Source organism: Podarcis filfolensis (genome assembly GCF_964270895.1).
Source record: "Podarcis filfolensis genome assembly, chromosome: 8".
NCBI lineage: Eukaryota > Metazoa > Chordata > Lepidosauria > Squamata > Lacertidae > Podarcis > Podarcis filfolensis.
The window spans coordinates 64,581,390-64,723,786 of record NC_139611.1 but is presented as its reverse complement, the minus strand read 5'-3'; the positions used below and the strand labels follow the sequence as shown (position 1 = coordinate 64,723,786).

General features: G+C 44.8%; 7 protein-coding genes and 2 long non-coding RNA genes across 12 annotated transcripts in view; 5 read left to right on the top strand and 4 right to left on the bottom strand.

Moving 5' to 3' along the window:
* Positions 1 to 30,102: 30,102 nt before the first annotated feature.
* On the bottom strand, positions 30,103 to 47,178 carry LOC310769307 (metal transporter CNNM4-like). Its single transcript, XM_083628323.1, has 7 exons — positions 45,556 to 47,178; positions 43,801 to 43,941; positions 40,263 to 40,391; positions 38,971 to 39,140; positions 36,225 to 36,324; positions 33,403 to 33,548; positions 30,103 to 31,663 (listed from the first exon to the last, which is right to left on the bottom strand). The coding sequence occupies exons 1-7, from the start codon at positions 46,973 to 46,975 to the stop codon at positions 31,565 to 31,567; spliced, it is 2,205 nt and encodes a 734-aa protein (XP_083484449.1). The 5' UTR covers positions 46,976 to 47,178; the 3' UTR covers positions 30,103 to 31,564.
* A 10,003-nt stretch (positions 47,179 to 57,181) lies between these two features.
* Positions 57,182 to 63,027, bottom strand: TRNP1 (TMF1 regulated nuclear protein 1). The gene has a single exon (XM_083625788.1). It carries the CDS (start codon positions 62,101 to 62,103, stop codon positions 61,522 to 61,524), a length of 582 nt encoding a protein of 193 aa, XP_083481914.1. The 5' UTR covers positions 62,104 to 63,027; the 3' UTR covers positions 57,182 to 61,521.
* Positions 63,028 to 78,854: 15,827 nt separating this feature from the next.
* Positions 78,855 to 94,506, top strand: KDF1 (keratinocyte differentiation factor 1). Of its 4 annotated transcripts, XM_083627624.1 has the most exons (6): positions 78,942 to 79,056; positions 83,129 to 83,195; positions 84,518 to 85,598; positions 87,475 to 87,555; positions 88,934 to 88,962; positions 91,942 to 94,506. In XM_083627624.1, the coding sequence occupies exons 3-6, from the start codon at positions 84,539 to 84,541 to the stop codon at positions 91,951 to 91,953; spliced, it is 1,182 nt and encodes a 393-aa protein (XP_083483750.1). In that variant the 5' UTR covers positions 78,942 to 79,056; positions 83,129 to 83,195; positions 84,518 to 84,538; the 3' UTR covers positions 91,954 to 94,506. The 4 variants fall into 4 exon arrangements, with proteins under 4 accessions (XP_083483748.1, XP_083483747.1, XP_083483750.1 ...); XM_083627622.1 differs by lacking the exon at positions 88,934 to 88,962 and having other exon boundaries at positions 78,855 to 79,467; XM_083627621.1 differs by lacking the exon at positions 88,934 to 88,962 and having other exon boundaries at positions 78,875 to 79,056.
* Positions 94,507 to 104,586: 10,080 nt separating this feature from the next.
* Positions 104,587 to 121,554, top strand: NUDC (nuclear distribution C, dynein complex regulator). Its single transcript, XM_083627753.1, has 9 exons — positions 104,587 to 104,957; positions 107,488 to 107,565; positions 110,133 to 110,336; positions 110,772 to 110,858; positions 111,240 to 111,353; positions 115,447 to 115,641; positions 116,189 to 116,272; positions 117,034 to 117,152; positions 120,123 to 121,554. The coding sequence occupies exons 1-9, from the start codon at positions 104,862 to 104,864 to the stop codon at positions 120,172 to 120,174; spliced, it is 1,029 nt and encodes a 342-aa protein (XP_083483879.1). The 5' UTR covers positions 104,587 to 104,861; the 3' UTR covers positions 120,175 to 121,554.
* A 1,530-nt stretch (positions 121,555 to 123,084) lies between these two features.
* On the top strand, positions 123,085 to 128,354 carry NR0B2 (nuclear receptor subfamily 0 group B member 2). Its single transcript, XM_083627935.1, has 2 exons — positions 123,085 to 123,947; positions 127,049 to 128,354. The coding sequence occupies exons 1-2, from the start codon at positions 123,425 to 123,427 to the stop codon at positions 127,306 to 127,308; spliced, it is 783 nt and encodes a 260-aa protein (XP_083484061.1). The 5' UTR covers positions 123,085 to 123,424; the 3' UTR covers positions 127,309 to 128,354.
* A 2,690-nt stretch (positions 128,355 to 131,044) lies between these two features.
* On the top strand, positions 131,045 to 139,695 carry GPATCH3 (G-patch domain containing 3). The gene is made up of 7 exons (XM_083625739.1): positions 131,045 to 131,431; positions 131,868 to 132,295; positions 134,272 to 134,452; positions 135,403 to 135,462; positions 137,403 to 137,524; positions 137,803 to 137,930; positions 139,399 to 139,695. Exons 1-7 carry the CDS (start codon positions 131,062 to 131,064, stop codon positions 139,610 to 139,612), a joined length of 1,503 nt encoding a protein of 500 aa, XP_083481865.1. The 5' UTR covers positions 131,045 to 131,061; the 3' UTR covers positions 139,613 to 139,695.
* Positions 134,811 to 135,394, bottom strand: LOC310768033. Its single transcript, XR_014551168.1, has 2 exons — positions 134,939 to 135,394; positions 134,811 to 134,908 (listed from the first exon to the last, which is right to left on the bottom strand). It is a non-coding gene; the product is annotated as an uncharacterized lncRNA (long non-coding RNA).
* Positions 136,992 to 137,490, bottom strand: LOC310768032. Its single transcript, XR_014551167.1, has 2 exons — positions 137,353 to 137,490; positions 136,992 to 137,322 (listed from the first exon to the last, which is right to left on the bottom strand). It is a non-coding gene; the product is annotated as an uncharacterized lncRNA (long non-coding RNA).
* Positions 139,696 to 141,775: 2,080 nt separating the features above from the next.
* Positions 141,776 to 142,397, top strand: part of GPN2 (GPN-loop GTPase 2) — a 9,352-nt gene continuing 8,730 nt past the window's right edge. The window contains exon 1 of the mRNA XM_083627763.1: positions 141,776 to 141,886. Coding sequence (XP_083483889.1) covers positions 141,824 to 141,886 — 63 coding nt within the window. The 5' untranslated portion in view covers positions 141,776 to 141,823. The remainder of the gene's footprint in view (positions 141,887 to 142,397) is intronic.

Below are 142,397 nucleotides of genomic sequence, written 5' to 3'. Positions count from 1 at the left end.
TCACCCAGGCAAGCAACATGCATTATTACTGTTCAAGAATGCATTACAACCAGTGAAATCACTCAAAGGGGGGTATGACCTGAGAAGAGGCCCAAAGACTTCTACCTCCACTTCTGGAGGCGATATGCCTCCAAATGCCAGTTGCTGGGCATCACAAGAGGGGAGAGAGCCGCTGTGCTTGGGTCCTGCTTGCAGACTTCCTGTCAAGTGTGTGTGCAGCAGCCAGGCCCTGTGACCAATAGGACTTTGCAGGACTGGGGCCTTCCTAAGTTTGTTCTGAAGTTGCTATGCACGGCCTCACAGGTGAGGCCGATCAGTAACTCACAACACCTGGTGGCAAGAGCTGGGAAGGGATATAAGGTCAGCATTTTGCCTTCGGCTCTTTGCCACAGCAACATGCTCCCTGCCTTGCTGCATTTGGCTTCTTGCTTCCTGATCCTTGAACCTCGGCTTCTTGACTCCCTGCTTCTTGATCCTTGGACCCCTGACTTCGTGCCTCCTCTCTTCCTGACCCTCGGACCCTTGGCTTCTTGACTCCTGGCTTCTGGACCCCCGTTCCTGCTCCTACCCCGCCATCTTGCCCCTGGTCCTGGCGTCCCCTGCTGCGACTTCGATCGCCCATGAACCGGACTGCAACACTTCCCTTTGAGACCTCTTGTTGGCCACTGTGAGAACAGGATGCTGGACTAGATGGGGCATTGGCCTGATCCAGCAGGCTTTTCCTGATGTTACTTTACCTGCTGATTCCTGCAGTACAAGCCTCTGTCAAAGAAAGAGGAGCTGGCCTGGCGGTGTTGCTTTTCTGGCCACTTAGCAACCTGGATTATCATCTTGGCTGCTATCTAGTTATGGGCATCTACCTAGGACTCTGTTCTCAGGGATAAATTGCTACACTGAGCCTTATCGTTCACTGAATTGGGCGTTCTGCTGGCTCGTACAAAGCCAGGACACAAATAAATAATGAACTTTGTGTGGCAGGGAAGATGAATAGAATAAAACACATTCTTCATAACTACTTTAAAATCAGGAGGAAAAGCACTTGGACTGATATTCAACTCTAGTTGAAGAGACAGAATTAGCCATGCACACTAGTATCCCTGATTGGATAACATCCATCCAGTTGGGTAAAACCGAGCTGAACATCACGAGGTGGGCGGTGATACAACAATTTCACACTCCAAGGGTGTGTATACATTACCACTTACTCCATTGTGCTCCCAACACTGGTGTTACACATGAGTATACATGACATTAACCACAATCCATCAGTACCCTGTAGTTTCTCGAGAAATACTCCCGTTTGATGTGCATTCTCTTGAGCCGCATCCATCCGATTAGAAAACAAAATCCGCAGTTAAGCCGAGGTGTGTACATTTCAGGCAGCCATTGCATATGCACAGATGACAGCTTCAGCGAATTTGCAGTTCAGCACAAGGAAACAAATCAGATAATGGGCACCAGGTGAAGACATGCCCGTCTCCTTTCTGGTGCGTACAGTGACGTAAGAAAGCGACTTGAAAAGCAGTGGGGGGAGGAAAGATCTCACTGAGTTTCAATTTGTGAAAGCCCAAATTCTACTTCCACAAGCAGAGATATCTCAGTGAGTTGGAGTGCCATGCCTTCAGGGAAGTAGATCATGTAGTTTGTTAGAACTTGCCATAGATTTTTCTGATAAGCAAGACAGCAGCTGCTACTGAAATGAAATGTTCCAAACTGGGGGGGCCAAAAGCTGTTACCATCACAGAAAACAGAGGAACGGACTTTGGAAAAAAAAAAAGAAACAGATTTAAGTAGATTGCAAATGTGTCCTGCTCTACAGTGGACAGTCCTCAGTTTGAATGTATTCAAAGCAGATTCAGCATAAACACAGACATTGATGGATGTAGGTCCCTGTGCCATTCACTCATAGATTCATAGGCTATAGGTGAACTGGGCATTTATGTGTGTACATATATTTCTACCCAATCACTGAGCTCTTCAGGGAGAATCACTGTGTGCAGTCCCCCACGGTTTGGATGTGCCACTCATATTATTTATTTATTTGTTTACTTAATTACATTTGCATGCCACTTTTTTCCTACAAGGAGCTTAAGGTGGTGTACATGGTTTCCCCCTCCCCATTTTATCTTCACAACAACCCTGTGAGGTAGGCTTAGGCTGAGAGGCGGTGATTCCATCAGGAGCTGTGCTTTCAGTATTGTAGGCAGACAAGCACTCCCTCTGTTATACATCTAGTACCTACTGATTATTTTTCTTTCAGTGGGCATTTAAATTCACTTCTTATTTTATAGTTAGCTTTTAATGGATTTCATCTCTACTGCATTTGTTGAGCACACTTGTGCTTACAATTGTAATCGAAGCAATGTATAAATTGGCAAAATAAATACTGTTACATGCCACCCCAATCTCTGCGCAGTGTGAGCCTCCAGGGGCACTAGGTGCTTACTCAGTTGGTGTTTTCTTTTGGAAATGAGACACAGTGGAGACTGTGGTGTCTTTATGTTATATGGTTTATTTACCCATATATACAACCTGTGACTGAGGGGTTAACAGCATTAGCACTCCAAGAGTGTTTCTCCCATAGCCACAGCCTTGCAGGCCAGCAGAAATCAGCCATGGCTCTCTGACTCTTTGCTCCAGCTTGCTGACTTTTAACACCCTCCCACTTTTTCCTCTCTGAGCTCCCATCCCAGCCAACTGCAATCCTAAACCCCTGCTCTCCTCCCAGCTCTGGCCTTTGTCCTGCTAATTAACTCAGAGCTGGAGGAGGGGCCCCTCCCAAGGGCCGCCTGGCTCAGACTTTGCCTTCTTAATGGCTTTCTTAATGGGTCATTACCTTCCCTTTGTTCTTTGGTTCATGGGAGATCTCCCAGGCGATTTCCTGAACATGGCAAGCTGGTTTGACCTGTATTTTAACATGCAAAATCCAGTGTCTGGCACCAAGAATCAAAAGAAAGGGTCCAGGAATCAGAAGAGGGGTCCAGGCACCCCACAAACCCATAACAATACATTCACATCCATACCTACAATTCTTTCAATCTTTCAGCCAAAAAAACCCAAAAAGTGGGTGGGGATGGTAGGATCAAGGGAGGCTCATTCAGCTCCCTGTTGGCCTGCTTTTAAATGGAGTGGCCATGTGTCCTACTTTACAGAGCAGTCCTTCACTCTTTGAAGTGTTATCTGGTCTAAACCCGGCCCAAGTCCACTTTAAACATAAAGAGCCCTGAAAAGGGAGAGCAAGAGGGGCCTGGAAGTTGCCCATCAACAGTTAGCACCAGGACAGCAGACGGAGCTGGTACATAGATCACCCACTCAAATCATTATCCTCTGTAGTGAGATGTATTAAATTAAATGTTCATACATGCAGACACACCAGGGTAAACAAATTTTATGCAAATCTGTATCTTTTGCTCCTTTAGGGTGAGGGATGTCTTCAGGTTTGGCAATGTGTACTTGGCACCCAAAATTTAAATAGGCAGGTACCTGTTGTAAGGTAGCACGTATATGCAGAAACCGAAACAAGGATTCTTTCCCTTCATATCTCTCTGCGCAATCAGGTGCTGATATATAGGAAGAACAAGGAGGCAGAGGAGGGAGTCTCAAAGGTCCCTGGATGAACCAGGTTCCACCCACAGGCCACACATCACTGCTTGGGGTGGCAGAGAAATTTGATTCAACTTGCTTTCAAGGCAAACCTCCAAATACAGATTCTCTGAAACAATATGCAAACTGAAACACAAACCTTCCTTCAAAACGTGCACTTCTCTAAATTTTGCAGTGCAGTTCTCCAGCTAAGTAACATGTAAAAAGATGTCTATATGAGGGTAAAGCATGCCAAAATGAGAGAGAGACCATATATTAGTGAAAACAGCATACAAAAAATGTGTTATATTAGGGAGAATAGCTTTGCAAAAATGTGTGTCTTGGGCAAACTGTCATAGAGAAATGTGTTTATTTGGAGAAAACCATACAAAAATGGCGGTGAATTTTCTTGAGGGTTTTTAAGTGTGTATATATATATATATATATATATATATATATATATATATATCCAAAATTGCTGCAAAAATGTGGAGAATTAAATTTAAGATTGGGAAAATGAGAAACTGTCATTAGGCAGAGTGAAGCAGCTGATTTGGTGTGTCATGGAAAGGCAGCAAAGGGTTACTTATTTAAATGTATTCTTGTAGTTTGTTCTAACATTCAGCCTTTGCATTTTTACTGCCAGGGAGGAAAAGAACCACCTGTAGGATTTTCTGCCTCAGGTGCCAAAATTACTTGGCTGGCCTTGGATACTCTGCACCTCGACTGAGGGTGGGAAGGGGGCTATTTGCCACTCCAGTTCTTGGGCTGCCCTGGAAATAGCTGTGCTCTCCATTCCCTACTATCCCATTCAGAGTCCAAACTTCAGACTAAAGCACAAATGTTTGGCCATATCCATACCAGACATTTGAAGCACTGCTATACCGCTTTAAGGGTAGATCTACACCATACACCTAAAACACATCAAACACACATTTAAAGCACATGACTTCCTCCATGGGGAATGGAATGGAGGTGCCCAGAGGAGGGAATGGCTGGCTGGCTGGCTGGCTGGCTGGCTGGCTGGCTGGCTGGCTGGCAGATTGGAACCCTGGAGAGGAGCAAGGCTGCTCCAGGATGTTTTAGCGCTTGAGACAAAACAGAAAGTGCTGGCCCCCTACCTCCTCCTCTTCTGCTGCCTCTTCCTCCTTCTCCGCAGCTCCATGCTGAAGGCAACACGGGAGTAATAGGAGGCCGGAGAGAAGCAGGAGGCAGGCTGTGGTGGGTGGCCCCAGGCAGCCCCAGAGGAGAAGGTGGCAGGCAGGCAGGCAGGCAGGCAGGCAGGCAGTGTGCTCCTCAGAGGCCAGTCTGCCACCTGAGGCAACTGTCTCACCTTGCCCCACAGGTGGGCTGGTCCCAAAGAGGAGCACACCGCATTGCAACATTTCATTTTAGGCTTCTCAATGCAATGCAAACACAAATCTCCTCTTCTCTTCCCTGCAGCCCCATCTCTGGTGCTATCTCAGCTATGTCCTCGGAAAGAACTGTCTTGAGTAACTTTTTCCACTCCAGAAAGACCCAGGGATCCAGCAGCGAGGTTTGTCCTGTGCCGTCTGCCCAGGGACACTGCTGCCGGGCTGGGCGGAGGGATTCCTCTTAGTATCTGCTGGCTGTCTCTCTCTCTCTTTGATGGGGAAGCCTGGCCACAGGAATGGGTAAGAGATTAGTCAGAGAACACACACAGGGGACGGGAGACCTCAGGCAGGCCTGGAGAGAAGATCTGGTAACCAACACATACATGCTCACAGCATGGCGGAATTCACTGAATTATTTTGCTTCCTTCAGACTGATGAATTTATCCTAAGCTAAATACACACCTTTCTGCCCTGGCATGAATGAGATGTCTAGAAAAACACGGGTGCGGCTGTGCAAATAGCAGGCAGGGTTTTTCTTTTAGCCTGGACTTTTAACTCCAAGGTTCAGCCCTGGAACATTGGAAAGCCATCATAGCAATGCTGGTGTCTCTGAACATGTGCAGAATCCCTTTTCCTTGGAACTGAATAGATACAGTCAATACCCTTGCACATTGCCGAGTGTGGCTTGCACAGGCCAGCTTAGCAACCAATCCCTCCCTTTTCTGGAGGAAAAGGGCACAGGCAGAGAAAAATCTAGCTTTCTGCTGCAGAACTGCCAGCATTTGAAAGTCCTGCAGCAGGATTGGGTAAAGTTGGAAGATGTGTTCGCATACTAGCTAGAAATTCAATACACATCAGCCACAGTGGTGGCTGGTGTCCATTGGGACTGGTGGGGCGAGAGGCAGGGAGGCTAACAGTAGGCGGAGCTAGAGGCAATGATGGGCAGAGACACAGCCAACAACAGGCAGAGACGATTTTGCCCCATTCTCAGCCCTGATGAGTTTTACAAGGGTTGGGCTACCTCTGGAGAATTCGTAGGTAAGGTAGGTAGGCAGCTGGGGAGCAAGCCTAGGGAAGACTGAGTTTGGTAGGGTATTGACCCATTCGCCCAAATGGACCAGGCTCCCCTGGTCAACCAGAGCCCAGATTGTATGTAAATGTGCTGTGATTCTGCAAAAACACAGAAGAAGTATAGGATGGTGTTGGCCAAAGATAGGGTTGTCATATTTCGAGAAGTAAAAATCTGGACACCCTCAAAGTTTCTGAGCTTTTTTGGTTGACTTGCTGAAGATCCAGGACAAACCAGAAATTCCCCAGATGCAGGCAGCCCTAGCAAAGAATTCTGCTTCCTGACAGTCTCAGCTTTCATTTAATAAAAAGAAACAAGAAAATGTAATGTCCTAGTCCTTATGGTTACAATGGCTTGTCCTTATGGTTTGTTGCAACTCACTTTCCATGCTTTGGGAGGTGTAGAGGTTTTGCATCGTGCTACATTCTGTCCACACTAGACATGAGATTGGGGGAGTAGCAATGCATGTAAGCACACCATTTTAGCAGCATATTTATTTTAAATTTAAAATCCACTTTTTAAATTGTGATAGAACTTTTGTCATTGTTTAAGCGGTACTGTGCAAATGCTTGAATCTTCTTTGAATGACCGCGGGCAAGTGAGTTTTAAAGCACAATTTTAAACAAAAAACCAACCAGCTAAAAACATTGCTGCTGAAATGGCCACTGCCAGAAAGGAAAGAGTGAAATGGGTCTAAAGTGAAGAGGCACGATGGAGGAGAGATGATCTACCCTTGTGGAGATTAAACTTATCTGTTCCTTCCTTAAAAGGTCAGATGTCCTGAGCTCCTAGAAGAGATAGGAGAAAACAAAGGAAAATCATGACGTATTGATGAGGTCGTATAAAAGCCCTATAGAAAACGAACACTTAAATGTATTTATTTATCAATCATATTCATATCCTGAGAGTCTCTGTAATAAATTGTAGCCAGCTGCTGCCAGGCTGAAGCAAGTAAGGTGCACATATAGTCTTCTTTTTTTCTTTGTTTTAAGACAGTGGTTGTATGAATTCTAAATGCAATCCCAGCTTAGAAAATCCAGAACATTTTAATATGGTGTGGTGGGATCTTTATCTTTTATACCAATACAACTAACCCCCAGGACTCCCTGGCGCTTCTGATGCGGGAAATATGTTTCTCCTAATAGGTATCTCCTCTCCTCTTCCGATTTTGTTGACAAATCTGATATCCTACCTGTATTGCTTGTGTTTAAATCTAATATAATAATAATATAATAATAATTTATTCTTTGTACCCCGCCCATCTGGCTGGGTTTCCCCAGCCACTCTGGGCGGCTTCCAACAAAGATTAAAAATACATTAAAATAATATATGATGGAATAACATTTAATTTAAAATCTATCTATCTATCTATGGAACAACAACCAGCAATGTGGCTGCTGCACTGAAGTATCTTCAAGGGCAGCCCCACACAGATCATGCTGCAGTCATCCCGCTTGGAATTTACCAAAGCATGGAGCACAGTGGCCAGAGATGATACATGTGGTGCTGTGCCTAGCACCCACAGATGCACCACTGCAAGAATCCAAGATTCCCAGTTTGTCTCCTGCCTTTGTGGAGCTCCTGGTATTTTCCATTGCTCAGTAGCTGGTCCCCAGCCATTACTAACAGCTGCTTCTGGCCAAGTCAGGCCATTACTCCCTCCCTCCCCCCTCCTTTTTTTTACACTCCAGCCAAATGTCCTGAGTCACAAGCCAAGAGAAACAGCTCCAACTTAGCAGTTGTGAAGCAGCCGGGAAAGGAGAGGCTGTGAAGGGACAGAAACTTCAGATGACCCAGATCGGTGGGGTGCACATAACACACTCCAGTATTGCGACTCCTGCAACAGACGTTCCTGTCTGTCTCAGGGTGTTCTCAAAGGACAATAAACATTACTACTTACTTCAGAGTGAATGCAAAAACAGCTGTTGGTAGATGGGATGAAAATTCGAACTGGTTTGGGGAGGTAGGACATTGCCAGCAGCCCCTGCCTCAGAGTAAAATTAAAGGTAAAGGAACCCCTGACCATTAGGTCCAGTCGCGGATGACTCTGGGGTTGCGGCACTCATCTTGCTTTACCTTGACCCAAAACCTTTTAGATCATTTGCCAGTGCACCCCGATGACTTCATCCTAAAATACTCATGTGCATCAGCCACCTCTCTCCAGTTTCTACCCTGTATTCGTCTGCCATTCCCTTCTTTGCCACTGCAAAGCAATGCAGTCTTTTATTATTTCTTAGGGCCCTTCCACACTGGTGCAGATGTATTCTGCAATGTGTTCTTGACACAATAATAGTGTATGTTGTTGTTTTAAAAATTTGTATACTGCCCTTCATTTGAAAATCCCAAGGCAGTTGACAACAGAAAAATACAAAACGAGAATACAAAATACATAATAAAATAAAAGCAGAAACAAAAACAAATCAATAACACCCCCACCCCACAAACACATTTAAAAAGCCATAGAATGTTAATCAGCTGGATGCCAGGTTGAAGAGAAACATTTTCACCTGGTGTCTAAAGAAAATTGATTAGGGCACCAGGCACTTCTCCCTAGCAAAAACATTCCACAAATGGGATATATTCCATTGTGCATTTATTCTGCTTTATTTGTTGTTCTATGACGATACCGTATTACTGCTCTTCGAAGGGACTATAGCATAAGAAAATCATGACACATTCATACACCCCAAGCATTTGTGGTATGAAAAGTTACAGGATTTCAGCAGGAAGTTACAGGATATGTACTGAATGGAAAAGCATATGTTAGTGACAACAAAACACAAAAATGCATGATATTATGGGAAACTGATTTGTAAAAATGTGTCTGTTAGGGGAAATTGCACAGAAAACTGTGTATCCTGCATTAGGAGAAATTTGCACTACAAGGCTGGTGAAATAAATTACAAACTGATGTGGAAATGTAGAGAAGTGGAAGAAACAATAAAATGAGAGAAGTGGAAATGGAGAGATTCACCCATTCCTGATAGTGGCGTGGAAAAGCCCTCAGGCAGAGGCTGCTCCAAGTTTGCACTGGGTGAAAAAAGTAACATGGAGACAAGTTCTAACTTCCTCTCTAGAAAGTGAATAATCACTTTCCCAAGTTACAGCTATAATGAGAAAGAGAACAAGGAGTCCTGTGAGATCTGAGTCATGGGCTTTAGCCCATGAAAGCTGATGCCATCATGAATATACCCTTCCCTTCTTTAACAAGGGCTGAAAACCATGTACACCCTTGGCCAACTCTCCAGGGTAGTGGGTGTGGCCACACTATGCTCTCTTATGCACACACTCACAAGGCACGCACGCGCGCGCGCACACACACACACACACACACACAGTCAGTGTCTCCCTTCAGCTCATCTATGGAGGCATCACCCACCTCCAACTTGACCAAATTACTAAACAACTGTGAAAGGGGTGATTTGTATATCCATCAGGGGTGGGCTATGCACTTAAATATACATAGTTTTGCCACTGCGTTAAAAATCAGTGGGCTCTTGGGGTGGGTGGCAGGAAAAAAATGCCCCTGAGTGAGGGCTTAGTCACTTCTGATCTTCAAGGTGACAGAAACTTTAACAAGGGCCCACAAAATTGAGATAGAACATCTGCAAAGTTGCAATTGATAGTGACAGTGGTTCACCAGCAGGGTTTATGATGCTGGACACAACCATGTATAATGACAAAGACCTGGTGCTCTCAAAACAGCAATTGGGCAGGACAACCCAAATCAGAGAAGGGCAGAGGCAGGGAATGATGGAGCTGTAGAGCAGAAAGTGGGGACAGGCCTGGAGCTGGTACAGCAACTGAGTCTGGATCAGGCCCAGTGCCAGCAAGCGATGGCAGTGGGGATAGCTCAGGATCTAGCAGAACCTAGGCCAGCTCAACCCCTCGCCAACCCCAGAACACCCCAGGGGGGTCCCACTGGTGATTCTTCTGCCCACACATTTGAGGGGTGGAATGCAATATTCATCCAGGTGGAGTGGCATTGGCATCACTCCATGGGTGGAGGCTGGCAGAGCTGTAGGGGGCAGCACCACCCAATCCAAGCCCCCTTCCACCAGCCCAACACAAAGGTGGTTTGAATTGCGTCTTGAAGTAATACCCATTATTTCTATTATAAATCCTTTATCACCACAGAATATCCTTTAGTAGCTGATCGGATCTCTCTCCTATTTTCTGCAATAGACTGATGCAGTTGCCCCTCTGGAAACTATCTTGCTGTAGCTGAACATAATCCTCAGTTCAGGGAATTTATAAAGTTCCTGACTGTGCTTAAGACGTACATGGGCTGCACGGAAGTACGGGCGTACCTGCAACACAGACTTAAAACAATTCATGATTCCTTCTTTTGGGGAGACTACAGTCCAACAAGGGAAGTGAGGTATCAAAGACAGATGGGCTACTTGGAACCGATAAGAATGTAATAAGGCGAGCCTGCTGGATTGTGCCTGTGGCCCATTTAGTCCAGCGTCCAGTTCGTACAGTGGACAGAGACCCCGCAAGCAGGGTGTGAGCACAACAGCACCTCGCCCACCTGAGATTCACAGCGAAAGCACAATGCCTCTGGTAGTGGAAGCAGAACAGAGGCATCATGACTAGTAGCCACAGATGGCCTTCTTCTCGGTGAATTTGCATGGATGTCCATGAGAGAAGAAGGAAAACTTTTCTCTATCCCACTTTCTCTACACCATGTGTAAGTTTATACACTTCCGCCATGTTGTCCCTTACTCATCCTTCCTTTGAACTAAAGTCCCAAACAGTGCAGCCTTTCCTCACTCCATCCCTTTGATCATTTGCGTTGCCTCTTTCTGAAACTTTTCCAACTGTACAATATCATTTTTGAGGTGATCCACTGGGGAGGGGTAGGAGAGGGGGGAAATCCTTTCCCTGGTTAAGCCATAATCTCCAGATTGTTTTGTTTTGAAAGTGCCTAACCCAAGATTTGAGGCAAAACATGCAGACGCTGTTTGTTTCAAGTGAAACTAGCCTCCTCCTGCCTTTCAGTATTTTTACCCAAAGCATGAAGAAGCCATGGCAATAATGACAGTTAGACAAAGAGAAAAGCCAGAGGGACACACCCGCTGTATGGTAAAGGAACGTCTTTCTTCGTTTTAAAGCCTTTAATTGTTCTTTGGTGGTGAAGCGATTGTCACTCCTAAGAAAACATTTCCATGTACCTGTGATTGTAGCACGGGTACCCAAAAACAAAAGGTAGTAGCAAAGACAGGAGTTCGTGATCTTTCTAACTCAGGCTTATTGCAGAATAAGTGTATTTAGTTTGGACCCATTAAAAAAAAAAATTAAGGGAGATAAAGCCCATATTGCAGAGGCAGGATTGGGGAGTTAGAGTAATAGCAAATGACAACTGAAGTTTAGTTATCCTGGTGCCAATGTTTTCTGTTCTGTTTTAGAGAAATTTGCTGTACCGGATATGGAGTACAAAACTGTCAAAAGAAGACAGGGGGTACAAAAAAATGGGGGGGGGGGGACAGCACCCGAAACCTTAGATGAACTTTCTCCAAGGGACAAGTTTAGGGTAAATTAATTTATTCCTGTCATGAATGCTCTCAAAACCAACCTAGATAAGAAGAGCAACAGTGTAGGAGTGTAGCTGGCAATTTTTCATTTTTGTATGAACCTGTGAGAAGCCAAGGAACAAATTCACAATGGCATTAAGGTGTTGATGCAGAAGTATCCAAAGGATGTTGACCTTAGTCTAGTTGCTCTTCCACCTGTACGTCAAAGAAGCTCACCCTGGAAAAGAAAATGCCAAACACCAAGGTATGAATCAAATAATATTCCAGGAGAAAATTCGGACAGCTTTTCCAAATGTGGAAACAATGTTCAGGATGTTCCTGTGTTTAATGGTTACACACTGTTCTGACGAAAATAATTTTCTAGACTAAAAAGGATAAAGAATGATCTACAGTCAACAATGTCCCAAGATCGGTTGTCTGATCTAAGCATTCTCTGCATAGAAAATGATAAGCTGTGATTTACTGATTTTAATTATACAATTGCTGGGGAGCTGCACGTGTGCCCGGAGGGCGCAAAGGGTGAAGGAGCCCGCTGCAGCACCTCAGCCCTCACAGTCAAGCAGGGCCACACTGCGTCCTCTGCCCACCTGACACAGCTCTTGGCAGGCACAAACCAGGTGCCCCCATGCCGGTGCCCTCAGGGCAGACCGGCCCAGTGCTCCTCTTTGTGAACAACGGTTCTCCAAACACTGGGAGAGGAGCACCGGGTCAGGCTGTCCTTGGGGTTGCCTGTGTAGAGGCACCTACCTCACACCCCTCAAAAATCTGTACCTGGGGCCATGGCCCCTTTGGCACTTCCCATGCTTATGAGTAAACACCTTGTACTCTGTCAGATTGATTTAGGATCACACTGCAAAGCCAATAAGTAGTAATCTGCAATACTTTGGATATTATAAAGCAATTATACTGATTCATGAGGAGATACCACCCCCACTCTAGCAGAATGATATTTGCCTCCTCTCTCTTTTTTGTTTTTTTTACCCTTTTGGAATAAAGAACCCCCATAAATCTGTCAGCCCTCCATCTGGTCTGGACTTTTTACATTCCTGTGGTATAAGAGATTAGCACATTGGCCTTATGTGTCACTACTTGGCCTGTCCAATGTGAGATTCATTACCCCATTAAATTCCCTATACAACTATAGTTCTCCTCCTAGAAGACCGACCACCATTTTTACAAACAAATGGTAGCGAAGTCCAAAACTAGTTCCATAAACTAGTTCCATAAACTTTTTCACACCAATGAAGCTATAAGCAATCCTGTATACCTTTGTCACCCTCTGTGGGGTTGTTAATAAGAAGGCTTACCACATGGCTTATTAATATTATAACATTAATATTATTAAACAGCCAGTGTGTAGTAGTGGTTAGAGTGCTGGACTAGGACCTGAGACATCAAAGTTCAAATCTCCACTCAGCCATGAAGCCACTGGGTGACTTTGGGCCAGTCGCTGTCTCTCATCCTAACCTACCTCACAGCGTTGCTGTGAGGATACAACAGAGAGGGGCAGAAGTTTGTATCCCATCTTTCTCTTTGGGGAAAATTTGGGATATAAATGTAATAGTAAATAAATATATAACGCCACAACTGAGGTTTTAAGAACAGTAAACCTGTCCTAGAATTGTACCACTACTGACTGTAAACAGGAGGCCACTTCTCAGGACTGAATGCTTCTACTTATTAACAAAATAAAATCCCTGCACACAGAAAGCTAATTATGAAAGAATGTAATTTATATTTCCCTTTGGCAGGCTACAGGAAGTTGTTTTTGTTTTGAATAAAGCATTCCATATGAAATGGTACAGCCCACAGCTTATGACCTTGGTGAAGAACTAGGCCTTAGTTTTTATTATGTCACATGCTGCAAATCTTTGTCCTTTAGGAGTCCACACCACAAAAGAATGCATAATGTGGGGTTGATCTGGCAGAGGCTCAATGCATGCTCCTTCATTGCCAGACCTTCAAGATAGAAGGGATAAGCGAACATCCCAAACCACCAGCAGTTGTACGTTACAGAATGCTTACTGAAAAGTTAGTTACACAACCAAAACATATGTAACTATTGCACGAACCTGTCAAAATAACATCTGGCCCATAGATTTTCATGATGAGGAAATGGCAGGGTTCCATTTGGCAGTTCCCTACTCCATACAGCAGTTAAAATGAAGAAATCTAGGCAAAGGGGGAACATATGTGTGTGTGTTCCTCAGCACTCTTTGGGTGCTGTACCTTAAAAACAAGGGGGGAGCCCTTTTCCTTGCCCCACCCTCATGATCACGAGTTGCAATGCAATTGACAGATGTGTTTTTGCCTACAATTTGATTACTGATTTAATCGCATGATCAATTTCCCCTCCACAGTTGAAAAAGTGCCCCAGAGATGGAGGAGGCACCTGACTGGCTCCAACACTGGTAGGCCCTCTGGTGGCTCTTCCAAGTGGGAACCTCCCATGACAGTGAATGGCCCCTTCTCCTCCTTACTCCCACTGGGTGCAGAAACAAATGGGTGGGCAAGGAGGAGGAGGATATCAGAGAAGTGGTGTGGGGAAAAGTGAGATGGAAAGAAGGAGCAGGTGATCACAAGACCAGCTTGGAGTTTGCAAACTGTGGTTTTAACAAGAGCTAGCGTTATATCTGCAAAAGGCTACTAGGGCGCTTCGAACCATAGGAATGTTAGGAGAGACTAAGAGTCAGAGCCTGGAAAGTTCCTTTTTAAAAGGAACTAATTAAAATTCAACATGTCCCCCAAAGCAATTTATTCCAGATCATTTATGTCCCTTTACAAAACGAACTGATTTGTTTCACGTTCAGTTCACAGTTTGATTCATCCAAACAGTCCTTGGCAAAAAACGAAAAAACAACAACTTTCAGCATGTGGAATATTGCAAGCTGCAGTGCTGAAGCATAAAATATACAGACTAAGAAAACAAAAAAACACAGAGATACAGAGGAATGCGAATTGTTTGATTTATTTCCCCCAAGAAATATGATATTTAAGCTTAAAGGCCCCAAATTTTTAACATATTGAATTTGAAGATGTTGAATGTTGACTATTCTATTAAGTGTTCTAGATTGCTCAAAGTACTGCCCCCAAAAGTTCAGGTCACTCAGGAATTTTGAGAACTACTTTCAGGTGTAGTTCAGAGTTCTGAACTAGGCTGCACGACACTTAAAACCCTATTATACTACTTTAAAAGGCTGTGGCTTCCCTCAAGGAATCCTGGGGACTGTAGTGGCTTAGCAGTCAGTAGCTCATTTCAGGAAGCTCTGAGAATTGCGGTTCTGTGAGGAGAATAAGGGTCTCCTAACAACTCTTGGCACCCTTAGCAAACTGAGTTCCCAGGATTCTTTGAGGGAAGCCATGACTGTGGTACAACAGTGCTTTAAATGTATAATGCAGATGGGCCCCTGAAATTTGTTAACTCAAACTAGTTCATTCCAAGCACTGCTAATAGTATCAGGATGCCTCTGCCTGGATGTGAGAAAGCAGAGCTCGTCACCAAGGGCAGAAGGCCAACCAGCCTAGTGACCTCATCACTGAAGAGCGGAAATTAAATTGGGGAAGCCCCAATGCAATCTCATTAAACATCCAGACATTTCTTGCACACTTATAAATCACCAACACCGCCCATCTTGCTTGGCACATAGAATGCCTCCTAATCACAGCCATATTGTTTAATAGACAAAGCATCGCCATAACAACCATTCCTTGAACTGCCTAATTGATGGTTAGAGTTCACTGGCACAAGAACGCCCAGGCCTACGAGATGTGGCGTGTGCTTCTGTGCAGAGAGCTCCTCTCGCTGCCCTCTGCCGGTTTCCCATGAAGAGGGAGGTCCACAAGGCCATCCAATGACCCATTCTCCCATTTCCAGCCATGCACATACAGAGAAGGAAGGAAGGAAGGAAGGAAGGAAGGAAGGAAGGAAGGAAGGAAGGAAGGAAGGAAGATCTTCTCAGCCAATGTCCAGAATTGGAGGGTGGAAAATCAAGGCGGGAGGACCAAATCCAGTCCAGTTGTTCGTGTTGTCAATGTGCATATGTTTGAATACTGTTGCCATGCACACGCATGTGCTATGTTAGGATGGGACAATCTGTCACTTTCAGTTTCTCCTTGTCCCAGTCATCAGTTCTCCACATCTCCATGTGTTTGTGATTTGTTAATTTTTTCAAAGCCTTTCTGAAAATTCATTTTTGTGCAAATTTCTCCTAATACACACAGGTCCCGGTTTCTGCCTGCTCGCTATGCAAATATTCACTTTTCCGAATGTAAATAATTACTGTATGTCCAAACTTCACTATACCCTCCGCAAATTCAGATATCTGAATTTGCCCACTTCCTTAATCCCTCACTTATTTGTGCTTTGCTGGCCAATAGCAGCCATTTTGGAGCAGAAATCATGCAGGGAACAGACAAGCGAATGAGGCAACCTAAGACCCGTGAACCGGATGCGGCCCAATCACCTTCTTAATCCGGCCAGCGGACAGTCTGGGAATCAGCTTGTTTTTACATGAGTAGAATGTGTCCTTTTATTTAAAATGCATCTCTGAGTTATTTGTGGGGCATAGGAATTCATTCATTCCCCCCCCAAAAAAATAGTCTGGCCCACCACATGGTCTGAGGGACAGTGGACCAGCTCACAGCTAAAAAAGGTTGCTGACCCCTGAACTAATCAGATAAAAGGATCAGTTTTCCTTTTTATCTCTCTTTTGCTGGTTGGCTGCTACCCAGAGGGGCAAGAGAGATCAGACAAATGTTCTCAAAGGAATCAATAGAAATTGTGGACTCGTTATGTGAGTGTTCACCTAATGACCAATATCTAGAGAATGCATTATGTTTGGTAAGTGGGGACTGCATGTATACACATCTTTGTATGTTGTTTTGCCTAGTTTTCCAAAGCAAAGTTTTACCAAAGCAATTTCCCCATATGTAATGATACACCTTTGTCATTATTAGAATTTGAATATACAATATTGCCCCTTTTTATGTTATTTTCACTAAGTGCATTTTTAGGTAACCTTTCTACACATTACTTTATTGGAGAACTACATTGCAACATTTAGATGATTTTGAATTCTGAAGGACAGCTGTGTTTCACTTTGTGTATTGTTTTGGAAAGTGTGAATTAGGAAGGTTGGCCTTGAAATTAAAACCGAATCACATTTCTAACTCATCGTTAGTGCTAAGACCCTAGCACTTTATGGTGTCAATCTAATTGTGCCTAGGAAACTAGATAGGGATGTAATTGGATGCAGTCCAAGAAGACTGCAAAGAAAGAGAAGAAAGGTAGACCAATTCCTTCCTCTTCACATTTAGTGACCCTTTTGACACCTGAGATATGAGCCTGCAGTGCCCATACACTTTCAGCAATAAGGATTATAAACTCTTGTGTGTGTGTGTGTGTGTGTGTGTGAGAGAGAGAGAGAGAGAGAGAGAGAGAGATTCTGACTCCTGAGATGTCAGTAAGCATTGGCTAGATACTGAACAAAAAAGGACTAGAGACAATTACTGTGTGTTTTGTCCGTATGTCTGTACACACACACACTGATTTTCCACGATGGGAGAGAAATTTGATTCCTGAAGCAACATGTACACCAAAACACAGACAGCCTTCAAAATTTGAAAGTCTTTGAATTTTGCAATGCAGTTCTTGAGGAAGTAATGCATTTCTTTCATAAAACGAAAAGCAAAACATATGTGAAGGTAAAGTGTGTGTAAAAATGCATACATTTGTGAAACATGCAAAAATGTGCATATTCAACAAATTGCATACAAATGTGTTCTCAAGGAGAAATCAAGACTAGTGTGATGTGCTGGACTAGGACTTGGAAAATCAAGGCTCAACTCCACTCACTGAGTGACCTTGGGCCAGCCATTCACTCTTAGCCTAACCTACCTCACAGGGTTGTTGTGAGGATAAAATGATAAGCAGGAGATGTGTGTACACCTTGAAGAAAAAGTGGAGTATAAATATAATGTAATAATAATAAAATGCTGGTGAATTTAAATGATGGCTTTCCCCCCTTTTTAAAAAAAGCAAACTGATGTGAAACTTAAGGCTGGAAAAAATGAGAAACTGATATAAACCAAAATTGACAGGTTTGCCCATCTGTTCCCTTTACTTGAACATAATTCACACAGCCTTATCTTTTCTGAGAGTTCCTCTACCGGTTGGACGGCCCTTAACCCTGCCATCTTCCTGCGGTCTGTAGCTTTACCAGCGTCTCTGTGTCCTGATCTGAAGAAGCCCCCCTACTGTTATGTACAATCCAAAATCACAGTTGTTGGAGCCTGAGTTATACGGGCCTCCCCATAGGCAAAGCCAGATAAACAGGATCTGGAACATTCCATCTTGAAAGTTGGGCACGTTGGATGCAAACGTCCTCCTTTGCAGCAGCCCTTTCATTTTCTTTTCCCCTGATGGAATTGTGGCCTCCACAACTGTCAGCTGAGTTATGCTTTCAAGCAGGTGGAAGAGAAATCCAAATCCAACTGGCAAGAATCGCTCCTGGTCAGGAACACCGTTCAGTGACTCAGAGAATGAAGGGAACGGAAGAAAGGGAACATGGAAAGAGAAGGAAGGGAAAGAAGAGGGAGGGAAACGAGAGGCCACCTCTCCCTGTCTCAGTCATGTGCGGCTTATGGACAGGAAATCAGGCCTTGCTCTGATCACATCTAGGGTTGCCAGGTCAGGAGCATTCCAGACCCTGATGGGGGCTGTCTAACTGTAGCTGGGAGAGTTCCATAAAATTAGGTAAAGGTAAAGGTACCCCTGCCCGTACGGGCCAGTCGTGACCAACTCTGGGGTTGCGCGCCCATCTCGCTTAAGAGGCCGGGGGCCAGCGCTGTCCGAGGACACTTCCAGGTCACGTGGCCAGCGTGACGAAGCTGCTCTGGCAAGCTTACACCAGCGCAGCACACGGAAACGCCGTTTACCTTCCCGCTATAAAGCGGTACCTATTTATCTACTTGCACTTAAGAGTGCTTTCGAACTGCTAGGTGGGCAGGAGCTGGGACCGAACGACGGGAGCTCACCCCGCCGCGGGGATTCGAACCGCCGACCATACAATCGGCAAGTCCTAGGCGCTGAGGTTTTACCCACAGCGCCACCCGCGTCCATAAAATTGGGGCCATCCAATAGCCACAGTGGAGTGTGCCTCAGGGGGTGTAGTGACCTCCCAAGGGCGCAAGCCTGGGCAGTGTATATGGGGGTCCTGGGCTGCCCAGATAATAAGACCCCCCTCTCAGTCTCACTGACGTGGCCCAAGGGAAAGTAGTCAATATGTTTGGCACCAGCTTGGCTGTAGGAGGTGTCGGAAGGAGGCGTTCAAGGTATACAAGTATAAGGTAAAGGTAAAGGGACCCCTGACCATTAGGTCCAGTCACGGACGAATCTGGGGTTGGGGCGCTCATCTCGCTTTCTTGGCCGAGGGAGCCGGCATACAGCTTCCGGGTCATGTGGCCAGCATGACTAAGCGACTTCTGGCGAACCAGAGCAGCGCACGGAAATGCCGTTTACCTTCCCGTCGGAGCAGTACCTATTTATCTACTTGCACTTTGACGTGTTTTCGAACTGCTAGGTTGGCAGGAGCAGGGACCGAGCAATGGGAGCTCACCCCGTGGCGGGGCTTCGAACCGCCAACCTTCTGATCGGCAAGCCCTAGGCTCTGTGGTTTAACCCACAGCGCCACCCGCGTCCCACAAGTATAAGATAAAAGCACCATAAACTAAGCAGGCATGCGTTGAAAGGGTGTGACATTCTTTTTACCCTTTAACCACTCTGCTTGCATGCCGCACAAAAAATGGCGTTATTTAAGGGGTAGCTAATCCACCCACATTAAACCATCTTAAACATGCATTCCAATGTGGCAGCAGGGGGATATATCATGTTGCCTCTGGTTCGGACAGCGAAGGGTCTCTTTTACAACCCTATATAACCATACAAAGTTGGAGTGCAACTTTCTCTGGAATCTGCAAGGCAGGGATGGGAGATTGTCCTACATTGACGTCCATGCAGTGGCATCGCTATTCCACTTTGCTAGTATTCCAGCCTGTGTTAAGCTGTGGGGAGGCCTGGAGAATCTCTTACGCCTTGCTGCTGACACGGAGGGCTTCCCCCATTGCCTTTCCATAAGAGGAGCTGTTCAGGCTGTGGGTGCAGAGGTCCCAGGCTTTCCCCCCTCAGCCCTCCCTTCTCTTCTTCTCCATAAGAGGAGAGGTGGACAGGAGAAAGAGAAAAAGGCCCCATCTTGGCACCCCAGCGCATTCCATTCTGACCTGTCACTGACAGATATAGTCCCTCGCTTCACTCCCTGCTGACGTCCAAGATGCTGAGGCAGGCCGGAAGGAATTCGGCTGTACTGAGGGAGCCCTCAGTACAGTTCCATGTTCAGGGCCTCGGGGCTGCTAGCTACACCAGTGGGCTCTCTGGCATTGTGTCGCTGTAAACCCCACCACCCCCTCACGCCTCCAATTCAGATGACGTTCAATTTCGTACCTAAGTTTGCACAGATCTAAACAAGGTTTAAAGGTATGGAATCTGCTTTAGCGACTTCTGGTGCTTGTCAGGAGACCCCTGCTGTTTAGTTTCTGGCAGCAGCAGCAGCAGCAGGCAGATTCCTAAGCTCCTATGCTTTTTTCCCTATAGACCTCTTCAAATCAAGGATGTCATCCATGGTGCCCACCACCTCTGCCTCTGTTGCTCCACCTACTTTTGCCTCTGTCCCCACCCACTGCTGACAGAAGGTTGCGAGAAGGGAACATGACCCTCAGTCTGAAAAATGTGCTCCGGCCCTGGTGTATTGGTTTGGTAAGTAGGTTTGCATTAAAATGCAAGCAGAATCAATTTCTTCCTCCATCCCTAGTGGGAAAGGTTGTATTGACCTTCCCTTTTCACCATAACCATGGCTGGATCTAGACACATCAAAGAAGTGTTTCTGTTAAATTTTGTATGAGAAATCGGGTTGGCAAAAACGGAACTCCACAGCGCCATCTGGTGTCACAGTGTTAGAATGCATATACAATGCATATGAAGTGCTTTTTCTTTGCCATTGTAACTGAATCCCCTGTCATGGGCCTGTATGTTCTAGCTGGCCATAAAATGCATGGGAATTAGAGGTGAAGGGAACTACTTGACCCTTTATGCTCTCAACAAATCTATGGGCCATCTCTATTGGCTCAAATATTTTCTCTAAATGTGCCTTGCCAGGAGGCATGAATGCCCCAAAGGCTGGCTGGCAGGAGCTGCTTAGCTGGCTGCTGCCCAACCAACGGATTAGGGAAGTGGACAGAAATAGACACGGGGCATCCTTCAGTGTATTGTGAAAAGGCTATTAATAAGAGATGTGGTCAAGGGTGTTAAACAGGCAGGAGATGAAGCGGTGGCGCTTTTAACCTGTTGAGCATTGCAGGTTCTGTGGCTTTGATCAGTGGCAAGTGTGGGGAAGGGCAGTAGCTCAGTGGTAATCCATCTGCTTTTCATGTATAAGAAGAACCTGCTGGATCAGGCCAATGGCCCACTCAGTCCAGCATCTTATTCTCACAGTGGCCAAGCAGATGCCTGTGGGAAACCTTATGTTCCCTGACGGATAAATAAGTCATGGTAGCCTATAAATTTTAATAAGAACATATTTCCATGCATTGAACATGCAACGTTAAATAATTGCTTCAAAAAATAAACCTTATAGTCAATAATAGTTATCTCTCTATGCATAATACACATTAGCAACTACACACCCCAAATTGGCTTGGGTCAGGAGATGTCTAACCATCAAACAGTTAATAGACCAGGATGCAGGAAGGGAGCAAGGTCAGTCAGCTATATTAATGTGCAGAGAGTAAAACAAACCGGTTTTCTGAGGTATAACTGGATCAATGATTTGAGGGGCTTAAGTAGAAGTCCCCCTTCATGGATCACTGCCTTGCCGTGGTGAAGGGGCTTGAATAACTTGGAGAAGCTATGAGCTATGCCGTGCAGGGCCACCCAAGATGGACAGGTCATAGTGGAGAGTTTTGACCAAACGTGATCCACCTGGAGCAGGAACCGGCAAGCCACTCCAGTATCCCTGCCAAGAAAATTCCATGGACAAAGACAACAGGCATATAAAGGTTATGACACTGGAAGATGAGCCCCTCAGGTCGGAAGGCGTCCAACATGCTACTGAGGAAGAGCGGAGGACAAGTACAAGTAGATTCAGAGCTGATGAAGCGGCTGGGCCAAAGCCGAAAGGACGCTCAGTTGCGGATATGCCTGGAAGCGAAAGAAAAGTCCAATGCTGTAAATAAAAATATTGCATAGGAACCTGGAATGTAAGAACCATGAACCTGGGTAAGTTGGATGTGGTCAAAAGTGAGATGGCAAGAATAAATATTGACATCCTGGGCATCAGTGAACTAAAATGGACGGGAATGGGCGAATTCAGTTCGGATGACCATCACATCTACTACTGTGGGCAAGAATCCCGTAAAAGAAATGGAGTGGCCCTCATAGTCAACAAAAGAGTGTCAAAAGCTGTACTGGGATGCAATCTAAAAAATGATAGAATGATCTCGATACGAATCCAAGGCAGACCTTTTAACATCACAGTAATCCAAGTTTATGCACCAACTACTGGTGCTGAAGAAACTGAAATCGACCAATTCTATGAAGACTTACAACACCTTATAGAAATGACACCAAAGAAGGATGTTCTTCTCATTATAGGGGATTGGAATGCTAAAGTAGGGAGTCAAGAGATAAAAGGAACAACTGGCAAGTTTGGCCTTGGAGTTCAAAACAAAGCAGGGCAAAGGCTAATAGAGTTCTGCCAAGAGAACAAGCTGGTCATCACAAACACTCTTTTCCAACAACACAGGAGACGACTCTACACATGGACATCACCAGATGGGCAGCATCGAAATCAGATTGATTATATTCTCTGCAGCCAAAGATGGAGAAGCTCTATACAGTCAGCAAAAACAAGACCTGGAGCTGACTGTGGCTCAGATCATCAGCAAAATTCAAGCTTAAACTGAAGAAAGTAGGAAAAACCACTGGGCCGGTAAGATACAATCTGAGTCAAATCCCTTATGAATACACAGTGGAAGTGAGGAACAGGTTTAAGGATTTAGATTTGGTGGACAGAGTGCCTGAAGAACTATGGATGGAGGCTCGTAACGTTATACAGGAGGCAGCAACTAAAACCATCCCAATGAAAAGGAAATGCAAGAAAGCAAAATGGCTGTCCAACAAGGCCTTACAAATAGCGGGGGAGAGAAGGCAAGCAAAATGCAAGGGAGATAGTGAAAGATACAAGAAATTGAATGCAGATTTCCAAAAAATAGCAAGGAGAGACAAGAAGGCCTTCTTAAACAAGCAATGCAAAGAAATAGAGGGGGGAAATAGAATGGGAAAAACCAGAGATCTGTTCAAGAAAATTGGAGATATGAAAGGAACATTTCGTACAAAGATTTCCATATTAAAAGACAAAAGTGGAAAGGACCTAACAGAAGCAGAAGACATCAAGAAAAGGTGGCAAGAATACACAGAGGAACTATACCAGAAAGAAATGGATGTCTCGTATACCCCAGGTAGTGTGGTTGCTGACCTTGAGCCAGACATCCTGGAGAGTGAAGTCCAATGGGCCTTAGAAAGCACTGCAAATAACAAGGCCAGTGGAAGTGATGGTATTCCAGCTGAACTATTAAAAATTTTAAAAGATGATGCTGTTAAGGTGCTACACTCAATATGCCAGCAAGTTTGGAAAACTCAGCAGTGGCCAGAGGATTGGAGAAGATCAGTCTACATCCCAATCCCAAAGAAGGGCAGTGCTAAAGAATGCTCCAACTACCGCACAATTGCACTCATTTCACACGCTAGCAAGGTTATGCTTAAAATTCTACAAGGCAGGCTTAAGCAGTATGTGGACCGAGAACTCCCAGAAGTGCAAGCTGGATTTCGAAGGGGCAGAGGAACCAGAGACCAAATTGCAAACATGCGCTGGATTATGGAGAAAGCTAGAGAGTTCCAGAAAGACATCTACTTCTGCTTCATTGACTATGCAAAAGCCTTTGACTGTGTCGACCACAGCAAACTATGGCAAGTTCTTAAAGAAATGGGAGTGCCTGATCACCTGATCTGTCTCCTGAGAAATCTCTATGTCGGACAAGAAGCTACAGTTAGAACTGGATATGGAACAACTGATTGGTTCAAAATTGGGAAAGGAGTACGGCAAGGCTGTATATTGCCTCCCTGCTTATTTAACTTATATGCAGAATTCATCATGCGAAAGGCTGGGCTGGATGAATCCCAAGCCGGAATTAAGATTGCTGGAAGAAATATCAACAGCCTCAGATATGCAGATGACACAACCTTGATGGCAGAAAGTGAGGAGGAATTAAAGAACCTCTTAATGAGGGTGAAAGAGGAGAGCGCAAAATATGGTCTGAAGCTCAACATCAAAAAAACGAAGATCATGGCCACTGGGCTCATCACCTCCTGGCAAATAGAAGGGGAAGAAATGGAGGCAGTGAGAGATTTTAGTTTCTTGGGCTCCATGATCACTGCAGATGGTGACAGCAGTCACGAAATTAAAAGACGCCTGCTCCTTGAGAGAAAGGCGATGGCAAACCTAGATAGCATCTTAAAAAGTAGAGACATCACCTTACCAACAAAGGTCCATATAGTTAAAGCCATGGTTTTCTCAGTAGTGATGTATGGAAGTGAGAGCTGGACCATAAAGAAGGCTGATCGCCGAAGAATTGATGCTTTTGAATTATGGTGCTGGCGGAGACTCTTGAGAGTCCCATGGACTGCGAGAAGATCAAACGTATCCATTCTTAAGGAAATCAGCCCTGAGTGCTCACTGGAAGGACAGATCGTGAAGCTGAGGCTCCAATACTTTGGCCACCTCATGAGAAGAGAAGACTCCCTGGAAAAGACCCTGATGTTGGGAAAGATGGAGGGCACAAGAAGAAGGGGACGACAGAGGACAAGATGGTTGGACAGCGTTCTCGAAGCTACAAACATGAGTCTGACCAAACTGCGGGAGGCAATGGAAGACAGAAGTGCCTGGCGTGCTCTGGTCCAGGGGGTCACGAAGAGTCGGACACGACTAAACGACTAAACAACAACAACAAGTAGAAGTCAGAATCTGGCACAAGATGAGTTTAGCACAGTGACCTGATGAAGGGGAAGAAGGTAGAGAAATAAAGAAAGCACTGATCCTAATTCCTCAGTGGCTTGACCCCAGGAGAGAATAGGTCAGACATGAGGTCAGCCCAAGAGATTTTGCCACTTGGGGAAAGCAGCAGGGCAAGGGGGGGGGGCTTGGATGCAGAGCTTTAAAATGTGGACCTGTACCTAGAAAGTGTGAGGCAAAAAGTAAGTGTGAATGAGCTCTGAATTTATAACCTCAAAACACAGCCCCAGTAAGGGAGAAGGCAGTATGGTGTAGTGGTTAGTGTGTCAGGCGAGGACCTGAGTTCGGATCTCAACCTGGGCTCTAGGTCACTAGGTGACCTTGGGCCGGTCACTGCCTGTCAGCCTAACCTACCTCACAGGGTTGTTGTGGGGATTAAATGAGGAGGGGAAGAACCATGTAGGCCACCATGAGCTCCTTGGAGAAAAAGTGGGGTGTGAATGCAATTAATAAAGGAATAGCTTGTGGCCCAATGGCAAAGCATCCACCCGCTAACATCCACTTAACAATAAGGATGGGAGAGGAAAGACAGGTTTTTCATGGGGCTCGTCTGCACTTCCACTTGCCCCACGCCTAGAAAACAAGGGGTCAGAGTGGTGTTCTGCTTGCTCCGTGCTTTCTAGGCACAGGTCTGAGCAGTGTTGCTCTTTCCCTGCTAGTTTCCCTGGGAAAACCCTCTTTAGGAGAAAGCCTGATTGAAGTTTGCTCCAATTCAGCAATACAGATCGGGTTTTCCTGGGGGGAAGCAGCAAGGCAAGGGCGAGTCTGGATAAACCCACAGTTAGGGACGGGGGAGAAATTTGATTCACTTCATGTTCAAAGGCTAATGTGTCACACATTTTCTGTGGCAATGATGTGAACTGAAACAGAGCTTCCTTTAAAAATTCGCACTTAACTCTCGTTTTCGATTCACCCAGCAATGTTTACAAAGGGGAAAGTGTGGATACAAATGAATATATTGGTGGGAAAAAACAACATACAAAAATGCATTCCATTAGGAAAAAATTGTTGCCAGAATGTGTATTTTAGGGAAGCTTTTAATGTTTAATAGGTTATTGTATTTTAATATTCTGTTGGAAGCCAGCCAGAGTGGCTGGAGAAACCCAGCCAGATGGGCGGGGTATAAATAATAATATTTATTACTATTATTATTATTATTATTATTATTATTATTATTATTATTATTATCATCATCATCATTTAGTCAAAAATGCACACACAAAAATGTGTTTATTAGGATAATTTCACACCCAAATGCTAATGAATTTTCATAAGGATTTTAAAGGAAAAGAAATCACAAATTGTTGAAGGGGTGTAGAGAATGAAATTTAAGAATGGAAAAATGAGAACCTGAGAGAACCGAAAATGACACATCTTTCTGTTCCTGCTCACAGTTGAACTACCTCATGCTAGATGCCAAGCAACTTAATTCTGACAAAGGTTACTTACTGAATGTTGATGTGTGGGTGTGTGGGTGAGACATATAAATATATAGAACTTTACTGAAAGTAGAACGGCTGGGACTATTGCTAGCTCAGCCTTTTATGCTGTCATCTAAACAAGGTTTTTCCTTGTTCAGGAAAGGAAGCAGAAGGGACTTCAAACATCAACCGCAGGGCTGGGCTGAATTGTCATCATCATCATCTTGGCCCTAATCCCCAAGGCTGTGGGAGGGTTGCCTTCCTGCTTCCTCAGATGTCAAAAAAGATTTTGCCAGCTATTTGTCTGTAATCCCTTGCTCACTTGTCACCTGGCTGCCAGTGACAGCTGTGGGAAGGTGAACTGAGACAATCCAGGTTGCCGTGGCTCATTGCACAGAAACTCAGTCGAGGAACTGAAGCTCAAAATTCCTCCCGCATCTGAGCCCCAGGCAAAGCACAGGGGCAGTCCTTTGTGGGAAAGTATTTGTGCCTGACTTTCATTTACATTAGGATTGCCAACAAATCAAGGGAGACAGGGTAGTGCAGTGGGTCAGACTGCTGGGCCTAGGCCTAGGTGGACCTGGGTTCAAATCCTCACACGGCCACGAAGCTCACTGGGTGACTTTTCTCTCTCAGCCTAACCCACCTCACAGGTTTGTTGTAAAGGGAAAATGGGGAGGGAGAGATTCACCCTGGTCTTCTTGGAGGAAATGTTGAAATTAATGTATTTGTTATGTACTCAGTTGAATAGGATCCAAACTGCAGCAGTCTGATTGGTCCTAGAACAATAGGATTCAGAATGCAGCAGTCTGATTGGTCCTAGAACAATGCAGCAGTATGATTGGTTGGCAGGAACCACCCAATCATGCTCCAGATATAAGTGAATCCACAACCTGATTGGCTTACAGTAGAATTCCAGAATGAGCCAATCATGTGCAGCCCATTGTGTAAATAATGTATATAAAGCAGATACTTTGAGGGGACATTCATTCATTCCTCCTCACCACTATGAGCTGAATAAAGAGCATGAAATCACTTTGCGACTCTGAGTATATTTCAGTATTAATACATAAATGCTTTTTAGAAAGAAAGAAAGAAAGAAAGAAAGAAAGAAAGAAAGAAAGAAAGCCCTGTTCTTGTGCCATCAATGGCAGCAGACATCAGCTGTTAAATGGTTTTCATAGGACATAGAGGTAAGCACTGCCACTGTCTACAAATCAAACTGCAATTAAAGGCTCAGAAGCCCTGACCTCTTTTGCATTTGGCTACCCTAGCACAGGAGCAGGGTTTGGGGGAGAAAGTTGGCAAGCCTAGTTTACATATGTCTTGAAAGCAAGAGAAAGTTTATTTCCCAAGTGTGGTCCGAGTTCCCTGCAAGGTTCTGAAAACCAGACATCACAAATGCAGAGATGAAAATGAAAAGGTACATTCTCTCAATCTTGGATCTGGATTCCTAGCTGGTCTCCAAGTATCCCCCCCCCCATCTCAATGGAAGAAGGATAGATGTTGTCATGGGAGGGGGCAAGTGAGTAAAAGGCTTAATATAGAGCTTGATTCTCCTTTTTTTACTGGATCCATGCCTTTAACAGCAACCTGAGTGCAGAAATTAAGGGGGGGTTGGAAAATATGTTTCATACTAGGAAAATCATTTCCATCTCAGACTGCCATGAAAGTGCAGGAGAAGGATCCGTAAAATAAGTGGCAACTCCGCTTTAAAGTGGAAGGTGGAGGTGTTGGGTGGGGCCAGGAAGACAACCCTTCCCTTAATTCCTCAAAGCCTCACACACAAACTGCCTACAAGAGGGATTAATTATTAGAGTCAGGCTTCGTCAGAACTTAGTCTTCTTGGAACCTGTTTCCAGTGCCAACACTCAGCTGAACTCTAGAATATTTGAGGACTGTCATGAGGACTAGGGCTCGCTCAAACATGTGCAGAGTGCCTTTTTCATTTTCGTTTATTTAAAAATATTGTGTTTTAATGTTGTATCCTGTCCTGGGACCCTGGGAGGAAGGGTGAGATAAAAATATAAATAATAAATAATAAACATTGTTTAATTATATTTTGATACATTTTGGTCAACTTGTTTTTAATGTTTGGTTTTATTTGTAATTTTAATGAAAAAAATCATTTGTTTTATGCAAGACACTTGGATGTTTTTGGTGATTTAAGCAGCATATAAACCCTGTTAAATAAAATAAGTAGTTATGAGTATTTGCTTATGGTGCCCAGCCAGGATAGCCATGGGTCAAATAGACAAGAAACGAAACACATCATTACATCAAGTTTATAAAGAAAGAGAAGAGGAAGGGTGGCTCTTTGCTGAACAAGGACAAGAGGATTAACCCTCCCCCTCCCAGCAACAGTCCTGATTCAAATTCTTCCTCTCCATGCTAGGGATGGCGGACAATTTTTTTTTCAGTTCACATTTAATGGTGAATGTACCTAATTTATGCTTTCTGAAACAATACACAAGCATAAGTGAAATTGCACTTGTCTGATTTTTGTAACACAGTTTTCCAGCCAAATAATATGTACAAAAATGCATCTACCAGGGTAAACTGCATTTAAATAGAGAAAATAACGTACAAAAATGCATTATATTCAGGGAAAATATGTCCTCAAAAATGTATACATTAGGCAAATTTGCACACAAAGATAGGTATATCAGAAGAAATTCACACTACAATGCTGATGAATGTTCATAAAGACCTAAAACAAAAAACTGGTGCAGAAATGTGGTGAACTCAACTTAAAACTGGAAAAATGAGGAACAGATGGAAACCGAAATTGACAGATTCGCTCATCCCTGTGCTATGCTGCTATTAGAAAGGAGGAAGAAGAGACTTCCATTGGCTCCAGTGGGAGCTTTTTCCCCGACAGATAATTGCTAATAATAGCAATTCACAGGAGGACAATCAGCAGCAAAAAAAGGAGAGAAACAGAGTGGATAGAAAGGCTGGCAGGCAAGGCAACAGTCCATAGGTCCCTCCTTTTTTTTGTTTCTCACCTTGAGGTGCTTTTACAGTGGTACCTTGGTTTGCAAACAGTCTGGTTTGCATACGTTTTGGATTACAAACATGTCAAACCCGGAAGTGCATGTCCCGGTTTGCAAACGTTTTTTGGATTACAACCCATTTTGGGGGGGGATTACGAACAAAAAATTTTGGAGGCCCCATTGGCGAAAGCACGCCTTGGGTTACAACCTGTTTGGGTTTACAAACGGACCTGCAGAACGGATTATGGTTGTAAACCAAGGTACCACTGTATTGTAAACTATCTCAGAGAAATAAAGTACCAGAAAGTGACAAGCTGGGAGGTTCACACTGATGGTGGGGTAGCAGGCATCTCATCTGGGCTTAGCTCCACATGGCCTGCTGGACTGACACACAACTGTCCTCACTTTTGGCACCCGTGTCCCTTCTTGTCCTTGTTTAGGAAGGAACTGAGTAAAGCCTGGGGTGCACCAGGATGATGTGTCAGAGTTGTTGATTTAAAGTCACCTGATTGCCCCCTCAGATTAAAGCGTTCTATGTTTGGCTCTTGGTTTCTGGCAGGGCTGACAGGTTTACAACATTTGGAACATAAGGTTTTTTGGTTCTTATCTGTAGGGTCACAGACTTTCCCAGTGAGGAGGTCACAGACTGAAGCTTCCCTGAAGACTCTAACAGTTTGAATGTAATGAGATTGATCAAAATGAGCAGGTGACAGCAAAGGTTGCAAGGTTTTTTAGCTGGGGCAATTGGAATAAGATCCACTATTTGACTATTGAATCAAAACCCTAAAATGTATTTTATATAATTGACTTTTTATTTTTATTCTTTGTATATCATATTGTTGTTGTATTGCTATGGCCGATGGCTGACGCAAATAAAGATGAATTCAATTAAAGAAAAATGCAGAGAGCAAAACCAACCCCTATATATGGCATTTATTGACCGAACTAAGGCTTTTGACACTGTAAATCGTAATCCCCTGTGGACTGTCCTTCTGAAAATTGGTTGCCCAGAGAAATTTGTGAACATCATTCGGCTCCTCCATGATAATATGACAGCAACAATCACAGGTAACAATGGCTCTCAAAGTGAACCACTGGGATCAGGTGTTAAACAGGGTTGTGTTATTGCCCCAACTCAATTCATTATTTTCATTGCCATGATCCTACACTTTGTCGAAGGGAAACTCCCCACCAGAGTAGAAATCATATATCAAACAGATGGAAAGCTCTTCAATCTGAGCAGGCTGAAAGCAAAAATAAGGTTACCTTAACTTCCATCATAGAGCTTCAGTATGCTGATGACAACATAGTGTGTGCACGCTCACAGGATTACCTCCAAACTATCCTAAATATCTTTGCAGAAGCTTATGAAAAGCTTGGCCTATCGCTCAACATCCAAAAAACCAAAGTGCTGCACCAACAGGTACAAAATAACCCCTCTGCAGCACCACAAATCCAATTCAAGGGTGTAATGTTGGAAAATGTCAATCACTTCTCCTACCTGGGCAGTTATCTTTCCACAAGGGCCGCCATTGATGCCAAAATCCAGCATTGCCTGAGCTCTGTGAGTGAGGCTTTCTCCCAATAGAAGTGCAAAGTGTTTGAGGACCGGGACATTCGCAGGGAAACCAAAATGCTTGTTTACAAAGCTATTGCACTACCAACCTTACTGTATGCTTGTGAAACATGGACTATTTATAAATGCCATTTCCAGCTCCTCAAAAGATTCCATCTACGGTGTCTCTGAAAAATTGTACACATCACTTGAGAAACAGGTGTACTAATACCAGTGTACTGCAAGAAGCAAAGATCACCAGTGTTGAAGCAATGATTCTTCAACATCAACTTTGTTGGACTGATCATGTTGTGCGGGTGCCTAATTATCGGTCTTCCAAAGCAACTACTCTTAAAAATGGAAAGCGTAATGCTAGTGGTCAGCAAAAGAGGTTTAATGACTGTATCAAGGCAAATCTTTAAAAATGTAGTATAAACACCAACAATTGGGAAACACTTGCCTGCAAACGCTCCAATTGGAGAACAGCCTTTACCAAAGGTGTCATGGGCTTTGAAGACACTCAAACTCAGGACGCAAGGGAGAAACATGCTAAGAGGAAGGCACGCTTGGCAAATCCAACCGTGATCAACTCCCACCCAGAAACCAATGTCCCCACTGTGGAAAGATGTGTGGATCCAGAATTGGCCTCCACAGTCACTTACGGACTCATTGTTGAAACCGTGTTTATGGAAGACGATCTTACTTGGCTACGAGTGATCGCCAAAGAAAGAGAAAGAAAGATTGCTATGGCCGATGGCTGACGCAAATAAAGATTCATTCAATTCAGTTAAATTCAATTCAAGCCTGGGGTACACTTCGGAGCACTGACTCTAGACAATTCAAGCCTGGGGTACACTTTGGAGCACTGACTCTAGTCAGCAGAAGTCTCAGCCTGTGGGATGACACTTGCAGCTGCGTTGACTTCCGCCAGTGAGGCCATAAGACAGTTCTGATACTGATTCCGTGTGATCTGTTTTGGAGAGAAAGGGAGAGAGAGAGAAAGCAATTACTCCAGAAACATACTGCCAGCATCCAGCATGCACAACCAGACCTCATCTATCTATTATTATTACAATTTATTTAATTTGCTAAGCCACCCAACACAGGAGATTTGCAATGGCCACCATGCTCTCGAGCAAAATACCAGGATGCTTTGTTTTCCCCAGGACCACTGAGGACTATGCAATGCTACCCTCCAAGCCCTCACTATCTGGCCTCAGGATTCTCCCCCAGGCCTACGCACGCATTCCAGCCAGGTAAAAACACACAAGGAAAGTGCAGGCTGAGTGTTTTTGTCTGTCTAGGATGTATTATTGAACTCTGATCGTGGTTCTCTCTTGCCTGGATGGAGGAAACAGAGGTGTGTGAGAGAGAGGGTGAGTAAAAACCAGCCTGGTGTATAAAAGGTAAACATTCACATTCGTTGCTCTGCCCATCACTGGCATGTGGTTCCAATAAAGTTGCCTAGAAGGGATTGAGGCCCTCCGACTGAAAGAGATTCCTCACTCCTGCCTTATATAAACACAGGTAGTCTGGCCAGACATGGTGTGGTGGGGGCTGCTAAGGTGGCAGCTCAGCCCCTTCTCCCACAGAACTGCAGGCAGCCAAAGAATAAGCTACAAAGAAGTCAGAAGTAGCAAACATCAAGTTTGCACCCACCTGCAAATAGGTGTCTAAAGAGATGCCTTATCAGGATGGTCAAATCAATTGCCCAAGTGGGAGGAGGCAGTGGCAGAGGAAGGGGGCTGCAGGGGGTGCAGCCTGACCCAGGTGTCATCCGTGAAGGGGTGTGACATCACAGCGCTGCCCCCCCCCCAGACACAGCATGTGCGCTGCTCCAGGTGCTGGAGCAGCTAGCTCCGCCTCTGGGAGAAGGGAGACCACCCACAATTCTGTGAAGCCTAGATGGGCAGTGGAATACTTTAAAAATAATGAGAGATGCGACCACATTCTCAAGTTCCTATAACCTGAGGGCATTCCTCTCCTGCCTCAACAGACCGTTTCGAGAATGAGCTATGAGGGGTTGGGAACCGTTGGTGACCAGGGGCACGTTTGGAAATCTGAGACATGGCCACAGGTGCCAACAGCAAATGGCTGCCCTGAGCAGCATGGCTAGTTACAAAGCAAAGGTTGGGCCTGAGCGCCAAATGCTAAACCACACCTTTGACCTCCACCTAGTACACAAAAATATTCACTGGTGGGGCTATGACCCTGCAAAAAGTGAATGCAAAGCCACAGTCCTATGCATGCTTACCCGGGAAGAAGTCCCATTGAACTCAGAGGAACTTATGTCTGAGCAGACCTACATAGAAGTGCTTTAGTCATGCCCCTTGCATCCCATTGCCTTAGAGGAATGTCCTGGGAGACCCATGTCTTCACACAGGTCTGCTGCCATTACATTCCATTTGCCCCTGAGAAAAGGAAATGGCTGTGAATCCAGCTGAAGCTGTCTTCTCAACTGAGGGCAGCTTTGGAATTTTCTAGATCAGAGGTGGGCCCTTCAGATGCTGCCGAACTACAACTTCCATCTTCCCCGACCACTTGCTTGCTAGAGCTGATGAGAGTTGTCAAAGCAACATCTGGGGTGCTAAAGTTTCCCCATCCTTGTTATAGATGAATGAATATACCGGCATCTATTAGGAAAGTATCACCCTTCACCTCACCCAGAATCTCCTTTTTGGGGGTCAAACAAATCCGTCGAGGCCTCACCTTGATGTACAGGAGGTCAGTGAGAGCACGGACAGTGTAGTCTGCCATGTACTGTAGGCTGCTGCTGGGGAGGACCTGGTTGCTGCTGGTGATGCTAAAGCATTGCATATTGCTCATGCGAATCTGGGAGCCTATGATTTCCATACCTGCACATGGGAAAAAGTGAGGCGAGAATTGTACGCTCCAGCCTGCTCCCCTCGGTCTTTTCCCCGGCTTCTTCCCTTGGCCCGCCAACCCCCCCAAGCTCCATCTACTTTTGCTGAACCGCCTTCAGCCATGTTTCCACCAACCGAAGGAAGCTAGAAATGCAAGTCACATTTATGTAGCAGGGGAGGGGCTCAGACCAGGGTCCTGCCTAGGAAAGTGTATCCAAGAGAAAGGGAACAAGAGGGAACATTGAACTGGACACAGACATAAACAGTTCCAATCTGCAAGAAGCAGCCTCTGGGAACAGCAAGGGTGTGCTGTTGTTTTTTGGGTGGCGGGGAATGGTTCTGCTTTGAGGCTAGCATTGATTATGCGCATGTGTCCCACATCTGTTGTGTTTCAGAGTCTCTCCTTGCCAAGGACACAATCCCTGTAAAGAGGCCCCTGAAAGAACTTGGGGAACTAGAAGCCACGGATGGAAGGATATAGATCTGGAACCTGCAACAAAATGTTGCCTTGTGAAGTGCTGCTATTCAATATGCCGCTGTATTCCATTTCCTTCTCCCAGCTGTCAGCCCTCTCCCACAACAGTCAGTCAGGTTTGTCTCTAGGTTTGTCACTCTAGGCGGCTGCCTAGAGTGCTGGTCACTGAGAATAGCAGATCTGGGGAACAGGGGATGGCAGCAAGTATTGGGGGGGTTGCTTTGCCTGCTTGCTTGGTTAAAGCAACATTGTGCTAGACTTTTCATGCCTATGCCTGAGCACTACTTGCTTATAGGACTCTTTTAACCAAGAGGGAGAGAGAGAGCAGATATGATGAGCCAGAGGGAGTTGTATTGTCTGGGAAACAGCCGCAAGAAGGTCTGGCACCCTCAGGGAAACTCAAGGGCCCTTCCCTGAATGTTGTACTGGGGATGGATGAATCGCTGTGATTAAACCACTAGATGGCACCAGACTATGGTGCAAACCAAATACACAATTGTCCAGCCTCCAAAAATGCACAGGGACAGATGACTAATTGCTGCCTCATCCGCTTTGCACACACACACACAATTTATTTTTCAATTCCATCACCACCAAATATGCTCTGTTGTTCTGGCACAACAAATCCACTTTAAAAACAAACCTGACATTTTGCAGCCTGACTGAATGGTTAACGACAGGTGTGCCAACTCTAGGGGTCCGAGGTATCTTCAGCCCCATCAATATTTGTTGAAGGAGGCCGGTGCACATTGCATGTGTGGGTCGCCATAAGCTCCTCCAAAATGCTTGGCCTCCAGACAATGTGACATTTTGCATGCATCACATGCCGGGCCCCCTCAGTCTCAGGGGCAACCTGGTGCCATTGATTAATGGAAATATTATAAAAAAAACCCATGAGCAGTGGTGGAGCAAGTCGATCAGGCACCTGGGGCAGCGTGTGTGCCCTGTGCCCAGGGACAGAGCCAGGGGCAGGGCCACATGCCCGCGGGTCAGGGCCAGGTGGGGCAGGACACTCCGTGGGGCCTCCAAGGAGTCTGCCTGCCTCTTCTCCTTCAGCCACTCTACAGCTGGGGGGGAGGCGGTGGGCGGACTGTTTGGGGCAGCGCAGAGCCTGCAGGTGCCCAAGCCACCGCGTCACTCCCAGGAAAGACGCATGGCTCGGGCATGCTCCGTGGCTCAGGGCACGCTGCATTTTGTCCCCCCCCCCAGTGGTGACACCTGGTGTGATCCCCCCCACCCCTTCCTCTGCCCCTGCCCACGAGAAAACTAGGATGCATGTTCCTTGTTGTAAACTGTTCCGCAAACAAATCAGACCAAATGCTCATAGGGCTCACCCATACTTCCGCTTGTCCTGTGCCTGGAAAGCATGGATCCAAGAGGTTTTCTGCTTGTCTCACATTTTCTAGGCATGGGTGAGAGTGGTTTTGCCTTTGCCCTGCTGCTTTTCCCACAGAAAACCCATCTATGCTCTACCAACTGAACCTGGGATGTGCTTGTGTTTCTTTCAGTCTGCAAATCATGGATACTTATCATTTTTTCCTGCCATCTGCATTGTGTTTCCTTTGACTTGAGATAAATGGGGTGGAATAATGTAATAGCAACGTAATTTATGTAATTTTGCTGCAGCAGAAAGGCAAGTGATGCACTTTTTAGTGGAGAATTAACTGCTGTGGAATGGAAACAGTGATGCATGAGACAAATAGAAGACATAATGGGAAATGATGTATTCTTATCTCCCTACCTGGTAGTAAGCCCTATCAAATTCAGTAGGACTTGCTTCTGAGCAGATGTGGTTAGGATTACAGCCTAAACCATGGGTAGGCAAACTAAGGCCCAGGGGCCAGATCCAGCCCAATTGCCTTCTAAATCCGGCCTGCGGAAGGTCCAGGAATCAGCGTGTTTTTACATGAGTAAAATGTGTCCTTTTGTTTAAAATGCATCTCTGGGTTATTTGTAGGGCCTGCCTGGTGTTTTTACATGAGTAGAATGTGTGCTTTTATTTAAAATGCATCTATGGGTTATTTGTGGGGCATAGGAATTCGTTCGTATTTTTTTCCAAAATATAGTTTGGCCTCCCACAAGGTCTGAGGGACAGTGGACCGGCCCCCTGCCGAAAAAGCTTGCTGACCCCTGGCCTAAACTATCAAGTGGGGAGAGTTTCTGACAGTGGGAGGAGAAGGAATGCAGATTACCTCCTTGGATGGGTGTACCCAAGGCCATGACTCCATAGTAGGAGAAGGGTCCATTCTCAAACTTCATGTTTTCCTTGCACGCTTCAACCTCCACCTTTCCCTGGAACAGAGAGGCAATATTAGGACCTTTAAACTTGATTTGTCAGACAAGGGTCAACCTGTAGCACCCAATCTGGAATCTCACAGCATTCCATCCCATGGCAAGCAGAAGTAACTCCCAAGAAACCCAATAAAAGAAAGCATTGCAGACAAGCATTATTCATATCTCTCAAACAACGGGCTTGGTAGCTTTGGCATGCGTAGGATAGGCCCAGAAAGAAGGCCAGCTCCTTGATTCTAAGTAGGGACCAGCTGCTATCACTCTGTTGTGCAGGACAGCTCAGTGGGCAGAGCATGAGACTCTTGATCTCATGGTCATGGGTTCAAGATCCATATTGGGCAAAATATTCCTGCACTGCAGGGGGTTGGACTAGATGACTCTTATGGTCCCTTCCAACTCTAAAATTCTATGATTCTGCAATAATTTATTATTATTATTATTATTTACTTACACTACTGCAGGTATGGGGAACCTGTGGCCCTCTAGATGTTGCTGGACTTTGACTCCCATCAATCTTTTTTTAAATGAATTTTATTTATAATCATTATTATCCATGTAACCGGCACCATCAGCCAATTGGCTGCGGCCCTGAGGCCAGAGCTGGGGACCAGAAAAGGAAGCTGCAGTCAATGCTGGTCAGCCATTCTGGTCAGAGCATCAGCGAGGAAGGTCGTTGTTTTGTTATAAGCCAGAAAATAGCTTATCTCCTGAGTTTACACCAATAAAACTCAGAAACGTGAGGAGTTAGGAGTCCAGTCTTGTTTACTGCAAAGCAATAGGTCACAGTCGGATTGTTCCACAAAACTGCAACCCCGCCTGGTGGTCCAGGCGGTGGTATTTATAAAATTTCAAACAAAGCACTTCAGTCTCCACCAATCATATACATCATTACCTCATTTCATGTTTAATACACATGTGCAATAAGCACTGGCAATTTCTGCTGATTAAGTTCTGATTCCCACCATGTTCTGTTACATTGTGTTAGTGTGCGTGTTGGGAACCTATGTTACGTGTAGCCATTTGCACCATGTAGCAACTTATGTTCTAGCTTTGAGCTGTATCTTTGTGATTCACATAGATACATAGGTACCTCTAGAAACGAACGGGATCCGTTCCGGAGCCCCTTTTCACCACTTCTGTGCGTGACGTCATTTTGAGCGTCTGCGCATGCGCAAGCGGTGAAACCCGGAAGTAACACACTCCCTTACTTCCGGGTTGCTGCGGAGCGCAACTTGAACGCGCTCAACTTGAAGCAAATTTAACCCGAGGTATGACTGTATTAGCTGTATTCCTGCCCCAATTGGGGGGGAGCAGTGGCAATTTGCAAAATCATCAGTTTCATAAAGTACATAACAGGTTACCATAACTTTTCTATTAGAAGCACACTCAAGGATTTACAGGGGCCCTTTGGGCCACCACCACAGTTGGACCCACCTTTACTCTTAAGGTAACATGGCCCAGGTCTCAATGTCGTGGTGCCTGTTGTCGCCTCCTCCTCAATGCTGGGCTTCCTTTATTCTGGCGCTGATGGGCGGATTGCTGGGTCCGCAGGCAGCGGCCTCCTTGGGGGGAGGGGGAGAGGAGGGGCTGCATCCAGGCTAACCCCCCCTTGGGGACACAAGTTCAGCACCAGTTTATTTCACATGGCTGGTGTTAATTTTGTCCCTGATGCATTGACGGCGCCATGTTGCTGTGATCACATGGTCGGCGCCATTTTGTTTTTGGCCACATGGTCGGCGCCATGTGATCTGCACAAGCACGTTCGCAGTAGATGCCTGGTTTATCGCTTGGCATCTACAATGGAGGGTTTGTGCTCAGTGCCTCTTACAAACTGCCAAAGGTGGCAGGTCCAATCCCTGTATGGGGCAGCTGCATATTCCTGTTATGGCACCAATTATTACCCTACACAGGATTACTAATAGAATTAATTTGGATGCATGCGTGTATGTTTGTGTGTATACTGGTTTTCCAGCTTGCTTGGTTGGACTAGATGTCCAGCAGTGGCCTTCCTATTGTATTATGTATGCCTGCATATATATACATGTATGCTGGTGTGTAGTTATATATCCTGTAGTGTGTCATGCCCCATTAGGGATGATGGTGAGCACATTTCCTCCTACACAAGGGGGTTGATCCAGATGACCTCATGGGTCCCTCCCCCTTTTGTGTTCTGCAGCATTGGCCTGAAGATGCTGTACACAGTTGCCGTAGGACACGCAGTTGGTACTGACATGCCACATGGAGTGCCACCAGTGATAAGACTTTTAAGGTGGGCTCTGTTCCAATTGGTGTGTCACTAGCAGGGTCACAGAATCATGGAACTACAGTTGGAAGGGACCATGAGAGTCGTCTTGTCTGGATACATGACTATAGCCTAAGCATGGGGTACTTCTGCATCCATGGGCCCTTATGCCAAACCATAGAAGTTGTTGTGGGCCTCACACATGTGCTTTGCTCCCTAGCTGTAAACCCCACCCCCTTTGGCTAAAGAAGGCCTTTTTCAATTTTCAGCACAGAGATGGGACCCAGCAGGCACCAGGAAGACATCTGTGGGCACCTTGGCTACCAAAAGTGCCGCATTGATGGCCCACAGGTTAGGTCATGCACTTGGTGCTTCCTTGGCTGTGCGGAGAGAGTAGGAAGTACCTGTAAAATGAGAATGAAGTAATCTGCCGGCTTATTCTTTTCATACAAGTTATATTCGGGAGATTCCTTGTCATGCTCATCAATTTTCAGCTCACAGATGACACCAGGATGCTTGAGGAGACGTAACAGGTACTTCTCGGAGATGAGGCTCGGGCAAAATTGCAAGACCTCTGCGTGACAAGGAGAGGGAACAGGAATCAAAGGATGCTTCCTGGAAGCAAAATCCTTTCCCAGATCCACGCCACCGTGAGGCAAAGCGAGTTAGCCAGCTGGAGGCAGATGGCGGGTGGCGTCGGATGGAACAGAGTAGGAGAGTGATGGCACTCACATATTATGGGTGTCAGCTGCCTGGAAATCCTTTTGTGCCTGCTGCACTGAAGTGAACAGGAACTGAGCAGGAGCACAGCTCATTGGGAAGATACTCTGTATGTGTACAGAGCTAGGAGTTTGAATATGCATGTGTGCGACTCAGGTAGGTTTGGCTTTAAGTTTCAGATCAGACGGGACATTCCTGGCCCTACTTGAGGATGCTGGGGGCAGGGACTGAACCTGGGACCCCTTGCATTCAAAGCTGATGTCCTACCTCTCTTCCCCTCTGCAGTACTTTTATTTATGATAACTAGCTGTTTTACATCTGTTACTAATATATGCATTTTTATGGCACTTGATTCCAATTAATGCATTTTTGTGCACATTACATGGCTGGATAACTGGGCTGCAGACATTGAGGAAGTACGAATGTTCTAGGATGGCTATGTTTCAGTTCTTGTATTGCTTTAGAAAATGTGAATCAGGTAGGTTTGGCTTTAAGTGTGAACTGAATCAATTTTCTTGACCTTTCCTATTCTGAACTCCAGTTGCTGGGAATCACAAATGGGGAGAGTGCAGCTGCACCGATGTCCTGCTGGCAGACTTCCCATTGGCATCTGCTTGGCCACTGTGAGAACAGAGTGCTGGGTGCAATGGGCCTTTGGCCTGATCCAGCACGGCTCTTTTTATGTACTCATGTTCATACTAGTTTAGGATGTACAGGGCAGATGGTGTGGCACACACGGCTCTGTCCTCAAGCACCTCACTGCTCCCAGCATCTGCCGCCCGAGGCAGCCCCCTCACTCTGCCTAATGGTAGGGCCAGGCCCACCTTGCCCATCATGGTGCTGTCTGAAGCAGGCCAATTTATCCTGCTGCGCAGCAGGGCTAACCCTGCAAGGAGTTATCAAGCTGATTTCATGGTCAGGCTAGATGGCCTTCTCCACCTTTCCAGTGGCCCAGGTGGTCCCTGAGGGCTCGTACCTGTAGAGAGAAAGCGGTGCGCAGCCAGGAGTAGCTGACGGGAGATCTTCAACTCAGTGTCATTGCCCCTGAAGGCAGAGAAGTCCCACTTCCTTGGGCTGGCATCTCGTCTTCTGGTACGATTGTAGGCTGCAAGGGAGGAAACCAAATAAGGAATCACTACACTGTGTGGTTACAGAAGCAGCCATGGGCACACTACGCAATGTAAGAGTGGAAGGAAATGGCGAGAACAGAATCTTGCAGTCGCATATGGATCTACAAGAACATATACGTTTCTAGTCCTCATGATCACTGAGGAAAATCTGAAAGCACATGGTAGCTGTCTGCGAGATGGCTCAGAAACCAGTGATGTGGAATTTGGGAGCTTCCTGTCTTGTCCCCCCTTCCGAGGGGGTGACCCCCCATCTCAACACCAATTTTGCTTCCCCTTTAGCCCTTGTTGAAAAGATTGCTAGATTCTACCGTGACTGACATACATTTGGATTTTATTTTTAAAACACAAAATGTATATACCACTTCTTCATAATAAAAAGTGGTTTACAAGAAGTGTTAAAATGGTGAATAAAACAGTTCAAAACATGTAACTGAAAATATTTAAAAGGTAATTAAAACACATCAACATCCATGTATCTGGATAAAGGTAAAGGGACCCCTGACCATTAGGTCCAGTCGTGACTGACTCTGGGGTTGCAGAGCTCATCTCGCTTTATTGGCCGAGGGAGCCGGCGTACAGCTTCCAGGTCATGTGGCCAGCATGACTAAGCTGCTTCTGGCGAACCAGAGCAGCGCGCGCCTCCGGAGCGGTACCTATTTAACTACTTGCACTTTGTGCTTTCGAACTGCTAGGTTGGCAGGAGCAGGAACCGAGCAACAGGAGCTCACCCCGTTACAGGGATTCGAACCGCCGACCTTCTGATCGGCAAGCCCTAGGCTCTGTGGTTCTGGATAGTTCTCTGTGTATCTGGGTAGCTTTGCCTAAATAAAGATGTTTTAAGCAGGTGCCAAAATGAAGGCACCTGCCTGATGTCAACAGGCAGGGAGTTCCAAAGTCATACAAAAAGCTTGAAGTATGATATTATTTTGTTTTACATTTTTGGATGACTTTATACTCCAGCCTTCACAAGTACATTTACGGCAGCTAACAAATCCAGATGTTCCCCCCTTACACCTTTCATCCTCACATCAGTCCTGCGAGGTAGGCTAGGCAGAGAGATAGTCACTGGCCCAAAGTCACCCAGTGAGCTTTATGGTCCTTGGGTGGGTCTCCCCAGGCTGAGTGATCAGCAGAGGTAAAACAGCTGAGACCTTTGCTTGATAATGAAATAGTATCAAAGTCGGTATCACCACTGAGGTGTCTCCTTTCCTCCCCCCGCAACACCACCCACCACACCTTTGGTGGCAGGGATACCCTAAGTTAGGCTTTTCTTGAAATTTTCCATGATGGAACCCAAAATGGCATCCACAGGATTCCCCATGTGGTCCCTCGTCAAGGCACTGAGCAGCCCCAGATCTGCTTAGCTTGAGCATGTTGGCTGCATCATGTCCCTTCAGGGCACACCAAAGAAATACGTTTGTATAAATATAAATGTGTTTAACTGGCAAGATCAAGTTCAGAGTTGATATATCCATGGAGTTTAGCCTTTTTTGAAAATACCGGCAACACACAACCTGGATTGTACTTGGGATCTCTCAAAGCTTATCATTTTTCCTGGCAACGCAGAGGGCTAGGTAAGGATAAATGCCAGGGCTCCATACCTGTCTGCAGTTTAATGAGCTGGGGGCCCCAAACCAGGAACTAGGAGTTGCACAAAGGGATCAGAGTCCAGGGGCAAAGCCAGCAGTCAGGACCAAGAAGGTGGTTGGAACTGGAGGACAAATCAGGAAGCAAGGTTGAGGAGCAAACCAGATGCCAGGACTGAAGGGCAAACCATGAGGCAAGACTGGGGAGCAACTAGAGAGCGCCCCTCAAGAGCAGTGGCGTAGCGTGGGTTGTCAGCACCCGGGGCAAGGCAAGTAATTTGCGCCCCCTAACCCATGGATTTGCGCCCCCTAACCCATGGATTTGCGCCCCCTAACCCATGGATGTGCGCCCCCTAACCCTAACCCCCAGATGTTGCGCCCAGTGCGGCCGGCCCCCCCCTGCACCCCCACGCTACGCCACTGCTCAAGAGGACAAGGTGGGGCAGTGCCTCTGAGCCTCACCGTGTTGCCTTCCGTGAAATGGGTTGGGGGAACTGTTTTGTTGCCATAAAGGTAAAGGTAAAGGTACCCCTGACCATCAGGTCCAGTCGTGACCGCTCTAGGGTTGCGCGCTCATCTCGCTCAAGAGGCCGGGAGCCGGCGCTTGTCCGAAGACAGCTTCCGGGTCACGTGGCCAGCGTGACTAAGCCGCATCTGGTGAACCAACGCAGCACACTGAAACACCATTTACCTTCCCGCTGGAGAGCGGTCCCTATTTATCTACTTGCACTTTGGGGTGCTTTCGAACTGCTAGGTCGGCAGGAGCTGGGACCGAACAACGGGAGCTCACCCTGTCGCGGGGATTCGAACCGCCGACCTTACGATCAGCAAGTCCTAGGCACTGAGGTTTTACCCACAGCACCACCCACGTTTGTTGCCATAGAAAAGACTATTCGCTTCGCCTATTGTTTTCCCCGGCTCTGTTTGCAATGCCCTGCGCTCCACCAGGCCCAATGGGCACCAGTCACCATTGGGAGCAGTTCAGAAGCAGTGGTGCAGTTAGGTAATGATTATTCAGGAGGGCTCCTCAGATAAATGTGTATTCCTTCACTTGCTTCTGCTGAGTGAGGTCCTGGACTTATGCACCACCTTGTTTTGACAGCCCACAATTTCCTTATTTTAATTCTGCCTATTGGTGCTTCATAACATTGCAGCTTGGAGCAATTATAGCTCCTGCAACAGTATCTCAGTAACCCTAAACCCAAGGCCAGAGTCCTAAATCACCTCATGACACTATTGATTCTAGGCAGACTGCAAGCGAAATGAGCAGAATTCAGTTGGAAACAACTAGTGCCGATCATGATCTTTTCCTTCTACGATTCTTCTCAGAGAGTTTTCTGCAGAAATGGCACTGGTCCAAGATAGGCTAGCCAAGTCACCATTGGTGGGAACAAAATACAGTTGCACCTGCCACAGCCACAGTGTGTGTTAAGCCTTCATCTGAAGACAGGTGAGAAACACAGGGCCTGCCAAATATTGTAGGACTCCCATCATCACTAAAAATTGGCCATACTAACTGGGGCTAATGGAAGTTAGAGTCCAACAATACCTGTAGGGCCATAGCTTCCCCACCCACACCCAAGATGAGGAAATATAACGCAGTGAGTCTGTCTGTCTGTCTCTGTCTCTGTCTCTGTCTCTGTCTCTGTCTCTGTCTCTGTCTGTCTGTCTCTGTCTCTGTCTCTGTCTCTGTCTCTCTCTCTCTCTCTCTCTCGCTTTCACACACACACACACACACACACACACACACACACACTGCTGTTTCATAGGTAGAAAAACAACTAGGAATGAACCTAACTGTAGAGATCTGATTCGTCCAGGATCTCTGACTTGATTATCTCTTCAATGACATCCTCCAGGGTCACGATACCCAACACTTCACCTTCATCTTCATGTTCAACCTCATTCTTCTTTTGGACAATGGCCAGGTGAGATTTACCTGTGGGGCAGACTTTGGTTATATCACTGAGGCATGGGCATAGCCAAGAGGAGAAGCAGGGGGCAGCTGCCCCCCTAGATCAAGTAAAACAATAGAAGTACTTAACTAACTGACTAATCACAAAGTCCTGCTCCCCCCCCCAACAAAAATCCTGGCTACACCCATGCACTGAGGCGAAGACATCATCTGATGGTGTTTTTAAAAACAAATATGTATATAAGTTAGTTTCAAAAAACTTTTAAAGAGTTACCGGTATATCCATTAAATAAAATTATTATATAATCTTGGCTTTGACCCACAGATGTTCTTTCATGGAGATGGGGAACCTGTGTCTCTCAAGGTGTGCCTTACAGCTCTTCAGCAAACTTATCTATAGGTCTGACCATTTGTTCATCTAGCCCAACCTATTCTGCCTGGCAGTGGCTCTGATGGGAAGTCTCTGATGGGAAATAATATTCCACATCTCTGCTATTTGACCCTTTTAAATGGAATGTGTCAGGGACTGGACACAGGACTTTTCTGCTTTCAATGCAATCCCACCTCCGACATGCCTTTTTCTTTCATCCTGTAGATCCCCCGCTTCCATTCTGCTTTAACTAAGACAACTGTTACATTTAAAGAAGAGTCATAGTATATATGCCTTCCCCAATTTGGTGCCCTCCAGATATTGTTGGACCACAACTCCTGGCATCCCTATTCTGGCTATGAGTTAGAGAAAAACAACACCTGGAGATTGGCAGGTTTGGGGAAGGCTGTAGGAGATCCTTCTCCTGTTCCTTCAGGAAAGCTGCCTGCAATCCTTAAAGTGCCTGTAGCTGATTCTGCAGTCACCTGCTTCTGCATAGGATTCACCAGTTGCTGGGAAAGACAAGTGGAGAGAGGGCTGTTGCATTCAGGTCCTGCTTGCAGGCTACCTATAAGCATGTGGTTGGCCATTGGGAGAAAAGGATGCTGGACTAAGATGGGCCTTTGGCCTGATCTCGCAGGGCTCTTCTTACATCCTTATGGCTATGGAGTGGGAGAAGTTACAGGACAGTCATCCCCAGAGGCCAAGAGCGATGACAGAGCCATGTGCTCAGGCCAGCTCACCCATGAGGCAGAGTGAGGCAGCCGATTCAGGTGGCAGAATCCAAGGGGTGCTGCCATGGGTGCCCCCACCGGCAGAGAAATAAGGAGAAGTGGCTGAGATTTCTGAGTTATGGCAAGATCTTGCGAGGGCCCTGCGAGAGCTCCATGAGGTCTTGTGGGGCTCCTACAAGACTGTGACAACGCGGGTGGCACTTTCCTGTTTCACCTCAGGTGGCAAAACAGGTTGGGCTGCCCCTGACAGGGTGCTATATAAGGGGGTGCTGAACTCTTCACTCACCCCACCTCTTGTGATTCATCTGAGTTCTGCCTGGGGAGACACTGGGCCTCAAATGCTAGGGTCATTTCTGTCATCCATAAAATGTTGGCACCAACCAATCTATGCCATCACTTTCTCTGGATGATGGCCAACCCCTCTGGCCTGTTCTAAAGGTAACCACTATTTTAAAGTTGCTCCTTCTCCAAAAGAGAAACAAAAAGTTAACTTTTAAATGGAGGCTGAAGCTGACTCGATCTCCACCTTGTTACCTTTTTTGAACTCTTCAAGCACGGCATCCAGTTTGGTATTGTGGCAAACAAAATGCACCGGATGGTTGTAAAATTTAGTGATCGTCTTCAGCGGGGTGCAGTCATCTGGGTCCACAAAGGCTAGATCCTTGACATACAGCATATCAACTATATTCGTCCTCTCCTTATCGTAGATGGGGATGCGTGTGTAGCCGCTCTCCATGATCTCCGTCATGGTGTTGAAGTCAAGGATGGCGTTGCTGTTGAGCAAGAAGCAATCATGCAGGGGGGTCATGACGTGCTCCACTGCCTTAGTCCTCAGCTCCAGTGCTCCTTGGATGATATTCAACTCTTGCTTCAGCAGGTCCATGTACGGCTCCGTCAGCCTCAGCATCTCCATCAGCTTCTCTCGGTTGTACCTAAGGCCCATTTCTTGACCGAGTACATAGTCCAGTATTTTACTCATAGGGTAGGAGAGAGGGAAAGTCAGCAGCATGACAAACTTGGTGATGACAATGGTTTTGGCACCCACTTCCAAGCCATGGCGGCAGCAGAGGGCCTGGGGGATTATCTCCCCAAAGAGAACAATGCCAAATGTCGAGGCCACTATAGCCAGAAGGCTTGCGCTAACCATGGAGTCAAACAGTATGGTGAAGGAGGCGTTGACTAAGACATTGCCGAGGAGCAAAGAACAGAGCAGGTAATTGCCGTGCCGCCGAACAGGCTCGATCATGGTGGCATACTTCTTCTCCTTGGGTGTGCCACAGTTCTGGACGATGCGCAGCTCCATGGGGTCCAGGGACATCAGGCCCAGGTTGAGACCACTAAACATGCCTGACAACGCCAGCAGGATGACCACCAGGACTAACTTCAGCCAGAGAGGCAGTTTGAAATTATCTCCCTCGATCACTTGGATCACCAAATCGCGGTCGCTGAACCAATACCGTGGCTTGCCCGAATGATCTTCCAAGCACAGCACATAGTTCTTGAACTCGATTTCCTTCCGCAGGATCTGGACTGACACATCCACCAGGGCAGTGGTGTTCCGTACCTCGTGGCAGTATGGGTTCACCAGCATGTCACTGCTCTTCTTGATGCAGGGGTCCCCATGAGCATTAGCATCTGACACATCAGGTAAGTCAGCAAAGTATAACATCTGGCAAGTAGGTCGGTGGATGCCCTGGCCGAAGATCCGAAGCCGGATGGTGCTTCCTTCCACCACTTGGATGATGCCATTTTCCAAGACTGTAGTACCTGGTTTGGTGCTGTTCTCCACCCTCATGCCTAAAATGACTGTTCTACTAGACACCCCATTCCCAGCAGTGGCTGGCAAAGGGAACGTCGTCAGCAGAAAGAAGAGATACCTTAGCAGCAGCAATACCAGTCCAGCATCCTCATCCCTCCAGCTCAGGCAACTCCCCAAACCGTTCATTGTGGACATGTCCCTTGAGAGCTCCTTTGATCAGTACCACCATATGGTAGCTCCCTCCAGATACTCTCTAGGTGCACACACTGGGCTGTACAAGCACATGTCATAAACCCATCTCATATGCAGACACACTCACCTCATTTGCATGCCACACTGTTTCCTAGTGGCTTAAATAACTCCACCCTTGAAGGAGATATTTGATATATTCTTCCATGGTGTGGGGAGAGGGGAAGGTCCTGTCAGAGGTCAGCACCCTAAACAGATGGCCAGTTCTTGCTCTGAGGGAGAAATTGCCCCCCCCCCCAGATCTCTCTGGTCTTCAGGTCATTCTCTAGGCTACACATTTTCCTCAGCCATATTTCCTCTTCCCAGGCCACACCCTCTTCACCAACCATAGTTTGCCACTTCTGTGAGTGTTTCCTCCTGACTGGAATGTGTCCTTGAACTCTGATAATGCCTCTTGGTTGCTTGAATGGAGTAGATGAGGGTGCGTAAAATAAGCCTACTGTGTGTAAGATTAAGAAGTATATACATTGCTCCCCTCACATTTGTTTCTGGCCCTGCCCATCACTGGCATGTGGCCCCCAGAAGGTTACCCAGGAGAAAATATGGCCCTCAGTCTGGAAAAGATTCCTAACTCCTGTATTAGATATTGGTCAAAAAGAAAGTTATCACCCTACTAGTATTATTTTTTTCTTTCTTTCCTGGGCAGAGGAATTGTTTGTTAAATCAGTCTGGGAACTGTAGTTCCATGAGGGAAACAGTGGTCTCCTGTCAACTCACAACACTAGTTACAATCCACCGTTCCCAACAGTTCCAAAATGCAAGCATGTCATGTTAAGGGGGGGGATGCATAGTCTAGGGGGGAGAAATGTCTACTAAAGCTTATGTTGGTTGATCTCTCTATCTCCCAAGTATGCATTTGTATCATTGTATTCCAAGGTCCTGGGACAGATCTGAGTTTGTGCAGGAGATGGTGGTGGTTGAAGGTGGGGCATCTTTCAGGAGATTGATCCTGTCTTTTGAGTTACATTAACATCCTCATGGAGTAATGCTGTGCAATTTATCATAAAAAGGGCATGTTACCCTACTGCATCCAGAAATACTATTATGGGCTGAAATATTCACCCCACAGTTTTGTTCCTGCACTTAGCTGCTGTCTGGCTCTCAAGATATACACTCTCAAATGTATCTATGAGTCTATGATTCTAATATTCAGGTGGGAGTGGTTGCTACACAGCTTGTCCCCCATGCTGTTTAACACCTATATGAAGCCGCTGGGAGCTGCAATCAAGTAGTGGTCACCAACATATGACTGACACCCAACTCTTTCTCTCTGTTCCATCTGAATCAGGAAAGGCAGTTGAGATGCTAAGCAGGTGCTTGGAAGCAGTGATGGGCTGGATGTGGGCCAACAAATGGAAACTGAGAGCCAGTGTGGTGTAGTGGTTAAGAGTGGTAGACTCGTAATCTGGTGAACCGGGTTCGCGTCTCCGCTCCTCCACATGCAGCTGCTGGGTGACCTTGGGCTAGTCACGCTTCTCTGAAGTCTCTCAGCCTCACTCACCTCACAGAGTGTTTGTTGTGGGGGAGGAAGGGAAAGGAGAATGTTAGCCGCTTTGAGACTCCTTCGGGGAATGATAAAGCAGGATATCAAATCCAAACCTTCTTCTTCTTCTTCTTGAAAAGACTGAGGTATTCTACAGGTATGTTCCAAGTTCTCAAGTCCAGGAGGTGGGAAGATGGCCTGCTCTGGTTGGGGTTGCACTTCTCTGGAAGGAGCAGGTTCACATCTTGTGGGTACACCTAGATCAAACATTGTCACTTGAGGGGTCCAGGTGGTGTCGATGGCCACGCTGGGGGTGCCTATTACCAGCTCCTTCTAGTTCACCAACAACAACCATTTTTGGACGGAGATGACTTGGCCATTCAACTGCATGCACTGGTAATTCCCAGACTGGGTTATTGCAATGCACTGTACAGTGGTACCTCGGGTTAAGTACTTAATTCGTTCTGGAGGTCTGTACTTAACCTGAAACTGTTCTTAACCTGAAGCACCACTTTAGCTAATGGGACCTCCTGCTGCCGCCGCGCCGCCGGAGCACGATTTCTGTTCTCATCCTGAAGCAAAGTACTTAACCTGAGGTACTATTTCTGGGTTAGCTGAGTCTGTAACCTGAAGCGCATGTAACCTGAAGCGTATGTAACCCAAGGTACCACTGTATATGGGGCTGCCCTTGAAAATGACTTGGAAAGGTCAAACGGCAATCATGCAAGAAATAAGCAAAATAGCTAAACAGGTACTAGAAGTCACCCCAGAACTGGCCCTACTGAACATCTTCCAAGATAACAATGCCTACTCATACTATAAAGAGCTCATAACCCACCTACTCTCAGCAGCCAGAAACATCATAGCCTGTCAGGGACCTGTCAGGAATAAACATGGAACACTGTTATCAAGAAACAGCCTTACTAGAAATGCTAACCAATAGACTTAAACTGACACGGAGACAAATAGAAGACGACACCTTCACTCTGGTATGGCTCCCCTTTATCACATACACAGCCCAACAAGACAACAACATGAACCTACCGACAGCATTCGATTCAATATGGCTAACTTGACCCAACAACCCACACCCACACATAAACAAATTCCACTGCAGCCAACCAAAGACAATCAACAACACCCTAGGCCACACCAACCTCTCTCATCACCAAGGAAACATCATAAGCGAATAGAAAGAGAACATACCCAAATGACGCTGACACAAAAACCCCACACATACACTAAGTAAAAGAACATAAGCTTTGCCGCCACCCCTCTCCTGTCCCCACCACTTTTCTTCCCAGCCCTATACTTCATATAACACCAATGTCTCACAACAAATGTAACTGATCTGAAGAAACAGACAATGCATGTGCTTTTGTACATGAGGAAAATCTTTAATAAAAAATATTTTTTTAAAAAATGCAGATTACTGGCTTGAGTTGCTTTTAGAACTCATATAATCACTGCTCTAAAAAAGCTGCATGGGTTGCCAGCTCATTTCCAGGCCCAATTCAAGGTCAAAATCTATCTGTTTGACCAGGCATATTACAGTTGTTATTTTACTCTGCTCCGATTTGGCTTTTTGTGGTCTCTAATTGTTCTTATATTTGTGTTATTTCTATATCCTAGTGTCTCCTTTTGGATATTTAAAAGGGGTCAAAAAGGGAGGCAGACTGCATTATCTTAATCTTTGTGGGTTCCTTTTTTTTTTTTACAGACTCTTCTTTTCAATTCTTTTAAGTAGGCTTTGCTATAATAGGGTCAAAAGCTGATTTGAAAATAATCGCTCATTGGGAGTGAGGAGAGAGAACGGGAGGATTTAAGACCAAGCTGTGCATTTCATACCATTAATTGAAACCCTCTGTGAGATAATGTGTTCCTTCTCCTGTCTGAACCCTCCTCCCTCCCTCCCTTACACTGCTATTAAAACCATCCTCTCCACTTTCCTTTTGGCCAACTAGACCCTGGATGAGATTATGGCAACAGTGAGAAAGGAGGGGGTCTGCTCTGCCTTCCCTTCCTCCACTTCCGTTATGGGCTCTATGGTGCCATATCTGTCTTTCACTTAAAGAAGCAGCAGCAGACTGTGTTTTAGTAATAGTTAAAAGATCAATGAAAGAAAAACAAAACAGGGTCAAAGTGGCACTCACCACTAGGGATAGGGGAGATTTTAGATTCAATTTGCATTTAAAGATTAATCTACCTACAGTAATTTGAACTTTCCCAAATAATACAACAACCAAAACAAAACAAAAAATTCACTTCTTTGAATTTTGCACCACAATGCTGCAGCCAAGCCATGTGTACAAAAACCGCAAAGTGAACATAGTGAAAATAACATACAGAACTGGATAATGTTAAGAGAAAGTTTTTTGCAAAAATGTATATATTAGGCATAACTGCATACCAAACGTGTATATCAAAAGAAATTCACATTAAAGTGATGATTAATTTTCATGGAGACTTTATAAACACACACACAATTATGTGGAAATGTGGAGAACTGAATTTGAGACTGGAAAAAAGAGGGAGAGAAACGGAAATGGGCAGATTCTCCAATCCCTATGCACCACAAAAGAATCAGCCCTCTGGTATGGACAGAACCTAGTCAGATGTACATATAGAAATAGTGCAATACTCCTGATAGTGTTGGGAGCAGCCTCATGGCAGCAGAGTCTCTAACACTTGCCAGCAGGGACAGGCGCAAGGCAGTGGCAAAGTCAGGGCTGTGGGGATGAACTAGTGGGAGCGCGAGATTGGCTCCACAGATATGCCTCTTAAAATGTGCATGCAGGGTTAACACACAGCTTGGAAGCCGAAGAGAGCACTGGCTCCCTGCTGGATAAGCACAGCTTACCCTTGGTTATAATCGCAATGAGACCCTCAGTTTTGTAATGTAAGAATGCTAAGTTTATCTAAGGAAATGCATACTTGTTAGGAAAGAGCCTGTCTAATCCAGGTGGAGAGATGCAAAGAGCCATGTGCCTGCACTTTGCTCTCGGCAGGAGAGACATAAAAAGATGTCTCCTCTCCCAGTGTGAAGATGAATGAGAAGGGGAAAGGAAATGAGGAAAGCAACCCAGAGAGTATCAGTCTAGCACCCGAAGAAAGGTCAGCACATGTTGAAGGACAGCCCCAGGGCAGGCATGGCCAAACTTGGCCCTCCAGCTGTTTTGGGACTACAGTTCCCATCAGCCCTCAGACTTCCAGGTTAGCGCCATCGGCAATGGCGGAGTTCCTCTGACCGAGAGGAACCCGCTTCGCGAAAATCGGGTCTTGCCGCCGTGGCGAAGGCGGAGACCCTTCAAAAATCCCAGGCGGAGGAAGCCTGGGAACGTGGGATTCGGCTGACACCAGGAGCGCCTCCCCTACTCGCAGGGAAACCCTTTTTCGGGGATCCGAAGCGACGTGGGGTGAGCGGCACGGTGTTTTGAATCGACCGCTACTTTTACGGAGTGAAGCCGCACAGCCGTTGCCGGAGAGCGCTGACTTTTTCCTGTGGACAATTGGACTCTAAACAAGTACCCGTGAGTAGAACGGAAAATTGGATTAAGAAACATTTTAATTTGGCACTGAAGCGGGAAGGTTCTAAACAGGAAGTCCGCCTTCCGCTTTTGTAAATAGACTGAAGCAAAAATTGTGCAAGCTAAAGTCTGGAAAGTCGTATATACGGGTCTAAATTTCCTTCAGTTTTAACCACCAAAACCCCTCTTGGAAGCAGGAGAAAAGAGGGGGAATTTTGATTGTTCAAGCCTGCAGGAGAGAGAGTAAAGAAAGATAAATTTCCACCGTCTCAAACCTGGGAACGGGGTGTCAGAGACAGAAATTTTTGGGGAAGTTCATTGACTGTGAATGGAACGTCTTTTGACAGATAGTTAAAGAAGAGAAACAAATTGATTCCAGTGTTGCCTTTTGCATTTAAAAGAAACAAAAAATTTGAAAAATGAAAGTAATTTTCTTTTGTTGGACCTGCTTTCAAAAGATGGATACAAATAGAAATTGTCTCCTCTAGAGGGAGCTTGTTAAATTGTTGCTGGAGTCGATCTGGGGATTTCACAGCTGTGGAGATTAGGATCGTGGGACCAGACTCTGACCTTGAATAAAAATGTGTTTAGAAGTAGTTTTGGTGCTTGCTTTTTGCAAGACAAGCGCTTTGTTGGAGCAGATGCATGAGAAGATGGATTTGATGACTGTTGCAGTCAAAAACTTTGGACAAACAGTGAATACTCATATAGAAACCATTCAGGAACCAACCCAGGAACCTGTTTTGACAGGGCAAGTGGAAATGCAGAAGATAATGGAGGAGGTTGCTGCTGAACCTCAAGTAACACAAATGGAGAGACCCGAGGCCCTGCAGGAGCATAAGCCGCTGTTCTTGAAGATTGAATCTGGAGTGGGCCAGGGAGGGAGGGTCTGGAGTTATGGGGGCTCTTAATTTTGGAGGGACTTTGAAACATGCTTTTAAATACTTTCTGGACTACACTGCTGACTGTGGGGAATGGGACTGTGGGGAATGGGCTGATCTGCTGAGGGGAGATGGAGATATTTTTGGGTTGGAGTCTCCCCAAGACCTACTCCTCAATGAGAAAGGAAAGAAATTAAGAAAGAGATCAACAAAAGACAAGGTAAAGTGCAGGTATAAACAAGAAGAAGATCTGCAGAAGGGACATGGAAAAGACTTAAGAGCCTCAGACACAAGATTACCAGGTTGATGGACTAGATGGAATGGACAGTAAGGACTGACATAACCCGAGACCAGGAAGAAGAGACGTTGGATGAAGATTGGAAGAAAGTTTTTAAAAATTTATTTTGGGAATTAGTGTAAAATTAACGAGTATTAGGAAAAATGTTGGAATGAAACTATTTGGCTTTAGTAGAAATGATATAAGGAGTTATGTATAAATAAGTATTAAGTTTTAAGCTTTAAGGTATTTTATGGTAAGATAAGGTTAAAATAAATTAAGGTAAATTGAACGACAGAATATAGTGAAAGATGGAAAGGATTTGCTGAGTTAATTAATAGGTTAGACTGTTAAGATAAATTACCCAATAAAAATTGAGAAAGATGGAAAGAATTTGCTGAAACAAATAACTAAACTAGAATACAAAAAGGGAGGTGTGAGGAAGTCGATGAAACAAGTAAATGAAAGATAAAGATATGGAATATTGGATGTGTGTTTTTTATTCTTATTGTTGTATTGGTTTTTATGCTTTTTTCCTTTTTTATGTATTGTAATGTATGTTTTGTTAAATTTTTTGTTGTTTTCTTTTCTTTTTTTCTCTGTAATTTTTAAACTTCTAATAAATATCATTTTTTTAAAAAAAAATACAGTTCCCATCATCCCTGACCACTGGCCCTGTGAGCTAGGGATGATGGGAGTTCTAGTCCCAAAACAGCTGGAGGGCCAAGTTTGGCCATGCCTGGTCTATGGAGCTTGGAGGTTCTTCTCTCTCTCTCTCTCTCTCTCCTTTCTCCCCATGCAGACACACCAGTATTCAATACAAGCTGAGTTGCAATCCAACACTGAAAACATAGACCTTGCATTGGTCTCCCACTAAGCAGCAGCTATTGTTGCTGCCTTGCCTACCAGCCAAGTCGCTGCTGGGCAGCGTTAGGGGCCACCTATCTGGAAACAATTCTTAAGGTGCAGGAGGACCTTTTTTCATGTGATCACCCTGCTGAGGACATCCAAGGTTGTTGGTTTTTTAAAAAGAAAATATCTTGTTATAAATTTTTGGTGCTAGAGCTTGTGGGTGCAGAAGTTCTAGATTTAGTGTTAGATTTTAATCAAGGTTGGGGGAGTTAAAACTGCAAACACTGAACTCCCAGATCCAGTAAGGATTCAAGATGGAAATAACACAGGCCGGCTTCCTCCTGAAGTAATTGACTGACAATGGCTGAATCGTTAACCTAACAAAAGATGAGACATCATGACGTTCAGTGCCAGACAGCAAGAGAGATGGAGCCCCTCCTCCAGCTGTGTGTTAGTGGGAAGAGACAAAAAATGGTTTAGAACTCCTGTTTGGATGATGGAGGCTGGAGGGGGGTAGTTTCACTGGGTTAGTGGTAAAAAGGAAGAATGGGGGTGAAAAGCACCATGTGGGCTGACTGCAACAGGCTGCAACCAAGAGACAGGGAGCATGGCTGACTTCTCTGCTTTTAGACCCAAGCCTGCTATGTCTATGGGAGAAGCAAGTGACCCTCTTGGAGTGTAATGCATTGACCCAGGTAGACTCAGGTTGTATATATGTGTAAATAAACCATATAGCATAAAGACACCATAGTCTCCGCAGTGCCCCATTTTCCAAAAGGAAACACAGACAAAGTGTGCTTGCAACCCTGTTGGCTGCAATTTTATAAACAGTTTCTTATGAGGACTACATCTTGTTACTTATCCTGGGCCCATCAGTTTGATGAAGAGTGTTGAGATATAAACATTCCATCAAATAAAACAAATTATTTAAAAAAAAAAACTTGTGGAAGCACTGATCTTTGTGATCAGTTCCTTGGCTTCAGTTGGCTTTCCTCAGACTTCATCTGAGCTCAATCCCCCTTGAAGCCTGAATCTGACACTGGCAGCAGCTGACTTACGGTACAACCTACGTCAACTTCAACAGCGCCATACCTCCCTGGACATTGTCATAGCTCAGTGTGAAGTTTGGAGCAAGTGGAGGCATTGAGAAGGAGCTCGTTTTCCCCATTAGCATGAAGAAAGGCAGGCAGCATGAGTCAGCTGCAAGCTAGGCCTCTTGGCATTTCCACAGTATGAGCTGGCACCGTGACGCAAAGCGTTGGTACATTCTGACACAACAGTAGGAAAAGTCACCAGGCTGGTTAAGGGAAACAGTACTGACTTGGAAATTACTGCCATGAGTATTTCAAGTAAAGGTGTGTTTTTTTTAAGAATTGCTTGCTTATTTGTGTTGCCTCCTTATGGAGCATCTCAGTAACTTGTCACACTGGGGCAACAATCCTGTGCACACTAACCTGGGGCAAAGTCCTACTGAGCATAATGGCACTTACTTCTGCAGAAATGTGTGTAGATTTGCATTGCACATCTAAAACCTGCCATCCAAGTCCCTTGAGGAAAGATTGAAGGAGTTCCGTGTGCTGCAGGAGAAATGACTGAGAGGCAACAGAACATAAAAAGAGCCCTGCTAGATCAGGTCAAAGGTCCGGCATCCTGTTCTCACACTGGCCAACCAGATGTCTCCTCTGAGAAACCCACAAGAAGGTACAGAAGAAACAGAAAGCAACAGCAATCTCCCCACTTGTGGTCCCCAGAAATGGGTATTCAGATGTATACTGCTTCCAACAGTGGAGGGATAACAACGTAATGGCTAGGGTGGTGGGGATGATGACAAGGCTATAGTCCTGACCGAAGCACACTAAGAGCTCATTCAGACTTACGTTTGTCTCCTACCTAGAGAGAACAGGTCCTAGTGGTTTTCCAGTTGCACCTGTGCCTAGAAAGTGTGGGACAAGTGGTTTTGCTCTAGCCCCGCCACTTTCCCCCAGAAAACCCGCAGAACCTGATTGACGTATACCACTGAAGGTTGGGCTTTTTCGGAGGAAAGTGTTGGGGCAAGGGCAAGTCTGGATGAGTCATATGTTCTGATGAAGTCAAGCAGACTTGCTTCTGAGTAAGCATGCATAGAACTGCATCATGCAGGGGTGGTTCCCTACATTACAATTTTCATTCACGGGCTGCTCCTGTGAGCCATTCCCATCACACACAAGCACTCTGTGACACTGTGCCTTAATTATGTTTGCTCTTAAGTCAGGCAGAGATGCTTTTGAATTGTGACTAGAGGCTTGGTGTGCCAATTACTGACTCTTTGATAGTGTTCTAAGTGCATGGCACTGGGGAGTTTTATGTGTCAGTTTTGGTGAGCTGCAGCATCAGTTTCCTCCCACTCCCAGATCTTACTAAGGTGCACACTACAAATAAATGGTGTTCATTTTTCCTTAAGAAACATTTTTCAAAACACATTGGGAACAATGCATACCAACCTATGCGTCTGTCATTAGGTGTATTTTCTATTGGCCCCTCCAAACATTTTTTATTGTGCACTTGCAATGACTGCTGTTCATTAAAGTATTAGGAGGCATTCACAGCTTCTGCACTGGGCTGCAACCCTGATCAGATTCATTCCCAGCCCATATTGCTACTGGGATGTGGCTTTGGGTTGGTTGTTTGTTTGATGTGATGTCATGTGTGGGGCAGATAGAGACACAGCTGCATGAGCTACACAACAGAATTCCCTGTGGCAAACTCAATCCCACAGCTGATAACACGCAAATAGCATCTTTGCCATCCTGCTAGTGGTCAAGTGCTTGGGAAGTGCTGTCCAAAGCACTTTGCAAGCCCTGTGCTCAGCAAATCCTGAATGCTGAGCAAAGGGCTTGCAAAGCCTCCTGCATTCCTCTTCCCAAGTGTCAGACAACCAGCTGTCTGCTGGGGAAGCACCACAAGGAACTTTTAGATGATAAGGTGGATTGTCCCACCCTCCTGTCAACATTGACCCATGAAGGTAAGGACAATGATTCCACCAGCCTAAAGGGTTTCTCCACTGTTTACTTACCAGCTTCTCAGCCTACTTCAAGCATCTGTCAACGCCTTACCAGCACACATTCACGTTCCCATAAATCAGCCAGCCTCCACTTTGCGTCATGTGCCTTTATTTTATTTTCAGCTGCAGAAATCTACTCAATAAGCACTTTTAATTTCAATGACACTCCTCCAGATTCATATGATTTTGTGATCGTGGCTATTCAGCATTCCTACACATGCCCTCTTGAAAGCAATCCCCAATGAGACTTACTCCCAGGTAAGCATGCACAGGTGTTCAACCACAGGGAGGGAGAAAATCACACTTTCCAAGTATTTCCCATTGTTTATTTGCAAAGCTATCACCCAGGTGCTGGGATTTGCTTTGCGTGTCTCACCTCTTCCATCTGACTTAAGTCAACCACCTTCAAAACAATGAACACAATGTTTATTTGGGTATAAACTATGTGCTTCTTTCCAGCTGGTGCCTGTAGCAAAATATGTACATTTGTTCCAACAGAGCCCAAATGCTGCATCAGCAGGGCAGGAGCCCTTCGCCAGAAACATATGGGAGGCAAAGATTACGTAACAGACCAGCTGCCTGATTATCTCTTCCACATTAAGGTAGTCCCTGCAGTACTTTCATGAAATAGCAATTTATTTATCTATTTCTAAATCAAACACACCAGCAAATACCTTCGAGTTCCTTTATAAAAGAGGAGAGTAGATGTATCATTTTATCCCTAGTAGGCGAAGATAACAGGAGTCCCTTTCTGGTGCCAAAGGTTGGAGGGGGGGAGAAGCAGCTTCAAAATTTCCTATCCTTTACATTCTTGTAATGGATTGCTGTACAGGAAGGGGAAATATTATAACTGAATAGGGTATCCAGATGCAAAAGAGAGGGCTCCTGCACCTTTAATAGCTTCATGACCAGCCATAGTTGCTGAAATTCCCTTTTCTACATAGCTACTAAAAGTACAGGAGCCCTGTCCTCTTTTGCGCCTTGGCAACCATGCAAGACAGCTAGGTCAGAACCAGTACGTCTCGCACCCTCATTATCCAAACCACATGAATCCCAATTTTCTTTGCTCTATGTCAGGGCTGTCCAACAGGTCGATTGTGATCTACTGGTCGATCTCTGTAGTTGAAAGCATGCGTTTATCCAAATTGCTAGTCGTTGGCTGCCTGGTCCTTTCTTAGGCTGCAATCCTATCCACACTTGAACACAGTAGGACTTACTTCTGAGTGGACCTATATAGGACTGCACTGTATATGTTCCAGAGAAAGAGAAGAGGGGTTACATGTTTGGATAATGGCCACTCTTCATACAGTCAATGCATCAATGCATTTAACCCATTCAAGATGTCCTTCCGGGGCTTCAACCCGGGGAAAGTGTGGGGGGGAGTGCTTGGACACAGTGCTTTAAAGTGTGGACCTGTGCTTAGTGTAAGTTTGGGTGAGCCCTTAGTATGTATTTAAAGCTTCTTATTTTAGAAGCTTTAAATACACACCAATTTTTTAAAAAAAATACTACATCAGTCTTTTGAGAAATCTGTGTTCAAAAATGAGGATGTTAAAATTCCTCTCCTGCTGTCCCCACTATTTTTATTGTTGTTCAAACAACCTCTTGTTATCCTGGTGGTTATGATAACATCAGGTTAAATGCAGTGACTTTATTTCAGTCCTGATTTTGCAATCTCCCTCCTTTTTTCTTAAAGGGATTTTCTACCCCTCTTGCTTTTAAGTCTGGCGGTTATCAAACCCAAGTGGTTTCTCTGGACGCTCGCATTTCTCCAGTGAGCTCGTGCCTCTTCCTGAGCTCCTTTTCTTCCTACTGCACCACTCCGCCTACTACCTCCTAGTGCTTCATGCATCAATCTCCTTCACTGCTCCAGTTCCTGCAGCAGCACAGCTAGGTAATTTTAGAATGCAGTTCTAACCATGCCTACTCAGAAGTAAGACCAACTGAATCAAATGGGGCATACTCCCAGGTAAGCGATGTTAGAATTGCAGTGTCTCTGGAATTAATGGTCTTGTCTCCCTACCTCTTTTGATGGCAATGCCTGTTTACTTCGTTTACTTCAGAATGTGATTAGCCAAACCTGTGGCGTAGGTCCCCCACCCGATGCCCATGTCCATGCCCATTTGGCTGAGTGCAGCCCTGGACATTTGCCCCAAAGTCCTGCCTGGATCCAATCCAAACTTGGTGAACCTCACAGGTGCCAAACGCTCCTTGTTGCGTTTGCTGCAGAAGAGTAACTAGGCTACCTCGCTAGATGCAAAAGCAATCCAAATTCTACAAGAAAACCCCTACAGTTATTTTTGCAGTGAGAAAGTTGTGCAATTTTGTCCAGTATTACTTAGACTGCACAGTACATTCCAGTTACATAACGAGTATTTTAGTTTCGAATTCTAAGCACATACTGTAGCCCTACCTAAGAGAAATGCAGCCTGGCTTTGTTTCAGCATTTTCAGGGCCCTGTTTTGACCCCCGTTTTGAAATCTGATTCAATCTGTTCCTTTGTCAAAGCAGCTGAAAGTGGAACTAATACAAAAGTACAAAGCTGGCATTTCTTCACCCCATATACCCAAACCTGTTGGATACAGAGGATCAAGGGCACAATATCCAGTGGATATTCTGCACCCATTCGTTACCCTGTAAGATTCTAAATGGCAAAGCAACGCCAACATCAACATTAAAAGTGCAATAAAAGTATTTCAGAAGTTCCCATCAGCTAACCAGCAAGAGGCAAAATCTAGCCCCCATAAAGACCAGGATAGATTCTCAATATGAGAAATTATAGTGTTTCTGATGTTCAGAACAGCAGGTCAGTCCAACTCAGGTCAGTAAGTGCTAGACAAGAGGCTAAAGAAGAGCTCTAATACAATCATTGTAGGGAAAAGTTCCTGCTTAGTCCCCCTTAACGCCATTGTCCAAAACAGCAGGAAGGAGCAATTCGGGGTACCTCTTGTCTTGGTTGCAGTTCGATAGCAGTTTCCCCCTGGTGTACAAAGGAAGCTTTTGTTATGTACAAGGGCAAAATTAAGGCCAATTTCTTGGATCCAGTAAGCGGAAATGTGATGGGGAGGGGAGAACAGAAGCCAAGCATGACCAGCAGCCTTGCTGGGAAAAAGAAGCACCTGTGTTGAGGAAGATCTAGCAGCAGAGTGTCAGGTGAAGGTCAAGTCTGTCAAGCAGGTGCTTGCCTTTGAGCAAGCCTACTCCTCCACATCACTAAAGTCCCATGGCCGGACAAGCAACTTCAAGGTGGAATCTTTGGCAGACAACTTGGAAGCCAAGCCAAAAAAAATCAGAGGGATGGGACTTGCTCTTCTCCTCCTGAACCAAAATTTCTTTCTTCAAAGCCCCATGGGTACTAGCAGAGTTAAGGAGGGGCAATGTCAAGTCACAAAAAACTGTCTGCTTTTAAGAGTTATGCAAAGATGAAATGTTTCCAAATTCTGCAGAATCCAGAAGCTCTCCCAGGCCCTGGACTAAAGAGGATGAGTTTCTACAAAGCAGATGGGTACTTTTCGATTGCATAAGAACCAGCAGACTCAACAGCCTCTCTCCAGCTGCTGCCAAAATGGCTGCCTAGACATATCCATGCCGCCCATTTTGCTCTGGGTCCTCTCTAGAATGCAGTGCAGAGGCCTCCTGTGGTAACAGACATTGCTAAAAGTCAAAACTGAAGCACCCAACTGCTCGACTCCTGGTAAAAAGGACTCATTGGCTAGGAGCAGAAGGTGCTGTTTTTTGCTTCCTAAAGGCCAGCAGTCTAGGACTGGTTCTCACCATCATCTCACCCTCTGACCGTCAGAGCAAAAAAGCCAGTTCTGGAACAACTTCAAAGCTTCAGCAGACCAGTTCAAGAGCAGCAGAGCAGCAGCTGAATCTGGGGCTGGTTGCAAGCCAAACTTATCCAAACCAAAGGAAAGTCAATGAATGAGATGGTCATGAGAATCAGATGTCTCCTACAGTTGAGCCCAAGGCCAAGAGATCTGATGACGACGAGCAGCTGGAAAAGAGCCACACTATACATCTGAAGCATATTCAACTCCCCCCAAAGAATCTAGGAACTGTAGTTTACTCCTTCACAGACCTTTTCAGCACCTTTAACAAATTATAGTTGCCAGGATTCCTTGGGGGAAGTCATATACTTTAAATGTGCATTAAGTATGCTTTAAATGCATAACGTGGATCTGCCTGGAGGGAGCTGTTTGACACAAGCAGATGGGGAAGGAAGGAAGGATGCTCACCAACATCATCATCACACCCTCCTGCTCTGGGGGGCTCGGGAAACGGTCCCATCCTTGGAGGAAAATTCTGCAAGGAAGACCCTCTGCACGCTTACTAGCACCCGTCGCCTTCCACCCCGCCTTCCACCCCACCTTCCTAGCGACAACCCCCCCCCCCAGCGGGTGGCAGAAGGGTGCAGCGCCCCGCTCCACTTCTAAGGCCGGGTTCGCCGGGGCTGATGGGGAGAAGGAGCTGCCCCCTGCTGGATCCTCTTGAAGGGGGACTCGGGCGGCTCCGGGGCGCCCCCTCGGCCGCGGCGCGTTCTGCAGTCAGCCCAAGGCACGCAGCTGCCCAGTCCCAGCGCCGAAGCCAGCAAGGCGGGCGGCCTGGCTTTCTTGCAGCGCCGCAGGCTCTTCTTCAGGCGCTGCCCGTGCGCGGTCAGGTAGAGCTCGGCCTGCGCCACGCCGCTGCCCAGGCGGCCCAGGCTCTCGGCGCGGTTGGCCATGCGCAGTTCGGCCTCGATGAAGACGCGGTGCAGCTGCTCGACGCGCCTCTCCAGCTCCGACACCAACTGCCGGCGCCCTTCCGCCTCCAGCAGCCGGCGCCGGGCCTCGGCCAGCTCCAACGCGCCCCGCACCGCCGCGGGCAGGGACGAGGCAGAGGCGCCCGCGCCGCGCAACTCCAGCTCGCGGCTGGCGGCGGCGGCGGCGGCCGCCTGCTCAGGCTTCCCGGCCTCCGAGCGGCTGTGCGGCGTCATGGCTTCGCCGGCAGAGGGCGCGGGTCCGCAGCCGGGCATCCAGGCGCGCGCGCTTCGGAGAGCGAGAGGAGCGCCCCGCCGCACCTTGGAGAAGCCGCCGCCGCGGCTGCTGCTGCTGGCGAGGCGCCCGGGACGCGCCGGGCTCCGCTCTCGACGGGGCTAAGGAGCTCCTTCCCAGGATCGCCTCGGGGATTCAGGGTGCGCTTTCTCTCCCCCGATCCCCCGCCCCGAGGCTCCAGCCAGGGGACCGCCGGCGGCGGCGTTGCTGCTGCGGCAGCGAGGCGCAGGTCTCGCCGGTCTATGATGTTGTGGCGAAGTGGCGAACGGCTCCGAGCGCTCTTATAACGGGACGGCAGGGCGGGCGGGGTGTTGGCAGGGGGGCGGCTGAGAGATGCCTCCCTGAGCCAGTCATCGAAGCGGCGGGAGCATCACTCAGCCGGCGAATCCCCGCCCGGTGCCTGCCCGCCCACCCGGCTGCAGCCGGTGCGCATCTCTTCGCCAGTCCCGACCCCGGCTCCCCTCTTCCCGCCGGGCGGTTGCATCACCTTCGCGCACGTCCGCCTGGGGACTCTCCGCTTTTTGTCCTCCGCGGACGCCCCTTGCCTCTGCACGGAACAGCTGCCAACCCAGCAGCAACCTGCCGCAGGAGCTTCTGGCCAGACACGTTTTCGCTCTGCTTGGAGGCAGACCATACCACGCACAAACACACCCTTTTCTCACGACGCCCTTTCCCTCGGCGGATACACACGTGCCAATAGCACACTTTTACTCGAGGCTTCTCTCCCCTGCTGAGGGCAAAATACATGCTTCTAGCAAAGGTGGACAGGCACATTGACAACACATACGCTTGCTAATCATGGCAACTTCCCATCCCCATGACCATAAAGAACAGGGAGCGGGTGGCATTGTGGTCTAAATCACTGTGCCTCTTGGGCTTGCTGTTCAGACAGTCGGTGGTTCAAACCTGTGTGACAGGGTGAGCTCCGGTTCTGTCCCAGCTTCTGCCAACCTAGCATTTTGAAAGCATGCTGGTGCAAGTAGATAAATAGGTACCGCTTTGGCGGGAAAGAAAATGGCGTTTCCATGCACTCTGACTTCCATCCTGGTGTCCCGTTGCGCCAGAAGCAGTTTAGTCATGCTGGCCACATGACCCGGAAGGCTGTCTGCGGACAAATGCCGGCTCACTCAGCCTGAAGTGAGATGAGCGCCACACCCCATAGTCACCCTTGACTAGACTCAACCGTCCAAGGGTCCTTTACCTTTACCTTTCACCCATTAACTACTAGGGCTGATGAAAGAAATCTTAATACAACCCTATCTGTACAAAATTGATTGTTTTATTGCAGTCTTATTGTTCATTGCAATGCATTATGAATTTTACTATAGTAGTCACAGGCCCAGTAAACCCTGTAAAGATATTAGCTTAAGTTTCATGGTCTATACATTTTCCAAGTAAATGTATTAATTAAACCTATACCCTAAACCTATACTTACTTCTGAGGAAATGAACATAGGATTGCACTGTCAATCCAATGAGCTTTCATTGATTAATCAGCCAATGATCTACAGAGTAATAAAGCAATAGAGGAAAAATAATGCTGAAAAATGTTCCCCACCCTTGTTATGCAGCTTCCTCTATTGTTTTTAGCTGCCTCTCCAATATTTTAATGAATTGGATGTTTTATTGATTTAGGTATTATAATTTATTTTTATGTTTTACCCCAGTCTAGTATTTGGGGTCTCAGTGAGTGGTAGGCTTTTTTAATAAATAAAAATGAAATAATAGAGTAAGTTTCTGCTTTTGCCCATTTTGTACTCTGATTGCTTTCCTTTGAGACTTACTATAGAAAGTTATATATTGATTTTACTTTTTGCCTATCTGCATTTCCAGCACTCCTGATGAGGACAACTGTAGCAGCATACTGGACAATAAATTATCCAGAAACTGCTTGAGGCTTTCCTCTCATTTTTATGCCATTTTGGTGGCATCTTTTCTCTTTCTCGTTAACTTTTCTTGCAGATTTTAGGAATGTTGGGTTATATTTGAGGTATCACTAAGTTAATAGTTCCTTTGGCTCAAGGATTTTGTCTTGCACAATGAAACTTTCCACTCCTGGTTTTCCATATGCCCCTCCCTAATCTGTTCTGGGAGTCCCCCCAACCCTCTGGAGCAGATTTGGAGAGGGTACAGGAGGGGGGAGTTCTGTTGCACACGCTTAAATATTTTCACTGGCAGGGTGTGTTAGATGGATACTGCCCTGTGTATATAATGTATCATAATATTAACTTTCTGCATTCTGCTGCTTGCATTTTTGTTGTTGTTCTAGAAGGGATTAATCTGCAAACTTCTTTCTTCCCTTGCAGCTGGTAAAACAAAGTACAATCCTCCTCATGTCTACTCAGAAATTAAGTCCCACTCAGTCAAGAGAACTGACTCCCTGGAAAGAGCTTTATCGGATTGCAGCCGAAAAAGCACGACTGGGGGCTGGTTCAGCTCCTTCTCTGCAGTGTGCAAAATGCAGGTGACTCTCTTTGCCATGCCCACCCCACCCGCAAAGGCAGCTACTGCAAGCTTGAGTCAGTTTCGTCAAAGAGCCGCAGCTTCATCTGTCTCAGTCATGCCTCCTGCGTGAATTCAGAGGGGGTAACGGATGAGAGGGTGAAACCTTGGCAACTTCCTGCGGGAAATGTTTCTATAGTAATCCAGGCAGGAAAATATTGACCTTAGGGACACAGTGCAGCCCAGTGAGAAAGGAGGTAATGGGTGCTCACTGGAAAGAGGTGCATATTTACATGATTTCCTAATCCTGACAAGGACAGCATATACACATGCTATTCCTCTCCAATGGAACTTAGATGCATCAACCCCAAAACACCCAGCCTTCTGTTACATGAACCAGGCAGATCTGAGTGGGGTATGGAATAATTCTTTAATTTAGATTATATATTAGCTCTTTAGGGGAAGGGCTGTGGCTTAGTGGTCGAGCATCTGTTTTGGATGCAGAAGGCCCTGGGTTCAATCCCAAGTAGGGAGAGCTGCTGTCAGTTAAGTGGCAATGGACCACTGAACTGGTTCAGTATAAGGCAGCTTCCTCTGTTCCTATGTTATGGGGGAAATACTTTTATTTTTATTTGTTGGAAGGTTTTAACAGCACTCGGATGGGCTGGAGAATTTTGGAGCCAGGGCCAGGGGAAGCGAGAGACTGGAACATGCTTGGAGTGACAGTTCTAAACATGGAAGAGAGCAATGGGAGCTCACCCCGTCACAGGGATTTGAACCACCGACCTTCTGATCGGCAAGCCCAAGAGGCTCAATGGTTTAGACCACAGTGCCACCCACATCACTATGGGAAGATGCCTGGAGTGACAGTAGATTGTGCCTGGGAGAATGAGGGCTCAGAGGTTCCTACCAAGAAAGCGGAACCTGACCCAGCTCTGTCTGTTTACTTGCTTCACTCTTAGTGGCCATTCCACATACAATTTAACTTCCCCCCCATTTCCGCACTTCTCATCCCAGGGAACCGTCCCCAAGTTTTCCTGCTCTCTCCAAGTTGCTTAATCACATTACACCCCCTCACACATGCACATAACCACCATTTCTGCACATTCTCTGAATTACGGCATCCTTCCACGAGATGTTCCACCTGATACTGCAACGTGTCTGCCAACAGCACGGTTACATAAGGCTTTATTAATAAGGCTTAAAGTGGGATGGGTTGGCAGGAAACCACAGGAAACCCACTCAGAACAAGATTGAGAGCTGTGTGGCAGCGAAATGTCATCCATAGAGCTGGCTGTATCCTGCTAAACAGGAGGTAGCATTGGCAGCCTACCCATTGGGGATGTTCTTGCTTTTCTAAATTGAATTTTTTTTATTTGATTTTTTTCTGCTTCTGGTTAGAACTGGAACAGACTGGACACTGGTGAATTTGCAGTATGAATTTGGGGACTTGGGGGCTTCATCCAATATGTTTGTTTGCCTATTTCAGCTTATAGCTTGACTGACTCTGCAGCTTCACGGCATATGCTGTCAAATGAAAAGAGTACAAACAGATCCCTGCTCCCCAGCAGGCTTGCAATATGAAGAAGAAGAAAAGAGGGAGAGAGGGCTCGATGCCCTTTCTTCTCTCAGAAATGTTGTTCCCTCCTTTTAAGAGCACCCAGCCTGATAATAATTGGCTATAAAATCCCGCATCGTGGCCAGCATTCTATCCAAATCTCCATGTTCAAGAGGAGGGAGGCTCATTTTATGCAAATTCCACCCATTCAATTCTGTCATTAGGTTTTAAGGCAGTAATCGTATACAGACCTGCAGTACCTGGGTGTACACCTCATGTGAGTACAATTGAGGTTTATTTCTGAGCAGAAAGAACTGCACAGCTAGAAATGCAAACAGGATCGCTATCCATGGTGCAAGTAGCAATCCTTTTTTGGCCCAAGAACCACAGTCACCCTGGGGGAAACTGCCAGGAGATGCATGTCAGGTGGGTGGGACGAAAGACAAAAGTGAGTGGAGCAATGTGACATTCAGGCCCCCAAAAAGTCAAGAGTTTTTGTACACACAGACAAGCTGCATACGTACCATACATTTAAACACATTACTTCCCACCCGCCCCCAAAGAATCCTGGGAACTGTAGTTTGTTAAGGGTGCTGGGAGTTGTAGCTTGTGAGGAGTAAACTATGGTTCTCAGGATTCTTTGGGATAAGACGTGCTTTAAATGCAATGGGCATTGTCACAATTCAAGGACTAGCCAGGTAAAAGCACTTGAGGAAGGCATGGAGCAGGACCGGTGAAGGGCATGGCCTGGTGAGAGTCCCAAGGGAATCCTGGGGGGGGGGGGCTGCATTCAGCCCCCAGGCCTGAGATTTCCCCACCCCAGTATAAATGTAACATGTTTTGGCTTCTTGCAGAAATGCAGCTCTAAACATCTCCATTTCTGAGCCTCAGCTCAGCCTCTTTGCTAAATTATTTAAAGACTTTTCATTCTGAGCTGATCTCCTGATATCACCTTGCAAAGCTGACAAAGGAGGGTTGGGTTTGGGGGGGAGTTAACATCAAAGAGATTTATACCTGCCCTGGAAGGAATTGTTCTTTGTCCTCTGAAGACAAAGACCAGGCATGAGGACACAGACCCTTCCTGCCTTGAGGCAAGATATATTCTATTGTGCATAAACATAATATAGAACACATGCAAAAAAAAAAAAAAGGCAGACGCTGCTTCATTTGCAGTTTTTCTTTTGCTGACTCATAAGGTAAGCTTTTATTCCTGTGTCTGAATCAAGGACCATAGCTTGCAAAAAAAGGGGTCCTGTACATTCAGTTGAACATCATTGTTACTTGTTATATCTTGCCCTTCCTCCAAGGAGCTTAGAGCAGCATTCATGGTTCTCTCCTGTCCCACTGCCAATTTTATTTTCACAGCAACCCTGTGAGGTAGGCTAGGCTGAAATATGGCCCAAGGTCACACTGAGATTCATGACTGAGTGGGGATTTGAATTCAGATCTCTGTAGTTTGCTGGGGCTTTCAGTTAGAGACCTGCTGATGTGATACCCCCTCACATAACTACCACTTCCAGCGGTCCCTGGGGAGAGGAAATTACTGTTTAACCCAGAGATGGTGAGCCTGCAGCCCTCCAGATTTTGTGGGGCTCCAGTTCCCATCAGCCCCAGTCAACATAGCCAATGGTCAGGGATGATGGGAGTTATAAGCTGGAGATCCTTGTGTTCCCTGTTCCTGGTTTGAGTGGTTTAAATCTGTGCTGTAGACTGCTCCACTGCTTTGCGGTGCACTGTGGGGATTTCAGCACCCTTCAAAAGGCCTGTGTGAGAGGTTATATCTGTAAGGAAGGGTCCTTGGTTCCTGTTGTGGTTGGGGTTGACAGAGTGCAAGGCAGGAGGTTCACTGTAGGGGGCATCAAAGCCATTGACAGGCAGAGCGAACTAAAACTACTTTTGTCCCCACCTTCCTCCCTGCTGGGTTCTACAAGTGCAACACTAAGGTTGAGGAGGTAGCTGACAATCTGTGCTACCCTCTGAACTAGTTGTAAGAGGACAGAGGGAAGATGCGCTGGCTGAGGGCCCTATTTGTCCTAAAGGATCAGCTTAGCCCTCTGCAGGCTTGGAGACTTCAAAAGGACAACAGCTCTGCCAGGTGCACATGTGACTGGAAGATGTGATGATTGCAAATGAATGGCCCTAAGGAACACTTGTCTATGGGGTACACCTTTTGCACAACGAGCCCCAGTGGAATTGGTTTTACCAACACACAGAACACCAGTAAGAAGCAGGAGGTGATCAAAGATGGCCCAGAGGCAAGGCTTTTCTTGGCACATCACTAATGATCAGCTGTGCTTCCCATCCGCTGGGTTGCCTCAGGAGACCAACAGGTACACCTACCCATTACTCTCCAGTCTTTTCCCTAAGGAAAACAGCATGAAGTTCAGCCTCTCAATAGGGAACCTTAAAAAGGCTAGGGGAGGATGAGTTTACAATACCGGAGGACATGAAACAGACCCATGCAATATCAGGAAGATGGCTCTTTATTGTAACAGTGTCATGTGTTAGCAATTGCCCCAGCTCACGGAAATGTGGAGTGGTCAGGGATCCCCAAGGCTCATCCAGTCCAACCCCTTGCAATGCAGGAATCACTGTCTCACAATAGCTCTGGGTACATGCGTCACTTATATGAAAATGCTTGGGCCGGTGAAGAAGCCAGACGTACCTCTGCGGGGAAGGAATTCCACAACTTAGGGGCTGCCACAGAGAATGCCCTCTCTGGGGTCACGCCCAACATTTCTGAGGGAGGTGGAACTACCAAGAGGGTCCCCTCTGCTGATTTAAGACCCAGGAGAGTCTGTGGGGAAGGAGATGTTTGCGACCTAAGCTGTTTGCGGCTTTAAACAATAGCAGAGCACCTTACATTGGGCTCAGGAAGGCATTGGCAGCCAATGCGTCTGCTTTAGAACAGGGGTTATATGAGTTCTAAAGGCAATCCCATCCAATAAGCTGGCTGCTGCATAGAATCTTAGAATTGTAGAGTTGGAAGGGACCCTGAGGATCATCTAGTCCAACCCCCTGCAATGCAGGAATATCCAGCTGTCCCATATGGGGACTGAACCTGCACTACTTTGGCATTACATTGTTACTTCGGGTTACATATGCTTCAGGTTACAGACACTTCAGGTTACAGACTCTGCTAACCCAGAAATAGTGCTTCAGGTTAAGAATTTTGCTTCAGGATGAGAACAGAAATCGTGCTCCGGCGGCGCGGCAGGAGCAGGAGGCCCCATTAGCTAAAGTGGTGCTTCAGGTTAAGAACAGTTTCAGGTTAAGAACAGACCTCCAGAACGAATTAAGTATTTAACCTAGGTACCACTGTATCAGCATCATGCTCTAACCAACGGAGTTATCCAGCTCCATTTTGGGGCAGTTAAAAGTTTCAGAGTCCTTTTCAAGGGCAGCCCCATGTAGACTGCATTGCAATGATGCGATCTGGAAGTTACCAGAGTGTGCAGTACCATGGCCAGATCACCTCTGTCCAAAAGGGGCTGTAGCTAGAAAACTAGCCAGAGCTGGAAATAGGTACTCTTGTCTGAAAACTAATGGAAATGCTTTCTTAGAAAATTGACTGTACATATGGGATGGCAAAGAACAATGTACGGTCATTCTGGGGAGTGCTACAGAAAATCAGGAATAAATTCATTGCTGGGCTGCACATCACTTGCTGAATGATTGCCCTTTCCTGGCAGATTGTGCTACTCCAGTCCTCTGTTCATAATTAGGCTGCCGGGATACATCTATTTATTAAATAGGATGAAATATTTAAACCCCCTTCGACCTGATGTCTCTTTTATAATGCAGGGTTTCTTTGAAGTATTTGTTACGAAATCTCAGTAAAGGAGCGGGGAGATGGATTGATCTGACATTTTATTTTGAACATAGTCTTGTTTCCAGTGGTGTTTTTTTCAGGGAGTATTCAAGGGTACAGAGTACTGGCACCTCTTTTGTTGTTGTTAAAAAGTGTGGCGCTTACTGTAACAGCTTTATGGTGAGTACTGGCACCTCTTTTCCTAGAAAAAAGCACTGCTTGTTTGCTAAGCTGACACTGGTTAAATATCTATGAATATCCTCCCTCACTTGCCTCCGCTAGCTACAGGGTTTTCTCAGGAAGCTCCAGTTCATGGGTAGGCAAAGTAAGGCCCAATCGCCTTCTAAATCCAGCCCGGGGACGGTCTGGGAATCGGCGTGTTTTTACATGAGTAGAATGTGTGCTTTTATTTAAAATGCATCTCTGAGTTATTTGTGGGGCATAGGAATTTGTTCATATTTGTTTTTCAAAATACAGTCCGCCCCCCCCCCACAAGGTCTGAGGGACAGTGGACCGGCCCCCTGCTGAAAAAGTTTGCTGAACCCTGCTCCAGTTCTCTTTTCCAGCTGTAACATTTCCTGAGCTCCCCACTCCTGAGATGTAGATTCTATGGGTATGTTCAAATTAGTGACTTAAAACTCAGCACGAATAGAGTTCCACCACTTTCCAAGGCAATCATTTGACTGTCAAGCAGCTCTTACTGTCAGAAAGTTATTCCTTATGTTTAGTCAGATTCTCCTTTCTTGTAATTTGAATCCCTTGGTTCGGGTCCCACCCTCTAGGAGCAGCAGAAAACAAGTTTTCTCCATCATTCATGTGAAAACCCTTCAGATAGCTGAAGATGGTTATCCTATCACCTCCCAACTTCCTCAACCGTTCCTCCTAAGGTTGGATTCCAGAGCCTTTATCATCTTGGTTGCCCTACTCTGCACATGTTACAGCTTTTCAACATCCTTCTTAAATATCCTTCTAGTCAAGCTGAAGCTGATTTGAAGGGAAAAATGCATCAAACAACAGTATTTCTCAAGAAGCCATAAGCTTGATATGGATTGTGACTAACATCAAATGTAAAGGTAAAGGTAAAGGGACCCCTGACCATGAGGTCCAGTCGTGGCTGACTCTGGGGTTGCGGCGCTCATCTCGCTTTATTGGCTGAGGGAACCGGCGTATAGCTTCCGGGTCATGTGGCCAGCATGACTAAGCCGCTTCTGGCGAACCAGAGCAGCGCACAGAAATGCAGTTTACCTTCCCGCCAGAGTGGTACCTATTTATCTACTTGCACTTTGACGTGCTTTCGAACTGCTAGGTTGGCAGAAACAGGGACCGAGCAACAGGAGCTCACCCCATCGCGGGGATTCAAACCACCGACCTTCTGATTGGCAAGTCCTAGGCTCTGTGGTTTAAGCCACAGCGTCACCTGCGTCCCCACATCAAATGTAAGCGGCTTCAAAAACCAGCAACAGAAGCAAACTGGATGCGGAGTATGTAGTAAATTGATCATACTCCATATGTATGTTTCCATCTTCTGCAGTCATTCAGAAACATTGCTTTATTTTTGGGTGCATCCCCTGCCCCACCCCTCTGTTTTACTTATCCAGATCAAATCATTGGTACTTAGAGCTGCAAAAACAGTTTGCAAGCTTCACCTATTGAAGATTGCATTGACTTGCCTGCAGACAGGTGTGGACCAGCTTCTTCATATTTTGCCACCTTGGAAGCTGCTGCACTGGCTGTCAATTTGCTTCCAGGCCCAATTCAAATTGTTGCTTTTTTATCCTTTAGGCTGCAATTGTCTCCATACTTAACTGCATTTAATTCCTGCTGAACTCAATGGCATTAATTTCTTTTTTTGTATATAAATATTGAGGTTTTCAATTAAGTACAAAACAGATAATGTCTGAAAACAATAACAGACATGCACATAATCTGAAACATAAATTAACATAAACATTTATTTTGCTGGAGGCAACAGGGAAGAAGACAAAAGTGGATCTGGTTGGAGAGGAAGAGATGATACAGTTCTGATGCTCAGTAGCCCAGAAAGAGCAGTTACCTCTCTAAAATTAGTACTGCGACTTTTAACTTCTGAGTGGGCATGATTTGCATTGCATTGTTCCAGCCCTAAATGGCTTGGCCTTGATAATTTCAAGTCTCCTCTTACTGGTGGATCTCTAAGATAAACTGATACTGGGGAACTATACTAGCATAGCACCAAAGTTACCACAGGGTTGGGTACCTTCCAGCATTAGGGGATGTAAGATTGCTCTGTCCAGGTGTCCACCCCTGACAACCTTGTAAGGCAGGTAAATATTTAATTCCCATAATGCATATTGCAACTGCAGTATGCAGGAGGATTTTGATCAGGGCTGAGAAACTTTTTTCAGACTGAGGGCTGCATTCTCCTCTCATCAACCTTTTGGTGGCCAATTGCTAGTAGTAGATGAAACCAGAGGCAAAAATGGATAAAACGACAAACATAAATGTTACTTTGTGCAGCAGGCTTACTGCTACACACACAAACAAACAATTCTCCAGGAAAGCAAAAGGCATTATCGGAGAGTTCAGGGGCACATTCCAGCTGGGGAAAAACACTGGAAGAAGGTGCAAATTAGGGCTGATGTGGGGTGTGGCTAAGGAGAGTGCCAAAGGCCAGACAGGTAGGCCTGGAGGGTCACATTCAGCTTCACCACGGTTCTCTGGTTCATAACTCAGGCTGAGAAGCCACTATACATTTAACACATTCGAAGCACATTCTACCCCAAAGGATTCTGGGTACTGTAGTTTGTTAAGGGGCTGCTGGGAATGGCAGCTTTGTGAGGGGCAAACTCATACCCTCCAACATTTCTGTGATGAACATAGGGGTGTCCTATTCCATTAATTATTATTATTATTATTATTATTATTATTATTATTATTATTATTATTTTATTTACTATTAATACTCCACCTATCTGACTGGGTTGCCCCAGCCACTCTGGGCAGCTTCCAACATATATAAAAACATATTTAAACATTAATCATTTAAAAACTTCCCTATACAGAGCTGCTTTCAGATGGCTTGGGGGTCAGATAACTGCATACCCTCCAACATTTATCTCATGAAAATAGAGATGTCCTAAGAAAATGCAGGGCATTCTGGGATCAAATCAGAAACCAGGATGGCTTCTGTAAATCTGGTACTGTCCATGGAAAGTAGGGACACTTGGAGGGTCTGCAAACTACAGTGCCCAGAAGTCTTTAAGAGGGGAAATGTGCTTTTGAATGTGTTTGAATGGTATAGAGTGTACATTACCTCAGTCATGGTAACCATTGTTCTAAGGACAAAACTAGACATGAATTTTATGAGTAAATAATAGGCCTTGGGAGCCTGATCTGGATTAGCACTCTGGCAGGGGTGGAGATGGTGCCTTCTATTTGGTCTCTGCTCTGGCATTGACCCAACTCTTCAAACCATCTGCTGTCACGGCAGATGCATTGCACAGTCAGGGCCCATTGTAACCACCATCAGCCTGTGCCCTTTTCAGCTTTGCAGGCATTTCAGCCACTTCTGAATATACCTCTGCGTCAGTAGCAAATGTTCCTGGCCAGTTCTATCACCAGGCAAGGAAGGTGACCTGCGATGGAGCGTTTCTGGGCAAGGTGACCTAGGACAGCTAATTCAAGCTGCAAGAGGAACCTACTTTTGCTGATTAATTTCCTCTTGGGCACAGGAGGAGATTTACTTATGTAGATCATATGTAGTGAAACACATCCACAAATAACTTAAGTGGATATACCATCTCTGAATGCTCCACTGCATAAACCTCCCTATAAATATAGCTCTAGCATACGAATGATCACTCTTGCGTAGCTCCTTTTCATTTAACTGGGATTCACTCAGGAAAACTTTCCAATAGATGGTGCACTGCATTCACTGGAAGGAAGATGAATGCCACTTGAATTTTGCAGTTCTCCAATATATGTTTGGGCTGGCTCTGACTGCATAGCTGATTTTATTTTTTTTAAGTGCATCAGAAATTGGCTGCAGCACCTTGAGTTCAAGAACACAGCAGGATTTTGCTCCAATCAACCACAATGAGCAGAACAGATGCTTAAATTAGCAGCCCGCCAGCCCATCCTGCACTGAAGATGCATTCAGGCCCCTCATCCAAGCCTTATCCATCTGGGAGCTCAGCCCCCAATAAGCAGCCTTGACGTCAGCAGCTGCTGCCTTAATGCGCTGTTGGCTGCACAGCTCTGTCTGCTGAGTAGTAACACTGCGTTTCACTCTGGGATGCAGGACATCACTCAGGCAGCAAATGTGTCTGCAGCTCGCTCTTGCCAAAGTGCACAACCTGATCCTGCAATCAGCAGTTCTAGAGTGACATTCTGGTAGATTGTCAATGCTGGAGAGATCAGAATACAGACAAACATACCCACTTACCACACCATTAACAGATTGGTTCTAGAGAATGGGTGGGCAGAAGGGGGATCAGGATCTGCTGCTAGTTCTTTGCTTGATGTGTAGTAGATTGGCATGGATTGAAATTCCCAATTGTTTAACAATGGCAACAAGATGGTGACCCCCTCTTCCCTTGAATTATACTGCAGGAAGGAAGTGTTATGGGGTGCAGGTAATCAGGAGTGGATGTTTGTGTGGAAGGACTATGAACTCAGTTCGGTTGTATGTTGATGAACTACAGCTCCCAGAGGCCCAGCAAGCAAAGGCTATGGTCAGAGATGATGGGAGTTGTAGTTCAGCAATTTCAGGAGGGCCAAAGCTTTCTCACACCTGAGGTTCTCAAAGCAGTTCTCAAATTCCTTGGCATAGGGTTCTTTTATTTTAAGCTTATGTTTTTTGCACCTACCTGGCTCCACTTGGTGGATCTCTGTGTTCTAGGAAAACCAAAGTGGATCCTGCAAGCCTGAAGTTTGTCTGCCCCTGCATAGAATATGCAATGCAATATTTATCCTGGTTTGCTTGTGAAGTGTTTATTAGCCTTTCATTCATCCCACACTTTTCAGTCCATTTCTCTGACACTTTCCAAACTGCAAAAACTTACCTTTTTTAAAAAAATGGATTTGTTCGGCTAGGGCAACAGAGTCCTTTAATATACTTTAGCAGCAGAAACCTAACATTCTGGGTATGCGCATGAAACCATCTTGGAAAATAGTGACAATCTGGAGGTGCTACTTTGTTCCTTTCCACCAGACACTTTGAGAGTTTGAGTCACTCCCATTCAGAAAAATAGTGACTCACACACAGGGACAGAATGCTAGGAGAACTTAACCAAGACTGCTTTCAAGTCCAATCCAACACAACACAAGCTGGGCATTAGCCAATGTATCTAAAGCAGGCTTCCTCAACCTCAGCCCTCCAGATATTTTTTGGCCTACAACTCCCATGATCCCTAACTAGCAGGACCAGTGGTCAGGGATGATGGGAATTGTAGTCGCAAAACATCTGAAGGGCTGAGGTTGAGGAAGCCTGATGTAGAGCATGTTTTGCACTCATGCTATACCACAGGTTTACTTACTACTAAATAACCAATGGCAACCTCCAGACAAGTTTTTTATTGTGCATCCATGATGATTTGGGTTTTGGGGTGGTTATACATGATTCTGTTTTCAATATTGTTTGTGTCATGTCTCTGATACACAAAATATGGTATGTAGATTCATTGTTCAATATGTGTGTTATATGTTTTATTTTCTAATTTGTAAAAAAACTACATTATTAATTTTATCTGCATTATTTAGAGTATGCTTGGCTGACGAAGTCCAGCAGGGCAAAACAAGGTATTATTCCGGGAATTCTTGTCACGTTTAAGTTCTTTCGTCTGATACCAGCAAACAACATTTTGCAAAGGCACATGTTAAGATCTTTCGTATCCTTTGTCTGATACCTGCATACAGCAGCTGCATACAACAACCATACTTTGCAAAGGCAGATGTGGAACATTACAAGGAAAAGTTCGTCTTTTGCAAGTACTGCTTCTTAAAAGTTGTTACGTTTGACACTGGTATTCGCTAAGACATACGTGGAACAGAAAAAGCTTTTATTTGCACATTACGTTTAAATAAACTGATTCATTTGTACATACATGGAATACAAAAGCTTATCTTTGGACATTACATATATAAGAACTGATCTATTTGTATTTTCTGTTCTAAATGTTGGTCCTTAATTGCTTCTACTCAACTAGATAATGTGAAAAGAGCTATGTTTATATGATGTATAAATAATTTATATAGTTAGATACAGCCAGTTACATTGTGGGTATATTTGAACAGTTCTTACCATCAGAAAGTAAATGCATATAAAATAATTATAGTGACTATTCACAAAACACTGATGAAACCTCACAATAACACAAACATCTGGGTACTGGTGAGCTAATTAGCAAGTGCATTAAACCACATACATAGGGTTGGATCCAGATTTTAAGTTGGCCACGCCTAACTTGTCCGACTGATTTCAGTGTAACTATAAAGTGTGACTTGGTCTGGATCAAAGCCCATAGTTCTAGCCCGCCATCTAGCGGACACAGTCCTTCAACTCTCTTTTTCATTTAGATTGCTTTTCTGAAGCTTCTTTCATCTCAAAAGATCAGAAAGCTCTTTTTCTGGCTTGGTTAATTAAGCAGGCCCAGCCATGAGAAAGATCAGTATCACCTAACCTGAGACAAATGAAGAAGCAGTTTCACCTCAGGGTCACATGGAAGTCAAGAGCAAAGACCAGCCTCAGTGACTCCTACTACTTACTTCTAACAATGAGCAAGAAACCTGCCACACACACACACACACACACACCACAGCTCTCCCAGTGTTGTGGTGTATCTGTGTGCATTATACAGTTACAGAGCAAAGACAGGCACACAGGCGCAATCTCTTATTGCTTCGGGAAAGCCCTGGGGAGAAGGGGACATAGACGGCTGGAGGGAGGCAGGGACCTCAAGTCTCAGCAACTGCTTCATAGAGGCAAGACCTGCTGGGAAGGAGTTGCTGTGCTCATTTAAGCCTGATAGGCCACCAGGTCCAGGCAGATTGTGTTCTTGGTAATAAAGAGTTAACTCCAACTTGCATGACGTGAGCCCACTTAGCCATCCTTAATGATGCCCAACACTTCAGTTTGCTTTACAGTAGGGCAGAGATAGCTAGTGCTCCTTGGTACTGGTAGGGTGGAAGGAAGGGAGGCTAACAGTAGGGGGAGCCAGAGCCAATAACAGGCCAATCCACCCTCTGACTTTTAGGTCAGAAGGCGGGAAGGTGGGGGCAGGCTGAGGTTGGTGGAGCAGTGTCCTATTTGCCCATTTGTTCTGGACAACTTGTTGTTGTTGAGTCGTTTAGTCGTGTCTGCCTCTTCGTGACCTCATGGACCAAAGCACGCCAGGCACTTCTGTCTTCCACTGCCTCCCGCAGTTTGGTCAAACTCATTCTGGTAGCTTCGAGAACACTATCCAACCATCTCGTCCTTTGTTTTCCCCTTCTCCTTGTGCCCTCCATCTTTCCCAACATCAGGGTCTTTTCCAGGGAGTCTTCTCTTCTCATGAGGTGGCCAAAGTACTGGAGTCTCAGCTTCAGTATCTGCCCTTCCAATGAGCACTCAGGGCTGATTTCCTTAAGAATGGAGAGGTTTGATCTTCTTGCAGTCCATGGGACTCTCAAGAGTCTCCTCCAGCATCATAATTCAAAAGCATCAATTCTTTGGCGATCAGCCTTCTTTATGATCCAGCTCTCACTTCCATACATCACTACTGGGAAAACCATAGCTTTAACTATACGGAGTATATCTGGACAACTAGTCTCTTCCAACTCTTTGATTCAATGAGTAATGTGTGCTTATCAACAAAAAAAGCTACTCCAACATGGCTAGTATCTGTTCTGGATTGATTAATACAGAATATAAGAGTGGGATCTTATAATACAATTTAATAATTTAAATAGTTGCTGAAACATAATAGCATAAGATCGCAGATTAACACAGCATCAATCCTATGCATACCGGCTTTCAAAAGTAATTCCCATTGAATCCAACGGAGCTTACTTGCTAGCAATTGTTTTTTTGGAATGCAGCCTTAATGAACAATACTGAACCACAGGTCAACATCACAGTTTAAAATGCAGAACTGAAAAGACAAAACAGAATTTAATAAAATATCAGAAAGTCTCCTTAAGAATGAACAACATTCAGCTTCAAAAATCCTAATTGTCCTAGCTGCCGCTGTGGAGATAACCACCTGGTATGTGACATTTGCCTTGGTTTTCAATACAAAGTGTATTTTAACTGCGTCATGCTGAAATCTTGTTCCAGCCAGCAGCAGGTCAGATTTAAAAAACAAACAACAAAAAATATCCCTAGGAGAGGAATAGAATACAATAGACAAATAGAATCTGCAACAAAGCGTTGCAGTGTGAAATGCTCCTGTTCAGCAACACCCTCTGCTCTAGCAGAATAGTCCACCACCCCCCTCATATTTTACACCCCCTACCCGCAAAACCAGTTTCTCAGCCTCTGTGGTGGCCACCAAGTAGCTCCATTCCCACTGGGCAATTTTAGTACTCCCCAACCCCATTTGGCTTTTGTGTGTGTGTTGCTGCAGTTCTGCAAATCTTGGGGTTTCTCCAAGTCTGCTTACACATCGATGATTCCGTTTTGGCTACATAAAGATCTACGCTCACCTCTGAACTTTGAAAACAGAGGGAATTGCGATATTGGACTATTCCCTGGCTACCATATATGCAGGGGAGATCAAAGCAATGATTAAATAATGCTTTTGAGCAGCTACAGAGTGCCTTTCCCTAACCGCTAAGTAAGTGCAATAAAAACCCCTCGAATCCGAGATTAATTAAAAAACAAAATACGTTGCTGTTGCTCATCCACGATCTTAACTTGTTTTTTGGAAGTGTCTTAACTGAGTGGGAGGGGTCAGGGGTTGCCTGAGAGTTAATTGCTGGGGGCGGGGAGACCATTCCCGCGAGTGGGGGAACGCGGTGGCCTCTCCAGGGAGCGATTTATTTGTTCTATGGGGGATTTTTTTGCCTTCCGTAAAAGCGTGTCCCACGAGGCAACCCGTAGACACGTGACCTCACCTGGGCTCAGGTGAAGGAGGGGCCCTGGACGCCGTTCACCTGGCTCGGCAGGTAATGCCAAGGCGGGGCTGGCGGGGCGGAAACCATTCCCGGGGGGAAGAGGGGCGCAGGGATCCAGCAGGGATCTTGGAGTGAAGCGGGCGCGGGCCCCGGGGTACCCCAGCGGCCTCGGCTAGGCTAGGCTCAGACCTACCTGTAGAAGGACTAGGCCCTGCCCAGGTGTTAATGGTGACACCAATCCCCTCGGCGCCTCGCTCGTCGCCCCCTTCCTTCCGCCTCCTAGTCTTCGAGTGGTTCCCACCCCCCGTCTTCCCCCCCCTCGCCTCCCACCCAGGCATCTTCCTCGATTTGGGGAGGAAGGGCTTTAACCCAGAAGATCTGAGGCCAGACCAACTTTGAGGGGACAGGCGGATGCAGGTCTGACACTTGCTTACGTGGAGAGACCACCCCACCGCATTACAGGTAATCTGCAGTAGCCTTTTCACCTCCAATCCTGCATATGAATCCCAGGGGGCCCTATCGATTTCAGGGCGGGAGTGCTGCTCCTACTGCTTATGCTCAAGTGAGTATGTTTGAGATTATAGCCTCAAGTGGAGGGGAATGGTGATTTTTAGCCTAGAGGTTTACCAGTATTTTAAATTTGGAACTTCCTCTTGTCTGACTTAACAGGACTGTCTGTGCACCGACGACTTGTATTTATTTAGTTAGCTCGTAAAATGTATGCACCATTTGAAAGAAACCTCAAAGGGGTTTACAAAAAAAACACTACTCACTAACTTGACCAGTCCAGAGACTCTGCACCCCTTAACACTTGCATGCACTCTCTTTTCTTTGGAGCAAACATGTCACTCTCACTGAACTGAAAGAGTAGCCCTTAAAATGTCTGCCCCATTCTTCCTGGAATGCAGGGTAACTACTTTATTTTGCCTTTGTGGTCAGTATAGATATACTTATTGATATACTGGTGGGAGCAAATGTTCCACTATCCAAGACCACCCTTGACTTTGTCAGAAATTTAAGGGTAGGATAGAGATTCAGAATATGTTAAGGGGTAAGTCATATGCAGTAGACTGTTGCTAGGTTTATGGCTGTGGTCCTACCATCCATTGCCAGAACACTCATCTACGTATTGCACACCAGCTCAGCAGTAGTTATTCTGTTTACAAATACAGTGTGGCCAAAATAATCTGGTGGTTACTGGCTTTGGCTGTTGCACTGGGGAAGCGGGGGTTACATATAACATTGGAACAGTTGTTTTGGTTGAAACCAAAGCAATAACAGGAATTATGCAGGTGTGGTAGGTGGGGGGGCAATTCTCTTTTTAAAAAGCAAAACAAAAAACTACAAATAGCTGGCATAGCTTGATCTGATGATTCTGGAATTATTTAGCAAGGGAATCCAACAGAGAGATCTTGTGTTTGTTCAACATGTACTTGTCTGTCTCCTTCCTTCATTTCAAAGTCACCCCTTTCTGCAGCAATGCTGAATGCTGGTCATATACCTTAACTGCTCCTGTCCACCAAGGACACCTTGGCTTGAGCCTAACTGCTTAAGCTGCCCCTTATTACTCTCACAAAGCCTTTTAATTCTCACCATGCATTCATGTTCTTCTGGATTTTCTTGCATCTGTATCAGATAGGTCCTAGAAATGTTCGTGATGAAGCCATTCTCCACACACAGGGTTATATCCAGTTAAGTTCTACTCAAAGTATACCCATTGAAATTAGTGGACCTAAGTTACCTAAGAACAATATAAGAAGAGCCTCCTGGCTCAGGCCAATGGCCCATCTCACCCAACATCCTTTTCTCACTGAAGCCAACCAGTTGCTTAAGGGAAGCTTGCAAGAAGGACCTGAGTACAATAGCGCTTTCACCACTTGTGATCCCCATCAGAGGCATACTGCCACCAGCAGTGGTGATAGTACATAGACATCATGGTTAGCGGCCACTGATTTGTCATAAAGTTAGTCATGTCCATTCATTTCAGTGGGTCTGCTCTGTGTCCCAGCTTCTGCCAACCTAGCAGTTCGAAAGCACACCAATGCAAGTAGATAAATAGATAAATACCTTCCGCTGTGGCGGGAAGGTAAACGGCGATTCCATGCGCTCTGGCTTCCATCACGGTGTTCCGTTGTGCCAGAAGAAGTTTAGTCATGCTGGCCACATGACCCAGAAGGCTATCTGCAGACAAACACTGGCTCCTTTGGCCTGAAGTGAGATGAGCACCTCACCCTTTAGTCTGGACTTAACCGTCCAAGGATCATTTACCTTCTACCTTTTTCTCTGAGTATGACTAATTTTGGATACAGCTCACAGTTCCTGGAAAAGTTCTACTTCCTCTGGAGGGTTCCCATTGCACAAGCATTGATTTGTATTAATTTAAAATATTTCTTAACTACAGGTCTTTGTACAAAGGGGTGGATAAAGCTACTAACACAAGAGAAGTGCAATGTCAAACCCTACAAATAAGCATAACAATATGCAGTAAAATGAATGAAGAGATGAATAAGGCAAAATCCCAACTAAAATGCCTAAAATGAGACATACAGAAAGGTCTTAACACGGGGCCAAAAAGATCGTAATGCCGGCACCAGAAGTGCTCCTTTAGGGAGGGGATTCTGTAGTTGGGGCACCACTGTAGAAAACACCTCTCCTTTGTAAATTCATAATGTACCCCAATTAAAGAAGTTACTTGTAGCTGGGCTTCTGCAGAGGATCTTAAAACACATGAAGGCTTTTATGTTGTTGTTGTTGTTAATTATTTATTTGGACTTATTAGGTGCTTCTTACCTAAGAGCATGGGTCCCACCGAAGTGCTAACTATGACCTTTAAAGCCCTTAATTGGGCTTGCCAGTGTGGCATCTATGAGAACAATGGTGCCATTGAGTCCATTCCCTGGTGCTGACAACACCTCTGAGCCCCCTCCCCCCGGCCCCTTGGTCATGAGATGGTGGAGGTGATTACCTTTTTCTCCCTCAAAAAGTTCATAGAGCTGAAGGATGAAGTTGGAAGTGTGGTGCTGCCCCCCCCTTCCTCTTTCAGTCTGATGTGTTTTTTCAGGCACATTCTACTGGATCTGACTTCTAGCAAGATCCCTTGAAAAAGTGAAGGTGGTGCGCACACTTTCTTTTTTCTCTCTCTCTAGGCGGGTGAGGGCTGGTTTGGGAGAGGGGAAAGAGAAGTGACCAGAGGGGACGGTACCAGGGATGGATTAAGACCTTTAGAGGTCCTAAGCACTTAAAAGATTTAGGCCGCCGCCCCTCCCTAAATATATATATATCTAATTTTAATATAAACAATAATAAACCGTAAAATAATTCGCCGCCGCCAAAATAAAAAGAAACCTACAATAAGATGGAAAACAATGTTGATTTTTGTATATTTGTATAAATAATGTTGTTTTTTGTTCAGCTGTGCCATATGGTCCATGGTAAATCTGGCAATGGAGAAATTCAGTGGTGCCCCCCTTTTCCTTGATGCTCTAAGCACATGCTTATTTTGCTTAATGGTTAATCCAGCCCTGGATGGTACCCATACCACTTGCTCAAAAATCCAAAGACTTTAAACAGTTGGCAACCCCTGCCTTAATGGTTTGGGGCCAAGTTATTTAAAAAAAGGCTGCCTACCCCCATGCAAACCTGCCAGATATTTAAGCTTCTTGACAGAGGCCCTACTCATACACCTGTCGGGAAAAGAGGGCAGGCTAGCAGACAGGAAGGATTGGGGCTTTTTCCATCGTGGCTCCGCAATTGTGGAGCTCCCTAACCCAGGATACACAATCAGACTCCTTCTTGATATCACTTAAGAGGGACCTAAATGCATTTTTAAATTTGTATTTGTGACTGCTTTTTGGGGGGGATATGCAAGAGGTAAGGAGCTTCTTAACTTTGTTCAGATGGATGGCTAATGGAACTGGATTGGAAGAAGGGAGAATGATTTACCGCTGCTATTGACATTAACGAAATGTTTGATATTTGTATGTTGTTTTAAAATTGTTTTAATATCTTAGTCAGCTGCCATGGGAAAGCAGTCTCTTTTGCACAGTTACAAACTAAGAGAAACGAATCCTCTGAACCTACTTAACAAAAACAAAACCTTTCCTTTTTGTCTTTGTGAGCACAGGATATTCTGAAATGGACGAAGCAGCTGCTTAGGGTCTAGATTAACCCCAAAGAAGACAAAGCAAAAGGTAAATAACAAAAAAGGAGAGGGGTTTTTGGGGGGGGAGGGAGAAGAGAAGGGAGATGGGAAAAGTCGGCACAAAAAATATGACATGCTGGGGGGGGGGGGAATCCTGCCTTTCTTCCCTCAGGCCATTCTATTTCTGTCTTCAAGGAAAGCTGAATTCTTTGTTAGACCTGTACAAATAAGGCAAAATGAGTTCATTTGCATGATTCCTTAATTTGTGTAATCCTGCAATATTTACAGCGTTCCATAACTTGATTCTGGCTTTGCTGTTACAAGGAGCTCTGTGTGATGCCAAAGCTCAGACTCTCCCCTTCACCACTGGAGGTTTTCTTCAGCCACTCTTCCACCTCCTGAAGCTTCAGCCACCCAGCGCCCATATAGGACAGGTGTGTTGGGTGTGCACAGAACTTCCACCACCAGCCGCAACCACCCCAGACACATTGCACTTGTCTTTTCCTGGCTCATCCTCACTTCAGCTTCCTGAAAGCATATCTACCCTTCCAAAGGCTATATTTGAAAGCCCTGGGCAGAAATTCCATATGACACAACGGGTTGCACTTGGAAAGCAAAGTTGGCAAGCCTTGTCTTCAACACCAATAACAGAAGTGCTTTCTGTTTATATGTGGGGTCATCTGGAACTCCATTGTATCTTCAAAGGGCTAGAAACTTGATTTATTTTTATTTCAAACAGAAAGTTGATCTTCTCAGGAAACTGCATTCTGCATCCAGTGTTGTCATGTGTTTCCATAGAATTGCAGCACATAATGCAGAGCAGGGGTGGGGTGAGAATCTGAAGTGGACACAAGTACCAAAAATATTTGTTCCACAGCTTGTTGGCCTTTTAAGGGAGCCTCATGGGAGACTTGTATCATCTGACACCTATATGCAATGTTGGAGGAGGGTCTTTGGTGCATTCCCAGTGTCCAAAGGAGATTTTCATTAGAAAATTGGCAGCATCGTAGCCATGCTCCTATATAAACAGAAAGAGGGGATATGTGAGGCAAAGAGGTGCTGGGATTCAGAATATGGCACTCAGTCCTGCCAGCCTTTCATCGTTCCTTCTCTGAGCCACTTGCAATCTCTGCTTTGTGGGATTTTTGTACAGATACAGATCCCACACTACAGCAGCAGTAACATGGAACCTAATACCAAGTAAATCTTGACCGTAGCAGACTCTTGCTGTCATGGTAGAGGCAGAACTTGAGCATCTTAACCTCTTTCTCTTCTGGTGCTTCTGCTCAGGTCATCTGGATTTGATGGGGAGCATGTATGTTTGAGCATGTGTGGTTTTTGTTTTCTGTTTTATCTCTCTCTCCTTGTCAGGAGTCGAAAGGGTAGCAAGTCATGCTTGGAAAGACACAAGGACATCGCCAAAACCTAAGCAGCTACCACCAGCCCCCTAGAGATGTTGCGGTACCCCAGCAGATCAACTCTCCCAGAGCGACTGACATTAGCTTGGAGGTGTTCAGTGGCTCTACCCCTGAGCTCAAGCAAACCCGCAAGCCAACACGAGCTGCGAGAAGCCGCAAAGCCGACCCCAAAGATGCCGGTGGGAGGGAGGGCGAAACGAGTACCTTTATCCCTGGTGCTGTGGAGACCCCCCGGCCCCCCTGCTGCCCCACTCTGTCCCAGGCCTGGAGTGTTTACAAAGCGATCTTCTGCTGCATTGTGACATGCGGGGACTGCTTCAGGGACTGCCCTTCTAGGAGCCTCTACAATGAGGCACTGACAGATGAGAGCCGAGAGTGCAATGGGCGTTCGCCAAACAGTCCTGCCAATAGCTCCCCTGCTGAAAAAAACGGGAGCCAAACTAAAAAGAGCACGATCGGGAGCAGTTTCAGCTACCCAGATGTGAAACTGAAAGGGATCCCAGTGGGGATTTATACCCCTAGCCCCCACACGGATACTGATTCATGCTACAAGGAGCCTCTTCCGGAGAAGATAGCCAGGAACAGCATAGAGAAGCAACCTCTCCCCAGCAGCCTTCGAAGCTCTGAGGATTACTCCGCCGACGATTTGGATACCGACAGTGACAGTGACCCAAAGAATAGCTCTATATCCAGTGGTCGGATTGATTACCTGATCCACAGGAAACTGACCGAGCTCTTCAGCATTCACCAAATTGACGAGCTGGCCAAGTGTACGTCGGACACCGTCTTCCTGGAGAAGACCAACAAGATCTCAGACCTCATCAACAGCATCACTCAGGACTATCACTTGGATGAGCAGGATGCCGAATGCAGGCTGGTCCGGGGGATCATACGCATCAGCACGCGCAAGAGCCGGGTCCGACCCCGCGTTTCTGTCCCGACCCGCCCGAGTCTGGAGGAGAGCATGAGCAGAGGCAATCTGCCAGACAGTGGCAACGAGACCATGTTGGCATCTGTGCTCCCTAGCGAAGGAGGTACGTATGAAGCTCTGTGCTGTGTTTAGAGCAAAGGGGAGCCATAATAATCAAGGGTGCCTACCACAGATACATTAAAAAGCCTATGAAGTATGGGGCTTTTTAATACATATTAGAGAGAGAGACGAAGAAGAAGAAATAAGCAAATATGCATGAATAGTTAAGCACCAGTTTTAACACCAGATCTGGTTTCTCTTGGTGGTAGTTATTCCAATCCACATGTACCATATACAAAGAAATATCCTACATTTTAGCCCAATTTGCTTAACAGAGTAAAACAACACTAATCTACCCCTGGAGTCAGCATTCACAGGATCCTTAACAAGGGTAAAGATAACAACCAGTTGAAAACCTTTACTACTCTACATTCCCAAATTGCAAAAGGATGCCACTGTGGGTCCCATCTCTGCATTACAATATGGCGGTGGGCAACTTTAAAGCTTTGGAAGCTGGAGTAATGTGGGAGACCCTGGCCAAATCCCTGTTTGGTCAGAAAGTTCACTGGGTGATTTTGGATCAGTTGTCCATTTGCACCTATGTCCCCCTGCTGGGAAGGCCTGTTGTGAAGATGAAACTGGATGGAGGGTGGAGACGATAGTGGCAGCAGGGAACAAAGTATGCTACCCTGAGCTTCTTGCAGGAGTGATAGAATAAGAATGCAATAAAATCCTTTGGTGGGCATGCTTGTATGTATACTCCTCTCCCACATGCACGTGCATATCCCTCACTCTTCCTAAGTAGGTTCAAACAGCCATCTTTTCCCAAAGTGTCACAGTTGCCACACGGCATGTTTTAAGATGTGGAGAGGCCCAGGGGCAGAATGTGCATTTGAGTGGCCCCTTCCTTCACACACAAACCTACATCAATGTCATTTATACCCCTCAACTGGAGCGCACTGTTTTGTCAGTATGGAGTGGCCCCTGCTGTGTGAGGCCGGGGGCCATTACCTCCTCTAAAAAGGAAGAGGGGCATTGTGTTGTCACCTAGTAGGAGCCTTCTGTTAGGGTCAAATGCATGGGGTGTTTGCAGTCAACACTCCCTGATAAGCTATGAAAATCCAGCTTGGAAGGCTACCTGAATTCATGCTTTTTTCTTCGCTGTAGGCCAGAAATGCCTGGGAGGCAAGCAAAGGAGAAGGCTTTTATGTCTCTCACATGCACCCCCAATGCCAGGGATGGAGAGCCCTGTCCTTCCACATGTTGTTGGACTCCTAACAGACCCAGCCAACATAGACAGTTATGAGAGGTGATGGGAGCTGTAGTCCAGCAATATCTTGAGAGTCACAGGTTTCCTGCTATAGGTTATCAGTAGCTTCTTATTTTGAATGACTTGAAAATATTCGCTCATAGCTAAGGTAGCATATGGTGGGCTCTCCTTTAGCAACTGGATCTAGCCACTAGAAGACTCAGCAAAGACTTGAACCAAAATCCCAGTTCAGCAGCTGAGTCATTCTCCAAGTTACTACCTCTAAGCCTCAACCTCGTATTTGCAAAAGGGGGGGGGTATAACGGCAACACAATTTCAAGGGTGATGATGAGAAGGAATGAAAGAATGAGGGTGGTCTACAAACTGAAATAAGCTCAAGTTTTCTTACGTAAAACCCTGGGTACATTTGGGGGTTGTAACATTTTGTGCACTCGCTAGCAAACTGGTTATACCCTTGTCTGTTTCACAGAGGCAAACCTGGCTGTGTTGCCAAGTGTGTGCTCATCAGTTCCCCGTTCAGTGTGTACCTGTATGAGATGCTTGTGCAAGCAGGCGTTTCCCCACATTCACACACTTAGCTGTTTGGGTATATCCCTAAAATATGTAGATGCCAAATGATGTGTGTTTCCTTTCAAATTTCTTCTTCTCCTTTTGGTTATCTGTCTTCTAGATTTCCCTGTTCAGATATCTGTAGAAACCACAGCAGATATGAAAGCCAGGAACATGAGGCATGGAGCATACAGCACTGCTGGTAAGCCATCTTCACAGAATGAATCGTGTTACCTCCTTTTTCAGTTTGCGACTATCAAGCCATCACCATCTTCCCAAAGTGAGCCTGAAGTCACTTATAATTAGGCTCACTATAAATGTTGTTTGCGGACAGTACTATTGTTTGTTACTAAGCAAGCTCAGTCACAGACTGTTGGTGGTCCATGGATCACTCTTTGGGAACTTTTGGCTTAGAGCTAAGCTCTGCTCCATGCAGTTTAATCATCATGCAATTTGAATATTCAAATATAGAAATGGGTAACACCAACTGTGGTATTACAGTCCTGGGGATCCAACTGCAGATTAATTCTATGATTTCCTTTGAACAAGTGTGCGGAACCTATGATCATGCACATTTATTCATGAAGGGTTCTGGCCATGTTATTGGGAATCCTGGAAAATCAGGTGTTCAACTGAATGGTGTTCAACTGAATGGGGTATGTTGTCTGAACAGTGCTTCTGAACTCCAGGGCTAGGAAACTTGTGACGCAGCCCTGAATTATCAACTTGTTTATAGAGATTATAAGAAGGAGTGAGACCCTGTCAGCATAATGCATATCTGCTCAAAGATTTGATTTGGCTGCCAATAAATTCAAGGTGTTACTGTTAATATATAAAACCTGCAACAGCTTCAGACCCATGTACTTGAAGGATTTCCTTCCCCTATATGCTCCCACTTTGGAACTGGTGCTTTTAAATGACCCACTCTGCACTTGTAAGATATCAGTCTTTTACCGTGGCAACACCTATTTTCTGAAATCCCCTGCCTGTTAATGTCAGGCAGACAACTCTCTTGTATTATTTTTGACAGCTGCCCAAAAATGTTTTATTTAGGCTAATCTACCCAAAACATGTAATTTTATACCTTTTTACCAATTTTATACCATATTTTATACCATTTTATGTAAACTGTTTAGGGATATATTTTTGATCAAGTGATCAAGTGATATATACAGTAAAGGTGGAATAAATAGACCCGATTGGCTTGGGTGCAAAGTAAACCTGTTCCTGCCTTCTGCCTAATGAGCACAAAGGCACTGGTAGGATTCGCAATTCCTTTGCTTTGGCAGCAGGGTGGGTGGAATGTTCTCCTGTGTGACTTTGGGGTTGGTTTTATTTATTGGCTTAATTATTTCAGTGTTACTGATGAATGAGGAGAATCGGAGACATGACTTGAGAAGAGAGCGTAGCAACTAATTCCAGTCACTACTTCTTTCCCCATGATAATCCTGTTTTAAAATTCTTGGATGAGCCTAGCTTTTTAGCCTATACCCTCTTCCACGCACATTTCTGGCTATGGTCTTGCTGACCTGTTTTAATATATGCAACAACCTTTGGTAACGTTATTCTTTTTCTGCTAGCCGTGGAGAGAGGCAAAGTACTATACAAGGTACGGAAGCCCTGCTGTCTGGCAGCTGGAAATGGTTCTCTCTCTGCCGGCTTCTTCCTGAGGTTTCCCAAGGCCATTGCCTGTGTTTTTCTGACCCTACTTTGCACAGCCTTGAAGGCTAAGAACTTGCTCTTGGTTTTTACAGGCTCGCCGAGATTCTTAGGAGTTTTGACTTCTCTCCTGCAATACCTGTTTCCACACAAGTGATTGGTGGGAGTGGAGGGTGGAGGCTGCATAAATCTGAGTCACAGAGACAGGGGAGACCTTATAGTCCAGCTGCCTGCTTAATGCAAGACACAACTATGGCTATCCCTAACAGCTGTCATTCAGCCTCTGCTTAAGTTATTCCAGTGAAAGAGAGCCTACTGTCTCCCATGACAGTCTTTCCCATTGCCAGACAGCTTTTGCCATGATTGTATTATGGAATGCAGGCTGTAATGTCTGATGTGGAATCTACCAGGTTAAGTAGGGTACAAAGAATCTCAGGTTCTGTTTGTTCTTACCAAAAGTCAGGTTCTAGTCCTCATGGCTGTGGACTTTTTGAGAGGGATCCACTGCTTGCGTTGGAATATAGGGGTTGCAGCGTACCATTTTTGCAGATATTTTCTTCTTCTTCTACCCCTTTCCTAGGTATGCCATAGTCCTGTGTGGCTCTCCTCTCCCTCTTCTTGTTCCATCTGCCTCCTGTTCTTAGGGTTAAAATGGCTGCCAAGAGCAGCATCACCGGTGTGCCTTAGCTGTGCTTTAGCAGACACCGACTATGACAGAGTTCGAGAGCACCTTGCACACAGCTTGTGGTCAAGCTACATTCCCCGAGCTTGATGCAAGAATGGCTGGGTGCAGTTCTTGGGTCTTACATGGGATCTTGGGTTAGTTATAAACAGGGCTGTGAGTCTTCTGCACATCCATGATGCAGGGTTTGGCTAAGAATGCTGGCTTTCTTTCCCCACCTACCTCTCAAGATGAGCTTCAAGTTTTTGTAGCTACAAAGAGACACTTCAAGATATGCAGTTAAGTCTTCTTCAGCTGAACATGAAACAGCACTTCTGTAGTCTACTGGGCTTTAATGCTGTTTCTTTATGGCAAACAGAAACGGGGGCTTCATCTGCATTATATATTTAAAGCAGTATCATAGGATCCTAGACTTGTAGAATTGGAAGGGACCCCAATCTTATGTAGTCCTGCAATGTTAAATAATTCCTAACAGATGGCCATCCAGCCTCTGTTGGGCTGGAGAGTCCACCTCTTTCTGAGGTAGTCCGTTCCACTGTCGAAAGCTCTTAACATCAGGAAGTTTCCCCAAATGTTTAGTCAGAATCTTTTTTCGTGTAATTTGAATTCATTGGTATCATACCACTTTAAACAGTTATGGCTTCCTCCAAAGAGTCCTGGGAACTGTACTTCGTTAAGGGTGCTGAAAGTGGTTAGGAGACCCCAATTTCCCTAATAGAGCTGTGATTCCCAGAGTTCTGTGGGAAGAGGGGTTGGCTGTTGAACCACTGTGGAATTGTAGCTCTGTGAGGGGAATAGGGGTCTCTTTGCAACTCCCAGCACCCTTAACAAACTACAGTCCCCAGGATTCTTTGTGGGGAATCCAAGACTATTTAAAGTAGTATGATATTGCTTTAAATGTATGGTGCAGATGGGTCCAGAGTTTAAAAAAAAATACTAAAAAGCAACCATGTTTACATAAATACGAGAAGATGCTGTTTTCCTGCATTGTGATTTTCAGTCCAATAAATGATGAATTGGTTCCATTTTTTGTGAGGAGGTCTGTTTATTTTTCTCTACTTCTTTGACAGATGTGGTCTGTCAGTTTACCCATTTGTGCAATTTCATATCTTCCTCTATGGATGGAAAATGGGATTTCCAACAGCTGACCAAAACCTTTTTGCAGCAGTTAAACAGCTTAACAAATGATACAAGAGGGGTGGACAGATTTCAGGCTTGTTGGATCTACTTTTTTCTCCTTTTTTACTAGAACCTAAAGATGTACAAACCAAGAGCCAAGTACAAAAGTCATGCAGAATGAAAGAGCAAGAGTGCTTCTGAGCACATTCTGAGCCTCGGAACTTGGTTCGAGTACCAGAACTGACCTGAGCTCACAATTCTTTCTTTTTTTAAAAGTCCACTCCCAGTTACCAAATCTTCATCTCAGCAACATAATTGGGGTGGGGAGAGCTGTTTGGTTGTTGCATTTGTTAATCAGTTGCGGGTTGGAAATCCTTGTTAATCCATTGCACATCACCCAGTAGATCCTGAACTACCTCTTGCCCTATAACTATTATATGTACCGGGGCGGGCAACCACTGGACCATAGGCCTAATTAGGACCACAGCACCATTTGGACCTCAGGACCATTTTGCCCAAGCCACTCATGCCTGGGGCAGGTTAAGGTGTAGGTGGGTCCGAGGGGGCTTGCAGTAGGTGCTGCCACCATCATGATATCAGTTGATTGACAGGGGAGTTGTCCTAGCCATATGTCAAACTTCGCCCCCAGGGACTAGGGAAAATAAGGAACCCTAAGGCTGGCAGAAGTCCATAACAGCCGGAAGTGGACTGAGTATGTTCCATGGGCATGGAATGCTGAATGACTGCCAGCTGGTGGAATGGACTGTCTGTAATCTTGAACAGGAGCACTTCACACAAAACTCTGTTGCAGATGCAACTTGTAGTCTCCAAAATGTCAAATTGCAGCCTCTTGGGAACTTTAAGTAAAACAAATTTGACCAATTCAAATTTCCAGAATTATTCATTCATTCATTCTCTCTCTCTTTCCCCCTCCCCCCTCTTCACTGAATTTGGGGTGGGTGGGTGTGCTGATGATATACAGCCCTGGTTATAGTACAGTGTTCCAGCTTATCCTTTGGGTATGCATTTTCCAGGCTTTTGTATATTATGTATAAAACTCAGTGTGATCTGTTATTTACAACTAAAACTAAAACTAAAACACCCTCTTCTTTGTTTTCCCCTCTCAAGGATCTCCCCTGAGCAGAGGCTCTTCTTTCCAGGATACAGAGACAGATTCCTCTGGAGCTCCTCTGCTGAAAGTCTATTGCTGAAAAATGGACCTCGGGAACGAACGTGCTAGGCAACGAGGCCACGGGGCAAGTTCCCGATTTCTAAATGACAAATACGATGCCACTTTATTTTGTTTGTCAATTTTTAATAATTGAACTGACTCCCTTAACTTGCATTTTAAGGGAGCCTCATAAGCAGATTGTTGTCTAGCAGCAAAATGACAGGAAAAGGATATTGGCACCAGCCATAAGTTGGGCTTTCCCAAAATGCCTGGTTCTGGTGCCATTTTCCAAGATAGATTCTGCTGTAAACTTGCCTTCAGATGACCAAGCTAGTGCCTTTTTCACTACATCCATAAGCAACTTTTTGCTGTAATGGACGTTAAGTAGCAGTGATGGTTTTTTTGCACACGTCTTTCTAAGTGTGATCGTCCCACTAGTGTAAGGGCTCCTGTTATGCAATATCCCACATTATGTTGGTTTGATGGTGCTTGGAGACCTTGAAGACATCTTTCTACATCTGTCGTTACTTAGTACAGGATGCTTGGCTCAAGAGTACCACATCTGTGCCTTGGATGGACTGTGTTGAGCGAGTGATGATGAAACCGCCTTCAATGATGGCAAATTGACATGAATGATGGCAAATCAACTTTCAAGCAGTGTGTAATCCGTGGCCATCCTACAGACTTTCTAACTAAGTTAACACAAGCTGCTTGGTAAACCAGCCAAGACGTGACTTCATATGGCTTGCCAACCATTTGTTGCAGAGCATTGTTTCAGTCAACTGACAACCATCATCCAGGGTTGGAAATGATAGCTAGATTGGGGCTTGCTATGAAAAACCATAGCACTCGGCATCACATGTCATTTTCAGTTCTTTTTTTCTGAGCCCATCCCGCTCTACATCAAAGTTAAGCCTTGGAGGGTAAAAGAAGAAACCAGTTTATAAACAAGCCAGCTTATATCAAGCAAATCATAGCTTTCATAGTAATTGTCAAGCCTCAGAATGACATTTAGAAACTTGACACATTTTTTCTCATATGGAACGTCAAGGAGTTTGCGATGGATTGGGATCCACAGTGTATCTGGGACATTTAACTTGAAATTCAAACTGGTTTGAAACCCATTTACGTTGTTTTGCTTCCCTCAGATAGCAATGTGAATTGTTACTAGCCATCCTTTTAGCAATCCTATAGTCTGTTGACAGAATAAAGGTACCCAGGGCTCCTTTGTTCAGAGCCCTTTTCACCTTTGTGCCTCAAATTCAGGCTGCTTTGATTTCAGTGGCAGAAGAGCTGAGATGTTGATGAAATGTTCTGCAACTGTGGATGGGTAGTTTCCAATGACGGCTGTGCAAAAAGACTCTTGTCCCTGGAGCTGTTGCCATAGAAGATGGCAGCATCACACACTGACCCAGTGATAAGTGTGGTGTAACATTGGGCTTAGCTGGGCAGAGCAAGCACGTTTGTGTAATGTTATTAAACAGCGGCCACAGTCCAAAGCCCCACAACTCTGCATACTGTTTTTGGAGCTCTTGGGAGGATGCATATGTTGTGAGGGGGACGGGGGAGAGAGAGAACGCATAGCTCTCCCTTTCCCTCACCCCCACTAACATCTCGTGAGTGAATTCCTTCTCCTTTCTGTTCCCCCAACCCCAGTACTCTCACCTGGAGTCTTCCCAGATTGGACCAGTGTGTGTTTTGTTCTTTGCAGAAGACTGCAGGGAAATCCTCAGCCAGGTTAATTCATGCAGCTGGTGGCATTTTGGTGATTTGCTGTATACTTATCTTCATTTTTAACTTAGGCTTGATCAGAACTGGTAGCAGTGTATAATTTCCCCTCTTTTAAATGTGCACACTTAGTTGTCAGTAACACACTGGATACACAATACTGTGCTGATTTTTTAAAAAGTGCCAGTCACTCCCCACTGTTGCCTCTCTCTTTCTCTCCTGCACCTTTCTGTTTTGTACCTTAACTTGCCTGGAGGGGACATTTTCGAAATAGTAGTGTGTTTTCTTTGGGAAAGGAGCTAATATGGAAAATACATGTCCTTTTAGTCTTTTTAAAAAGCCAGTGAACTTTTAAAAAATAGTAATGATGATTATGATGATTAAAAAAAAAATCTACCCCTCTTCCACCCATACCAAGGTATGGGTTTAATCTCAAGGATGACAGCAGCATTTAGGAATGGGTTCCGATGTTGCCTTTTGCAAATACCACGAACTTTGCATAATGTTCTAATGGTTTGTTTGTTCCACTTGCAAATATGTTCCACCTGCAAATATGTACATATTTTTATTGATTATTAATTTCAGTTGACAAAAACATACCCACAAATGGAATACAGAACTTAACAGTTGTTCAGGAAAGAAAGAAATCAGTTGATGGTTGTGGTCTTAAAACATTCGAAAGTAGGCAGTCAAATGAAGGTCCTTCACAGGGTTCTGTGTGTCAATGGAGGGTGAAAACCATGTTCAATTGTCTTAACAAAGTCAATAAAAGGATACCATGTTGTGCAGAAGAAGACGCGAGTCCTTTTTTTCCAGATCAATGTTCCTTTCATGAGGTGGTTTGTCCATAAGCACAATGTCCCGTACTTGCAAAATTCAAGCTTCAAAAAGTTTTGCAGTTAAAGGCTTTCCAGTTCTTTGTTTATCACTAATCAATCTGCAACGAAGGATGAGATATTTATTAATTGTATTCTTAATCTGAAGAGTAAAATAAAAGGGCTAGTTTTGGGTCTCATCATAGTGACTGTCCTGTCATCTGATTAATTATTTGAAAGAATAATTTTCCCCAAAAGAGAATGAATGGGGCAAAAAGATTATTAGGGAACTAGGCAAATTGCATTCCTGCCAGCAGAATTTGGATGTATTGTTAATTTTATTCAACCTGACTGGGCACATGTGCTATTTTTAGAACATTTTCTCAAGTCCTAATTGAGAGAGATCCGAATGGTAGTCTAGTCCAATTTTGTTTCCATAGTTGTTCCTCTAGCTCTTCTCCACAATATTTTCCCCATTTTATTCTTAATAAAATGAAATAAGAGGAGGGGTAGCAAGAGGATTTTATATAGTTTGGAAATGATTCCTTTTTCCAGTGTGTTGGTAGTATAAAATAATTGTTCAAAGCTGTTTAGGTTGAGTAGTGTCTGAGCCCTTAGGTTTGGTTGGTTTAGGAAGCGTATGATCTGTTGCATCTGGTCTGGAACTCCCCTTTCAAGCAGTATTTGATGACCCTGAAAAATAAGAGCAAATTCCTATGGGGAGCAGTATCAGTTGTGGGTCTGTACAGATAAGGAAGCCAAATGGTGTAGGCTTGTGTGTTCTTAAGGGAAATGCTTCAAATGTGCCCAAGGTGGATTAAGTCTCTGCCTCTTTGTCAGAGAACAGATAGCTTCAGGGGATATCAAAGGTTAGAACACACTGGACTTGATGAACCAGTTTTCCCCTTTCTCCTACTACTAGGAGAAAAATCTCCCCCCCCCCCCAGCTTTCACCATCAACTTCTTCTGCAGAAAAAAGAAATTTTAAGCTTCTACCAGTGATCTCTGAGATGACAATAAAAAACAAGGAACAGGGGTGTGCACACCATAAGAAGCTTTGAGCCATCCCAAATAAATACAAGTTGGCACTCTGCAGTCAGAAGAAAGCACCACTGGGAGTTCAGTGGCAGTTACTCCCAGGAAATGATGCATGGGACTGCAGTCATGCTGATCCTAATAAACTGGGCATTATATGTATTGCTGCTACCCACCCAGCCCAAAGCAGGGGTAAAATATACAGTGGTACCTCAGGTTATATACGCTTCAGGTTACAGACTCCACTAACCCAGAAATAGTGCTTCAGGTTAAGAACTTTGCTTCAGGATGAGAACAGAAATCGTGCTCCGGCGGTGCGGCAGCAGGAGGAGGCCCCATTAGCTAAAGTGGTGCTTCAGGTTAAGAACAGTTTCAGGTTAAGTACGGACCTCCAGAACGAATTAAGTACTTAACCCGAGGTACCACTGTATTATGAATCAACTCAGCTGCTTTTCTTTTTGACTCTCCTTGGTGTGACTATGGGGCATAATCAGCTCCTGCTGTTTAAAATGTGGTCATGAGCGCTCATTTTTGTTTCAGTGGAAAGTAACAATAGAGCTGAGGTGGCCACCTTCTCTTCTCCAGTTCATTGATTTCCATTTTTCATGAGAACTTATTGATGATTGTTAATTGGAAGAATACCTCTGGAGAGTTTACAACATTTGACGCTTTTTAGCTTAGAGCAAAGGTGAGGAAGATGAGTAATGATGGAGGTATATAAAATGGGTTGGAGACAGCAGACAGAGCAGCTTTGTTCTTCATCAAAGCAAAGTCCGGGAAAATTCAATGAGGCTGAATGGTGGAAGATTCAGGATGGACAACAGAACGTACTTTTTCACACAGAGATAGTTAAACAATGGAACTCACTCCCACAAGAAGTGTATGACCAACAACTTGGATGGCTTTAAAAGATAATTAGACAAATTCACGACTATGTTTGATGATGATGATATGCCTGCCTTCACCCTAAGGTCTCAGGGCAGGTTACAACAATTTAAAATCTAACATTAAAATCCACTATCGGAGACAGTAAACCTCTGAATGCCAATTGCTGGGAATCACAGGAGGGGAAAATGATGTTGTGCTGACATTCTGCTTGCAGGCTTCACAGAGGCACCTGGTCGGCCACTGAGAAGAGGATGCTGGCCCAGGTGGATCATTGGTCTGATCCAGCAGGCACTTATGTTGGCCTTTGGCTCTTCTTGCATTCTTATGTTCTTAAAAGGTAAAGGGACCCCTGACCATTAGGTCCAGTCGTCACCAACTATGGGGTTGCGGTGCTCATCTCGCTTTATTGACCGAGGGAGCCGGCGTACAGCTTCCTGGTCATGTGGCCAGCATGACTAAGCCACTTCTGGCGAACCAGAGCAGCACACGGAAACACCATTTACCTTCCTGCCGGAGCGGTACCTATTTATCTACTTGCACTTTGACGTGCTTTCGAACTGCTAGGTGGGCAGGAGCAGGGACCGAGCAACAGGAGCTCACCCCGTCACGGGGATTCGAACCACCGACCTTCCGATCGGCAAGTCCTAGGCTCTGTGGTTTAACCCACAGTGCCGTCCACATCCCTCTTATGTTCTTAGTACAGCCATAACACATGCTCCACTTCTCTTTCCCAGAGGGTGGCAGCATCACCACGATAAACTGGCTGGGGAATTTCAAACATCTGGCTAGTGCAAAAGATAGGCACCGCTTCAAAACAGGCAGTTCAAATTCTTGTCAATCAAGGATGTAGTGCCAGAAGAAGGAATTGCGGGATACATTTACTACTGTAGAAGTGAATTTTGCAGCAGCAACAAAAATAAAATAAAGTTTTTTCCCCAGAGTTGACATAATATTGCACATTGCCTTAATTCTGCAAAAGAACGAAATCTTGACCTTGAGTTAAATTCACAGAACAGGAAGTATTTTTTGGAGTTACTTTCCAGTCAGTTATTTTTGAATCTCATTTGTCAACAAGTTCACTAATTAGCTGTTGATTTGTTTCATAAAATGTTACACAGCTTGATTGTAAAACGAACACACAAACAAGCAAACCTCAAAGTGGTTTACAAATGGCAGACAGCTTCACTGAAAGAAAGCTTACTTAGGTCATTCCTTTGCTGTAACAGCTCCACTGGCTACCAGACAAACTTGACTGGCTCCCTCCTTGTTTGTCCCTCCGCTGACAGGGGAAGACTTTCCTGTTTTTGGCATGGTTTTAATAGATTTTATATATGTCTGTAGTTATAAATTCCATTCATGTTGTTTTTAAATTATTGTTTTTCTGTGTTTTTAGCAGTTCTTGTTTTTATTTGTAAGCCGCCTTGTCAGAGAAAAAGGCAGTGTGTCAATAAATATAACAATTCACCAGCACCCATCTTCCTTTGCCACTGGTTGCTACCATCAGGACAGGACTTTGGGCCCCACTCAGGGGAATTAGCAGGAGGGCCTCCAAACACAGCAAGACTGGCTTTCCACATTTTGAAGTAAGTGAAGAAATACGCATTGCCACCTAAAGAGTATTCTCCTCACACAAAAAAGACTAGTCATAGTCTAAAATTCTCTAGCTGTGCCCTGGTGCTCTTAGCTCATGTAGAACAAGGATGAACCCGAAAGGTTTGTGCTCCCAGAATCATCTGCACCGTGCATTTGAGATGCCTTCTTGGTGACAAAAGTGGCATTTCCTAGTGGCATTTCCCCACTAGGGGTGGGGAGGGGGGAGAAATGTGGTTCAATTCACATTTGAAGGCAAACCTACTCCCTGATTAACACTTTCCTAAACACTCTGTGTACTGAAATACAATAATCCTTCAAAATTTGCTCTGAATTCTGCAATGGAGTTCTTCAGCCAAAATGCTAAAATGTATATGTTATGTACTGAAGTTCTCACCCTGGGCTAGCAGGGGGATACTGTAGATAGTTTTCACTCAGGTCCACATATGCAAATAAGGGATTGAAAGTGATGTTCAGTGATTGGATAGTTACAGAAAGTTGTTACAGTAGCGTTGTACTGGAGCTCTGTATAAACAGGCTGGCTGAACCCTTCAGTTCAGTTCTGTTCTGGCTTGTGAATAAACAAGAGCTGTTTGAAGAATTGCTGTGTCGTCTGATATGTTCACCCACAACTTAACAGTATACACTAGGGTAAAGTGTGCATATATACAGAAGGGGAAACAGCTTTGCAAAAGTGCGTGTCTTAGGCAAAACGGCATAAGAAAATGTGTATTATGAGAAATTTGCAATAAAATGCTGGTGAAATTTCATGGGGATTTTTTTTTTAAAGACTATTTGCAAACTGAGGCGGAAATGTGGAGAACTGATGACTGGAAAAATCAGCAGCCAAAATTGACATTTTTGCCTATCCCTACTCCGAATTGCCACAGGGATTCTCCCTCTCCGTTTTGTGTTTAAGCAATGATTGAAGCCATTTTTATTTGGATAGGCTTTTAATGTTTAACTTTTCTGCTCTTTTAGGAATTTTCTGGCAACTGCCGTTCAGTTTTATGATCAGGTCTGATATGGTTTTTTATTACAATTGCTACTCCCATGTTTTATTGCTGCCATTTCACTGAGTGACATGTTATTTGGGGGTTTTAATTGCATTTTGCAAATCATTCTGCATAAGCTGCTTTGAACAGTATGTAGAAAAGTGGGTAAGGAATGACTATGAATATGATAATCCATCTACCTCTAATGTTCAGAGTGCGAGTGCTGTTGTTCATGGAGCCAAAACAACAACAACAACACCTACACTCTCTGTAGCCCTGGGGGAATTCCAAAAGTTGCAGAAATATTAAAATAAAAAATGAGGAGAAAGGACCCTGGGCAGGGCAGCGAGTGGGGCCTAAACAGCCCTATGAGGTCTAAGTGGGCATGAAACACTGACTGGGTGGAAGTTGGATAACTTGAGAGAGAGTGTGTGAAAGCAGTGAAGTGGCTGGACTCCTGAACAGCAACATTCGTTACTGCAACATTTTGCTGCGGATCCTGTGTTATGTATTGAAGTTCTCACCCTGGCCAAAAGGAGTATCGTGTATGTAGTTTTCACTCAGGTCCACATCAGTTACTTTAGGCGGGAAACCCTGGGTTGTTGTTGCTACAGTGTTGACAGCCGGCTGCTTATAAAAGCAGGCCGGCTGAGCTGTTTGCTGTTCAGTTCTGTTCCAGCTTACAAATAAAGAGCTGATTTGGAGAAATCGCTGCGTCGTCTGCTATGTCTACCCACTATTTAACATCCTGCACATTATTTGAAAAGGATTCTTGTAAGGAAGAAAACTGGAAAATCATCCTTTCCACTCTCTGCCTTGGAAGTCATAGGTTAGCAAGGCCGGAGAAAGCTCAACAGTAATAACAGCCCGACATCCTGTTTCCATAGTAGCCAACCACATGGCTATGGGAAGGAGGACCTGAGCACACCTGTGGTTTCCAGTCATTGGCATTCAGAGCCATACTGCCTCCAACAGTGGAGGGAGAACATATCTATCATGGCTAATAATCATTGATAAATAAGGAGATATATATGTGTATGTGTGTATATATATATATATATATATATATTAATAATAATAATTTTTTAATATATATATATATATATATATATATATATATATATATATATATATGGAAATATAAATAATTCAAATACAGAGGTACCTCGGGTTACCTCGGGTTACGAACTTTGCATCAAGATGAGAACAGAAATCGCGCGGCAGCAGCACAGGAGGCCCCATTAGCTAAAGTCATGCTTCAGGTTAAGAATAGCTTCAGGTTAAGAACAGACCTCCAGAATGAATTAAGTTTTTAACCCGAGGTACCACTGTACAGGAGCTCGTGGGGGCTTGAAGTTGCTCATCCACAGTTAGAAGCACCTGGACACAGACACAGATCACATGGGCACTGTCTTTCCCACTTGGGTGAGATGTGTTGTTTTTCTATTTAAATTGTAATAATTATCTCTACATTGGTATCTGTAAATCACCACATGCAAATCAGTATCTTTTGCCATTTTATAGTGACATGTTTCCTCTTTTTTGACAGAGCATGAGCTGCCACCCTACTAGAGGGCCTCAGGTGTTTACAGGAGTCACCGCTTGAAGAGATGCCCTAGACGTAGGGGACTTTGTTCTGCAGACAATACGTTTTATTTAGCTATCATGAGGACAGGACAGTCCTAACCTTCACCTGATGCACCTTAGTCAGTGGAATCAGGGTCCAGCTGACGCATTTTGACCTGGTAATGGCAAAAACCTTGCTTACAGGGCAGTGTCCTCTGTAATGTGTAATTCTGGTGCCAACAGAAAAACAGCCTGTGTTTCTATCCCCTATCTAGATATGCACAGGCGGGGAATTTCTACCTGAACTGAATGCTAGGTCAACATTATCTGTGTGTCCCCCAGTTGGATTTTTCCCATTCCTGTGCCTAGAAAACTCCACCATTGCCACCTGACCCAGCCAACTTCAGCTCAAGCAAAAGGAGCACTCTGGACACAGGGCTAAAGTCCATTCCCATCATGCCTGTTTGTTTTCATAACTGCAGGACATGGCAGGCTGTTTGCGCTAAGCCCAGCCAAGGCCGCGGTTCCTGAACATTTTGGCCTTCGGTAACAGCACTGCATCTGTGGCAGTCCGCCATGGTGGCCTTGTATCGGGAAAAGCAGAGCGAGACCTCTGCCTGTTTGTGCTGGGTAACTCATAGGCTGAGCGATGGCTATGACTACTTCTTCAGCCTTGTTTTCCTGCAGCACAGGTGAGAGGCGTGCAGGGCAAACTAAGGCAATAATAAATCTCATTAGGTGAAATAGAGCTTCTAAGTAATAGGATTGGTGAGCAGCAGCAAACTTTCCTAAGGGAAGGAACATAAGAGGCTCTACCGGATGTTGTTCTCAGTGGCCGACGAAAAGGCTATGTTAAGTCCACAATCAGGACTTGAGTACAACAGCACTCTCCTCACTCATGTTCCCCAGCTACTGTTACACAGAGGGATTCTACGCTGACCTGAATATAATACTGTTATGACTTGTCAGTGCAAGACACCTTAAGTTCCGAATCAAGCTAGTGTTAAAATTTAATTAAGGCCTGTGTGTTAAAACTGTGTGCCTAACTCCCGCATTTTAGAATCTAATCAAGACCTGTGTGTATTGGGCTGTGTATCAAGAAACCTCTTTAATCATAGGGAATCAACAAGTGTTATGAGCTAATTTAGTCAGGCTTATTTCCTTTTGAGGTGATAGTTTGGGCAACACAAAGGATCAAGGACAAATCGCATGTGCTAATGAGTTGGCTCCCTCCCTCAGCTGAGAGTTAGTTTAAAAGACAATGCCAGTGTTAGGTTAGTGTTTAGGATTGCAGTTATGAGTTATGCAACACTGATAGTAAGCAGTGGGCTGGAGAGGGAGTCAGAGAGCAACATCTGAGAGCAATGATTGGGGTCTGCTTTAGTCTGAGGCTGCTGTGGCTATGGGAGAAGCCAGAACCTCTTGGGGTGTGAATGCTGTGAACTCCTCCATCGTAGGCTCAGGTTGTATATATGTGTAAATAAACCATATATCATAAAGACACCATAGTCTCTGCTGTGCCTCATTGTCCAAAAGGAAACACACAAACCCTGAGTAACTGCCTGGAACCCCTGGAATCTCACACTGCTGTGTGGTGTATAACAATACATAACCATCATGATGACTAGTAGCCACTCCTCACCTTGCCCTCCATGAATATGCCTCATCCCCTTTCAAAGTTTTCCATGGCCATCACTACATCTTCTGGCAGAAAATTCCATAGTTAAACTGTGCCCTACATGAAGAACAACTTCCTTTTGTCTATTCAGAGTCTCCCACAATTCAGCTTCATTGGGTTAGCCTGAGTTCTGGTCTTGAGAGGGAAAGCCTCTCCACAATGGAATGCACCTCTGTCATGTTCTCCTGTCCTCGACCAGCTAAAAAGTCATAACCTTTCTTCACAGGGGAGTTTCTCTAGGCCCCTGATCATTTTGGTTAGCTGTTTCTATATCTCTTCCACTTTTTAAACCTCCTCCAAGTGAACCCAAGATGTATACAATGTCGTTCTCATTTTGCCTTGCAAACTTTGAAGTTGCTGTGGGAATAACACACAACACACACACATCGACTGTGTATGCACCATACTTTTATTATTATTTTTTAAATGATATTTATTGATTTTTAAATGATATTTATTGATATCTTTTAACACACATTTAAAGCACATGGCTTTACACAAAGAATCCTGACAAGTGTAGTTTACTGCCCACAGTTACAATTCCCTTCAGCCCTTAAAGTGCCCAGAATTCTTTGATTCAGGTAGGTAGCTGTGTTGGTCTGACGAGTCAAAATAAATAAATAAATAAAATGTCCAGTAGCACCTTAGAGACCAACTTAAAATTCTTTGAGTGAAAGAATGTGCTTTGAGTGTGCTTTAAGCGGTATAAAACTTTTAAAGACACAATCTAAAAGGCAAAAATAGGAGCTCTAGAATGACAATGGTTTACTGGGGACAGGTATAACCAGGGAAATTTCATGGTAAAACAGTTGAGGTGAATGTACTAGACTTGGATGTAAACATGTTAGATTCAGGCTGTACATTTCTTAGCAACTTTTTAAATTGCACATATCTTCTAACTTTTACAAATGGGAATGACCGCTTGTGAACTAAAGTTGGCTTTAGGCCTAAATCTATGGACTTTAACCCTTGAAGTCTGTGGAATAGAAGGTGTTTCTCTCTGATGACCTTGCCTTGTGCAATTTCCTGCATTGTTGATTGCTCCATAGGAAGGGCTTTAGGTGGACTTCCCCAGATGGATTGTTTTTATCCTGCTTTGAAGATCAAAGGAGCCCCTGAATGCTAATGCTGAAATAAAGCAAAATCACAAGACTGGAGAGAGCCAGGAAAGATGTGGACTCCTAGCACTCCATGTCTTTCCATCTGCAACAAAAATGGAAAACAGTATCTGGCCCTCCAGATATGTTGGACTCCAGTTCCCATCAGCCCCAGCCACCATGACCCATGGTCACTGAGCGTGGGAGTTGCAGATCAACAAACATCTAGAGGGCCACAGGAACCCTAGTTCTGACCTAGAAGCTCATGACATGAAGATGCAATTGTCTGCAATCCTAAACACCTTGTCTGTAGGGCTCATTTCTGAGCAAGTATGAATAAGATTGTGCTAAAGGACATTTATTGTACAGTATGCATTTATTTATGGCATAGCATGGTGGCTAAGAGACTGAGCTACAAACCACGGGGACCCTGTTCTAATCTTTCATTTACTATAAACTCACTAGGTGGTGTTGGTGGTTGCCAGGATGGGCATACATTATTTTCATTTCAGTTGTACATTTGGGTGTGATTAATTCTCCTACCACCACCACCTTCTTTTTGAAAAGGACACATTACTTAACTACCTCCCTGTTGCTTTTAAAGATACAATATTCAGGAATTCTAAAACTGAAGAGCTGGAGAACATCAGACTCAGCACGTTTAACGTATGTTGTGCGAGGCAGTGAGCAGCCCTGGATTGAAATGTGCAGTGTCAAGAAACTTGGCACTGCACATTTGACGACCTTGGGCCAGGGCCAGTTAAATCTCCACTTACAATACCTCGCAGGGTTGTTGTGATGACACTCTGGGTTTATTGGAGGAACGTCAAGATGCAACTTTAATAAACAGATAAAACGCATGCAAGCAAGGCTTAGGGGTTCTCAACCTGTGGGTCCCCAGATGTTGTTGGACTACAACTCCCATCATCCCTGAGCTCTGGCCTCGCTAGCTACAGGTGATGGGAGTTCAACAACATCTGGGGACCCACAGGTTACAGCGCAACCCCACACGCCTGCTCAAGAGTAAACCCCATTGAGTTCAATGGGGAGAACTCCCAAGGTAAGCGAGTACAGAGCTCCCGCCTTAAATCGTTATTTCAAGCCATAAATAAACACCAAGCTCCGGTGCGACCAACGTGGGAGCTTTAGACTCCGCGCGCGTCCGGAATGAACGAGAGCTTTCTAGAGCTTCCCGTCGTCCTTCGCGCACATCGGAAGCCGGTAACCACGGAAACGGACGCCAAACGGAGCCCAACACCGCCACCAACGGTTCGTCCCCTGACCTTCCCTTTCATCTCTGATTGGACGAGACGCTTGCCAGTTAACGCAGAGAAGCCGGCGGTTGGCCAGAAGCCTGCCGAGGAACGGGTTCGGCGAGTGCGCGCTGTTTCCGCTTCCGGGGGCGCCGCTGACGGAGCGTGCTGGTAACAGAGGAGCGAGGCCGGAGCGTCTGTGGTCGAAGCTGAAATAAGAGCGAAGCGGGCGATGGGGGCCAGCGGGGAGGATGGGACGGATAGCGAGGAGCGCTTCGACGGCATGTTGCTCGCGATGGCCCAGCAGCACCAAGGCGGCGTCCGGGAGGTAAGATGGAGGGCAGGAAGGGAGGCCCTTCATCCGAGTTCTCCTCCCGCTCCGCCGTTTAACGGTCTCCCTTCCTGGAATCTCTCTTTCGCGAACCCCCTCGCTGGCCTAGCCGCCTTTCCCCCTCCCCCTCATGATTTCCCTTCTCTCCGAATACCGTTTGCTGGTGAAGAGCAGCAGGCGACAGCTGCTGCCCGCATGTAAAAACACCTGCCATGAAATGCAACTGATTGCCACCAAATTGGATGACTTCACCTTCCTCTTTCCCTCCCCTGCAGCTCCCCACACCTCCTCCTAATATGCTCCAGAGGAGTGGGGAATCTCTGGAGCAATTCTTTTGGACACGTGCAGTGAGGGCTGCAGGGTTGCTCCAGGAGAGGGAGGCAACGTCTTGTCGATTCCCCCCCCCCATTACTTAACCCACTGTGTTCTGACACTGTTTTATTATTTCTTCTAGGTCAAATTTATGGTTCATCTAACTAGTATCCTGTCTCTAGGAGATGCATTGATAGCCAGCATAGTACTCACTTTGTTGCTTGACATAATGGAAATGTGTGAATGCCTTCCATTAGATCTTGAGAGAGTTCCATAAGCACCATGAAAAAGTTTGAAATGGTACCTTCAAAATACAGGCGCACAAACACCTCTTAGTGCATTCTACCCATCTGCAACTGCATATAGGCACAGTGCCAGGAAATAAATAAATAACTTTAATCCTACCAGGAAATGGCAGGAGAGAGCTGGAGAGTTCCTGTGGCTTGTGAGAAGACCCTCCCTGGAGTCTGAAGAGGATGTCACTGACAGCTGAAGATGCCCTGCAGAGACTGGAGGCACAGCTGGGCTTTGTTTAGGCTGCTCGGCCTCCCAGCCTGACAGCTGCTTTTCTGCACAGCCTCCATCTGCCCCCAGAGCTTCAACTTTAGATATTTTGGACTGGATTGGAGAGCAGGGGGAAATAGGCATTTAGTGGGTGCTCCCCACTTTACATGATTTCACTTATATGTGTGGAGGTCCAGAAAGTATTCTCTGCATAAGTGTGGGGATGCCTGTATGTGCTTCTGTGCAATGTAGAAAGCACCTGTTTAGACAACACAGTAGGCTTTTTGCATAAGACCACCCTTCAGTATTATGTGATGCTGATTTATGACATAGGAGGAAATTCCTGTGTTTTAATGAAAGATAACAGCATAGACCCTAAAAATCCATTTCTTGACAAGAATCCAACTTCTGTTGCCATTCAAGGATACATAAAATGTTGATCTAAGTGTGCCATAAACAGACAGCAAAAGGTGTTAAAATCACATGTACGGACATCATTGTAATACACTTAAGTTTCATAAAGCAAAAGTTTCCAGTTTCATTTATATTGACCTCTATAGAAAACAGTTTCCCCTTATAATATTAAAACTCAAGGTCACCTAATAAGTTGGCTAATAACAGGTGCGGGACTGGTCAAAAGAACTGTTTTCCAAAATAAATTTATAGGATAATGGTCACAAGTTTAGATAGCTTTAAGGAGGATTTGGCAAATTCATGGAGCAAAAGCCTATTACTATTAGCCAAGATAGGTAAATGGAAGCTCCATATTTTGTATGGGTGGGGAACCCATGATCCGTCAACTATTGCAATGCCAACTTCCATCAACTCCAGCAGCCAGAAATGGTGGCAATTTTAGTTCTGTAACATCTAGAGGGATACTGGCCCCACACCTCTGCTCTATAGAGCCAGTATCAGAATACTTTATGCTGGAGAGAAAGCCTTTTTCACATTCTGCTTGCAAGCACCTAAGTGACATCTGACTTGCTGCTGGTTCCTAGGTTACATGGACCTTAGCCTATTGAAGTCCTTAGAAACTGTGACCATAGCTAGCTTCTAGATAATTATTGATTTTTGAGCAAACAGTGGTTTTCCATCTGGGTCGTTGGGCTTGATAATAAAGCAAATCACACTGCAGTTGAGTAACGTGATTTGCTTCTGGGGTTGATGGGTATTGGTATCTAACAACAGTTGGAAGGCGATGGGTTTCCTGCTGTTATAAAATATGGAGCTTCCATTTAGCTACCATTATGGTAAATAGTGCTTTGCTCCATGAATTTGCCAAATCCTTTTTAAAAGCTGACTAAGTTTGTGGCCATCACATCATCTTGCAGTGGCAGTCAATCTTATATATATATTGTGGAAAAAATATGAATTAAAAACAAAATTGTTTGTCCAACTAGGCAACTTCCCTGCAATTTGTTGTTTTTGCACATCCTCTTTGAGAGCTTCAGTTCCCATTATGTATAACCTAACAAGAACAGAAAGGTATGTAAGAAGGCATTTAGCATGTTGACATCATGAAAGCAAAGTTTGATAGTGAAATATTATTAGCAGCCATTAATTTCATATATTGCATTGCTACTGAAACAATATTGGGAGCTCTTTTACCAATCAGATCACTTGTAAGAGACATTGAATTTTTAAAGAGCATATTCCTCATTGTGGAGTTTAGAACAAGTTCTTGAAAACATATTGTATCCTTTCCTTACAGCTTGTGAACACCTTTTTTAGCTTCTTGAGGCGCAAGACTGATTTCTTTGTAGGAGGAGAAGAGGGTGCTGCTGAGAAGGTATCCTGTTTATCAGTTGTTGTTAAATTTATAATAATAATAATATAATTTATTACTTATACCCCGCCCTTCTGGCTGGGTTTCCCACCCGCCCTTCACCAGCCCTTCACCAGCAGGTCACAGGGAGGATTGCAGCAATTTAAAATTCAGAATTAAAAACAGCCACAGCAGAGCTGTCACAGGTATAAGGTGGGCCCCAATAAACACACATCTCAGTTGTGAAAGGCCTGGAGTATATACACATCTGAAGATGACACTACTAAAAACCTTTTTGGAGAGTGGAGAGGTTGTTTGGTTGTGATTTTTTTTTGGCTGCTGTTTGAACAAAGGCTAGCTTCAAAAGCAAGCATGCTGAGACGTACTGAGTTAACTCCAACAGACACCAATGGATCAATAATTCCAGCTTGCTCTGTTTGTTCACTCCTAGAAAAGCACTAAAGTCCACTTCTGCAGTGGTAGCTTTGCCCCCGCCCCCAATAGAAAAGTTTGCGTAACAATGTGAGAAATGCTGCTGGTGATCTTAGATGCTATGTGATTATTTAGTTCCTTTGCTAATTTTAGGAGGGGAAGCATATGACATAGCCTACCTTTAGAATTTGACAACTCTTACTTAATCTTCCAGTGAATGTAAGAACTTCAGAGAAATATGTATCCCCCCCCCAAAAAAAAACTAGGAATTAGATTAAATAAAATCAACCTACATAGAAATGTGGAGGTTTTTTTTAAACCACTGAGGTCTTAAATGAGGTCTTGTATAAGAAGTGAGATATTGCACCCTCTATGCATCATTAACGCTACAGGTGGCCAGGTTGCCCTTCCATTCTCTGAGATATTTTCCATGTCAGGTCATTCCTTTTGTCCTTAGAAGTTCAATCCAAGCCTGTTTCTCAAGTCAATATAAGGAGTGGAAGTGGGATTATTGCAACAAGGTTTTCTTTTGTGTTGCATTTGTTGGGGGGGGGGTGGAATATTAATATTTAAAGTGGAAAAAAAGTTGAGGGATTTAAGAGTTTGGATTTTTCTTTACCTGGCAGAATCCTGAGGAATGCAAGAAGCCAGTAGACATTGTGGAACAATAGGTGTTAGGGACATGGAAACAGGAATTCATGTTACAGAGGAATGCTTTTCAAAAAGTTGATAAAATGAGAGGGGGGAGGTCAGTAGAAACATACAATTCAGTTACAGCTACCAGAGTCTATGCTAACAAGTCAGATTCCATATTATGGATGGAACCAGAGATTTCTCAATTCATATCTAAGTTACACACTATCTAAAGATTGCTTCTATTTTTTTAAAATGTGAGACACAATATTTTAATCTGTTTTTTTTCAGTAGGCACAAGTCTTCAACATGTCACTGTCCAAAGGGCACGCTGGATCATGTGTTCCAATGTCAGTGCTTCTGTTCATGGCCTTTAGTTGCTGCAGCAGCTGTGAAGGTCACCCAGCAGCAGGAATTCTTAAAATTCAGTCTGTTATGCAGTCAGATGACTACATCACCTCTTGCAGCAAACATATTAGAGCCCTGACCTTCAGTCTCTCTCCTCTCCCCACACCCCTCTCTCTCTCTTTTCCCTGAATTGTGGGCAAAGGTATTCCTGTCATTCCAACTCTGGGCTCTTGGGAAAAGGGCTGATAAGTTACTGCAAGTAACTTTTTTTAATGAGCCCTGATGGAAGAAAAGCTCCCTAGTTGATAGGAATCTCAAGACCTCAGTACTTCAGGGACCGCCTCTCCCCATACAAATTGTCCCAGACTCTGCATTGATCATCTGAGGCCCTTATTCATGTGCCTCCTTTTCTGTGGTGGTTCCCCATTTGTGGAATGCTCTCCCCGGGGAGGTTTGCCTGGCTCCTTCAGTACAGTGGTACCTTGGTTTACAAACGTAGTCCGTTCCAGAAGTCCGTTCTTAAACCAAGGCGTGCTTTCCCATAGCAGCAGGGGACTCAATTTACGGAACATGTTCTGCTTCCAAGGCAAAGTTCACAAACCAAAACACCTACTTCTGGGTTTGCAGCATTCTTAATCCAAGTTGTTCGTAAACTTAGCTGTTCTTAAACCAAGGTACCACTGTATATATTTTTAGGCATCAGACGAAAACATTCCTCTTCAGTCAGGCCCTTGGCAGATTAATATTTTACAGCCTTTTAAGTGTGTTTGTGGGGAGGGGGCATTATTGTTTTGTTGTTTTTGTTTTAATTATTTTCTTGTATTTTATCTTGTATTTTATTCTGTGAACCTACCTGAGATTTTGTGATGAAGGGTGATCTAGAAAATTAATTAATTAATTAATAGCCTTTCTATAGCTAATGGTTGTCACATCATGTGTCTGGCCCCATTAAAAAATTGGCTGATGATAGAACTTGAAAGTGATATGAAAGTAATCCTGATCCCCTTTATCACCAAATGTATCAAATTGGAGGGGTGGGGTGGAATTGATACTAAGTACCTTCCTTTGATAGAAGAGCCCGGCTTAAGTTAGACCACAGAGAAAGATAAAGCCATTTTGTCTACTACAGGATGCTGCTTCTTAACTAGTTTTTCACAGGATTTATTCCGTCTCCCCAGTTAATCACAGAGACATTCAGTCGCCACAACAAGCTAGCTCTGAAAGCACAGAAAGAGAAGAAGGCCCGTCAAGAGGCAGAAAAGCGGGAGAAAGCAGAGCGTGCTGCAAAACTTGCCAAAGAAGAAAAACAGGAAGAAAGTGAGCCAAGGATTAAAGAACTGACTGAGGAGGAGGCAGAAAGGTTGCAACTGGAAATTGACCAGGTGTGAATCCCATTTGCTGTAACTGGATCTTCACTGTAATGGAAGAACAAGTATATTGCTTATGTCTGTCTGGCTTGATTGGTTATCAGTGGCTTTCCATTTGACTGAAGACTGCATTTAACCAACCATGAAAGCATCAACTCCTATAGAATTATTTTGATACTGTCTTAGAATATCTCCAATCAGTTCCTTCTCTTTGCTTATGTTCTAAGGCATAGCACTTCCCAGACCGTTATACATTCTGTATCTGGAAATTCCCCACAATGTTCCACATGGCAAAATCATCACAACTACTTATAGTGCTTTGAAGTAGCAAAAAGCCCTCCCCCCCCCCCAGCCGCTTTGAACTAACAAAGGGGCAGGGTGCTACTGCTATTAACAGTAAATAACATTTCACAGAAGTTTGTAGATCTCAACTGTTATCTTCTAAAACAGAAAAAAGAGAAGAAAGAAAATGAGGCCCAAGGTATCCCTTCCAAGCCTGTTGAGAATCCAGTGGAATCTCCTGAGTCCAGCAAACAGGTAATGTATTCTCAGAAGTTTTTGAAACTTGTGAACAGATATTGGTTCCCATCTTAAACCTACATTGGTTTAAGATGGTTTTTGGTGGTGGATGCTCACACAGTATGCTTACCAGAATAGAATTCTAGGGTTTATACATGTGAACACTGGAAAACCTCTGGATTGCTTTGTTTCAAAGAACCCACATAGGAGTTGTTGAGGCCTTAGAACTATTAAAAATTAGATTCATGAGCAAGATAATCTTTCAAGAAGGTTCATGCAGAACCTCTGAACCACCAATTATACAGAAGATACAACAGGCAGGAAAAAGACTACATGAATTTGGCTTGCTAAAAGTTGAATACTAAGAAGTATTTTTACTTTTTGCTGTGTTTTGTCTAGGATACAGATGAGGAGGAAGAAGATGAGAAGGACAAAGGCAAGCTTAAACCAAACTCTGGGAATGGGGCAGACCTTCCAAACTACAGGTGGACACAGACCCTCTCCGAACTGGATGTAAGTATAGGGTGTTTTTTTTAAGAACATGAGATGTTTTAACTAGGTGATAAACTTAATGATGAGTCATAAAAAGACAAGTCTGTCCTGCATTGATTGTTTTTTTTTTTTTTTTTTTTTTTTAAATAATTTTTATTACGTTTCTTTTCATAATTTTGACAATTCAATACAATACAGAAAAACCCAAATACAAGAAACAATTTTTGATTTTTTTAACAAAAAAGAAAACCATTGGACTTCCCCACACCTTCCAGATCTGCGTTCTTTGTAGTAGCAATATCAGCAATTTGTTACCTTATTTCAAACCTTGTTGGAACTTTCCATTATTATGTACCCATATTCAGTATATTGTATCTTAACTTTGTTACCTTTTAAAATAAACATAAAATGTTTGATTCACATTGACTTCTTTTCTCATTTGTCATTAATTTTACCATTTGCTTAATCATATTTGCTAAAGCGTAACCTTTCCAAAAACATGCACTGTCTTAAAGTTCATACAGCTTATAGTATTTTTGCAAATAGTCTTTAAATTTTTTCCAATCCGCCTCGACTGATTCTTCATCCAAATCTCGGATTCTGCCGGTCATTTCAGCTAGTTCCATATAGTCCATCAACTGCGTCTGCCATTCCTCCAACGTGGGTAAATCTTGTGTCTTCCAATTCTTTGCGATGAGTATTCTTGCTGCTGTGGTAGCATACATAAACAAAGTTCTATCTTTCTTTGACACTTTCTGGTCTACCATGCCCAGCAGGAAGGCCTCTGGTTTCTTGGGAAAGGTATACTTAAATACCTTTTTCAGTTCATTGTAAATCATTTCCCAGAAGGCCTTCACTTTTGGGCAGGTCCACCAGAGATGAAAAAATGTCCCTTCTGCCTCCTTACATTTCCAACATTTGTTATCAGACAGGTGATATATCTTAGCTAGCTTGACTGGGGTCATGTACCACCGGTATAACATTTTCATAATATTTTCTTTCAGGGCACTACATGCCGTGAATTTTATCCCGTTGTTCCATAACCTTTCCCAGTCTTCAAACATAATGTTATGTCCGACATCCTGTGCCCATTTTATCATGGCAGATTTAACTGTCTCATCCTGTGTATTCCACTTAAGCAGCAAGTTGTACATTCTCGATAATACCTTAGTTTTTGGTTCTAACAATTCTGTCTCCAATTTCGATTTTTCCACTTGGAAACCAACTTTTTTATCCAATTTAAAAACCTCTTGAATTTGAGCATAGTGTAACCAATCTCGCACCTTATTTTTTAGTTTATCCTTACTCTGCAGTTTCCAGTTGTCTCCAATTTTTTCGATTATTTCCCAATATTTCGGCCAATAGGCCTCCATATTGGGTCTTTTTCGAGCCTTGGCCTCCACTGGTGATAGCCACCTCGGGGTTTTACTCTCTAATAAGTCCTTATATTTCATCCAGACTGCAAAAATTGATTTTCTGACAATATGATTTTTGAACAGTTTATGAACCTTAACCTTGTCGTACCATAGATATGCATGCCAACCAAAAGCATTATCAAACCCTTCCAGATCCAGGACATCAGTGTTTTCTAACAAAAACCAATCTTTCAACCAGCAGAAGGCTGCAGATTCATAATATAACCTCAAGTCCGGCAGGGCAAACCCTCCTCTTTCTTTCGAGTCAGTTAGTATTTTAAACTTTATTCGAGGCTTTTTGCCCTGCCAGACAAACCCAGATATATCCTTCTGCCATTTTCCAAAACATTCCACTCTGTCCACGATCTGTAGGGTCTGAAACAAAAATAACATTTTCGGCAATACATTCATCTTTATAGCTGCTATTCGACCCAACAAGGAAAGTTTCAATCTTGACCAAATTTCTAATTCCTTCTTAATTTCCGACCAACATTTTTCATAATTGTCTTTAAATAAGTTCAAATTTTTGGAAGACAAATAGATCCCTAGGTATTTCACCTTTTTAACCACATTTAATTCTGTTTCTCTCTGAAACCCCTCTGTTTCTGTAGATGTCAAGTTTTTGGCCAAAACCTTAGTCTTTTGTTTGTTCAACTTAAATCCTGCAACCCGACCAAACTCATGAATAAGTTCTAAAACTCTTTTTGTACTGGGTTCTGGCTCCTGTAATGTCAAAACTAAGTCATCTGCAAAAGCTTTCAGTTTATATTGTTTCACTCCGACCTCTATCCCTTGTACCAACCGGTCCTCCCTAATCATGTTCAATAGCACCTCCAGGACTGAAATGAATAAAAGAGGGGATAGAGGGCACCCTTGTCGTGTCCCTTTTTCAATTTTAAATTCCTCCGTCACCACATTGTTCACTATTAATTTAGCTTTCTGTTCTGAATAGATTGCTTCTATTCCATTTTCAAACCCCCGTCCCACTCCCATCCCTTCCAAATTTTTCTTCATAAACTTCCAAGATATATTATCAAATGCTTTCTCCGCATCAATGAAGATTAAAACCGCCCTTGTGTTCCTATTGGTTTGCAATAGTTCCAAAATGTCAATGATGTTTCTGGTATTTCCATATAAATGTCTACCAGGGAGAAAGCCAGCTTGGTCCTTGTGAATTACTTCATTTAAGACCTTTTTAAGTCTGCTTGCTAAAATGTCTGCAAATATTTTGTAATCCACATTCAGGAGTGAGATGGGACGGTAGTTCTTAAGCTGGGTCTTTTCAGATTCTAGCTTGGGTATCAATGTGATGAATGCTTCTTTCCACGTTTCCGGTGCCCTCTTCCCCTCCATGATCTGGTTGCATACCTCCATCAAAGGCTGTGTCAAGTAGTCCTTCAGAGTCTTGTAGTATTTGGAGGTAAGCCCATCCGGGCCTGGAGATTTGCCAAGTTGCATATTCTGAATGGCACCTTCAATTTCCTGTTGAGTTATTTTACAATTCAAGATTGATCTTTTATCTTGGGTTATTTTTGGTAGTCCATTTATCCTTAAAAATTGATCTATCTCCAACTCTTTCTGAGGCCCTTGTGCATAAAGTTCTTTGAAGTATCTGTGGAAGCACTTCCTGATTTCTTCTGGTTTCTGAACCATTCTTCCTTCAATCTCTAGATTTGTCACTGTATTTAACTTTTGTCTTTTTTTCAGCTGCCAAGCTAGCAGCTTTCCACATTTGTTTGCTGATTCAAACGATCTTTGCTTCATCTGTTTGATTTTCCATTCGATCTCTTGATTTATCAGTTTAGAGTATTGTGCTTGATGGAATTTGATTTCTCTCAGCACTTCCTTTGACTTGGGATTGGTTCTCAGTTTCTTCTCACCTTGATATATTTTCTCCAATATTTTATCCTTCTTTCCATTCCAGAGCTTTTTCTTGATTGTATTTTGTTGTATCAGAAACCCTCTCATAACGGCTTTACTTGCGTCCCAGATCATTCTTTTTTCAACTGTAGTGTTCAGGTTGATTTCAAAATAATCCTTTAACGTTTTTTGGGCCTTTTTCACAATCTCTTGATCTCTTAATAAGGTGTCATTCATTCTCCATCTGAAGGAACCGGTTTGGGTAAGTCTAAGTTCTAGTTTCAAAGCATTGTGGTCGGAGCATGTTTTTGGGCAGATTTCCACCTTTCTAGTCTTGGGTGCCAGCCCTCTAGATGTCCAGATTTGGTCGATCCTTGTCCATGACAGGTGGGCCTCAGAGAAGAAAGTTCCTTCTTTACCTAGGGGGTCTTTTGTCCTCCATATATCAATCAGATCCAAATTGTCAATCAGTTCAAAGAAAGTTTTAGGCAGTCTGCCATCTGATGTTAAGTTTTGATTTTGAGACTTATCCATATGTGTAGATACCACTCCATTCATGTCTCCCCTGTCCTGCATTGATTGTTAAGGGGGGGGAAATACAGACGGGCGGTCAATAACATTGGGAGTTGGTCTTTCTGGGTCTCAGTCTTGTTAATTAATGACTGTTTCAGACCATACTAGTTTGGGACACAGAATCAGTTCCAGAAAGAAAAAACTTGGAGGCCTGATATAGCATCTGTGGCGGAATAGATTGCCGCAAGTAACGGTTAACAAATTGTCCGTACCAGAGGTTTATATGTGTGGATTCAATGCTCCCTCTTGCTCCCTCTCCTGTCTAGCTGGCCGTCCCATTTAAAGTCAACTTCAGGCTGAAGGGTAAGGATATGTTGGTCGACATACAGAGACGGCACCTGAAGGTGGGACTGAAGGGCCACCCACCTGTGATTGATGAAGACTTATATAATGAAGTGAAGGTGGAGGAGAGTTCATGGCTGATTGAGGATGGGAAAATAGTCACTGTGCATCTGGAGAAGGTAACAGCAAAAGATTCAGACCATGTTCATGCCTAATTTTGGTAGAGTTGTAAATTCTTGAATGTGCTGTTGAATGTCCAGTTGAAGAGAGGAGCTTCAAAAACTGAGCTCGCAATGTGAATACTACTTTTTGTTTTGTCTGATCATCCAAATCAAATGGGCTACCATGCCACAGTGAGCCACAAGGCCAGGATGTTATCTGAAAATCTTTGGCCACCTCCCTTTCTATCCCACGTCCCCTTCCTCACCCCCTGCTTTTCAGAGCACGTACTCTTTTCCGTGGAATGCTCTCACCAGGGAGGTTCACCTGGCACCATCATTATATATATTTAGGCACTAGGGAAAACTTTTCCCTATAACGAGGCCTTTGGTCTTAAACTATCTGCAACCTTTTAGGAAGTGGGTGATATTTTTTTAATCTGTTTCCTCTTGGCTTTACTGCCTTTTTGGTTGTAAATTACTTTGGGTTGCCCTAGCCTACACTAACAATTTTAATGAATAACGCTGGTTGTGAAAACATTTAATTCTGCAATCTTGTTTCTTTTAGATCAACAAGATGGAATGGTGGAACAAGTTAGTCCAAACAGACCCAGAGATTAACACCAAGAAAATTAACCCAGAGAACTCAAAAGTGAGTGCTTTTCCTGCTCAGTTGTGGTCATGCCCTGCTTGTGGGCTTTCGACAGGCATCTTGTTGGCTACTGTAAGAATCAGGATGTTGGACTAGATAAGCCTTTGGTCTGATCCAACACGGCTCATTTCATGCTCTTAATTTTTTATTTAAAAGGATGAGTGACAGCTTGTTGTTTCATGGAACAAGCACATATACTATTCATCTGGAGAGTTCATCATTTGATAGTGTTCACTGGGTCAGAACAGAGGAAGCTGTCTTCTGTCAGATCAGACCATTGGTTTATCTAGCTCAGTATTGTCTATACTGATTGGCAGCAGCTCCCCAGGGTCTCAGACAGGGGTCTTCCCTAGCCGTTCCTAGAAATGCCATGGATTGAACTTCTGCATAGAAAGCAAATGCTCTGTCACTGTCCTTTCCTGATGTATTTCCCACAATGAATACCTTTCCTTGGTTCAAAAATTGTCAAGATTTTGTGCCATCTTCAATGGGAGAACTCATAGAACACAAAGTCATTACACACAATCCTGTGGTTCTCAGAAGTTGGTGTGCTTCCCTAAAGAGGCACAGGTTTCTCCTTTTATATGCTGCTGCCAGCAATGGTTCTGGCTGCTCAGCCCGTGACTCAGAGATCCTTGGTATGCACTGCTGCCAGGAAGGCAGCAGCTAGAAAGTGCTGAGAAGGAAAGGGCTGGGGCGTGAATCTCAATTATTCCCAGCACCATAGTGAAACCACATTGCTTTGTTCCCGTTGCAACCAGTTATCAGATCTGGACAGTGAAACCCGCAGCATGGTGGAGAAAATGATGTATGACCAGCGGCAGAAATCAATGGGGCTCCCCACATCTGATGAGCAGAAGAAGCAGGACATCCTGAAAAAGTGAGTAAGACCAGTTTGTGTGTCTCATGGGGAATATGAGGGGAAAGTATGAAGGGTCGCTCTCTGAGCACAGATATCTGCATTTGTGCATTGTTGTACCACCAAATTACCTGTACCCTTGATAGTTTAAAATTCAAAATCAGTAAAATATCCGTATAGTCAACAGCATCACAAACCAACCCACATCTTGGTGGCCAGTGAATGCAAGAAGTCCTTGTTGGTGAGAAATGGCTCACCTGTAGCTCTAGTTCAGCTCTAGGTCCAGGGAGTAGGGCACTGTCCAGGAACAAATGACCTGGCAGTACCATCTCGGCTTTTATCAATTACGTGGTGTGTAACTATAATTTCCTCAGAGCCAGATTGCCTAACCTCTTTCACCCCAGCAATAGATGGATCTCTAGACATTCATTTATAGCTTTATTGCCCTGTTTGGCAGAGGTTGCCTATATGCTTCTGTGAGTAATTATCCTGTTAAGGCCATGCAGGGTGATGCTTCCTGCTCTCTGGGTTGGAAAGAGGGTAACTACAGGGCACACAGCTACCTACCTGGCAGTACCATCTCTGCTTGGCACAATTACGTGCTATGTGACTGTAATCGCCATGTGCTTCAAAGCCAGAACAAGAGGCTGATCACAATAGCAGTATCCATAGCCTCAGAATGGTCCCACTGAAATTAATGGGTATGACCAGCTGAGAACTATAAATTTCAGTGGGTCTACTCTGAGAAGAACTGAGGTGCTATGTACTGTCTTAATATTGGCAAGCATCAAATGCAGCAGCATCTGCTTCTGTTACCTGTAGAGCTTTGTTCAATGCTTCAGAAGAAGTCTTTAGTGTTGCTGATGAGCTGAGAATTTGCACTTTCCTCAAGTATATGTCCAAGTCAAAAACAGGGTCTTTTTCAAGATTTCCACCATGAATCCTATTTTCCCTTCACTGCTGCTAATGGCTGTAATGGTAAGGAGGCTGATTTAAATAATAGTTTAGCTGCTTCACATCTGAGCTAATTGACTTTGGGCCAAACAACCCTCAAATACACTAGTAGACCATGTGCAGTTATTCATCTAGTAAAGGTGTCCTCTTTCTTATCCAAGATAGCACATTAGATGTACATTTAATAGTACAATAAGCAAACAGGTTGTGAGAGAATGGATTTGTAGCAGTCTTGTAAAAAAGCCCACGAAAGTTACTAGCCTGCTGGTGGCTGGCAAATGAGAGATGGGCATCCTTCTACATTTCTATGCTGGGCAATGATTTTTATCCTCTGGCAGCCTACCTGCTTGCTTTGCTGGATATTCAATCACCCATGCACGGTTTTTTGCTGCCTGTGGCTACTAGACAAATACAGGCTGATAGTTTTAAGATTGCCAGTCCAAAATGACTTGCCAGGTGACAAATTTATGGAACCTGGTAACTTGGAAGCCTACAATCTCTTTGCTGTTGCTCACTAGCACAGACCACCCAGCTACCTGCCTGTTTTGCCAGACTACGCATGTGTCCAGTAGAGTGACTTTAAGGCAATGCTTTGAACTTCATCCCATCAATTGGGCAATGTATAAAGATCTAACTTGCAGAATCATCTTTCATCTGTATCTTTCATGTGCTTGATGCACCTTAACCCACTTTTCCCTTCAGTCCCCTTCCATATTTTGTTTCACCACCACCACATTTTCTCTTCGTTTGAATGTTAATGTGTTTATATTCTTTGTTTCATTTGTAACTGGAGAATTGCAAAAATATAATATAAAGTACAGATTTGTCACCAAAATAAACAAGGGCATGAGCTAAGTGCTGCATAAAAGATTGCATACTTCTGTGCAGTGTTCCTGGCATGGTTTTGGTGGTAAAGAGACCCAAGTCAGAGCAAATCTTCCAGAAAGATCTGAAGCCTGACTTTTAAACATGTTTTTCTCTAAGGTTCCCCTTCAGTCCATGGTGTTCTTATTGCACAAACAGAAATGATGTTTGCATAGACTTGAAAACTCATTTCTATAAGCCAGGTGCTACGTGTCTGAACTGAAGCTAATAGTTCCCAAGGGCATGTTAGATTAATTTGTCATTCCTCATTTACAACTGTAGTACGTCGTTATGGGGCAATTTTACTGATACTGCTAATGGGAGACTTAAGGCAGCATCATAGGCTACAGTCAGTCAGAGTCATAATGATATCAGGGTCACCTGTGATGTTCCAAGACAGGGTGGAGGGTGGTCCTGCAGTAGCTTAATGACTTTAATAACCAGTATGACAGCTGCCTGCATTTAAGAGGCTGCTTTATTTTTCAGATAATGGCCCAGGGGCCAGTAGTGTGTTTTCCTTCACAAAACGGACCCTTTCACAAGTATATACCAGTTGCTGAGAATCACGCGTGGGGAAAAGCATGTTGTGCTGCAGTCCTGCTTATGGGCTTTTTATTGGCATCTGGTTGGCCACTGTGAGAATGGAATGCTGGACTAGGTGGGCCTTTTCCCTGAGCCAGCTGGTTAGATTGCATAATGAAGTTGACATCGTGTAGCAGTGAGGGCATCTTCCCTAACACTGCACATGAACTCAAACATGCAACAACCAAAATGGGTAACATCAAAGTGTGGAATCTGTTTTCAGCTTGATGCAATTCCCCAAACCCCCAGTGGTAAAACATCAACCAATAAAACACGAGGCATGTGGACCGTAATAAAAACAATGTGATTTTTTTAAAAAACAAAGCATCTGTCAACCAAAACTGTAACTCTTATAAACTGTCTTGAAACCCCAGAGTGTACAGTAGCATACAAGAGCTATAAATAAATGCTGAAAGCAGCAATACAATCCTGATTTTTTAAGTAAATTCATTTTTACCTGTCAAGTGAAACTCAGAGTAGGTACATGGTCCTAGGGAGGGCAATACTGATTTTCACGGACTCATAACATTGCCTTGCTGATTCTTCTTTACTAGCTTTTTCAACTAATGTGTGCTTCTCTCATATTTACAGGTTCATGGAACAGCATCCAGAAATGGATTTCTCAAAAGCAAAATTCAACTGATATGGTTGGCCTTTTTCTTCTCCCCTCCCCTCCTCTAAACTCATTAGGATAAAATATAAATGAAAATAAATCAGCAAGACGGTATAGTCGTTTCACCCAGCCCTGGGACTGCTCACACCACCTCAGAGTGAACTTTCTGTGTAAAAAGAGCTGCACTGGTTAATCCATGTAGCACACTGCTTACGCTTCTGGATTTTCAACAGCAGTATCAATCGCCTAAGGCCCATTTTACCTCTGCACAGGGAAGAATATTTCAGGGAGAGGAAGGAGTGATGGGAAAAGGGAGTACTATCAGATTGTCCCTTGGTTCTTGCTTAGTGTCTAGGAAGTATCATTTAAAATATAATAATTTAAGTAGCGAGAGAGACACTCAGCCTTCGTCATCCTCTACTCTCCCAGCTCCTACTCTTGAAATCAGAGCTGAAAGTCTTCCTGCAGCCTTCCTTCTACAAACAAAGCAACCCCTGCAGACTTCTAATTCAGTGCAAGAATACTGAGCATTTTCAGACATTGCAAGAAAAAATACTGACAAATTTGATCCACGGGTGTCTCATGCTTCTTGCACTTGCACCATTGTCCCCAAAGAATAGCTTGTGTTGGAGTGATGAGCGTTTCACTCAAGAAAGTTCCCATTAGACGTTAAAATGAAAGCAGGAGAAGCAGCTTCACAAAACACCCATCTATCTGCTTGTCAGAACTTTCTATAACCTCTAAAGTTTCCGTAGTATTTCAAGTGTTACATTCAGAAGCTTGGAGGCAAAAGGGATAGATGGCTTTTGCATCTGTGTTTAGGCTTATGGGTGGAGTGTAGGAGTATCAAACTGCTTAGGCCACATCAGAATCTGGTATATCCGTCCTACATGTTGTTCCACTTGGATCTGTCACTCAGCTGTTTCTGCCAGTCCCTGATATACCCATTTCAGAGCTTCAATCGTGTATATTTGCCCCAGATATTAGAGGTTTTTGCCCTTCAGAATGACTTCCTTATCCTTCCTGTTGCAATACTGCTGGTGATTTGGCCTTACATAACCAATATTTAGGAATAGGAAGGGTCTGTTAAGTGATCAGTTACTTCAAAAAGGTTGACTTGCTCTACTCTTGTTGTAGCTAAAATGAATTGATCCATACAAACAATGCTGGTGTCTAAAACTAGCAGTAGGCAAGGTTTTTCTGCTGTCCACAGACACATGTTGGATGGCGGACAGATCTCTGGTTTGTTAGAGACCAGCTGTCCACCTCATTGAAGCGACTCCACATACATTCCCCTTTCGGCGTTGGACATGCCAAGCAAGAGCCTTCTGCATGTTCTATTTTTTTTGTGGTGGTTGCTTTAAAAACAGCTTGTATTCTGCATGTATAAATAAAAAGGTGAAGTTTTCATGTGGTGTCATGTGACTATATTCCAGTTATCCATTTACCAGAATAACTTTTGAGCCACCAGAAGGTAGCTAGCAGCTCTTACAGAGTTTATGAAGGTATGGAATATTAAAGAAAAAATGGTCCATACCTTCCTAAACTGTAATTAGAGTATTTATGAACCCTCGTTCTTCCAGTGAAGGAAGAGCAGTGACTGGGAATAAAATATAGGCAAGGGCATAGAATATATGGCATTCAAGGCAGTGCTGGTTTCAGCTGATGGGAGTTGTAGTTCTGAACACCTGGAGAGCACCAGGTTGACATAGACTGATGTACAGCATTGTAGCCTGTCATTTTAAATAAGTTCCAGGCTGTCAGCCACCCCTCACATACTTTGACAGTGGGCTGTTCCACCCCTGCTCCCTGTGGTGCAAGCTGCAACCTTTCCCCTTTTTCCTAAGCTGACTACAGGCCATTGACCCCATTCATTTGCGCCCTGTGGCCATCCCATGACTGTTTGACTTTCCACCATGAGGCAACAGTATACAGTGTCCCTGTGCCATTGTGCTCTTTTGTCATCCTCTGAACCTTGGAATGGCCTTGGTTGTCTACCGACCCTTGCTGGCTGGCAGATGACAAAGCTTTCACCTGTTTTGTGCCTGCAGAAATGTGTTTCTCTTCCTTGCAAGTCTGATTATCCTGTCTTTTGTCCATTGACTTAGCAAGGTGTGGTGAGCCTCCTAGGACCAAAACCTCTGGGGTACAAGGGGGAAAGGTGCAGGTCTTCCTTCCAAGAGCTCAGTGCGTTTAAAATGAAAACAAGAGAACAAAATGAGTAAAAGTGACCAAGCAGTTCAATAGCTGCCCCTCCTAATGCTGTAGAAGTAGTGTTGCCGTTGTGCTTTACCTTCTCCTTTCCTCAACTGTATGTTGCTTAAACATTACAAGGCTCCAAACATTTTATTCTACAGAAGAAACTGAAAGTTTTATTAACTGTAATCATTTTCATTGGAATTGTTTAAGACTTCATCGCAGCCATGAACATTGCATGGCTTTCACTGGTATAGAATGAGGGGGCTGCAATCGGACACTCATTTTCCCCGACCCTTGTAGATGCAGTTGAGACCACCATTCATTTTCAGCCAAGAGCAGCAAAATCACTTGAGTCAGCCTCATGTGGAACCCAGACTTGCCCTTTTTTCCTTTAGTAGTAACTTACTGGCTCCTCCACCTCCCTTACCCCCTTCCTTTGTTATCAGCAAAGAGCAACTGTCTGAGTTAAACAAACAATCTGCAGATAACTTGACTTCCAGGTTGCTTGTTCCAAGGTTAGAATTTTATGAGCTGTTTTGCCACTGGGCTGTGATCAGGATGTGTTGTGTGAACTCCTTGGCAGTGACCCCTGCCATATCCTGAAACCTGATTACACACCTGAAGCCTTGGTGCCTTGGTACAGGCTGGGTTAATGACTTTGTTTATACTGATAAGGGCAATCCAGATAAGGCAGCCCTCTGAGTCTCCTGGCTCTGGCTGGCACCTTCATTGAGAAAACCTTTTCTCTGTGCCACGTAGAGATGCTGCTTGCCCAACCAATTACTTTGGGACAGACTTGTTTTTCAATGAGCTGCTGCTACTCGTCAAAGGAAGGTCAAGGCCACCGAAGGGGGGTGGTTTCATTTACCCTGCCGGGGGCCTTATAAGCAGAGCTGAGAAGCAACAGCCACCATTGCTGGAAGGACAAAAAGAGGGTGTGAAGCGAATAGAAGGTGCCAGGTCCCTATAGCATAAAAAAGTGCCAAGAAGCTCTGCAACGGGACCGGACACGCTCAGCAGGACCAGATAAAGCATTTGCTCTCCCAAGCAGCGATCCTGCAAGCCGCCCTCCGACGTGGAGATGGAGTACGAGAGGTGTTCCTGCCAGCACGAAGAGAACCAGAACGCCATCCTCTACACCCTCCTGAGCCAGAACCTGAGCCATCACAGGGGCAGCCACAGCCCTTCCCAGAAGCGTTGCTTGTGCCAGAAGCGCCGCACCGTCTGCCTCCAGACCCCTCAAGCCACCTGCCAAGCGGCGTCTGATGTCTTGGTGAAGACCATCAGCTTCATGAAGAACTTGCCTTCCTTCCAGCTCCTGCCCTGGAAAGACCAGCTCCTTCTGCTGGACAGCTGCTGGGCTCCCCTCTTCCTTCTGGGCTTGGTCCAGGAGATGGTGACCTTTGAGGTGATGGAGACCCCAGCCCCCAGCATGCTGGAGAGGATCCTCCTCGATGGCCCGTGTAAGAGGCAGGAGCTGCAGCGGGCCCAGCCCACCCTGGCCAGCGTTCAGCGTCTCCAGTGCAGCCTGAACTCTTTCTGGAGCCTGGACCTGAGCCCTAAAGAGTACGCCTATCTGAAGGGTGCAATTCTGTTCAACCCCGGTAAGTGCTGCTGGACCCTCACATAGCAAAGGAGCCCTTCGTAAAGGCCATTGCTTATCATTGACAGTAGAATTAAAGAGCCAGAATTATAACAGTGCATGTTAGGAATGTGTTTTCCATAGGCTGCATTCTGAGTCAAGAACTTTGAATCCATTTCATCAAATGCATTTTTAGCAAATTATCTGATAGGGGTAAAAAAGATGATTCTTGTTAAAGCTTTAATAAAAGTTACAAATACCAAAAAACAATGAAGTAAAATATGTCATGAAAAAAGTCATAAGTGCAAAGAGAATGAAAAGACAAGGTGGGGAAAGAAAGCTAAAGAAAGAATGGATTATGTAAAATATTCCATGGTGGGATACAGATTCGTATTTACACAAAGCATATAAAGCGTCACCAAATAAAATTACATTTGGTAAGAATGTACCAACCATGAGATTCTTTGGACATATAAATGACAAACAACCACCAAACAGATGCGAAGTCTGAGGGTTCTGCATCACCCCTGGTGGTGTGTATCTTACGGGTCTGTTTTTCAGAGATGGAAATAGACATGACTTTTTTGAGGCATGAGTCCAAACAGTAGCAAAATGCATCCTCCCATCCTTAAGAAATTAACGAGGGGCAGTAAATATAAAAATTGTTTACAAATAAGATCAGTATAATAAAAAATACATTAAAAATAGATTTTAAAAATATTTCCGAAACAAGAAGCATCCTATGTACTAGTAGCAAACTCTTTTCTGCAAGTGTGGGTCCTTGCGCAGTCAAAACAGAACCACCTACTCACCAGAGGTGAGTGATTAACAGACTTTGGAGAACCCTAAACTACAGAAGTAAACAAACCCAGAGGGAGACAGGCTCAAGTGGGACCCCTGAAACGTTCAAGTGGGAAGTAATTATGCTCAGTGAACACAGAGCCCTGACTGACTGAGGGCATGGGAGAAAGGACAATGTGGTGTAGCGGTCAGAGTGTTGGACTAGGAACTGGGAGACCAGGGGTCAAATCCCCAGTTGGCCATGAAGCTCACTGGGTGACCTTGGGCCAGTCAATGCCTCTGAGCCTAACCTACCTTACAGGGTTATTGTAGGGGATTAAATGAAGAGGGGGAGAACCATGTGTGCTAACTTGAGCTCCTTGGAGAAAAAGGTGGGATATAAATAAACAATAGAATTGAGGGGGGTTTTTTTGGTTGGTTGGCTGGTTGGTTGGTTGTTTTTAAGAGCCCATGGCTGGTGGGAACCCATGCTGCAGCATTTGGTTGCGTGTCCCACTTGTTCTTCCTTTAGGTGATAATATCCATGCATCAAAAGAAGCATAATCTTAAAAGGAGAACTTCTTCCATCTATGAGAGAAGGGAGACTGCTTCATTTAAGATGGTGCTTGCAAAATGCAGTCTTCACACTTGCCTGTTTCTGGTGGCTTTTTGAAAACAAAATCTTTTGGTTAATTAAATGGATCCACCTTTTTAGTTGATCCTAGCTTTCTTTTTATCAAGGAACCAGTGCAACCTTAGGTTTTCATGCTAAAAATGAACAGGTAGTTAGTTCATAGTCTAAGCAAGAGCATTTTCCTAGGGTCTGGATGAATCCTCGCTGGCAAAAGATTATCACACACCTTTCTGCTACAAAGTGGTGGAGAGCTCCAGGCTGGTTTTGCTGAGTTGGTTTCCTTTGAAGAGGAGAGTAGCGGATACACAGAGTGCTTGTTTTTAAAATCCGGTTGTTTACCGATGTGCAATTGCGCAGTCACGGGCATGGGGGAGGGAGAGGGAAAATCACACAGCGGGCTTGTATCCAACTATGCCATAGAGCACACCTGTTGGAATAAATGGATTTAAGTTAATCGTGTCTATTGATTTCAATGTTCCTCCTCTGAGTATGAGGTAAGATGAAACTAGATTGCACCCAATTTACCTGCTTCAAGAACCTGGGGTTGAAGCCAGAGTTTTGCTCAGAGAGAGAGAAAAATTGCCCAAAGTAGATTCACTGAAATTAATGGTGCTAAGTTTGTCATGCCCATTAATGTCAGTAAATGCTATAAGTATGCCAAACACTGGGTATTGCATTGACATCCTGTCCTTCCTTTAAAAAGTTTAGGGTTGTATATATGGTTCTTCCCACCTTATTCTCACAGCAACCCTGTGAGGTAGATTGGATAGTGACTGACTGGTCCCAGATCACCCAGTGAACTTCAGAGATGAGAGGTGTTTTGAACCCGTCTCCCAGGTTCTAATCTGGCATTTTAACCACTGCTGCTTGGCTTAGGACACAGGGTTGTGCCCATGAAATTTTACTGGACCAAATTACCCTGCCCCAGTGTGGTTTTTAAAAAATTAAGGGTGACAATTTGTTGCTTCTTAAGAGTGCCTGAATTCTGTTTCTTGAAATGGCTGGCACACATTCCCCATTCCTGCTCTAAACACTATGGCACAGCACTTCATTTTTTTCTCCAAAAAATGATAGCTAGGCTTGTAGCCTTCATGAAACCCTCCACTCTAAGCTCCTGAGTTACTGACAGCTGGTAGAGATTAGGTTCTGAGTTTCAAGGTAGAGAAACATTCTAGAGAATGTTGATTCTGGATTGGCTTGGTGGCGAAAACAAGAGCCCCGTCAGCCAGCAGCAATGTTCTGATGAAATCATCCAAGTGAGTCCACTTGAATGCCCTTTGTTTCTTCTGCATTCCCCCCCCCCCGTTTCCAGGGCCCAATGCAGTGTATCACAACACTTTAATCAGTCATAGCTTCCCCCAAAGAATCCTGGGAAGTGTAGTTTGTTAAGGGTGCTGAGTGTTGTTAGGAGACCCCTAATCCCCTAATAGAGCTACAGAGTGGTTTAACAGTCAATCCTTCTTCCCAGGGAACTCTGGGAATTTTAGCTCTGTGAGGGGAAGTAGTGGTTTCCAAACTCCCATCACCCTTAACTACAGCTCCCAGGATTCACGGAGAGAAGGCATGACTGTTTAAAGGGGGTATGATGCTGCTTCAAATGTGTAGTGCAGACGGGGCCCAGTATTGAAGTGTTCAAATCATTTGACATTTTCACAGAGCCTGTGAATAATCTGAGTTTCCTCTTCTCTCTCCTCTCTCTCTGCTCCCAGATGTGCCTGGTCTTAAGGCTTCCTCGTACATCGAAAGCCTTCAGCGAGAAGCTCAGCGAGCACTCCAAGAAGTCATGACCTTTCTCCACCCAGAGGACCAAGGCCGTTTTGCCCATGTCCTGCTGATCTCCTCCTCCCTGAAATCCATCCCTCCTGCCCTCCTCACTGCCCTTTTCTTCCAACCGGTCATTGGGAATGCAGACATTCTGGAGCTACTGACAGAAATGATGCTGGCGAGAGAGCTCCCTTGGCCACAGTGACTCCAGTGGGGTTGGCTCCCAGGTCACCCACCACATGCTCAGCTTTGCTCCAGTTTCCAAGTGGCGGTGTGCAGTTCATCTGGATTGTGCAGTGGGAGAGAGAGCCTGCCTCCTAGTGATGACTTTTCAGACAAAGGGGCTACTGGTTGGCAGATCTTAGAATACAAAGGGACGTACAGCCTTCCATTAGGGAGTGAGGCAGCCATCTCAGGCAACAAGTGGGGGATGGGGACACAGTGAAGAAATATAGTGCTTTGTGAGCCCTTCAGGCTATCCTGTGCCCCTAAACTAGCTTGTCCCATCACCAGTGCTGAAATAAGATTCAGCTGCTAATCCAATGAGCTGCTTTTTGCAGAAAGGTGGTGGGCAACCATTTTGTCCTTTGTCTACAGCAGGAAAATGTGTTGATCTGGCCCTGATTACAGTCAGTGGTGCAGTTCAGGAATGTTAGTCTGTGGGCTCCAATGGTTTTACAGGAGGCGGCCCCCTCTCTGCTTTAGATTGTATTATGTATTAAATCTCTTCAGAATGTGATGAGCCAGTCCTGCTGTGTTTGGGAGGAGGAGCACTAGCCCAATCTGTTGAATGGAGTCCTAGTCCACTGCCTGCAAAGTTCTGGCCTGATCATACTACCACTTAAAGCCCAGCCTTGGGAGCTGCTGTTCCTGTAACCAATTTATTTAGTTGGGACATAGTTTCTGTGACTGGTGGCTCCGTCTATTTCTCTTCACCCTTTGCTTGCCATGACATTCAGAACAGCTTTCAGAAACCGTAATTCCTCTTGCCTGCTATTCATCACACTATCCATATAAAAGCTGTCCTCCCTGATTTCGCTAGACTCCAGCCTACCCTCACATGTAGTGCCCATTTGCTCCAGTTTGTAGTACACGGGATGAGACCATCTTGGCATAAACTTTGGGTGTCAGTATTTTGTAGATGGATGCTTTCTTGTAATTTGTGTGTAAAAATAAGATGTGCTAAGTTATTATTTTTTAAAAAACAACACCACCTCAACAATGAATAAAATGTTTTTGCAGTTTGGACAATTGCTGGTGTCATTTTGAAGACTGGAGGGATTTGGGCTGATCAATAGTTTAACACCAAGGGATAATAAAGATATTGTATCCAAATCTGTTTCTTATCAAATTTTAGAGCAATATATGTCTGTTCTGGAATTCACACATCATCCACAAATGTCCCACTTAGGCTGCCCAAATCCTTCACCAAATGTTCATCGGTAGAGGCACCATAGTTGACTACAGCATGTTGCTTGTTGACACTACATGACTGCAAATCAGCTCACCGTCTCCTTTTCTATCAAAAATTATAACAGAACCTGATTGCATTATAAAGTAGACCATATGTACAGCTGAGGGTGCCAGGTTCTGCATGTCTCCTGAGAGTCTGTCTGTAGCGATTATATTTCCAACAAAAGATGATATCACCATGCGCTGAGCTATCCTATATGAATCATGCTGAAAGGAGAAAGACTCCATGATTCTAACAGCACATTATTGGAAAAGATACATCTAAGCAGTTTGGGTGACATTCATGACGGAGGCATCTCTTTCACAATGGTGGTGTATCTTACGTTGCACCAACAGGGTGGGGCTTCTGTTGTATCCTATAGTCCAGGAATGAGAAACCTTTTCCATCCCAAAGGCTGCATTCCCTTTTGGGCAACCTTTGAACTACATGCCAGTGATGGGTGGGGCCAGAGGCAAAAGTGGACAGAGCAACTAACTTTACCATTGTCTAGCAAGCTAGTTTCCATGCACACACATCCCACTCAATCCTCTATGCAGACAAGCAAAAGTTATTTTCAGAATTCAAAGACACATTTCAAACCAGCAGAAACATCCAAGAAGGGTAAGAAGTGTGGTCTCAGGCAGGGATGTGGCCTGGGAAGAGTCCTAGCCAGAGAGGCCTGGAGGACTACATTTGGCTCTTGTGTCTGAGGTTCCCCATCTCTGCTCTAACCGCCCAGCAGGAGTATCTTAGTTACAGGATGATGCTGTTAATCAACTTTAGTTGCTCCCATTAGCCAATTGAGACATTCTGAATAGCCAGAGCTCCGCTTCTAAGGTAAATTAATGCCCCAATATTCAACAATCTAGCCTGCACATTGCAATAATTTAATTGTTGTTATTGTCATCTTCAAGTTCACACCAGCCCGAAGCAATTTCTGAAAAGAAATTTAGAAGGAATTCTCAATTTATTAGCAATTGTGCTTTCTCTTCCGCAAGGTCCCTGGCCCATCATTTCTTGACAAAACACAAATCTGGAACATGGGGTTGGTCAAGAGGGGATAAGCCAATTTAGGATGCTTGTATTGAGTTCCTAATTTTCAACTCATGCTCATAACTTGAATTAGGACTAAAGAGTACTAACTACCCTATCCCCACACTCAAGCACAGGTAGAGTAGCCTAGTTATCTCCTCCCATTCCCATATTGTGTACTTTCCAGCTGTACAAGGGGGCACCCAATTTTTTCATTGTGTGTTTCCATTGCAGATGCATATTGAATGTCTCTGAAGGGTACTATGTATCTATTTGACTAGTAGAATGCCAACTCGCTGCCCTTGGTACTGAATGTAACCTTACCATATACAGTCAAACCTCGGTTACCAAACATAATCCATCCTGGAATCCTGTTTGGCTTCCAAAATGTTCGACAAATGAGGTGTGGCTTCCGATTAGTTGCAAGAACTTACTGCACTCAAGCAGAAGCCATGTCAGATGTTCGGCTTCTGAAAAACATTTGAAAACTGGAGCATTTACTTCTGGGTTTTCAGTGTCCGGGAGCTGAAACATTCCAAAATGGAGCCATTTGGGAGCCAAGGTTTGACTGCACAGTAGTGACCTGGAGGAACTCAATTTCAAGTTTGTAAGTGTAAAAATATGTATTTTCTAAGTGTTTGGCATATGTTTAAGCTAAAGTTTTACGCTTATTTAGCAGGCTGTACTTCCCTCCAAGCCAATAGAAGTGGCAAGATGGCATGCTTTTCTTGCTTCTCCACTAACGCTATGAAAAAGAAAGTGTACCTAGTTCTAATTTATAAGCGTACGCCAGGGAATGACTGGGTAGTTTCTTCCCCACTCCCTACAAAATTAAATCTGTACCCAGGAATTTGATCAGTGGCAGTTTTATATTTTTAAATTGAACTATGAGATGCTCCCCCGCCATCGTGGCAGGACTCCTGTGCCTATTTATAGGCAGGAATTCAACAGCTGCACCATTTCCCAAGATGAGGGTGAAGGGAAGCTGCACCTGTCGAATTTCAGCCTGTCCCGCAGCTGCTAAAAGGACAAAAAAAAATATTGTGCGTAGCAGCCACCATTTAGAGCTCCAATATGAAAGTTTAAAAGGTGGACGCCAGACGCAAAAGGGGCCTAGCGGCTGCCTCAACATCAGCCTTCAGCCTCAAGATCACGTAGTTAACTGGAGAAGGACCACAGAGACGACGAAAAGAGCAAGCTCGAGGTCCCTCCGTCCTGACCACCAGAAGAGTGGCACTGGCTAAGCAATATCTCTACGGTCGCAGCCAGGATCATAGAGACTAGACCATAGAACCCAAATTCCGTTCGCCCTCAGAGTGGGTCGCTCTATCCATTGGCACGTCTATGTTTGGCACGTGACTCTAACAGTGCCTAGCCGTTTTCATCTCTGTGGTCTTTGATTAGCATCGTCGGGGAAGGAGCCTGGCGTGACGCCATTACCTTGCGCCGCTGACGCCAGCACCGTCTCACGTGATGCGCTTCCGGTGTTGCAAGATGGCAGTGCCCACCACTGACAATCCTTCCCTCCAGCCCGGCGGCCGATATTGCCTTATCAGTTGCGTTCCGGCCCAGCTTCGCTCCACCGATCTCCGTTTCTACTTCAGCCAGTTCATCGAGGCCGGTGGCTTCCTCTGCTTCCATTACCGCCATCGCCCTGAACGCATAGAGGGTCCGAGCGCTCCTTCCCGGCCAGGCCCGACCTGCTGCTGCCTGGTGGCGGTGAAGCCCGGCTGGTCCCGCCGCTTGGTCCGTATGTACTCGGGAAAGCGCTGGATCGACGCGCAGGGAGAGACGTTGCCCGGCCGGTGCCTTATACGAAGGGTTCGGGTTTCCTTTGACAAAGGTACTGAGAGGCAAGGAGGAGAGGTGCTGGGAGTGGTCACTGCATTTACCTTTGATACATTTGAGCTTTGAATAAAAGCATTATGGATGGCACTTACTGCATGTTTTAGCATTTTGGGCCCATTTATTTCATTTTCTCCCCCATTTACAAATCAATGAGATGGTGTCTTTATGTATCTAACGAATTTGGCTTTAGCCCATTACAGTTTATGGCCACGTTAGAACTGTTAGTCTTGTAAAGAGCATAAGACTTTTCATGTGTGTTTGCTGTAGTGGATGGACTCTGCAGTCATTCTGGGAAACACTTTGTTCCTTTTGGCTGGGGAGAGTAGAATGAGGCTGAAGCAAAGATATGTAAGTGGTATACTGATGTAATACAAGTTGGTGGATTACTGCTAAGTGATTCTTCTTGCCCCTTGTGTTTATAATTTTTACAGATGCTGATATGCTCTCCTATAAGACTAAAAAGGAGCTCCGCACATCCTCAAATGAAACTTTCACTGAGGATGATTTAAAACGGCTTCCTGAACTAAACCCACCATCTTTCATGCCCTGTGGGAATGTGGGAACTCCTGTGAGTGTCTTTTTAGATCTCATTAAAGCCTGCAGGATGCCTTCTCGTGCTATCAAGAAGCTGCGGTTGCAGTTTCCCAGAACTGGCTCTTCTCGCAGGTATGGAAATGTACCATTTTCATATGAAGAAACCGAGACTATTGTAGAAGAGGAACGAGTTTACACAGCTTCAGGAGAGGAGATAACAGAAGGGGGAGACCTATCAAGAGTGAGCACGGCCAATCAAGGCAATGGCATGGCAGAGAGCTACTTGAATGATCCAGAGAGTGAAGCAGAAGCTCAGTTGGATGATGTAAGTAGTTTTTTTTTCTAATTACACAATGTCATGTTATGTGCTTGTAGCTATTTTAGAGATGTAATTATATTATTTTGTAAGGAAGAAGGAAATGTGCTAATACTTATTCATCCTTACAAGTTGGGAAATATGTCATTTTATGAATCTGAAAACTAATGTGACCCACACAAATGAGCCTATGGACTGCATTTTGAATCAAGGTTTTCCCATTCTTCAGGGTAGCAGCTACCCATAATGATAATGTTAGGTAGAAAAGTTGTACAGTGGTGCCTCGCAAGACAAAATTAATTCGTTCCGCAAGTTTTTTCTTCTTGCGAAGCACCGTTTCCCATAGGAATGCATTGAAAATCAATTAATGTGTTACTATGGAGACCGCTTGCCAGGCTGGCGGTGCGGAGAAGGGCTTTTCTCCCCACCGCAAGCCTTCAGGACAGGTATGGGAACAGAGGGGAAGGCGCGCAGCGCTTCTCCTCTGTTCCCGGGGCTTGCGGTGGGAGGAGGGTTTTTCCTCCCCACCGCCAACATTCAGAACAGCATTCTGAATGTTGGCGGTGGGAAGGAAAACCCTCCTCCCACCGCAAGTCTTCAGGACAGCCATCCGAAGGCTGGCGCGGGGAGAAGGTCTCTCCGCCCCACCGCCAGCCTTCGGAGGAGCCTTCCGAAGGCTGGCGGCGGGAGGAGGTCTCTCCGCCCCACCGCCAGCCTTCGGAGCAGCCTTCCGAAGGCTGCCGGTGGGGCGGAGAGACCTCCTCCCGCCGCCAGCCTTCGGAGCAGCCTTCCGAAGGCTGCCGGTGGGGCGGAGAGACCTCCTCCCGCCGCCAGCCTTCGGAGCAGCCTTCCGAAGGCTGGCGGTGGGGCGGAGAGACCTCCTCCCGCCGCCAGCCTTCGGAGCAGCCTTCCGAAGGCTGGCGGCGGGAGGAGGTCTCTCCGCCCCACCGCCAGCCTTCGGAGGAGGTCCGAGGACAGTGGGGAAGACGCGCTGCGCTTCCCCGCTGTCCTGGAGATTTCCCTATGGGCTTTCGTCTTGTGAAGGAAGGCCATAGGGAAATTCGTTTTGCGAAGCGCCTCCAAAACGGAAAACCCTTTCGTATAGCGGGTTTTTCGTCTTGCGAGGCGTTCGTCTTGCGGGGCACCACTGTACTGGAATTCTTGTACTCTAGCTGAAGAAAATACTTTACTTATTGAAACCTCAGAATTGATTATCTTCTTGGAGAATCAAAACTGTTAATTCTGACATTTTGTAATGTCTCCCTTATTCATTCTGCGAAGCTTGCTTTTATTCTAACTGTATAGTTCCATTAGCCCATCACACTGCAGGCTAGGTGCTTAACTGGGAAAGACTTTGTAACCAAACTGAGACTGTGGCAAGGGGGTGGGGGGTTGACTGGTTTAATATGAATACTAGTTCACAGCCAAGGGTGACTGCTTTGCACTAAAGGAACCTATGGTCTCTTAAGATGCAAATTGTATATACACATGCATGGTAGAGAAAAGGGTGACGGGAGGAAAGTATGGTAAAAGAATGCAAGTAAGATACTAACGATAGAGATGAGATGACCAACAGATAAGATCTTGTTACTACCCAGCCTGGTTCCAGCCCCTTAAAAACTTCTTACTGCCTCTTAAAGATCTCTCCACATTTTGGATCCATTGGCTGGGTGCATAATGATAACTTTATGGCATTCATTAAACCATAAAAAATGTTTTAAAACACTGCCCATCACAATGAAGGGTCTTGGCAGAACTATAGTGAGTCCATAATCATACATACAATAAGCTTCTAAAAACCAGTCTATTACGTTTCTGTGCTCCTAATTTCTCTGTCTCCAGAAGTTCAAGATGAGTTCTGTCTGAGCAGGCCCTTAGCAGTGAGCTTATTACAACTAGGCCCAGTGAAACTGAGGAAGTGGGCAATGAGGGGAAACTGGCCTAAACCTTTGCTGTATTTGTCCCCACCCCCCCTTCTGCTACAGGATGACGATGACAGATGCGAAGAGTGGGAGCGGCACGAGGCTTTGCATGAGGATGTCACCAGCCAGGAGCGCACAAAGGAACGTTTGTTTGAGGAGGAGATTGAACTGAAGTGGGAGAAGGGGGGTTCTGGGTTGGTCTTCTACACAGATGCACAGTACTGGCAAGAAGAAGAAGAAGGAGGTAACCCTGAACAACACATCCTGGGTTTGATTCTACTTTGTTGCTGAGAGCTGGGCTAGAGTGTGCATCAGCGTAGTCTTTGTGAACTCATGGCCCATCTCCAGATAGACAGTTTGCAACATCCCTCATTAATAAGACATGAAAATGTCTCGGGACTGGTCTGAGACACTTTTGTGCAAAAACATCAAGAACGTAGCCATACTGTTTCCTGTCATACTTCTTGTCTTGCTCTCTACTGGAGTCTGTCACTTCTTCCCCTGATATCGCTTGCTGTTCTGTTGTTTATCCTCCAATGGTCCAAGTCCACTGATATCTTTCCCTGCCCTCTTTCATTGACCACTGTGTGTTTTTTACTTGCCTTCCTGGTGCACGAGGCCTCCGCTCTTCCTTTATTCCCCATGTCCTAAACATGGAGCATGAAAACCCAGATGGCACTGGCAAGAATAAGGTTCTTTTCTCTGCTGCTGCTGCTGCTGCTACAGCTACAGCTACAGCTACAGCTACAGTAGGCCCTACAAAGAATTATCCAGGGCAGTTCTATCCTCAGTTCAGCATGTTTGCTAAATTGGTGAAGTGGTCAAGAGGACCTAATAGATTATAAGGGGAATCTTCAAAGCTACATTTAGGGTTAATAATTATGTCTGCAGTAAGCTCTCTGAAGAAAGAGCTTTCTCCCCATCTCTAAATATTGCAGCCTTAGTGAGAGCTTGTTGTCCTGGAATAAATCCTTGTACAAAGGCCAAGAATGGGGAGGAATGATGCTGAAATTTTTAGGATGCTGAACTCTAGATCTATGTTCAGCATGTCCTGCATAGAATTTATCCTGCAGTGTTTGGGTGTGGAAGAGGAGCATGATCGTAATGTGGGAAAGGGGAGGATGATCTTAATGTAACACTCATCTGCAATGAGCCAATACATCCTGCTTGATGTCTTAACTTTTCTTTTGGCAGATTTTGATGAGCAGACAGCGGACGACTGGGATGTGGACATGAGCATCTACTATGATAAAGGTACTTGAGCTAAGGGCTGTTGATCTGTGATGCAAGGAATGGACAGAACCTAAACTAGTGCCTCATGCTGTACTTGAGGCTGCTGTTAATGCATTTTGGAAGCTTTAGCTTCTGCAACTACTTGGCTTGCCTTCCTGGCCTACGTGGGGCGTCACAAACATATTGTACTAGGGCTCCAGCATTTCCATTGGCACTCTTCGGTCTTCCAGACGCAATTCAAGGTGCTGGGACTTGTGTGTGTTTGTGTTAGTCATCCTGCTGTGCTGTGGTCAGATTTCAGAGAACCTGCTCTAGTGTTAGTTGTAATATGACAAATCTTCATAGCTGCTATCCTGCCCCAGTATGTGGGCTTAATAGCCTTCCCCAGTCTGGTGCCTTCCAGAGGTTGGACTACAGCTCCCATCAGCCCTAATCAGTGTGGCCACAGGTTATGGGTGTTGAATATTGTAGTGCAGCAGCATCTGAAGGGTGGCAGGTTGGCTTGCAACATCCTACATACTCCTCTACCCTGGTTGGCACCTTCCTACTCCAACCTCTGAACAGGAAGCAGTTCCTTTCTTCACCACCACCCCTTCCAAGCCCTGTTTAGAATTGCCTACCTCATAATTTTGGTTTTTAAAAATGAATGACAATAAATTCACCCCAAAATGGATTCCCACTTCCTCCCAAGCAAGTGAAACTGTTCCAGATTAGTAAAATTTGCAAAGCTTTTACTTGAGCCCACCATAACAGGTATTAGGCTATTGTTTCTCTCTTTTTTAATTTTTTTTTTAAAAAATAGATTTTTATTGATTTTACAACATGTGTTAAAACACAATACAACTAACAATTAACGACACATAAACAAACAAACATGTAAACACATATAATTTCTTAACCTCTCTTTCTTGAACCTTGTTTCCACGACTTCCCCATACCTCCCTTTTCTGCATCCCTGTTTTAAACTTTTCCAGCAACCCCTAATTTCAGTACTTGTAATTCAGTTTCTAATCTTTTTCCTCTTACCCAATTATTTATCACTGCAATTCTGTTTTACATTACCCATGACATTTTAGCACTCATTAATTTTACAACAGTTCTTAAGATAAACTTTAAATTTCTTCCAATCTTCTTCCACCGTCTCTTTCCCTTGGTCACGGATTCTGCCAGTCATCTCAGCCAGTCCCATATAATCAATCACTTTCGTCTGCCACTCTTCCAGTGTGGGTAGTTCTTGTGTCTTCCAATACTTTGCTAGAAGAACTCTTGCTGCTGTTGTAGCATACATAAAGAACGTCCTATCTTTCCTTGACACCAATTGGCCTACCATGCCCAGGAGAAAGGCCTCTGGTTTCTTATGAAAGGTACACTTAAGTACCTTCTTAATTTCATTGTTTCTCTCATTGTGGTTGCTAAGGCTGAAGATGACTGAGAGGAGAAGGACTCTCTTTATGCTGTCAATGCCTCTTGTTGTTTAAAACGTTTATATGCCACTTTTCAAGGCAACTAACATAAAATCAGCAGTGCTTAGTATAACAGAAACAGTTCAATCAATCAGTCAATATTTATTTCGGTCATAGACCAGACAGTAACAGAAACAGTTAAAAAATGCGGTGGCTATATTAAGGTGGCAAAGCTGCAATGAAGAATTTGTGGTGGTTGCTCTTATAGTCTCTCTCTTAAAAAAGAGATTCTGGACCTATGAACATCTGAAGCTGTTTTACACTCAGGCTCTTTGTCCACCTAAGCCCAGTACTATCTGCTTAACTGGAAGTGGCTCTGCGAGGTCTCTGTTATAGTCCTTTCCCAGACCTTTTGCCTGCTCTCTTTTTAACCAGAGATGAACCTGGGCTTTCTGCATACACTTGCTCTGCCACTAAGCTCAGGTCTTCATGGGGAGACAATGATAACAGGGTTTCTTCATGGGGAGACAATGATAACAGGGTTTCCATTCATTCCAGATGGTGGTGACAAGGATGCTCGGGATTTGGTCCAGATGCGGTTTGAGCAGAGACTCCGGGATGGTTTGGAAGATGGGTCTGTTCTGAGCCAACAAATTGGAAACTTTGAAAAATACACCAAGGTAAGAATAAAAAAATGGAAGAACATAGAAACATTTGAACTTATTTTGATTTGAAAAATCCCTATTGTAAGAGCCTGGGGATCTGAACTGCGTTAGTGCTTTTAATACAAAGGGTAGGGGGTTATTGTGTTGTATTGGGTCTGCTGATAATGGCCTTTGGGGGGGGGGAGTGCCAATCATTCTTAATCTGGTTCTGGTGTTAAGTGTCCTTAGCAATTGCTCTCTTTGTTCTGGAATTGATAGAAGAATCTCTAAAGTAACATTTTTTTCCTCCCCAGGGTATCGGCAGGAAAGTGATGGAGAGGCAAGGCTGGACTGAGGGTCTTGGGCTGGGAAGCAGCAACTCAGGAATGACTGAAGCACTAGACAATGAAGGCCAGAATCCCAAATGCAAGAGGGGCTTGGGGTAAGTGAAGAGTGTCCTTTTAAAATACATGCAGTTGAGACATTCAGCCTCTCCACCTATATAAAATAAATAAAGATATAGTCATACCTCGAGTTGAATGCGCTTTGGGTTGAGCGCGTGCGAGTTGCGCTCCACGGCAACCCAGATGTAACAGAGCACGTTACTTCCGGGTTTCGCCGCTCACGCATGCACAGACGCTCAAAATGATGTGCCGTCGCGTCTTGCGTTCCGTTCGGGGTGTGAACGGGGCTCCGGAATGGATCTCGTTCACATCCCGAGGTATCACTGTAATAATATTTATTATTACATTTATATCCCACCTTTTGTTCAAGGAGCTCTAGGCAGCATGTATGGGTCTTCCTCTCCCCCTTTTATCCTCACAGCAACCTTGTGAGATAGGTTAGGCTAAGAAACACTTGTTGTGGGGGATTTGCACCTGGTTGTTTCCAGTCTTGGTTCAAAACTAACCACTACAGTACACTGGCTAAGGGAGAGTGACTAGAAATGATGGTAAGAACAGGCAGCCACTAGGACCCAGGAACTCTGCACTTTTTATCCCACTCTTCAGCCAAAAAAAGGCTCCCAGGGCAACTTACAAAGGTTAATAGGACAGTCCCTGCCCTCAGATGTACACTGTAAATGACAAAGGGACTGGGGAAGTGACTCAGTGCACTCTTTTTTAGAGTTCTTATAATGACCTGCAGCATGTGTTTCTAGGAGAGGAGAAGTCAAAAGTTACTTGTCTTTCAGCAGAGCTAATGTAGAGGACCTGCAGTCCCATATTCATCCCTCTTCTTTATTTTTATTTTCAATTTCATTTCAATACTGTACTGCTTTATATTTTTAAGAAAAGAATCTCAAAGCTGTTTAGAACCTACATTAAAACATCAAATAAAACAATCCAGAATAAAACATTAGAGAAGAAAGTCAAATATAAAGTAAACATTCAAAGCAACATAATTAACAGAAAACTAAAATATTATCTTAAAACTTTCACAGTAAAACATTACAAAGGAGGTCAACTACAGAATGCACATTCAGTGCAGCAAAGTTAACAAAAAAAACTTTAAACATTCCAAAAGGAAACATTACTAAAGGAAGTCATATATAAAACACACTTTTAAAATAGTATAATTGGCAGGCAAATAAAATATAAGTATAGAGCAAATCTGCTGCTGTTGCTTTCAATCCTTCTGGTGGTAGTTCATGGCAGGTGATGGCTGTAAAAGCTCAGGCTCGATAATCTGGTTCTGTACTAAGAGAAAGCCAAGGTAGTCTTTGGCTTCTTCAGCAGCCTCGTAGCTGGAGTCAGCCAGGGCCCCGCCCTCCCAGTCCACCAGTCCAGGTGAGAAAAGACCTGCATGGCAGGGAGCAGGTCTTACAGCTTCACAGCCAAGAATGGCTGTGGTCTTCCTGCAGTCTCCCTGAGCCTGATGGAACCTTTCTTTCTTTTATTGCTTTTCTGTAGGTACCATGGTGAGAAGCTCCAGACTTTCACCAAGCCCAAGAAGCCTCGTGGGGACAACAGCATCCTCATCTCCACCATCTATGATGACCCTTATCCTGTGGATGCAGAAGAGCAGCTGCTCCGGCGCCAGCTACCAATCAGTATGAAGCATCGCCAGGATGTGGCATTTCGCCATGCCATGCATGGTGTTCATCACAATTCCAGTTCCTCATGAAGGGGCTGCTAGCCAGGAATGGCTTTCGGACTAAATTGCAGCAATTTTTGGTTTTGCAAATAATTTTTTTTTAATAAACAAAAGTTGCCAAATAAAGGGCAAAATGTTTAGTATTTATTATTTAGGGGTTTTTTAATCAATATGGGTGCATCCTGATTGTAAGCTAAATTAAAGGGTTCTTGCTTGTGTTTCTTTTGGGTTGCCACAAGATCCGTGCTGCGTTACATCATGCTTAGCTACCAATGGCCTTTATCAAGAATAATGTCCTCCATGCGCCATTGCTCTAATGCAGAGAACCATTCCTAGCAAGAAATAGGAGAGAAAAGCAGTATTTGTAGCGGGGGGGGGGGGGGGCGGCGGGGAATATGTTGTTGCTGTGGAGAGAAGAGAGAAGTGGGACTCCTGGTTGAATAAATACAGAAATTTCCACAACTTTATCAGTAGTGCAGTTTTAACCTTGCTGGACTGGGAGTAATAAAATAAACAAAGTGCTCTATAATATTTCTTAGAACTTCTTCCAAGGAAGCATACACAGTGTTTTGCCATTGTATTGTCTCAGCAACCCCATGAGACCTTAGAATCACTCCAAAAATGAGATCCATATTTGAGGAGTAATTTGAGGCCAGGCCTCCCTGCTCCAGGTCTGTGCTGGGTGGTGTTTAGCATCCTAAAGCCACCGTTGATAACTTTAATGGGTTTTTATGGTTTATCCTGCCCTTCAAGTTCCTCAAAGTGGCCTGTGTTGATGTGTTCTGCTGCTCTCATTTTGTCCTTGCCAACAACCCTTTGGACTTCTATGAAGAATGTCAAGTTCTTCCATACAGCAGGTCTCACCACTATGGAACACGGTCTATGGACTAGATGCATGTCAATTCACCTTCCACTAATCAGTGCATTTCTGTGTTTTTATTGAGTTCAGCCTTGAACCAATTGCTCTGCATTCCAGAGCTCAAGATTCTCTCGCCCCCACACATCTATTATGTCTATCCAACTAACATTTTGCACTTGCTCCTTGTTTGTGTGTGGAGTGGGGAACACACAGCTGGTGCTAACTAGTGAATAAAGAAAACATTTATTGGGAAATAAGCTTGCAAAGCATAAAAAAACACTGCACTGTAGTATAACAAGACATATGTAGAGCTTCAGGAAACAACAGGCAAGGCTTTTACCTTGCATGATAAAATCAGGACCAATCATTAAAGCTTGCAGACAATAATTCCAATGTTGTTGTAGAAGGCAATGTCTGTATCTTTCACCCGCTGCTTAATTTCTAAAATGAGAAGCGTTGGGTTTCAAATATATCTCAAAAGCCAGCTCATAATAGTCCTGGCAGCTATTTCTGAACGTGACTGACCAGGGTGATGGGAAGACATTCTACCCATGCTTAGATGCACTTATTTGCATAGTTTCTGCACAGCTCCAAAGCAAATTTGTAGGTTAAGCCCTAGTGAGTGCTGGCAGAAAGTCAACCCTGCCTAAGAGCCAAGAATGTAGCCATAAATAACGACAGAGTGCCTATTGCAGGGGTCTGCAATGATGTGCCCCTGGACACCTATCCTTCCCAGTGCTTTTTCTTCTGGAGGTGTTGCCTGCTTTTTCATTATGTTTCACTGGTTTTGGAGACAGTAGATATTTTGCCTGTTTAGTGTATCAGGTTCTGAGCATCACAATCCCACCCACTCCCATGTGATGTAAGTATTTGGTGGTGCCCATGAGTGTCTTACATTTTCCAAATATGCCTCTGGTCTCAAAAAGGTGACCTATTGGAATAGAATTATTCCCACCCAATGGTCATGGAGAATGGGGAGAAAGGGGGTTGAATACATTGAAGTGAGCATGACTGGTTACCCACACAGTGTTTGGAAATGCAACATATTCCCATGGCCATTTGATTTCATCATTTTCACATTTTCCAGTAAACAAAGGATAGCAACTCCTACCAAACTTCACGGCTTTTACTACGCGCTCTATAATGGCTGCCATGCCCCACCTCCGTCTTCAGAGAGCACGCCAAAAGCACAAGTCATGTCAACTTTTGCCCTCCAAGTGGCGCTCGCCGCTTAGTTAATAAGGACGGAGTCCCCATGTTCGAAAAAATACGCGCGGAACCTTTGTTTATCACGCCTCCTTTTTCCCTCCGGATTAAAATAAGAGCGTACAGCGGAGCGGCCAAAGTTGCCGGGGTGGCGCCAAGCCCTAAAGCGACGCTGCATGTACCATAGAAGGAAGAAATGTAGAGAAGCTCATCCTGTTGTCCGCAGAGGAACCTTCCTGGTTTGTTTCTGGGTTTTTCGGGGTGTCCATTGGGAACTGCCCGTAGAAGTAAACGGAGAATCATAGAATAGAACTTAAGAGTTGGAAGGGATCCCGGGGGTCATCTAGTCCGACCCCTGCAATGCAGGAATCATGCCCAAAGCCTAAGCCCCAATTAATCAACCCTGGAACAAAGGAAGCAGCAAAGAGTGGAATTGTTTCTAATTTGGGGTTTATGTTGTCTGAAAAATGCTGATTTGAAAAAGGGCCCCCTTTCTCTCTGTTACCCAAATGCAGTGCTCTCTTGTATGCAGAAAACCTCGTGCTCTGTTGACCTCCATGGACACACATTACAATTTTAAATGCCACAAGAAAAATGCAAAAAAATTAAATAAACTGAAGTGTAGGTTCATTTCCCACACCAAACAAGGCCTGAGTTTGCTGTGTGAGGTGGCACAGAGGCACACTGGTCACTCCATACAATCAGAGGTTTCCCCAATAAATTCAATTGGCAGCTCTGACAGCCACCATG

Coding starts and splice junctions, on each gene's coding strand:
- KDF1 (XM_083627622.1), top strand. CDS start 84,539: ATGCTTGGAAAGACACAAGGACATCGCCAAAACCTAAGCAGCTACCAC. Junction 85,599..87,474: donor TGTGCTCCCTAGCGAAGGAG/GTACGTATGAAG, acceptor TCTGTCTTCTAG/ATTTCCCTGTTCAGATATCT. Junction 87,556..91,941: donor TGGAGCATACAGCACTGCTG/GTAAGCCATCTT, acceptor TCCCCTCTCAAG/GATCTCCCCTGAGCAGAGGC.
- NR0B2 (XM_083627935.1), top strand. CDS start 123,425: ATGGAGTACGAGAGGTGTTCCTGCCAGCACGAAGAGAACCAGAACGCC. Junction 123,948..127,048: donor TGCAATTCTGTTCAACCCCG/GTAAGTGCTGCT, acceptor CTCTGCTCCCAG/ATGTGCCTGGTCTTAAGGCT.
- TRNP1 (XM_083625788.1), bottom strand. CDS start 62,103: ATGCCCGGCTGCGGACCCGCGCCCTCTGCCGGCGAAGCCATGACGCCG.
- GPATCH3 (XM_083625739.1), top strand. CDS start 131,062: ATGCGCTTCCGGTGTTGCAAGATGGCAGTGCCCACCACTGACAATCCT. Junction 132,296..134,271: donor CAGAAGCTCAGTTGGATGAT/GTAAGTAGTTTT, acceptor CTTCTGCTACAG/GATGACGATGACAGATGCGA. Junction 135,463..137,402: donor GAGCATCTACTATGATAAAG/GTACTTGAGCTA, acceptor CATTCATTCCAG/ATGGTGGTGACAAGGATGCT.
- NUDC (XM_083627753.1), top strand. CDS start 104,862: ATGGGGGCCAGCGGGGAGGATGGGACGGATAGCGAGGAGCGCTTCGAC. Junction 107,566..110,132: donor AAGAGGGTGCTGCTGAGAAG/GTATCCTGTTTA, acceptor CCGTCTCCCCAG/TTAATCACAGAGACATTCAG. Junction 110,337..110,771: donor TGCAACTGGAAATTGACCAG/GTGTGAATCCCA, acceptor CTTCTAAAACAG/AAAAAAGAGAAGAAAGAAAA.
- LOC310769307 (XM_083628323.1), bottom strand. CDS start 46,975: ATGTCCACAATGAACGGTTTGGGGAGTTGCCTGAGCTGGAGGGATGAG. Junction 39,141..40,262: donor GCACCGCTTTCTCTCTACAG/GTACGAGCCCTC, acceptor CTTGTCACGCAG/AGGTCTTGCAATTTTGCCCG. Junction 33,549..36,224: donor GGGTACACCCATCCAAGGAG/GTAATCTGCATT, acceptor TCCCATGTGCAG/GTATGGAAATCATAGGCTCC.